At 40.1% G+C, this 144,179-nt stretch overlaps 2 protein-coding genes across 7 annotated transcripts; one reads left to right on the top strand and one right to left on the bottom strand.

Moving 5' to 3' along the window:
• Window positions 1-4,106: 4,106 nt before the first annotated feature.
• Window positions 4,107-22,586, top strand: LOX (lysyl oxidase). 2 transcript variants are annotated; one of them, XM_036309172.1, is made up of 7 exons: window positions 4,116-5,108; window positions 5,465-5,573; window positions 7,206-7,343; window positions 8,587-8,743; window positions 14,085-14,180; window positions 14,580-14,695; window positions 19,055-22,586. In XM_036309172.1, the coding sequence occupies exons 1-7, from the start codon at window positions 4,454-4,456 to the stop codon at window positions 19,059-19,061; spliced, it is 1,278 nt and encodes a 425-aa protein (XP_036165065.1). In that variant the 5' UTR covers window positions 4,116-4,453; the 3' UTR covers window positions 19,062-22,586. The 2 variants fall into 2 exon arrangements, with proteins under 2 accessions (XP_036165066.1, XP_036165065.1); XM_036309173.1 differs by lacking the exon at window positions 19,055-22,586 and having other exon boundaries at window positions 4,107-5,108; window positions 14,580-14,699.
• A 29,416-nt stretch (window positions 22,587-52,002) lies between these two features.
• On the bottom strand, window positions 52,003-131,353 carry SRFBP1 (serum response factor binding protein 1). 5 transcript variants are annotated; one of them, XR_004967543.1, is made up of 9 exons: window positions 131,219-131,353; window positions 111,850-111,938; window positions 110,753-110,825; window positions 82,979-83,050; window positions 68,525-68,606; window positions 66,786-67,497; window positions 65,116-65,153; window positions 59,733-60,026; window positions 52,003-52,741 (listed from the first exon to the last, which is right to left on the bottom strand). XR_004967543.1 is itself a non-coding variant. In XM_036309089.1 (9 exons), the coding sequence occupies exons 3-9, from the start codon at window positions 111,927-111,929 to the stop codon at window positions 59,842-59,844; spliced, it is 1,242 nt and encodes a 413-aa protein (XP_036164982.1). In that variant the 5' UTR covers window positions 111,930-111,938; window positions 130,452-130,529; window positions 131,219-131,279; the 3' UTR covers window positions 59,288-59,841. The 5 variants fall into 5 exon arrangements, 4 of the variants coding, with proteins under 4 accessions (XP_036164982.1, XP_036164980.1, XP_036164981.1 ...); XM_036309089.1 differs by lacking the exon at window positions 52,003-52,741 and adding an exon at window positions 130,452-130,529 and having other exon boundaries at window positions 59,288-60,026; window positions 131,219-131,279; XM_036309087.1 differs by lacking the exon at window positions 52,003-52,741 and having other exon boundaries at window positions 59,288-60,026.
• Window positions 131,354-144,179: the final 12,826 nt, after the last annotated feature.

Genomic DNA, 144,179 nt, shown 5'->3' with positions numbered 1-144,179 from the left:
TCCAGCTTCACACTTTCTTTATTCTACTTCCTCTGATGTTTTCGAACTACACAGCATCAAAGCACATATGAGCATTAGTCTTGACCAAAGAATAGGATTTATGAGCTTCCTGAGCCCCAAACAAAAGAATTTATGTTCCACCCGGAGTCCTTTGACAATGGCATTGGTGTTCTGGAATTGGTTGTTCAGAAACACTACTATATGGTTTAGGCTTTCTATGTAACACAACTTTCCATTTATATGGAAAATATTATTCCCAAAATATAAATACAGTTAAGTATCAGGAACATAGCTTTATGGGTACTTTCCCTTTTATGACAACTTCCCCATTTTGGGCCAGATTTTGCAGTTTAACTCCTTAATATTGATACCTTAGAACCTTAAATAAAAATTTTTAAAAAGTGACATCAGCCTGACCAGTGTGGCTCAGCAGTTGAACATCAACCCAGAAACCAAGAGATTGTAGGTTCGATTTCTGGTCAGGGCACATGCTTGGGTTTTGTGGACTCGATCCCCAGTAGGGGCCATGCAAGAGGCAGCTAATTGATGATGTTTCTCTCTCATCAATGTTTCTGTCTCTCTGTCTGCCTCCCTTCCTCTCTTTCTAAAAATCAGTAAAAACACTTTTTTAAAAAGTGACATCATTCCATCTCTCTTCCTCTTATGGTATACGCTGCAAAATTGTCCACAAAAAGAAAGTCTCAATATCAAAGTGAAAACATCTGTGGATTTTACCAAAACTAAAGGTATCTTGATATAGCTGCAGTTACCATTATTATTATTTCAGTGCTGAGTAGAAGGAATTGTGGTTTCTCCAATATTGTGAATAATCGTTTTGTCATTAAACAGAGAGTACAATATGTGTCTAGACTAACTCCCATAGGGCTCACAAACACTTTCAATTGTCCCCAATGTGGTAGCCACATGTTTGTTTTCAGCTGGCTGAGTCTTAAGCCAGAGTTTAGAGAAAGTGGAAGAGAGAGAAAACCAATTAAGCGTCTCTTTAGGATGTGTCACAAAGGGTAATGCACTTCCCCCCATAAAGTAATGCTTTTAAAGAAAATAAATATTGCACACCATTACTGTTCTCATTAGTTACTTATATTCTGATAAGAGTATAAAGACATTTTTTAAACTGTTGGAACAAATTCAAAAATTGGTGAACCTCATTCAGCTATAAATTCTGAGAATGCATGAACTCATTGATATTCATTGAGTGCTCATGTGTGCCAATTACCATTACGGTATACTACACTTCAGAGCATAAATGTGTTCAAAATATTTGTAAAGGAAATAAATGGATATTGAATTTCACTGATGGGAAATTAGTAAAAAAGGAAAATGACAGTCTGCAAAATCTAGCTCACACATAAAATACATCCAATGTTTTAAAGTCCAACTGAAGTAATTATTCAATTAAATATTAATAATCATAATGAAACACTATAGTGAATGAATTGAAAGTAGTTGCAAGTACTTAGACATACACAAAAATCAGAGATTTTAAAACTAGAAAAACTACTTTAGAAAAGATTTGGATAATTCTTGATTCCTACAGATAACTGAGAGCCAGGGAAAGTAAATCAACTGTCCAAAGATACACAGCTTTTTTGTGTGAGCACCAGGATTGGAAACAAGGCTATTTTATCTGAGATCCAGCATAAACTTTCTTCCCTCCATTAGGAGCTGCTGTGGTCGGCCGCTCTGACAGTGACCTCCACAGCAGAGGTCTTCCCTCGGGAACATGTGGTCAAGCACTAGCAGTTACAGGCTTCTCTCTTCTGGGGAATACACTTCATGGGTGCACGCAGAATCTTTTTCAGATGAGAGGTAATTATACACTCTCCCTTCCTGCTACTCCTATAATTTGGCCTGTCCATTCAAATTATATACACCTGCTTCTTTTTACTCTATCTTCTCTTTGTGGGTTTGGAGAAATTGACTAGTTTAATTTTAACCACAGCATCAAGTCCCTAAAATGACAGCTGGAGATGTCTCTGACCTTCACAGAAAGAAATGACACCATTGACCTGTCATCAGTGGGATTTGCACTTGAAGTTTTATCTTCATCATATAAGCAATAGGTTTGCTAATCCACTGGCAAGCTTCCATCTGACACCTCTTTGTGACCAAAGACACTATGGGGTCATGGGCAGAGCAAATCCAACTGGACTCAAAAAGAGCCAAACCTATCACCTTGGACTCAAAATTGTGTGATCGGAGTAGTTGAGAGAAGCGGCCACAATTCCCCCAGTGTCAGTCAGGGTTCTTTAGGTGGCAAATAACAGATATTGACTCTGAACAAAGGAACACATTGGAAAAAAAATGGAAGGACCAGGTGTTCAAAGATATTGGTGTAACACAGCTCAGGGGGAATCTGTGTAGCAAGACCCCACAGACACGTTCTTCAGTAGTGGGGAGAGTGGACCCCAACATTGTTGACTTCTGTGTCTTTCTGCTTAAGAGTCAAATTCTAGGGAGACAGTGTGATGAGCCAAGCTTGGATATCATGACCACTACCTGAAGCGGGGGAAGTCTCATGAATGCTCAGTTAGAGCCACAAATCAATGGGTAGAGGAAGTTTCCCAAAAGAAAATAGTTGTTCAGAACAACAACAACAAAAGGGAAATGGATGCTGAGCAGTCCAATTAGCAGATGTCCACAACATCACCAATGTGGAGAGACAGCGCCTGGCTGGCGTGGCTCAGTGGATGAGCATCGACCTATGAACCAGAAGGTCAGGGTTCAATTCCTATCAGGGCACATGCCCAGGGTTGCAGGCTCGATCCCCAAAGTGGGCATGCAGGAGGCAGCTGATGGATGATTCTCTCTCATCACTGATGTTTCTATCTCTCTTTCCCTCTCCCTTTCTCCCTGAAATAACTAAAAATATATTTTAAAAAAACACGTGGAGTGGCAGAGACTAACAGAGATAGCTGAATATTGAAGTATTCAGCTCAAGGATGACACTAGCTCAGACAACAGCTCAAGGATGACACCAACAAAAGGTTATTAAAATCTGGTGTTGAGTCATAGTTTTAAGTCAAGCTGTTTAGCAGCAATTTTCCTTTGAAATGTCTCCAGCACTGCCCAAAACCTGTGTGGTATGTGAATATCTGGTCCATTAAGCATCTCTTTCCAACCTCCCACCCTATCCTCCTGCCCATTCTCCTCTGGCCACTCCTACACCCTTCTCTTTACCAAAATCTGAATCCCAGCTGTTTCTTTAGCAACATTTTTGTTTAAGTTGGAAGATCAATCAAACATCATAGGACTTTTCGATATTTAACAAATGGTGACTGACATTTTTAAAATCCAAAGTGAAACCTAATTATTAGATGTAAAAGAGAGAGGGAAAAAAAGTCAGATAAAATGCTTATTTGTCCTGAGTGCTCTCTCAGGCAGTCTCACCCCAGCCCCTGCTCAATGAAACTTCCTGGTAGACACTGTTGAGGTGAAAGATGGTTCTTTACTTCCACTCAAAGTACAGATCAGGCCAGCATTCTGAAAAAGAGGCAGGTTTCAGTGTTACTGGCTTTTGTTCCCTGCAAAATTTCACTTTTAGTTATTATTCACTGTAGGAAACAAATTTGTAACCCATTTCTCATGTTACCAACACACAAAAAACAAAATTTGATATCCTGGGGTTTATTTGCTGAGGGCACTTCCCATAAAAGTGAGTGAGTATGCATTGGAAAATGTGTCTGGGTAACTCCTTAAGGATAAATGTTAGTCACAATCGTTCCACCTCCAACCCCCAACTCTCGCCCCTAGCACCCTCCCCACCTCCTGACTTCCCGCCTCTCCAGGGCTGGTGACCTAATAGCATTTTTCTTCATGCATATTTTGGCTTCGCCCCATGGCCTGGCTGCCTTCGTCTGTCTGAGTCTTTTGAAATTCCTGCATGTTCGCCCCAGATTAAACCGAGTGTGTCTCAGGATGTGTGTTCCGTTTGGTTCTTTCCCCTTAACGTTCCCTGTGCAACGTGTCTGGGGGGAGCGGAGGAGGGGGGGGAGACGGGACGGGGAGGCGCGGGAGGGGCAGAGGCGAGGAGCTGTCCCCTTGCACGTTTCCAATCGCATTACGTGAACAAATAGCGGAGGGGTGGCCAGGCCAGAACAGCTTGTGTAACCTTGCAAACGTGCCAGAAAGTTTAAAATCTCTCCTCCTTCCTTCACTCCAGACACTGCCGGCTCGCCGGGCCGCCGCGCCGCTCCCCATCGCCTTCCAGAGCGCTGGGAAAGAGCAGAGGCGGGTGCCACGTCCCAGCAGCCGCCTGGGCTGGAGAAGGGTCTGCAGCCCAACCTTGGCACTGCTGGCTGGGGACTACGATACCCGCGCTCCGCTGCCTTCCTGGTGGAAGAGGTCTCCCTCCCTCACGTGATTTCTGTCCAGTTTTCCTTTTCTCCGTGCTACGTCCTCCCAGAGTGGGGGCAATCGGAGAAGGGGAGAGATGCGCTTCGCCTGGACCGCGCTCCTGCTGGGGCCACTGCAGCTCTGCACGGTCCTGCGCTGCGCCCCGCCGGCCGCCGGCCAGCAGCAGCCCCCTCGCGACTCCCCGGCCGCTCCCCCTCGCGACCCCCCGGCGGCTCCGGGCGCCTGGAGCCAGAAGATCCAATGGGAGAACAACGGGCAGGTGTTCAGCCTGCTGAGCCTGGGCTCCCAGTACCAGCCGCAGCGCCGACGGGACCCGAGCGCCACTGGCCCGGGCGCCGCCAACGCTGCCGCCCAGCAGCCGCGCACGCCGATCCTGCTGCTCCGCAACAACCGCACGGCGGCCACTCGGGCGCGGACCGCTGCCCCGTCGGGTGCCGCCGGCGGCCGCCCCAGGCCCACCGCCCGCCACTGGTTCCAGGCTGGCTACTCGTCGTCCGGGACCCGCGACGCTGGCCCCGCGCGCGCGAGTAACCGGACCGCGTCCGCAGAGCGCCCGGCACTCAGTAACTTGCGGCTGCCTAGCCGCGTGGACGGCATGGTGGGAGACGACCCATACAACCCTTACAAGTACTCCGACGACAACCCCTATTACAACTACTACGACACGTATGAAAGGCCCCGGCCTGGGAGCAGGTACCGACCCGGCTATGGCACCGGCTACTTCCAGTACGGTAAGCACCCAAGTCTCAGGAACCACCCGGGCACCCCTTCCCCAACGTGGCTGGTGGCTCCCCGACGTGGCTGCCAGGGCGCGGCAGGCCCGAGCCCCCGCAGATCCGACCCCTCCCCCTGCGCCTACAGAGGCAGCCCTGGAATCTGGTGCAAACCGCGCGCTTGGCCCCTCCTGCTTCCTTTCCACATTGCTCTGCATCCCCAGGCATCCCCCATTCTCATGCTACCGGCAGCCCCACACTAAAACAGCAGTCCGGCTGGGTAGAGGTTGAGGAGTAAGGGACACGGAGGGACCAGTGGCCAGGGCAGGGGGCGCAGGGTTGTCTCACTATGCCCATCACCTGCTGACGTTTAGGTCTCCCGGACCTGGTGCCAGATCCCTACTACATCCAGGCGTCCACTTATGTGCAAAAGATGTCCATGTACAACCTGAGATGCGCTGCGGAGGAAAACTGCTTGGCCAGGTACGAGCTGGGATATCAGCGGCCTGGCTCCCCTCTTGGCTCCAGGGACTCATCAGGTTCCTGGTTCTGACTACTCTTGTTCCTAACAGACAAGAGTTGGGAAATGGTACAAGAGCTGGAAGTAGGACTTGAACTCCTGGGCTCGGTGACCTGGATGGAGAGAGAAAGATTTTAAGATTTCTGTGGGTTCTGTCTTTCAAACTGCAGCACAAATCAAGGAGATGGAGCAAATCCTTCTCCCAAGTGTGTTTGTGTGTGTGTGTGTGTGTGTATGGGGGGGAAGGGGGGTGGCTCTGTCTGTTTTCCAAGATCCTTCAACTTTGAAGCCAACTGTTTCCAATAACTTTTTATTAAACAACTAACTGTACAATAACATGGAAAATATTGTAATCAAAGAGCTTGTTAATATACCCTTAAAAGACTGGGGGTTAATTTGGCACTGAGGAACCCCTTATTGGCAAAGGTTAAGTTTTCTCCTTTTGTTTGAAGCCATAATTAACTTAGCTATTTGGGTGTCACTACAGCCAGAATAAGACTATGAACAAGAACTTTGTTTTTCCATCAGTCCTAAAATAAAATCAGAGTAATAGATTTCTCTGAAGTTGCAGCTGGGAAACCAGCGGAGGGAGCTAGAGGACGTTTTGATAGGTCTCAAAAATTTTTACACTGTAAAATAAGGTCATTAGTCATCAGTAGTATTTGAATGCATAGTCACACAAAATAGTATATTAGAAGGAACACAGTAATGTTTATTCATATATTTCTTCCACTGTGACCCTTTATAATTTTCAGGCTAAAGGAAGAGAAGAAAATCGAAGCTCATCATTTCCATTCTTGAGTCTTGCATCACTAACACCATTGCGCTCCCTATACTATTACAGTAATGCTGTTGTTTTGAAGACAGCGAAGTTACAAAATTATTTGTCTAAAATTATTTCTGTACTTTTTAGAGTGATTTCCCCACTTTACATCATAGTTATTTGTTCAAGAAATGTATTATTAAATTCAAAGTTCTTAACAGGTAAATATGGATGATTTTTTTTTTTTTTAATTTGGGATAATTTCCACCTCAGTTTCACTCATTCATATGGTTAAACTTGACTTGATTATAAAGTTTACTTATCACTTGTTATCTTAAAATATTTTTCAAATTATTGATTTCAGAGAGAAGAAGGGAGAGGGAGAGATAGAAACATCAATGATGAGAGAGAATCATTGATTGGCTGCCCCCTGCATGCCCCCTACTGGGGATCGAGCCCAAAACCCTGGCATGTTCCCTGACCAGGAATCAAACTGTGACCTCCTGGTTCATAGGTTGATGCTCAACCACTGAGCCACGCCAGCAAGACTATAATACTAATTTTATTGTTTTTATATTTATACTGAGGATTTCCATAGTTGTCATTCACTCACCCATTCAACATATATTCACAGAGCTCTGACTACTTGCCAGGCACTCTTCTAAAATCTGGAGATTCCACAATAATCAGCAAAATGCCCTGACTCTTGAACCCATAGTCTAGTTGGAGGAGTGGAAGAGTTACCATTATATACTGAAAGGGTTTTGCTTGTAATTGTCTCTTTAGTTAATAGTCTGTGAAAATAATAATGTTTCTTTTTTTAAAATGACAGCTCAGCATATAGAGCAGATGTCAGAGATTATGATCACAGGGTGCTGCTAAGATTTCCCCAAAGAGTGAAAAATCAAGGGACATCAGATTTCTTACCAAGCCGACCAAGATATTCCTGGGAATGGCACAGCTGTCACCAGTAAGTGGATGGGCCTCCTGGGTACTTTTGAGTTGGTTTTGTATTTTTCAAATGATTTTTACACAAAGGGAGAAAATTGCTGTCTTTCACATTTAGAATTTTTCTCTATGTAGTCTGACATAATCAATGGAATCTGTCTTTAAAATAATACATCATTATTAGATCCTGTTATCTTTTAAATTAGAAACTCTAAGTCCAGTTTATTAAAACTGTTGATAGGCTTCAGTGATTGGATTCACTAGAATTTTACTTCAATATATTTCAAGTAGATTTATAAAAAAGCCCATTGTAGCCAAGATCATCTGTAGTTAGCATTTAACAGTATTTAATAAAGACCACAAGTTGTTATTAAAAGGGTTCAGATACCTTTCTCAAAGAAAGGTGTATATGATATACTCCATGAGCTGAGAAGACCTATCTCCATCTTTCAAAAGACCTGTATCAATACAACTTTGCCTGTTCTGTCCTAAATTTAAAGATTTCCACATTAGGCTATTCTGTAATTAGCCTAGATAAATTGCTCAGGTGTTTATTGCCAGAAAATCCTGATATGTGCCCTTAAACTTTCTTCAGTTCGAACCATTTCCTTTTGTTCTCTTCCTAATGGGAGCAGATGAATAACTCAGCATGTTCTCTTTCATGAAATGATAACAATAGATATGAGCACCTAATGTGCTGATAAAATAGAATTATTCATTTCCAAGTAAAAGTTTATACTCATTAAAATAATAATGGTGGATAAAACATACCATTTTCTCTTTTGCATTTCAGTAATGATTTTAAATCTATGGGAACTCAAATTTCTAAAATCTCACAGAAACCTCCCAAGGGTCATGTGCTCTTCTTTTTTGGAATGAAACATCAGTATGGCAGCCAAGGGAAATATACTAGAAAACACATGGCAAGTTTCACTTAAACACAGAAATTTACTGTCTATTTCTATTTAATATTCAAAGATAAAACAGGTTATAATAGAAAAGCAAAACACTCAAAATATGTCTTTTTCTTCCAAGTAGCAAAGTTGAAAACTTCGTTTTTATAGATTTCTGACCCTGGGTGGAGGCAGGGGGGCGGGGGGGGGGGAGGGAACGGCTATAATGCATGAATCTGGCTTTAAAACGATAAACATTATCTTAACTTTAATGTGCAAACAGACGGGTGGGGCAGCGGGAAGTCATCTGAAGTTCTCACTGCTTTTTCTCTCTGCCACTGCCCACTGTCTCTGTGCTGTGGGGCACACCAGACATTACCACAGCATGGATGAGTTCAGCCACTATGACCTGCTTGATGCCAACACCCAGAGGAGAGTGGCTGAGGGCCACAAAGCAAGTTTCTGCCTGGAGGACACGTCCTGTGACTATGGCTACCACAGGCGGTTTGCATGTACTGCACACACACAGGTAGGCTGGCATCGTCAAATCAGGCATCTGCAGGCTTCAGAGAGAAAACAAAGGGGGCTTCTATTTTCTTTCCTCCCACCTGTCTTTTACAAACTGCCTCATTTAGGGGTTATCTAGTCAAGATAGAAGATAATTGAGAAAACAAAAGTGAAGGCTTGATGATCCAAATTATTTTGAAAGTATTTTATCATCACAGAAGGTCATTGCAGACTCATTATGTTCCACAGTCAAAAGCAGCACTTTACTCTCTGAAAAAGTCTGAATGGTTTCCATATCTGCGCTCATTCTGTATTCTTTCACCGGCTTGGTAGGTAACTGTAGAAAAGATACCTGTTTTCCTACCTGCAAAACCTAGTATGCTAAAAATAGGATACCCGGTGATTATGGTTAGCAAAAGGAGAGAAAGTAGGCTTCTTAAAAAGCACTTTAAAAAACTGTCTCTTTTAATCATGTAAATAAAAGCAGAAGGATACAATTTCTTTCTTTACACATATATATTTAAGACTACAGTATAATTGATGTCAGATGTTCTTTGGATGAATTTTTAAAAATCATGCTGAACTAAGCAAGTTGTGTGTCCTATAATGGGAAAATCTGTGTCAGTTCAAAGCCATGCCAGTATTTCCATAAGAAACTCTAATTTGTAAAAGGACATTATAATTTTACTCCTGCCGAAATCTTGGCAAGGAGTAGTGAGTGTATATGTCTCGGAGCAAGGGGAAGCAAATTCCAGGGCTGTGGCAGGAAGCCTTTGGTGACCTAAATGTTACTGCTGCTTCTTTCTCTAAGCTTAGAATATGAGAGCAATTGGAGGGGGTAGGGTTCAATTCCATGTGCCCTGGGGCAACACTTATTCTTTAAGCAAAAGAAGATATAAACTACCCATACCTTACAGATGTGTGTCTACAGAAATTCCTTTTTCACTCTGAGAGGCCCACAGGACCTGCCTGTGAAGGGACCTAGTTTATTGTTTTTATTCAGAAAGAGGCACTGTGAATAGCTCACTGCTGAAATACATGAATCTAGGACTACAGGTATTTATAGCACTTCTAATCTCTTAATTCTTGGGGTCACCCCACTTCATTTTGTATGGTAGCTTTCCCCTTAACCATCTCATTTATGTCCTATTAACTCTATTCACCAGGTCTTGCATTACAAGCAATTTGTGTTTTTCAATTAGACTGGCATATCATTTAAAGGAAAAAATAATTCTCTCAAAGCCCCAATAGTGACTTAGAATAGTTGTATTATAATGTTGATTAAATGTATCTAAATATAAAACTAGATATAACTTCCTTATATTTATACTTTCATAAAAAAATTATATGTTAAATATATACAAAACTAGAAACAGTCAGATTAACTTACTGTATCAGTTGTGTTTTGCTAAAACCAAAACAGCTAATTTAGACAGCCTCAGGTAAGGTTCTACATTTAATCTGGTTTTAAAGCATGACTTTGAATATATGAAATACCTGTTTCCTTAATAGCCTTAAAAACTCCCATATTTGTTTGCTAGTTCAAATAACCAAAGCTCATACTTAACTTCTGCCAGCTGAGTCATGCTAGAGTACCAGTTTCAGCATTCTTTAAAGCTCTTTTATTTAGTTGAAAGTAATATTAACATTGTAGCACTATTTAACCCTGGATTAAATAGATATCTATTCCAATGACATCCTTGTAATGCCATAAATTTAGTAGTAGCAACAGCAACAACAATAAGAGCTAGCACTTATTAAGTATTTATTATGGGATAAGAAAGCAAAAATTATTCTATTACATATTTATTCCTCAACATACTGTTAATGCATTGGTATGAGCAAAGGTGGGTACATGGTTCTCACTGCTGTGGCACAGGTACTTCTGAGTGTGGCCTGTCCATGCTACATTGTGTGTGGTATGAGAGCACAATTCTTCCTCTTTCTCCCCATATCAGGTTTTCATCAAACCAGCACTGGTAGGACACGCTTAGATGATTTTGCCATCTCTTTGGCGACCAAGATGATCTTAAGCACCAAAGCAATTTGGGGTGCTGAAATTAAATTACAGTATTGAGTTAAAATGACTCTAGCATATGCTTTTTAATTTACTTTAGATTACCATTAGAATGAAAATACAACAGTAAAAATTCTTGTGAAGAACTAATAGATTTGAGACTGAACCTACAGACTTCAGTATGAACAAACTTCTTCAGACTATAACTTTCCGGAGAGCAAGGACTGTATCTCATTGGTATTCTTCTCCTCGCAGCCTGTAGAAGTCACTCATTTACTTGCTGACATGAATACCTTAGCAAGTGAAGTGAGGCGGGATGTGTACATTGAGACATACATTCATCCCTTTAATTCAACAAGATATTTCAGTGACTATATGAGAAAGGGTACAGTGGGTGGGGAACATCAGAGACTCTGGATCCAAATGCCTAAACTCAAAACCAACTCAGCCACTCATAAGCTACATATTTTCCACGGGTTATTTGATCTTACTGTGCCTCAGATTCCTTATTTATAAAATGGGGATAATAATAGCACCTGCTTCATGTAGTTCTGGGAACTGAATTTAAGATTAAAATGATTCCTGGCATGTAATACATAATTACTGTTAGCTATTCAAAAATGCAATCATAGACCTTACCCTTAGGGAGCTTACAACCTTTAGTTAGATGTTTTTATATAGTATGACTAGAGGCCCAGTGCACGAATTCGTGCACGGGTGGGGTCCCTCAGGGTGGCCTGCGGAGATCAGCAAAACCCACAGTCCAACACTGCCTGCAGCTTCTACCTGCCGCTCCCTCTCATCCCAGCCCCACTACGCCTGCCTAGGGCTTGTACTCAATCAGTCCCGATTGGGAGAGGTTCGCACCACCATTGCAGTGCTAGTCGTCTGTGAGCCCTGTGTCTGGCACTCTCCCGAGGGGAGTGGTCTGTGGGATCAGGCCGAAACTGGCTCTCCAACATCCCCCAAGGGTTCCTGGATTGCAAGAGGGCACAGATCAGGCAGCGGGACCCCACCAGTGCACGATCGGGGCCAGGGAGGGACTGCTGGAGGGCTCCAGGGCGTGTCTGGCCCATCTCGCTCAGTCCCGATCAGCCGGACCACATCAGCAAGCTAATCTACCAGTCGGAGCATCTGCCCCCTAGTGGTCAGTGCACATCATAGCGAGCAGTTGAGCGACTTTAGCATATCATTAGCATATTACACTTTGATTGGTCGAACAGTCGACTGGTCACCAAACGACCAGACACTTAGCATATTAGGCTTTTATTATATATGACTAGAGGCCCAGTGCACAAAAATTTGTGCACTCGGTGGGGCGGGGTCCCTCAGCCCGGCCTGTGCCCTCTCACAGTCTGGGACCCCTTGGGAGATAATGACCTGCTGGCTTAGGCCTGCTCCCGGGTGGCAGAGGGCAGGCCCAATCCCTAGGTGCAGCCCCTGGTCGGGCTCAGAGCAGGGCCAATTGGGGAGTTGGGGCGCCGCCCCCTGTCATGCACAGAGCAGGGCAGATCGGGAGGTTGCGATGCCACCCTCAGTCACGCTCAGGGTAGGGCTGATTGGGGGGTTGGGGCACTGCCACCTGTCACACTCAAGGCAGGGTCGATGGGGAGGTTGCGGCGCCACCCCCTGTCACGCACAGAGCAGGGCCAATCAGGGAGTTGGGGCACTGCCCCTGTCACGCACAGAGCAGGGTCGATCAGGGGGTTGAGGAGCTCCCCCCTGTCACTCACAGAGTAGGGCCGATAGGGGAGTTGGGACACCGCCCCCTGTCACACACAGAGCAGGGCGGATCAGGGGGTTGGGGCGCCTTCCCCTGTCACGAACAGAGCAGGGCCAATAGAGAGGTTGTGGCCCCGCCCCCGTCATACACAGAGCCGCAGGGCGATCAGGGGGTTTTGGCGCTGCCCCCTGTCACGCTGATCCTGGTGCTGGGAGGCCTCTCGGCTCCACTGATCCCGGTGCTGGGAGGCATATTACCCTTTTACTATATAGAATAGAGGCCTGGTGCATGGGTAGGGGCTGGCTGGTTTGCCCTGAAGGGTGTCCTGGATCAGGGTGGGGGTCCTCACTGGGGTGCCTGGCCAGCCTGGATGAGGGGATGAGGGCTGTTTTCAGGCTGGCAGTGACTGAAGCTCCCAACCGCTCCTTTTTTTTTTTTTTTTTTTTATTCTGGGCCAGCTTTAGCTCTGGCTCCAGCTCTGAGGCCTCTGCTGCTGAAAGCAGGTATCTGGTTTGTTTGGGTTCTATAATCTCGAAACACTGTATCAACTCCAGCTCTGAGATCCCAGCCGGCTGAAAGCTGGTTTCTGGGGTTTTGTTTAGCTTCTATATTTGTTACAATGTTTCAAACTGCAAGCTCAGAGGCTGGCAGCGGCAGGCGGGGAACATTGGAGTCCTCCATCACTGAAGCAAGCAAGCCTCATGTTCAATTTAAGCTGCCTGGCTGCCGGCTGCCATCTTGGCTGGCAGTTAATTTGCATATCGCTCTGATTAGCCAATGGGAAGGGTACGCTAATTACCATGTTTCTCTTTTATTAGATAGGATTATAATTCAGAGCAGAAAAGGATAAATACTATAAAAGCTATATACACAAGAAAGTATCATGGGCAGAGTACAGGAAGTAATTTCCAAAGGTCGAAATTGGGGAAGGTTGTACTGAAAAGAGAATATTTTAGCTAAATTGATTAGTATGTGGCCTTTATTCTTGAGCTGGTGATAGTCTAGAATTTTGGTGGAGGTCTATTTTGTCACTTAAGATTATACTTATCACTGGTGATTTATGATACTTCTATGAAGCTAGATATACTACTACTTATATTAGGCAGGTTTTTTGTTTGTTTTTGGCTGGAGGTGCTATAAGGCTGAGTAAAATATATTTCTCAAGGGAGATGCAATATAAATATAGTTGTACTTACAAACTCTTCTAAGTACTAACTTAAAATCTGATTTACAAATAATATGCATTCTCTCTCTTTCTCTCTCTCTCTCTCTCTCTCTCTCTCTCTCTCTCTCTCTCTCTCTCTCTGTTAACCCTTCATCCAAGGATATTTTCTCATTGATTTTTAGGGAGAGTGGAAGAGAGAGGGAAAGACAGAGAGAAACATCGATGTGAGAGAAATAACATCAATTGGTTGCCTCCTGCATGAGCCCCAACCAGGGCCTGTGCCAGGGAGAAGCCTGCAACCAAGGTACGTGCCCTTGACCAGAATCAAATCCAGGACTCTTTGGTCCACAGGCTGACGCTCTATCCACTGAGCCAAACTGGCTAGGGTTAATATGCATATTCTTTAGCATATCTAACCATACACCATCTTTCTAAATTTTTTATTTTATTTGTTTTAGGGGTTGAGTCCTGGCTGTTATGATACTTATAATGCAGACATAGACTGCCAGTGGATTGACATCACAGATGTAGCACCTGGAAACTACATCCTAAAGGTAGAGGCCTTTGAGAATATATAGCTGTAACTTATTTCCACTGCAATTTGATAGATCCCTTTCTCTGGATTCAAATGTTATATAATCATGACCCTGAAAGCAATTATACATTTTCTATAACTATTTCTAAATGATCCCAGACATATGATTATATATATATATATATATATATATATATATCTCAACAGATAGTATTACAGATATCTCCCAAAATGTCTTATTTTAAAAAACTTGAGGGGAAAATATATAACCTCTCCAGAGTTTAATAACCATTTGCCTAAAACTTCACCCTCCTGCCTCTATGAGTTGAAGCATGGTAGCCCTATGAAAACAGGAAGAAATTAACCAGTAAACACTGCTAATAAAATCTAAAATTCAGATGATGTTTGTGTTGCCTAGGTCAGTGTGAACCCCAGCTACTTGGTGCCTGAATCGGACTATTCCAACAATGTCGTGCGCTGTGACATTCGCTACACAGGACATCATGCGTATGCCTCGGGCTGCACAATTTCACCGTGAGTCTGACTTCCCTAACTAAGTGATACTCTTTCCCAAGCATTTTAGCTCATCAACAGGCATTAAACAAATGATATTTGTTTCTATCATTAGTATAGCCTCCTTGCAAACTAGGCCGAAGGTAGAAAATGGTCTGCACTATCACATAATTGGAGCTGATCTTTTTTTGGCAATGCTAGAGAAAGAAGGGCGTACTCAGCTTTTTAGCATCTTAAAACTTAGTTCTGAAGCACACACCCACACACAGAGAACACACTGTTTACCCAGAAAGCATGTGTGGAGGCCGAATATGTGAAATATGCAATACACAGTGTGGGTGACCTTGTGGGAGCCCAAACGGTTGGGTTTCCTGCTGCTGCCAGAGTCCATGACGGAGTTCTGGAGAAATTCCTAGAGTTCCTCAAAGTACATTCTGAAAAATCACTGCCTTAAAGAATGCAGCTGAAGGGATCAGACTGCCTGCTCTGTGAAAATCAAGAGTTCACATATCTGAGTTCTAGAACAAATACTAGGGAAATATTCCACAAAAGAAGGGATGTGTGGAGGTACCTTCATCATTTTCTTAGTCCTGAAACCCTTCTCCAAATGACATCTTAGATAGAATCCCAGCACATTAATATTAACAGGAGTGGTGTGTTGATGACAGTACTTAGCGAAAGCTGGGCAGGTTTCCTGCTTGTCTGCCCATCTCACCCTAATGCAGTGGTTCTCAACCTTCCTAATGCTGCGACCCTTTAATACAGTCCCTCATGTTGTGGTGACCCCCAACCATAAAATTATTTTCGTTGCTACTTCATAACTGTAATGTTGCTACTGTTATGAATAATAATGTAAATATCTGATCTGCAGGATGTATTTTCATTGTTACAAATTGAACATAATTAAAGCATAGTGATTAATCACAAAAACAATATGTAATTATATATGTATTTTCTGATGGCCTTAGGCAACCCCTGTGAAAGGGTTGTTCGACCCCCAAAGGGGTCGCCACCCACAGGTTGGCGACCCACAGGTTGAGAACCACTGCCCTAATGCCTTAAGCACTGCCTGCTTTAGTGTTGCTGGGTTAGAGAGTCTAAGAGTCTAACTACACATGTCACCTGTGAGCGGCACCTTCTGAACAATGAGCACACCATGAGAGTGATACTGACAACGCATCAGGTTTGCTTTGACGCTGGAGAGGCACCGGTGCCTCTGGGTCACACAGAAAGGTGTAACAGGTACACTAGAAACTCACAATTAATAGTAATTTCTCCCTGATATACCAACCAGGACAGTGGTTCACCACACATGCACCTGTAGTTGTAGGTTTCCCCAAGACCATCTAAACCGGTTGTGCAGGTTCTGCCTTAGACCTGGGCTCCTGTCCCATGCTCCACTCACAGAGCCACCTCCTGTGGCTTGGGCTGCATTCACCTTACAGGGGCGCCTTTTCCTCATTCCCATGAATGAGCAAAGGCTGTGCTTTACAAGTGTCATCACGTGCCACTTTCCATCACATGCCATTCAAGGTCAATGAAGCTTGTAACTGCAAAGGGACAGCACTGAAAAAATGATGATTAAACATATTCTTCTGAACATGCCCACAACACAGGAAACCTGGATGGGTTTATGACCCTTATAGTACAGAGTGATCACAGTGTAACTGCAAATCCCCAGAACAGCAATGGAATTTGAGCTAAAATAAATGGGTTATCTTAATTTTTATAATTCCTTCATTCTCTAATCCTTGGTACTCTCACACGTGCATTATGTATTTATTGAGGTCCTATACTGGGTATTAGAGAGCAATGCAAGGATAAATAAGATTCCTGACCCTGTGTAGCAATAATTCCAATAATTCCAATTAATTACTTGTGAATCTTTGTTCAATGTTTGTCTCTTGTCCTACTGTCATAGCCGGGACCTCGCTTCTTGTCTACTGTAAACCCATTACCAGGTTTAGGTCTGCCAACATGTAGCCTCTTAGTCAATATTTGATTAACAGATAATTACCCTCTCTTTAGGGAATTGAGAGGGTGAGAGAAATACACAACTGTAATAAACAAACAATGAGGAGTTCCATGAGGGGTAAAACAAAATGTAGTGGGGCCAGGACCTCTGTTATAATAAGCTAGGTGACTCCCAGGTACAACTGCTAGCTTTGCTCCAGGATGAGGTCTGGAGAGAAGACTCTGTTGTTTCACAGACTGTGTCTTGCTTTTCATCCAGTAGAATCCATTGATTGGATGTTGCCAGACATTTCCTTTTTCTTTTTTTAAAATGTGTTTTTATTGATGTCAGAGAGGAAGGGAGGAGAGAGAGAAACATCAATGATGAGAGAGAATCATTGATTGGCTGCCTCCTGCATGCCCCTATTGGGGATCAAACCCACAACCTGGGCATGTGCCCTGACCAGGAATTGAACCTTGATGTCTTGGTTCATAGGTTGATGCTCAACCACCACTAAGCCACGCCAACCAGGCTGCCAGATATTTTGAGCAAATAAAAATTGTTTCAGCCTAGAGTTGCCTTTTCTTTTTTTAACCAGTTGCCACTGACTGTAACTAAACTGCGAGAGTGGTTGAGGTAGAATTTTGATAATGAATATTGATCAGATGAAAATGTGAGTTTAATAGCCCATAGTTAGTCATAAATAAGATCATACTTATCCATGAATGGAAAATAGTGGGAGAAGTGCAGAAACCTCGACTTGAGAAAGAAATCCTCACCTTCAGCTGACTGCCTCTTACACTTTCACTTCCAGCCTCCCTTGCTAGGGATCAGAGTTCAGAGGAAGGGGAGATGTCCTCTGGCTGAGAATCAGGAGAGGCTTTAGGACAGCATTTGAATTGGGTCTTGAAGGCTGAGGAGGACTGCACTGGAGAGAGTTTGGCAAGAGCATGCTCTGAATGTCAGAGGGAAGGTGGGGTGAGGGGAGCGGGGGGCGGGGGCGGGGGGAGAAGATTAACCAGGGAACTTATATGCATATATGCATAGCCAATGGACACAGGCAATAGTGTGGAGAAGACCTGGAAAGGGTAGGTGCGGAGAGAAGGGGATCAATGGGAAAAAAGGAGGAGGGACATCTGTAATAATATCAACAATAAAGATAATTTTTTTAAAAAAAGAGCATGCTAGGAGGAATCAACATCACTGACACCTACATGGCAGGAAGAAATTGCAGGATATGTTTGGAAAAGCAAGTGTTCTGGTTTGGCTAAAACATGTTTCATGGAGTGAAGAGTTAGGTAAAAAGGGTGGAGCAGTAAAATGGGACCAGATCAAAGAGAGCACGGAAGAGCAAGACAGAAAGTTAGAACTTCATTTTGGAGGCCATGCAGAGTCTTTACGGTTCTTGGGCGGGGAGCATACGTAACCTAAAGTTATGTGGTCAGTCTGGTGACTGTAAGTAGCAGTGGGTGTGATTCCCTTGGTAGCATTATTGTACTTTTTTAACTCTTAAAGACATATTACCTCTCAGTTTACTGATGTTTTTCACATGAATGAAATATTTGAGAGCATTCATTGGTGCGAACAAAGCACCCCGTTAGAAAGTGTGTGCCTTTAATGTATCCTCTTCTCCCTCATTTTCCTTATTGTATACAAAACATATAGACCAAGTGACTTTGCGGTCCAGTTCAGTTCTATGATGCTACAATTAAGTTCTCTTCTCACAGACATTACTGTTGGGAAATTTATGGTTTATGATTTGGACTAAGTGCATTCTTATTTCCTTTACATGGGGAATCTGTGATCATAATGTCAACACACTAATATTGATGTATTGGCTTTGATCCAGTGTCTTGCACATTAATGCCTCACTACACATCCCAAATCATGCTGGGAAAGGACTAATGCAGGACAGTGGGAGGCCATGGCCCTGCTTCTTGGTGCACATGCCACACTTGCTCCATGGAGTGAACTCACCCAGGCAGAGCTGCTGTTCTGATGAGTCCTGCTTTACTTTTGGTTGTTTCAGTAGATTTTTTTTTTAACCATAAATATCAGGCATATACTTTCTGCTGCTGACATAGTTACTTTCTTTAAATCAGTGTTAAAATCAAGTATTGGCCCTAACTGCATTATCCTGATATGCCAATGTTGCAGGTTCAATCCCCTGTCAGGGCATATGTAAGAATTAACCAATGAATGCATAAATAAGTGGAAAAAGAAATTTATATTTCTCTCTCTCTCTCTCTCTCAAATAAAAAAATATTTTTTTCTCAAGTATTAATGGATAATTTCATAAGGTAACTGCTGCTTAGGTGGAGGAAAAATGAGATCTCAATTTTTTAAAAGGTTGTCTTCAAACTTGTCTACTGTATTCATTCATAATATTATCAGGTTAATAACTTATCTTTTGTTTTTTAATATAGGTATTAAAAAGCAAGCCAAGACTCCCAATGGATAAATCAGTGCCTGGTGTTCTGAAGTGGGAAAAATAGATTAACTTCAGTAGGATTTATGTATTTTGAAAAAGAGAACAGAAAACAACAAATTAATTTTTGTTTGGACTTTTTTATAACTAAGCACATAACTGGATTTTGAACATTTAAATTGGCATTGTTTGGAAAAATTGTAATATTATTATCCACATTATTTTGTGAATTAACATGTTTCAATTCTGTAGTTGCACCCTTGGCTCTTTCAAAGAAATACAAATTTATGCTTTTTTTGAAATTATAATACAGAAGAGAAAGTAATATTGCAATGAATGAGCCAAAATTACTTTGAACTGGGAATTTTCTAAAGTGCTGTAACTTCAGTGAACTACGGTAATCATTGGCTTATATATGTCCTGGCTCCTACTGTTTAAATAGGTATGGACACATTTGGTGCTGAGAAAGGAACAAATGTATTACCATTGGTCTCAAAAAATATTACTATATAGCAGAGAAATGGCAGTATATGTATTCAGATAGCTACATCCCTATATAAAATTTATGTTTACATTTTTTAATTAGTAGATAAACTTTCTTTCTGTCAAGTGTACAATTTCATTCTGACATACGTCAGTTTTTATTTTGGGACAAATTAAGTAATTGAGCTGCCCAACTCTCCCTGACATTTGTTGATGCTCCACTCTACTCTTTAATTTTCCTATGGGCAGAGACCTTTTAAGTGGCATCTTAAAATTACCCTTCTGGGAACTGGTATACATAGGACAACTGTGTCACTGGGAAGTTATTCTGATGACAAACGTGATATATCCAAAGATAATGCACAATTAAGTATATTGAAGTACTAGCCAAAAATTTTTTCTTACAGACATAAAATAAAAAGCAAAATGAACAAGTCCCTCAAACTACAACTGTCTCTCAAATAATTTTTAAAAAGTAATGAAAACCATCTTAGAATTTTCCAATTTTCTACATTTAAAAAAATGTTCAGCTTTAAAAAGAGGAATGTTAGACAGTTTTAAGTTATCCAGAATAGATGACATAATGTGTGTGGGTACAGGAACCATATCCTATGTCATCCAGGAATCAGTCGTGTGTGTGTGTGTGTGTGTGTGTGTGTGTGTGTGTGTATGTGTGTGTCTGAAATATAATCCAGATTAGCAAAGCACACAGCATTATGTACTTGAGGGGTTAGTGAATAAGGGTAAAAAAAAAAAATACTTTCGGCAAAACCAAAGGCTGTGCTGCATAATGATGAGACAGCTGTGCTTTTATTTTAAACTGTGAAGTCATGTGCCACAACAGAATTGGGAGACTTCCTTTTTTTCTTAGATTCCAAAGGTGCAGAAAGAAGTCAAATTACACTTTTAAGTTAGTGGTGCTTAAGCAGAAGTTTTTCTATATTAACCAGTATTAAAATCTCAAGCAAGGTACTTCAAGTGCCAGGACACACAGGTAGAATTTAAAAATGAGTTGGCCTCCGTGTATTACGTGCCATGGAGTTGTAAAGTCAACACCATTCAGCATTCACTCAGTGCCTAGAGCGGTGAGAGGTGCTAGAGATGGACAGTCATTGAGGGGTGGATAATGGAGGGCCACAGATCCACATCCTCCAGGGCACACTTCCTAACAGAGAACACAGACAGCTTAGTAGAGACCAGAGCGTTCACTGAGCTAGTGTCTGAGCTATGGTATAGCTTCTTTGATGTACCTCTTTGCCTTAAATTGCTTTTTAGTTATAAGATTGCAGAAAGATACTTTCTTTTAGATTATAATATTTTCAAATATTTTAACATACTTACTTTTTAGAAAAACGAAAAACTACTGTCAGTATTAATACTGAGCCAGACTGGCATCTACAGATTTAAGATCTATTAGTACAAGATTCTTACCCCTGTATTAAAAGCTAGCCAATATCATGGCCTTTGGATACACGAGACGATACATTTACTATCATTCATTAGGCCCTCCATTTGTCTGTCCATCCATCATCATTTGAGGGCCTAATATATCCAGGCACTGACATGCTAGGCATTAGGATATAAAAAAGATTTTCTCTAACCTCAATTAAGTATTAAAAATGTCATTATTATCCTTTAGGTTCACTTTATTTCATTTTTAAGAAGTATAAGTACATGTCTAAAAATTTTTATTTTAAGCTCTATTGTTTTTCATGACCATATTTTATTTTAAAAATAAGTTAAAAATTAATAGTTATATGCATGTATGTGTTACTAATAATTAAAAATATGTTTCCAATCCCTGAACTGTCTGCCTTTTAAGTATAAAATGTACTATTTGATTGATTTTGAAAAAAAAAAAGTTTCGATTAGGAAGTAAAGATTCTTACTTAATCCTTATGCATTCTTCCCTCTCAGTCATTCCTCAACACTCCCTTAACACTCAATATTTTTGAACCTCAAGGGATCTCTTCTTTGAATAACCACAAAAACTCATAGAAAATGACTAGCTGGTAAAAGTTATCCATTAATAAAATAAACAATCCAGCTTTACAAACCCTAAATTAAAAAAATTAAATAGAAAGTAGAAATAATACAAAGAATGTTGAGTAGTGAAAAGAGACTGGCTTTTAAACTAATAAAGACTGTGAAAAAATGGGCTAAACAGGGAAATAATTTAATGAGTCTTCCACACACCATATTAATGGCCTCATAATTATTCAGACCACAGTCTGGACTAAAGATGTCTTGACCTTGGGGGTGAGGATTCAGTTTCCCAGCAGTACTGGAACATATGAATCTATAACTTGCCTATTTCTAGGAAATCTTTACACTTTTACATAATAAATTTATTCACAATTTCAATCACTAGGCATTATTTGTAATAATGAACAATAATTGTTTTTTATTTGAAACCTCATAGAATAATCACATTTAAACATTCCAAATATTCAGATTTCATTACAATGATGATGGCACTGAGAAATCACCTTTAGCAAACTGTGTGAAATATACAATTTCTGGTCAGAAGATGTCTTATTTTAAAAATAGCTTTTTTGACACTAACAGTATAGTAACTGATAAGTAAAAAGTTACCCCTTTCCTACATTTTTTATATTTAGAATCCATATTCACAAATAATACATTCAAACAACAGCTATATTTCATTTTCAGCTACCAAAAGTCCTGGGCCACTTTTAAACACTTCAAGCATTTCATTTATCTTTTAAACTAAAATGGTGCTGAATTATTTCAACTTGAATGTAAAAATGTGTTGTCTTAGTTCACAGGATATAAACATTTAATTAATATATAACTGCTTGCTACTAACTACATGCCATTTGATATTGTAATACTTTCAATGAAATTTTAGTTTCTTCCAAAATTTCCAGGAATCCTATTTGTAAAACATCTGTAAGTTTTTTGAGGAGCTCTTAATTTACATGCCCTGACACTGGCTTTATAGTCTTTTTTTACACTCTCACATTCTTTCATTGTATGCTCTACTACGAGTGCAAAAATGCCTTGAATAAATGATTTCAAGTATCCATACTGGTCATTTGTTGTTACATATAAATAAATGATATGAACTTCATTTTAGGTTAAAATCTAAAAGCCCATGTATATGGTTTGTGGTTTTGCTTAGTTGCCTTTTGTATTAACAAACTGTTTAATAAGCTCACACGACTTGAAATTTGTCTATGATGGATAAAAAGAAATCTAGTTGATGTTTTAAAAAAGAAACTATCATATATGAATGGATCCTAACTTTTGTCACCATTACCAGTCACTTCAAGGACACAGAGCAGGCATTGAGAGAACGACCACATTCTGTTTTAATTGGGATTTATAAGAAATATGCATAAGCATACATACACTCAGGGGACACATTCAACTCAAGCTACAAGCTAGCCATAAAAAGAGAAACATTGCTATCATAGAAATCCTTATTTAAATGTTTACCAGATTAGTCTGGAAGCTGATAATCTGAGAAAACAACCTGCCTCAAACTGTGGACAAATGTTTTTTTGGGGGGAGGGAAATTCACAAAATTAACCCACAAAACAATTCACCTTTAAAGAGCTCTTACAGGTAAAACAGATGTAGGCTTGTGGTTGGCAGTTTGGAGATTTAAGTTGTAGAATATCTGGTGATACTCTGAACGAACAATTTTCTGCTTCCCTAGCCTACTCAAGGTAAAGTATCTGAATACATTTTCCTTATTAATGCAAAAGATAATTTTCTTTGTCCCATCAATGTTCAGTATTTCTCACACTGTTCAATATTAGCTCATTAACCAAGATGGGGAGGGCAGATCATTCCCTTTTGTCAGAAAACTTGACTGTCTTATGCTACTCATTTATTATTTGTAATCCTTGCCACAGATATTAGTAGAGGATTATTAACCCACAGGTTGAATAAATCACTTGTGTTGCAGTAATCTGTAGCTTACATTTAAACAAAGCTCTTGCATCATACCTCCTTTTAATTTGAAAAAGTAAAATATTTATTACAGAATTAGGAAAATATTGATTTCCTCAAGCATGTATTGAGGGAGTCTCATTTCACAAGACAATCTACAAAAAAAGAACCCAATATAAAATAAGAAAAATGTTATCTGTGGCAGATATTCACAATACATATTACCATATTCAATAATTCTAAGAAGTCCTGTAGTAAAGAAATCACTTGATAACTTTATTATCTAGTGTTTCTCAAATTTGTTTTTCCATAAATTTTGTTTTTAAAATAGCATATACTATGCTGTCAAATGTTGTTTTTTCATGGAAAACTCTGGGATATGCCATATTAATTAATTATCAGCTCATAAAAATGAGATTTGAAAATTACTTAAAACAATATATGACAGTAGCAGCATTAAAGAGATAGGAAACAGGAATAACTGAAACCCACCAATTCACTGCCTGCCTAGAGGTACGATATTAGGGAAAATAACTTTTATAACAGTTGATAGTTGGGATGCTGCTGGGGCTAAGATTCATAGATAAACAGTCTGGTAGTTGTGATCCCGTCACTTTTATTTTAGGACTCTTTGATTTCTGGTAATAGAAATATACTTAAACTTGTTTAGTCCAAAGAGGAATTTATAGGTTCATGTAATCAGACAGAGAAAAGGCAAAGATAGGGTTGTCACTAGAGTAGATGGAACCAGGAAATCAAACACCATCAATGTTCTCGCTATTTTCTCTCTGGGTGTTCACTTCATTATTTTGGTTTAGTTTCTCCATGACGATAGAAACTTTGTTGTCTGCAGATCTCAGTACACATTTACACAGCTTATTGAGCAGAAAAAAAATGGCATTAACCTATAGCTCAAATTTGAAAAATTCAAGGGAAGGTATTTCGTAGGCTCAGGCTGAATCATGTGTCAATCCCAGATCCAATCACTGTGGAGACCATGAGAGGTCCCGAATGAGTCAAGTGCTCTTCTTATTCCATTATAAACGTCAAGAAGACAGGGTCAAGTAAGAGAATGGCTGCTTACAGACAAATCACATGACTGCATTTTTGCTCTATGTGTAGGTGTGAGGGGAAGGTGGGGGAAAGAAAAAGGATTCCCCAGAGAAAGGGGTGAGTTATTAAGGGTATTTTCAACGAGAAGTTTACTGGGAGCCAACAATCCACCTACTTATGTCAGCAAAAAGATTAATAAAATCAACATATATATAATTCAACTCAGAACCTTTCTTTCCAAGCTGTTCATCCACCCTATTTCTGTTAAGAGAAACCCATAGTCTCAGAATCCAAGGGCTGACTTTTTCACAAGAAGGACATAAAGTCACCTTCCTCTCCCTTTCAACATGATTTTCCTCCCCTACTGGCAGGTCTAAGCAGTCTTCTCCCTCCCACCTCACCATCAGTGTTTCATAAAGTCTTAGTAGATTAGCATTTCAGAAGGGAAGCTCATTCTTATAGGTGAGAGAAGATCCCAGTTCCTTCTAATTCAACCAGTCACACTGGAGTTGCAACAGGTGGGTCATTCCAAAAAGAAAAAGGGAAAAGAACAAGAGAAAGAACCATTTTTTTAAGGTTTTGTTTCTCCAATTGCTACCCATTCCCACTGAACCCTCTACCATCCATCTACCCTGTTGTTTGTCTTTGACCATCAGTGAGAGACTCCATCTAGAAGGAGTACCTTAGGGGAGGGGGTATTGCACTCTTTATTTCTATTAGTTACACTGTGCTTTTAACACATTACAGTCCCTGTAGAGTGGGTGCAGTCAATGGTGAAGTAAAGGGGCAGGGAAAACTTCAGAGAAAAGCACAGTAAAATACTAGTGTTCTGGAAGAACTGCAATAATAAATTAGAGATTAGGATGAGATAATAAGTAGTCAATATACCCATAGCTCTCCCAATATTCTCTCTTGATGTTCTCACCATCTTTTAATCTAGATAAACATGTACACATGGTTATGCTAGGGTGAGGTGAGAGTAGTATACAGGTGTGACAACTCACCCGAGAGGTTTTTGAGCCTGAGTCTGAGATACAACTGTTAAATTGGCTTTGCGGAGAAGAAATCTAAGAGGATGAGGTCAGTGGAATGGGATGGAAAACATACACATGGTGCAACTTCTTCACTAAGTTAGGCAACCTGCTCTCTGGAAAAGGACTATTAAGCCAAGATTTTCTTTAAGACCGAGGCTGACCAGAGATGCCTTTTAGTCCACAGGGAATTATCCTGTTACTCTTTCAGAGTTTGAGAAGGCTTATCAGGAGCTAGGCACACATAACCTTATTCCCTGTCTCTTCTCCCCAATTTTCTCAGGGGAATATTTCTGAATATTAGAGACATGGAAAAAAATGACATATTCTCCTTTTCTCTCTCCTCATGTAGGGATTTCACAATTTAATTACAGGGGCCCTCTAGCATTCTTTCTCTCTCAGTGATCAACAAGAGGCAAATGTGAGCGCTTTAACCTCAACAACTGGTCTCAGTTGAATCTACCAGGAAAAAAAAAAAGGTGTAAGAGTGAACTTTGCCCTATCACAATAATTTGGATCTTCACCCAAAACCAATACTTCCATCCTTGGAACACATCATAATTCCCAAACTTGTACACTATTTCAAGCCTCTGGGGTCTTACCTGGACTGCTCTGTGTCCAAGTAGAGTTGTTTTTCCCTCCTTTTGGTACGGATTCAAAACCCTCTGCCTTTCCACTTTCCTTCTTCCAGGGAAAAAGAGGAGAGGAGAAGAGTGCAGATTGGTTTGGCTCAGTGGATAGAGCTTTAGCTTGCAGATTGAAGAGTCACACGTTCAATTCCAGTCAAGTGGGGGGAGACAGATATGAGGGGGAGAGATGAGGGGGAGAGGAAGATGAGAGCCTTTCCTAAAAAAAAAAAAAAAAAAAAAAAGAATGCATTTCATTAAGAACCTTCAATGCTTGGGCTAGTGGGAATTCTGGGTTCTCTTGACTGAGCAGAGGAGACAAACAGTTCAGGGCAAAGGGGCCTTAAGTATCTGGGGAGTTACATCATCTCCAGGGGGTCCCTCAGTCTGGCCTATGGTGATCGGGCCAAAACTGGCTCTCTGACATCCTGAGGGGTCCAGGATTGCAAGAGGGCAGTTCTTGGGTGACGCACCCCAGAATCAGGCTCCCTCCTCTCTAGTTCAGGGTGTGTCACCCGAGAACCGTTGCTGCCAAGTCACCACAGCTCGGCAGCTCCTGCATTGAACATCTGCCCCCTGGTGGTCAGTGTGCATCATATCTACTGGTCAGAGCATCTGACCCTGGTGGTCATTGTGCATCATAGCTACTGGTTGGAAGGTCGGACAGTTGCTTAGCCTTTTATAGATATAGACTAGAGGCCCGGTGCACAAAAATTTGAGCACTCGGGGAGGGGGGTCCCTCAGCCCAGCCTGTGCCCTCTCACAGTCTGGGACCCCTCAGGGGATGACCACTTGCTAGCTTAGGGCTGCTCCCCTGGGGATTGGGCCTAAGCTGGCAATCAGACATCCCTCTGGCAGCCCGGCAGCCCTCAGGGGATGTCCACTTGCCAGTGGGGAGCAGGCCTAAGTTGCAGTCGGACATCCTTAACACTGCTGAGGAGGCAGGAGAGGCTCCCACCACCACCGCTGTACTGGCAACCATCAGCCTGGCTTGAGGCTGAGCAGAGCTCCCCCATGTGGGAGTGCACTGACCACCAGAGGGTAGCTCCTGCATTGAGCATCTGCCCCCTGGTGGTCAGTGTGTGTCATAGTGATGAGTCATTCCCAGTCTTTCTGCTGTTAGGGTCAGTTTGCATATTGCCTTTTACTATATAGGATAGAGGCCTGGTGCATGGGTGGGGGCTGGCTGGTTTGCCCTGAAGGGTGTCCCGAATCAGGGTGGGGGACCCACTTGGGTGCCTGGCCAGCCTGGATGAGGGGCTGATGGCTGTTTTCAGGCTGGCCACACCCCCTTTAGGGTGGGGCTCCCCACTGGGGTGCCTAGCCAGTCTGGGTGAGGGGCTGAGGGCTGTTTTCAGGCTGGCTGGCGACTGAAGCTCCCAGCCTCTCCTTTTTTTCTTTTTCTTTTTTTATTCTGGCATATATTTACCTTCTATAATTGAAACCTTGTTGCTGTCACTGGAGCTGAGAGCCAGCTCCAGTTCCGTGGCCACGGCCAGCTGAAAGCAGGTATCTGGGGTTTGTTTAGCTTCTATAATTGAAACTTTGTTGCTTTCGGAGCTCAGAGCCAGGCCGCGGCAGGTGGGGAACCTTGGTTTCCCCCATCATTGGAGCAAGCAAGCCTCCTGCTTGCTTCAGCTGCGTGGCTGCTGGCTGCCATCTTTGTTGGTGGTTAATTTGAATATCTTCCTGATTAGCCAATGGGAAGTGTAGCAAAGGTACCGTCAATTACCCTTTTTGTCTTTTATTAGATAGGATGGCTTATTTAAAGATGCCAGTTCACTGGTGATCTCAACCTCTATCACTGCAGATTGAGTTTATCTGCTTCAGATTCTTCTCTGTCATGGAGAAAGTTCTTCTTCAGGCTTCTTAATGATCAACTTTTAAGTCACTAAACCAAATTTATATTTTCTGATTAGTCCATTCAAATGGACATTGTTGGCCTCCATGCAGGTAAAATAGAAAGGTGACTAGATGATGTAACTCCCCAGATACTTAAGGCCCCTTTGCCCTGAACTGTTTGTCTCCTCTGCTCAGTCAAGAGAACCCAGAATTCCCACTAGCCCAAGCATTGAAGGTTCCTAATGAAATGTACTCTTTTTTTTTTTTTTTTTTTTTTTTTTTTTTTTTTTTAGGAAGGGCTCATTCATTTTCCTTTAATGGTCATTGATACCTTTGGTTGAAATAGTTTCTCAGATTTTTAGCCAATCATCTATTTGGGACTTTTTAAAATATATATATTTTTTATTGATTTCAGAAAGGAAGGGAGAGGGAAAGAGAGAGATAAAAACATCAATGATGAGAGAGAATCATTAGTTGGATAGTCTCCTGCATGCGCCATAATGGGGATTGAGCCTGCAACCCGGGCATGTGCCCTGACCAGGAATCAAACCATGACCTCCTGGTTCGCAGGTCGATGCTCAACCACTGAGCCACCACAGCTGGGTTATAATGAGCAGTTTTGACCTCAAGATAGGAGACATGAAATATCAAGAATATGGATCATTTTATAGGACAGGTCTAGCAGTATATGTACTTGGACAAACTGGGCAAAAGCAGGATTGATCGGAAAGGAGGCTGATGGCCCTTTAGATATACTTCTACTTTGTATTCTTTTCCTAGGACAAGAAGCGTTTGTTTAGAATGGCTGCCTTTCCTATTTCTTGTAATGAATGTTTATATTCAGCTAAAGAGTGCTACATACAGTTTTTATATGTTGAAAGCTTTTCAGCTAAGAAGTAGTCTTTAGGTATCAATTATTATTTTAATGCTAAAATTTAAGAAACCAATAATTTTATAGGGAAGCATGCCCCATTAGCATGTTGATTAAAAAATATCTGTGAAGATTGGGTCAGGAATAGAATAAAGCTTTGTGCATGGGTCATATGTATATTTTTTTCTGGTTAGAATTGGGAAGTATTCTTCAATTGGTCATTTATAAAAGTTTAGAGAATTTCAAAGAGCCTTCCTTGCTGTATTTCTGTATGTGCTTTTGTATGCCCAGGTGGGCAGGTGCTTGAAGTTGTTTTTCTCTATAAAGCTGCAAAAACAAAATAAAACAAAACAAAACCTTCCCAGATCTGCCTGTCTTTTAATGTTGTACAGCCTTCATTTTAGTTTGAGTTAAAATCTTTGTACATGTGCCAGGGGTTATTATTGTCAATCTTCTTCAACCTTGGCCATACTATAATTTGTAAGGTTTGGATTTTTTCCCTTTGCACTTGGGCACTGGAATTATAATCATACTAGGGGCCCAGTGCATGAATTTGTGCACCTTGAAAGGCACTGTGGGCCACGAGGCTGCGGTGGGCACAGGAGCAGGTCTCAGCCCATCCTTCACGTCCCTGCCTGGCCCCTCCCACCATTGCCCTGGTCTCCTGTCCTCTGGCAGCCCCACTCCTGCTGCCCCTGCTCCCATATACTGACGGCGCTGGCCCCGCTCGCACCCACTAATGGCGCAGAGGAGAGAAGAGAAGAGGAGAGGAGAGGAGAGAAATAATACTCATTTCATTGAGCTAACTAACTACTAAGGTAACTGTTTCTTATATCTAGTTTGTATTCAAATTTCACCAATTGTCTTATAAACCTTTTTCCTTTTTTTAAAGTTGGTTTGTTTGAATCAGGATCAAACAAGGACCACACACTGAATTTGGTTATTAATGTGTTTTAAGTCTTTGAAAATAATATATATTTCCCTTTTATCATTTTTTGTCTTGCTATTAATATGTATGAAAAAAATGGGTATTTTTATAGAATACCATTTGTCTTATAGAATTTTTCACTTTCTGGATTTGCAGATTTTATACTTGTAGTGTTATTTAATACATTTAATGATCACTGCTAGATCCATTATTGATGATCAAAAGTGATTTTTTTAAAAGAACTGAGACTATTTCATAATGCTTTTTCATTTGAACTGAGCTATTTGTTTCTTTCATTAATGTACTTTATTAAATTAAATAACATTTAATGTGAAACTTGATAATTGACCTTTCCCCCCTTTTGTAATCCGAGATAGTTCTGGAACTTTATGAAAGACATTCACGGTGCTGTGCTCTTTCATAAGAAAAGCCAAAGTGTTGTTTTTGGAGCTGTTTTTGTCGTGTGCGTGTGTATTTTTCTCCCATTATTGTCGAATGTAATTATCATCTTACACAAATGAACTGTTGGTTTGAAATATCATGGGAAAACTTTGACCTAGAACATTTTCAAAGAGGTTAGTTACTGGATATATAAGCTAAGGACAATTTACACAAGTATAACTTACTTTTTCCTCAGATTTCTGTATTTTAAATCTGGTTTCTCAATTTCTTGTAGATTTTAAGAAGCCTAACTGACATTCAAGGCTTCCTTTATCAGGCCCCAATTCCCATTTCATGGTTTCATATCCTACCATTGTATATTCTCACCTATGGCCCAGCCAGACAACTGACTGCTTTCCTTATATCTCTCATATCCCCAGGGATAAAGTACTTCCTTTAAACACATAGGGCCTTTATCTCTCTGTCTCTTAGGTACTTGTTTATTTTTTATAGATTCACATATAGCGTGTCCTCCCAAAGTGTATACACACAACTTTAAGAATTATAAAGGTAGTATTTATTAAAATATATTTCATTTTCAAATCTGAGCTATCAGCTGTTCAAGTGTGTATACATTTTGCGGGGGACACCCTGTGTATACATGTTGTCCTAGTAGACTTCTAGTGTACAACTACTGCTTCCTGGCTAATACCCTTGTGTTTTTATTGGGATGAAAAATTTTTTTTTACTGATCTTACTGGGAAACTTTGAAAAATATAGAGAATACAGTATTATTTAACATTTTCACATCCACATTTATAAATGATTTTGCTCCTCCAACTCCACCCTCTATCGTCTTTATGAGGTTTAGTGTGAACATTATCCAAGCTTCAGTAAAAATGGCAGTATGATGTAGTTGCTAACAACAAAGGTTATCTAAGTTCACATCCTAGTTTCACCGCTTAACAGGTACATGACCTTCAATAAGTCACCTAGCCGCCAAAGACTAGGGTGATAAAACAGAATGTAAAAGCTATAAACATTCATAAGGTAGAAATAGAATAACTAACAAACATTGAGAGAGGGGAAAAAAAGAAAATGGAAGTGTGCTACTTCATACTTTTATAGCTAGAGTCAAAATCTGCACTTTGACTCCAGCTATAAATAAAGCAGATAAACATATACATCTGTCTATTCTTAGATTTATTAATACAAAGACAACCTTAAGAAAAATAATACCACCAATTAATATTCAGTAGTGGAGGAAAACATCCTGAGAGAAAGAATATGTTAATTTAATCATCATCAGAATAAGCAGTAAATAGATACTGTTCAAAGCAGGGCTTGACAAATATGGACTGTTAGCTAAATCACCACTAGTTGTTGTAGATCAAGGTTATCTAAATATAGCCAAGCCAATTTGTTTATAATACCACAATCAAGTAGCTGCCAAACAGACCTTATGAACTGCAGAGCCTAGAATGACCTGCTACAGAAAATGTTTGCTGACCCCTCTCCTAAAGTAATAGGGTATTTAGTATATTAAATCTATACTAATAATAGAGAAATATGCAGATTATCCATTACAGTGTCACGTCGAGACCGGATCAGCTACAAGGCCCAGGGTAGGATAGGATACAATAGGAGGGGATAGGAAAGGAGAGGGAGAGGAAGGCAGGCAGGCATGCAGACAGGCCAAGAGGAGAAACAGAAATACAGCATGGGAACAAGAAAAAGACGCAGGAATGGAAAAGGGAAGGAAATGCAGGGCTGCACACGGGAGGGGGTGGTGACTGCAGGGAGGGTTGGGGGGAGAGGGAAGCAGGTGCACCCAGCGAGGGGTAGGGCAGGAGCCCCACCCAGACACAGGAGGAGGGCGGTGGCCCCCTGCATGGGCCATTGGCGGGGAGGCGTCCACAAGTCCAGGACGGAGTGGTGGATAGTCCAAGGCCTTCTGGGTGAAGGCGCTCCCACTTCGCAGCAGCAGTGCCTGGGCCGTGCAGGCCTCGGCCACCCTCACTGGACTGGGCGTCCCGGGCAGGGAATGGGAGCAGGATGGCGGCAGGGAGGCCAGGGAAGGGGAGGGCAGCGAACACCTGGTGGGGGCTGAGCCCTGGGCTGGGGGTTAACGCCCCCCCCCCAAAAAAAAAAACCAGAAGCTTTAAGAAGGGAAGGAGGGAGAGAAGAACTTTATAAAGGAATCAGTAGAGAGCAGAGTTAAAGAAGGAAAGAGGATGTATGAGTGAACTGTAGGAGCTATAATGAAAATCAAGTATAGTTGTGTATTGGGGACAGATTTTAAAAGTAGGAGTCAGAAAAGAAAAAAGATAAATGATAGTGAATAATTAGGCAGGTAGATAGATAGATATTAAAACAGTGGAAGTAAGTGGAGAAGAATGTATGGCAAAGGTAGGACAAGAGAGAAAAAGAGAGGGAAGAAAAGTTTTAAAGGGGAGCTGGTAGAACTTAAAAGGAGAATGGGAAGAAGGAAGAAATGGGGAAGGGAGCAAAGCAGGTCTGAGGGAGGAAGTGAAGAAAAAAATAAGGTGGGAAGGAAGGAAAAGGGGAGGGAAGGGAGGGGAGGGATAAAGATAAAGGAAAGAAGGAATGTGGTGGGGAGGGTAGGAGAAAGATGGGAAGAAGGATGATGGAAGAGAAGTAGGAAATAAGGAGGAAAGAAAAGTTTATAAATGATGAGTCAGTAGGAAAAAGGAGAGAGGGAGAAGCCAATAAGGAAGTCAAATACAATTGTGTATGAAGGGGATAAGATTTAAACAAAAAGTTAATAGGGACAACCAGGCTGGCAGGGGAGGGCAGTTAGGGGGATCAGGCAGGCAGGCAGAGTTAGGGCAGGCAGGCAGATGAGCTGTTAGGAGCCAGATGTCCTGGATTTCGAGAGGGTGCAGATTGGGCTGAGAGACCCCCTCCTCCCCATGCACGAATTTTGTGCACCGGGCCTCTAGTATAATTATAAAGACAGCCTCTATTAAAAGATATAAGTATTTCATATTATAAAAAAATCACTGACACAAAAGTTATCTAAAATGTATGATAATGTAACTGACAACTGTGTTAACGTAAGAAAATATTCAAACCTGCAAAGAATTTTTGTTGAGTTTATTTGAGCCAAACTGTTGACAATTGCTGGTAAGCAGAATCTCAATGTACTGGAATATTGAGATAATGCTCCACAGAATGGCAGTTTTCACATTATTTTATACATTACAATCAAAGGGGGAGACGTAAGTGGGTTACATGAAATCCACTGGTGATAGATTAGGAAGGTTAGGGAGGTAGGAGAAAGCAAAGTGGGGAAACCTCTGAAATTGGATAAAAAGTAAAATGATAGACACCTACTTCTTTTACATAGGTGGGTATAGGACAGTCAACAGTCAAATATTAATAGGATAACAACAATGAGGGAATTTGTGGTCTCGCCCTAGCGCACTGGTGTGTTGGTTGTGCCCTTAGGGGTCTGGAAAAAGGGAAGTTACAGGCTACCCTGACATTCCAATGGTATGTTATCAAAGATGCAAAAGACAACAGACAGGCTTAATTAAGGTAAAGATTGTCCTTTGTCAGGGAAGAATCTAGCCTAGGACATGACTACCTGTCATATACTGCTTTTAGTTAAAAAGCTTTAATTTCAGACAATCCTTTGTGGTTACTGTTAGGCACATTCTTGTGCTCCATTATGCCCCACTTGGGGCTCTTGCTCCTCTTTCGGTGACCCTAACATTTGGTGCTGAAACCCAGGAGGGTTCCATGGGGAGGAGGAGCCATCGCCCCAGCTTCAGTCACCCCGAGTTTGCTACTCAGAAAGCAGCAGACAGCGGCAGCTCAACCTGGGCTTACCTCCGAATCCTACTCCAGTGACATGATTGCTGGCCTCAATTAGGCCTTCCTCCCTAATGAGCCCTCCTGAACCAGTGAAAGAGGAACACATAAGGCCAAAAGGGGTAAAGAATTATAAATTTATTATTACATCTGCTAGCAGAAGGGCTGAGACCAAAATGGCATCAGTGGGGCAGAGTAGGGGGAGCAGGATATTTATGCCTCTTATAAAGGTCAGAGTAACTAGTCAAACCAGGTGCAGGTGGGGGCCAGGTGTAGGTGGACCACTGGAAACTGGGTGAGACGGTTTACTAGAAACCAAAGGTCGTTAATCATGAAATCTATGAGAATAACAGAAAAATCGCCAGGAGGGGCACAATGGAGCACAAGAATGTACCTAGCATTCCAGAAAGGCATAAGAGCTTCAAACAGGGCATAATGGAGTGCAAGAATGTGCAAACCTTCTCCTCCTCTTATTGTGTATGCAGGTCTACCACATATCTCTTAAAATCTCCTAAGTCCTTACTATCTCTCTCAAACCCTCAACTTAACACATCACCTCCTCAACACCACCAAGTCTCGCACAGGACTGCTGGCTCTGTCTTCCCCTCTCAACTAGCTACATCAGGCATGTCAAACTCAAAGGCTAACACTGGCCAAATAAACAAGGTTTAAGTTTATGTGGGCCGCAAAAAAAACAAAAGCTTCAATTTTCACAGAATGAGGGTTTATTTTGATAGAGACATGCTGAATACAAAGGGCTGAAATAAATGCGTAATAGAATATTTTAATAAAAATTAATATTTTTTCTTGAACATTAACTTACTAGACACTGAATAACTGCACAAATAAGCATAACGCAAATAAACCTACTTTTCTTGTTCTCTGAAAGTGAAATATTTCCTGTTGCACACACCAAACAAGTCAGTCCAAGACTAATGATGTGGCAATCAGCTTCTAAAATATTCGCTGGTAGTATTAGTCGAGAGAAATGGTGTGCCTGCACGTAAGGTGCGTAAGGGAAATTAATGCAACACGATTATAGTAATCAGTCATTAGCGAACATTGTAGTTCATTATTAATAATTATGTATAACAGGATATTGTAAAAATTAAGTTACGAAATTTTTATTAAAATGTTTCTTACGCCGAAACCAGTTTGGCTCAGTGGATGGAGCGTCAGCTTGCGGACTGGAAGGTCCCAGGTTCGATTCCGGTCAGGGGCATGTGCCTGGGTTGCGGCACATCCCCAGTGGGAGATGTGCAGGAGGCAGCTGATCGATGTTTCTCTCTCATCGATGTTTCTAGCTCTCTATCTCTCTCCCTTCCTCTCTGTAAAAAAATCAATAAAATATATTAAAAAAAAAATGTTTCTTACATACTGTTATATTGGCTGGGCCGTAAAAATATTCGCTGTGGGCCACATTCGGCTCGTGGGCCGAGAGTTTGACATGCTTGAGCTACACAGTGGCCAACCTGGTTGGCTCTGATGCAGTCCCTTGATCTGACCCGAGATGGGACTATCAGGTCAATTCTCCAGGGCACTAGCTCATATGATCACCTGTCTCATTGCCAGGTTCAAAAAGACTGCCCATTAGGCATTCAACTATGACAAACTTAATGAAAGCAGCTCAGGACCATGCCGATGCCCTCCATGGACAGGCCTGGCAACCTTCCTTTCCTGCTATCAGAGCCTATCCAAAGACCTTTCAGTTTAGAGGAAATTGCCTGAAGTATTGTCACAGTACAGGCCCAGATAGATTTACTGGCAGCAGATACCCTCCAAAATCGGAGAGGACTTGACCTCCTTCCTCACAGCTGAGAAAAGGGAGTTATGCCTATTCTTAGAGGAAGAATGCTGTTTTTATACCAATCAGTCTGGCATAGTAAAGGATGAGGCCAAGAAACTAGTTGATAGGGCCTCAAAAGCCTGACAACAACTTTCGAAATCTTGGGCACCTCGCTACAGAATCTTAATTGGCTTTTACCTCTAGTTCAGTGGTTCTCAACCTTGGCTGCACATTAGAATCACCTGGGAATCTTTTTTAAATCCTGATTTCTGGGCCTCACCCTCCGGAAATTCTGTTTCTTTGTTACTAATGTTATGGCCCCACCCCATAACAAAGAAACAGAATTTCTGGAGGATGAGGCCCAGAAATCAGGATTTTAAAAAGATTCCCAGGTGATTCTAATGTGCAGCCAAGGTTGAGAACCACTGCTCTAGTTGGACCCCTCTTAATGCTCTTCCTGGCACTCATCTTTGGCCCATGCATCCTAACAGCCCTTTCCTCCTGCCTTCAAAACCACATTCAGGCAATCATCCAATAGATTCATAGGGGAAATGATGTTATTCAGACCTAGAGTAGATATCACCCACTCCCTTAATCACTGACTAATTAGGGACATCTCTACACCCCACCTAAGCATGAAGAAGTTACAGAAAAGTGAGATCAGCATCCCTCATCAACCCCAACTTACAAAAAGAAAGAGAGAGAGAGAGAGAGAGAGACTCTGAAATGTTAGGTCCTATTTGCACTCCATTATGTCCTGCTTGGGGCTCTTGATTAACAGCCTTTGGTTTCCAGTAAACCTCCTCACCCAGTAGTTTCCAGTGGACCACCTATACTTGGCCCCTACCTGCACCGGGTCTGACCTGTTACTCTGACTGCCCTTTACAAGAGACATAAATATCCTGCTCCCCCTACTCTGCCCTGCTGATGCCATTTTTGTTTCAGCCTTTCTACTAGCAGATGTAATAATAAATTTATCATTCTTTACCTTTTGGCCTCGTGCATGCTCCTTCAGAGACCCAAACAGTTACTTTAGGTCTCTAGTTATTGCAAGGCCTCCGCGTAGGCCTTCCCTGGGCTAGTCAGGTTAGAATGTGTCCCCTTTTCATCCACGGCCTACCTCAACGAAACAGTCAGAAAGCAATGAGGTATCTTCATATAATGGGAGAAAATAATGGCTAACCAAGATCAGTTACCCTATTAGACTGTCATTTGAGAATAAAGACATTACTCTGACAGACAAAATCTAAAAAGGCTTACCAGTAACAGATCTTCACTAGACAATGATGAAAAATATGTCCTTAAGGAAGTAGGACAATGATACTAGAAAGAAGATTGGAGACATAGCAAGACTGATAAAGAAACTGGAAAAGATGTATGTAAATTTATATAAATATTGACCACAAAGTAATAATGATCATGTATAATTTGTAGATAAAGTTAAAAGGCAGAACTAAAATACTTGACCTAAATGCATAAGAGCCCAGCCCATGTGGCTTAGTGGTTGAGTAATGACTTATGAACCAGGAGGTCATGGCTTGATTCCTGGTCAGGACACATGTTTGGTTGTGGGCTGGATCTCCAGTAGGGAGAGTGCAGGAGGCAGCCGATCAATAATTCTCATCATTGATGTTTCTATCTCTCTCCCTCTCCCTTCCTCTCTGAAATCAATAATAAAAAAAAAAGATGCACATAAAATAAGAAAGAGATCAGAGTTATGAAGCCTATGTTTTGCTGGTAGGCTGGTAGAGTTACTGAGATTAATTTAGATTTTAAGAAAATATTCACTTAAAAATTTAAAGCATAGTTTTGAAGAAATACCAAAATAGCAGAGAGAGAAAATGGGGCCGGGGGGGGGGGGGGGAGGTGGAATTGAAATTGAATAAAAGTGGGGAGAAAACCAGTAGTCTAGAAATCAGAAAGTATCAGATCCTATTGGACATGGCTAAAGTGCACACTAAGAAAGCACTGTATACCTTTACCTAAACTAATCTAGAAAAAAAAGTACAAAAATGTAAAATAAGACAAAAGAGTAAACTAATCCAAACTTGTAGAGGTAATTTTAAAAATCAAGAGATTATACTGTTTAGTTCTGCAAATAAAACATATATCATGGATGAAATGGTTACATTTAAAAATATGTAAATTGAATTTAGGTGGAAATCTAAACAGATAAATTAACATAGAAAAAAAAAATCTGTCAAAATGCACCAGGCAGAGATTGGTGTTTTTTGTTTGTTTGGGTTTTTTTTGTTCAGTTATTCCACTAAATCTTTAAAAAAGAAAAATCATATAGTCATTTTCATAAATGCTTCAAAGACACTTGATAAAACTCAGCATCTATTCTTAATAAAAAATAGGAGAGGAACCAAGATGGCGGCATAGGTTAACGCCGGAGTTTGCCTTGAACAACTACTTCAAAAGTGAAACTAAAAGACGGAACGGACATCACCCAGAACCACAGGAACGCTGGCTGAGTGGAAGTCCTACAAGTAGGAAGAAAGAGAAACGCATAGGGACACTCAGAGGAGGCACAGTGCTGAAGTCAAATTCTGAGGTGCGGAGTGCGCGGAGCGGGCTGGCGGCGGAGGGCGCGGTTGGCGTTTTCAATAGGGAGGGAGTTGCAGACTATGAGCTCCAGATACGGGCGAGTCTTTAGGGACCCAGACTCAAACGGGAGAAGCGGGACTGTCTGGCTTCGGTCAGAGCGAGTGCAGCTTTCTCTCCGAGGTTTGCAGCGGGTGCTGGGACTCAGAGAGGCAGAGCCCCGGGGGACAGGACTGAGAGCCGCCATAACTGCTCTCTCCGGCCCACCCTGTTGATCCTGTGCGACCCGCCCAGCCCAAGCCCTGCACACAGGCATTTGACGGAAAGCCTCAGGCAAAGGCTAGATTAGCACCTCCCTGGAGGACAGAAGTTCTCTCACTGCAGACACAGCTGATTCTCATAGCTACTTGGCCTGGAGGTCAAACCCTCCCTGGTATTAGCTACAACAATCAAGGTTTAACTATAAGACTGCGCACAAAGACCACTAGGGGGTGCACCAAGGAAGCATAACAAAATGCGGAGACAAAGAAACAATACAAAATTGTCAATGGAAGATATAGAGTTCAGAACCACACTTTTAAGGTCTCTCAAGAACTGTTTAGAAGCCGCCGATAAACTTAATGAGATCTACAAGAAAACTAATGAGACCCTCGATGTTATATTGGGGAACCAACTAGAAATTAAGCATACATGGACTGAAATAACGAATATTATACAGACTCCCGACAGCAGACCAGAGGAGCGCAAGAATCAAGTCAATGATTTGAAATGCGAGGAAGCAAAAAACACCCAACCGGAAAAGCAAAATGAAAAAAGAATCCAAAAATGCGAGGATAGTGTAAGGAGCCTCTGGGACAGCTTCAAGCGCACCAACATCAGAATTATAGGGGTGCCAGAAGATGAGAGAGAGCAAGATATTGAAAGCCTATTTGAAGAAATAATGACAGAAAACTTCCCCCACCTGGTGAAAGAAATGGACTTACAGGTCCAAGAAGCGCGGAGAACCCCAAACAAAAGGAATCCAAAGAGGACCACACCAAGACACATCATAATTAAAATGCCAAGAGCAAAAGATAAAGAGAGAATCTTAAAAACAGCAAGAGAAAGAAACTCAGTTACCTACAAGGGAATACCCATACGACTGTCAGCTGATTTCTCAACAGAAACTTTGCAGGCCAGAAGGGAGTGGCAAGAAATATTCAAAGTGATGAATACCAAGAACCTACAACCAAGATTACTTTATCCAGCAAAGCTATCATTCAGAATTGAAGGTCAGATAAAGAGCTTCACAGATAAGGAAAAGCTAAAGGAGTTCATCACCACCAAACCAGGATTATATGAAATGCTGAAGGGTATCCTTTAAGAAGAGGAAGAGGAAGAAAAAGGTAAAGATACAAATTATGAACAACAAATATGCATCTATCAACAAGTGAATCTAAGAATCAAGTGAATAAATAATCTGATGAACAGAATGAACTGGTGATTATAATAGAATCAGGGACATAGAAAGGGAATGGACTGACTATTCTTGGGGGGGAAAGGGGTGTGGGAGATGCGGGAAGAGACTGGACAAAAATCGTGCACCTATGGATGAGGACAGTGGGTGGGGAGTGAGGGCGGAGGGTGGGGCGGGAATTGGGAGGAGGGGAGTTATGGGGGGGGAAAAAGAGGAACAAATGTAATAATCTGAACAATAAAGATTTAATTAAAAAAATTAAAAATAAAAAAAAATAAAAGCCTTATATGACAAACCTAAAAAAAAAAATAAATAAATAAATAAATAAATAAAAAATACACCTCATTAAGAAGAATAAATTTTAACATCATAAAACATATCTAAATCTAAAAGTCAATTTCATGCATACGGGGAAAGACTAAAAGCATTCCCATTAATGCCAAGAAAGGATAAGGAGGTCCACTTTTAGTGCTATTATACAATGTTGTACTAGAGTTACTAGCCAATCCAATAAGCTAAGAATTTTTATATTAGGTGCAGGTAAAATGATCATTTTCTTAAAATGATGAAATTCAGAACTTGCAAAAATGCAAGAGAAACAATGGAGTAACTATTAAAAGTTTTATCAGGTGGCTGAGAAAACTGTCAGTATACAGAAGTTAAGAGCTTTCATATATAGCAACAATAACCAGTTAGAAGGTTAAAGAGCAAATATCATTTATAACATGAATAAAATAAAATATTCTGTTTGGAAACAAAGTCAAAAGACTAATGAAAAATGGGCATTCTTTGCAAATCATAATAAGTAAAAGGCTTATTTCTCTAAAATATGAAGAGCTCCTAAAAACCAATAACAAAAAGATTAAGAGTCTAAAAAAAAAAAAACTAGTAAAAAAACAGGTCATAGAAATGAAAATACAAATGGCTAGGTTGATTGGGCTCACTTTAAATCAGCGGTTCTCAACCTGTGGGTCGCGACCCCTTTGGGGGTCGAACGACCCTTTCACAGGGGTCGCCTAAGACCATTGGAAAACACATATATAATTACATACTGTTTTTGTGATTAATCACTATGCTTTAATTATGTTCAATTTGTAACAATGAAAATATATCCTGCAGATCAGATATTTACATTACGATTCATAACAGTAGCAACATTACAGTTATGAAGTAGCAACGAAAATAATTTTATGGTTGGGGGTCACCACAACATGAGGAACTATATTAAAGGGTCGTGGCATTAGGAAGGTTGAGAACCACTGCTTTAAACTAATGACAACACACTTCAAGTGGGCTCCTAATGCTGCCCACTAATCACACTGCTTCTTATTTCAATTATTCTCATTTTCTTCCTAGAGGAAAACATTACCTTCTCTCCCATTCTCATTCTGTACTGTTACTCACCAAGTTTGAGCCATCCCATCTCTCACCTGGATTATTCTAATAGCTCCTACCTGGTATCTGCAGCTATTCAACTATAGGAATCATCAATAAACTGAAGGGAAAAAAACCTTGTATATATCCATGATTATTTATTCAAAATAACAATATTTATTCAAATATCAATAGAATATGTGTTCAAAAAGTAAATATTTAACTGAGCACCTACTATTACTGAGCATTGTTCATGTTTGGGGCATGGCAGAAAACAAACAAGCCAAAAAAAACAAAGTCTGTGCACTCACAAAACATATTCCAGATAGGGAGACTGACACCCATATAAATATATGTGTCAGATGATGAATGTCATAGAAGAAAAATCAAGCAAGGAGAAAGCAACTGTAACCACTTAATGTTTTTCTAAGGGCAGTCAAAGAAGCTCTCCCAAATAAGATGATATTTGCACAGAGACCTGTGAAACTTAGGGACAGAGCCTTGCAGATATCAAAGTAGAGAACAAATTCAAGCACTAAAGAAAGTAAATTCTAGGCATTAATAATGTAATTATAGTGCTTAAAAATCTTCAAAAATTTGATGGACCTGAAAAATCTCTCCTTTATCACCTATGATAAAAATAAAAATTCAAAAGTAGTTCACACCTATTTCAGGTATGAGCTAAGTTGGTTGTTGTTAGTACATGTGAAAATGATGAACTTCTGTCCACAACAGAGAGGCCTACACACTGAGTATTCACACCATGTTTAGTTTAAAAATAAATACAAATAACCTTCTTCCCTTCAATGACCCTCTAAATTTTGGCTGTTTTTACTGAAAAACATCCTTTTAATTTTATCCTGAAAACAACATGGAGAATGACTTTCTTTCAAAACAAGTTCTCTCTTGAAGAGAAACACATGTTCAAAGAACAAACAACATTCCAGTATCTGACTTAAGGCTACTTAATTTTGGCAGGATGATGTCATACTTAGGCTACTAAACATATTCCTGTACATGGTTCTCAACCTTCTGGCCCTTTAAATACAGCTCCTAATGTTGTGTCCCAACCATAAAATTATTTTCATTGCTACTTCATAACTGTAATGTTGCTACTGTTATGAATCGTAATGTAAATATCTGATATGCAGGATGGTCTTAGGCGACCCCTGTGAAAGGGTCGTTCGACCGCCAAAGGGGTCGCGACCCACAGATTGAGAACCGCTGCCTGTACATACTATTTCTTCTGCAACTCTATAAGTCAGGTCTATTCATGGAAGCAGACCCATCATTTTATGCAATTAGAGAACAATCAAGAGAACATGTTTGAAGTACAAATACATTCCCAGTAATAAATAATTTCTAAGGGAAATTGAAGAGAGAAATATCCATGTGAGAGAAACACATCAATTGGTTGCCTCCTGCATGAGCCCTGACCAGGGCCTGGGCCAAGGAGGAGCCTGCAACCAAGGTACATGCCTTGACCGGAATTGAATTCAGGACCCTTCAGTCCCCAAGCCAATGCTCTATCCACTGAGCCAAACTGGAGAGATCCAAGGGCATCACTTCTTATCCTGCCACTCAGCCTGGGCTCCAGTGACCAGGTCCCAGGGAGCACGGCAGGCCTCAAGCCCAGGAAGTAGCAGAAGTGGTGCTGAACACAATGAGTGACCAGAAAGTAACAACAGCAGCTGAAGTAATAACAGTAATTGCTATACTCCCATTGCTAAATACCAGTGAGAGTACAGCAGCAAGAAGAGAAGTGGAACACTGGTAGAGGTATTTACTTACTTAAATTTATCCAGAGCTTACTGGGAACCAAGCACTCTCCTAAGTGCTTTATAGTTATTAACACCTTTAATCCCCACAATAATCTTATTGTTGGTCACAATTTTTATTACACCCATTTTACAGATGAGCCACAGATTAAATAATTTGCCAAAAGCCACATGGTTAGTAAGGGATAGGGCCAGAATTTAAACTTGGCTCCTACAATTTCCAAAGTACCAGTAGTAGAAGCAAAAGTAACAGAGGCAGACGCTGAATGCTAACGATCGGAGCAGCAACAATGGTGGTAATAGTGTGGGCAATGGTGGCAGAAGTAGTCATGGTAATAGCACCACTAGTAATGGTAGTTGCGATAGTGATATCAGAGAGCGGTAACAACAGTAATCGTGGTGGCAACAATAACAATACTGGTAATGAGATGACAGTATTAATAGCAGCAGTAACAGTTACAATAACTGTTTTTGGAACACCTACTATGTTCCAGGCATCAGAGTGAGGTGCTTCCACATCATTAATCCTCACCAAAAGCTATGAGGAAGGAGTTCTGACAGCTTACAGCCAGGGTGACTAAGGCTTGCAGTGGTTCAATGATTCCCTGGCGTCACACAGCTGGGAAGAGACAGAGCCAGGCCCTTCTACCCCGCAAGGTTTGGTTCTCTCTCCTTCTGGGGTCCTGTGTCCACCCCCTTCCCTGAGGCTGCCTAAGAAAGCACAGCCCCTGCTTGTACGCCTTCACCTGGCACCATTAGAAGGACAGTCTATCAACCCACACCCCCTAATCCTTGTTCCCAAACCTACCCCTCAGCCCGCTCCAAACACATCCACTCCCTTTGCCATGACAGCTTGTAGAGGTTGAAGGCAAAGATCTTATCCTAATCCACTGATTTTTTCAAATCTTCTTGCTTATAACATGGGTTCCTGACCTCTCTCCACCCTGCTTGCCCTTCCCCAGGCATGATGTCTAGAACAGGGCCAATTCTGGAAATGGGAGAGTAGTAGAAGAGTCACCTTCTTCCCTCTGGCATGACCTCTTTTAAAACAGCTTGAGATTACATAAGCTTCTCACTCTGGTGATGTTCTAAGTTGACAAACGCTTGGTCACTCCTGGGTCTGCTTCTCTTTGACCTGCCTGACCCTGGGCCCTTTCTGTGGTTCTCTGAGACCCTCTAGCTCAGTGGTTCTCAACCTTCCTAATGCCGTGACCCTTTAATACAGTTCCTCATGTTGTGGTGACCCCCGATTTCATTGTTACAAATTGAACACATTAAAGCATAGTGATTAATCACAAAACAATATGTAATTATATATGTGTTTTCCGATGGTCTTAGGCGACCCCTGTGAAAGGGTCGTTCGACCCCCAAAGGGGTCGCGACCCACAGGTTGAGAACCGCTGCCTTGTCACCAATGGGAAGTAGAGAGTTTTCTCCAAGTTTTTGGTTGTCCTCTCTGAGCATCAGATTTAAGGGATTCTATAGTCAACCACTCATTGTTCCCCTCCTGAAGGACACTGGTTCAGTGGTAACTTAGTAAATGTTCCTCAGGAAAAGGGTTCCCAGGTCAAATCAGTTTGTGAAACTCTGAGCAAAACAGGCTCCTTCCCTGGAGAAGTCAGGGCCTTTGTGAATCTTTGCAATAGGCCTGGGGCTCTCCCAGAAAAGGGTATACTTCCCAGTGTTTCCCAAACCTGGTTCTTTAAGTGACTGTTTTTCTAAGTATGTGACACACAAATACATTCCCCTTGAAAAGAAAATTCTCAAATTACAGTTAAAGCTAAAAAAAAAAAGTAATATCATAATATATATTTAAATAAAATTTAAAAGCTATAGTTAAATAAAATGTAAAAGTTATATTTAAAATTTCTTTGTAAAAAGAAAAGAAATAAAAATATCCAAGAAAACTTTGAGAAGAAAAAAAAAGATAAGAGTGAAACAAACTACTAAGTATCTAAAGAAAATACAAGGCTATAATAATTTAAAATATAACACTGGATCAGAGAAATGGATAAGTGAAAAAGAGAAAGAGCATAGAAGCACTTCGTGATTATACAGTGACATTTCAAATCAGTAAAGGATAACCCAACTACTCAGAAATAGCATTAGAACAATATTCATTTAGAAAAACATAGAATAGTTAGATCCTCACCACATAGCATACATGTATTAAAATAACCCTAGCTGCAGAAACAGATAAATACCCTAAATCTGTCACTTAATCAAGTACTCACTGATTTCTTGCTCATGTAAAGTTCAATAGGTGGTTGTATAGGGTTGGGGGATCTTCTCAATGTAACCATGGTTTATTTTTTATTTTATTTTTTTTAAATTAAATCTTTATTGTTCAGATTATTACATTTGTTCCTCATTTTTTTCCCCCCCATAACTCCCCTCCTCCCAGCTCCCGCCCCACCCTCCGCCCTCACTCCCCACCCACTGTCCTCTTCCATAGGTGCACGATTTTTGTCCAGTCTCTTCCCGCATCTCCCACACCCCTTTCCCCCCCAAGAATAGTCGGTCCATTCCCTTTCTATGTCCCTGATTCTATTATGATCACCAGATTATTTATTCACTTGATTCTTAGATTCACTTGTTGATAGGTGCATATTTGTTGTTCATAATTTGTATCTTTACCTTTTTTTTTTCTTCTTCCTCTTCTTAAAGGATACCTTTCAGCATTTCATATAATACTGGTTTGGTGGTGATGAACTCCTTTAGCTTTTCCTTATCTGTGAAGCTCTTTATCTGACCTTCCGTTCTGAATGACAGCTTTGCTGGATAAAGTAATCTTGGTTGTAGGTTCTTGGTATTCATCACTTTGAATATTTCTTGCCATTCCCTTCTGGCCTGCAAAGTTTCTGTTGAGAAATCAGCTGACAGTCGTATGGGTATTCCCTTGTAGGTAACTGGGTTTCTTTCTCTTGCTGCTTTTAATATTCTCTCTTTGTCTTTTGCTCTTGGCATTTTAATTATGATGTGTCTTGGTGTGGTCCTCTTTGGATTCCTTTTGTTTGGGGTTCTCTGCGCTTCCTGGACCTGTAGGTCTATTTCTTTCACCAGGTGGGGGAAGTTTTCTGTCATTATTTCTTCAAATAGGTTTTCAATATCTTGCTCTCTCTCATCCTCTGGCACCCCTATAATTCTGATGTTGGTGCGCTTGAAGCTGTCCCAGAGGCTCCTTACACTATCTTCATATTTTCGGATTCTTTTTTCATTTTGCTTTTCCAGTTGGGTGTTTTTTGCTTCTTCGCATTTCAAATCTTTGACTTGATTCTTGCGCTCCTCTGGTCTGCTGTTAGGTGTCTGTATAATATTCTTTATTTCAGTCAGTGTATGCTTAATTTCTAGTTGGTTCTTTATCACAACATCGAGGGTCTCATTAGATTTCTTGAGGATCTCACTACATTTATCGGCGGTCTCACCAGTCTTTTCGAGGGCCTTACTAAGTTTATCGGCAGCTTCTAGACAGTTCTTAAGAGACCTTAAAAGTGTGGTTCTGAACTCAATATCCTCCATTGACAGTTTTGTCCTGTTTCTTTGTCTCCGCATTTTTTATGCTTTCTTGGTGCACCCCCTAGTGGTCTTTGTCCGCAGTCTTGTTGCCTTTAAGCCTTGATTGATGTCGGCAATACCGGGGTGATTTGACCTCCAGGCTAACTGGCTATGATAGTCTGCTGTGTCTGTAGTGGGAGGGCTTCTGTGCTGGATCTCTAGGGCGGTGCTAATCTAGCGTTTGCCTGAGGCTATCCAGCAAATGGTGCTGCGCAGGGCTTGGGCGGGGCGGGTCCCCGGGGATCTACAGGGCGGGCGGAACAAGCAGTTATGGCAACTCTCAGTTCCTTCCCCAGGGGCTCTGCCTCTCAGAGCCCCAGCAATGGTTGCAAACCTCGGAGAGAAAGCTGCCTTCGAGTTCCGACCGAAGCCAGACAGTCCCGTTTCTCCCGTTTGAGTCTCGGTCCCCAGAGACTCGCCCGGATCTGGAGCTCAGAGTCTGAAACTCCCTCCCGATTGAAAACAACAACCGCGCCCTCCGCCGCCAGCCCGCTCCGCGCGCGCACTCCGCACCTGAGTATTTCACTTCAGCACTGCGCCTCCTCTGAGTCTGGGTATGATATTCTCTTTCCTCCTAGTTGTAGAATTTCCACTCAGCCAGCCTTCCCGTGGTTCTGGGTGATGTCCGTTCTGTCCTTTAGTTATATCTCTGAAGTGGTTGTTTGAGGCAGCGATCTCCGGCGTTAACCTATGCCGCCATCTTGGTTTGTAACCATGGTTTATAGAAATGTCACCATCTTCAAAATCTCTCTTGCAAGGTTGCCCAAGATGTCAACATTTAGCTGGAAAACAAGGAAAGAAATATGGGAGAATGCTAGGAAAGTTTTGTGGGACAGGTGAAAATCATGTAACCATCTTTACCCATATTCCATTGGCTAGCATTTGCCTACTTTTAAGGAGGCTGGGGAATGTAATTTAGCCAGTTACCTAAGGAAAAGAAAAGTAAGATTCAGTGAAAAAAAAAAAAAAAAAAAAAAAAAAATATATATATATATATATATATATATATATATATATAAAAGTTTTCAATGCAGTATGCCCTTCTGGTTACTAAGTATCCTACCAAATCTAGAGCACATTTCCTCTTTCCCCAAGTGAGACAATCTAAAATTCTACCTAGTTATTGCAACCAACTCCAAGTCCAAGAGCTCTGAATGATGCACGGTTTTTTTTTCTGTCAGTTCTGAATATGGCCCATTAAGGTTCAGTGACACTTGCACTAAACACACAAGTTATAGAAATCTCTCTACTGCCACCTGGCCCAACCTACTATGTTGAAGAAGTACAGGAGACACACAGAGGCACTGGTCGATCTGGCAGGCATTTTGAGGTCCCTATGAGATAGCAGTGGGGACATCTCCTTAATTTGAACTTTGCTAGGTGGAAGAAACTACTTATTTAAATGTTCTTCCCAGCCCTGGATTTACCCTTATGCAGGTTCTCTTTTGTCCATTGTCACATTCAAAATAAATGAGGGGGACTGTGCCTTCATTGGGGTCCTTTACAGTTTTTGTAAACTTTACAGTTTTCGTAAACTTCCCTGAGCAAGTTTGGGAGCCCCCAAATACCTTTAATGACAGAGCATCTTTAGGCTGCTGAAGCACAGGCTTGGAATTTCATTGCCATTACAAATAGGCAGATTATTGTTTTTTGAGGGAAAGTTCTCTCTATTCAGTGACATATGCTAGTAGCATTTCCCAAAGTTCTTTCTTAAATGTAAATCTCAAGTCTGTCTTATTTTTCTCTTCCTTTGCCCCATGCCATCATGTTTAGGAGAAAATACCACACCTTTACTCAGGTGTGTAATGGTGGAGCCAGAAGTCTTCATGGACCTTTGTGTATATCTCCTATCATCTGGGACTAGATGCTTTTCTATCATTTTACATTTTGTTTTTTCATGCTGTCAAAGTAACAAATTATTGCCACATCCCATATCTTTCTTTTCTATCACCTTGATAAATGTAGGTAATATCAACATTCATTACCAACATTCCATTTTCTAACCTCATTCCCTAGAGCAAAGTGTTCCCTAGACATGTGATCCACATTCTAATTGCAAATGACCATTGAACAATCATTTTATCACTGCATGACACAAACTTGTTTTCTCACTCTGGATATTAGCTTTTATCTTGACTATCTGTTGGACTAATGCCATGTGTTTTGAATTTTTTTAGTAATGGAATTCTTGTAGCAACAACTTCTGCGTCAGAGTAATGATACCTGTCCTATTTTTTAAAAAAATCCCCTATTTTCTGATTTAACAGAGTGTTTTTCTTTTGTTTTTTTAAATATATATTTTTATTGATTTTTTACAGAGAGGGAGGGAGAGGGATAGAGAGTTAGAAACATCGATGAGAGAGAAACATTGATCAGCTGCCTCCTGCACACCCCTCACTGGGGATGTGCCCGCAACCAAGGTACATGCACTTGACAGGAATCGAACCTGGGACCTTTCAGTCTGCAGGCCGACACTCTATCCACTGAGCCAAATTGGTCAGGGCACAGAGGGTTTTTTTTTGTTTTTTAAAATAACAAATCCAATTGGCTTAAGTGGAGGAAAGGGTTGATGATCATGATTCTCAGTCACTTAGGTTCCCAGACTGATGGCTGTTTTTTCATTTTAAAAATAGGGTCTGCTAATGTCTTCCTAGGAACGCACATCCATCTGAGGGATAAAAGAAGATTGGAGGATAGAAGAGGATTTTATGGGCCAGACCTGGAAATGTTTTATAAAGTTTTCACCCATATTCCAGTCAAGCAATTCTTAAGTCACAGGACCCCAACCTAACTTTAAGAGAGGTGGAGAGATGTTGATTACTTGTGTACTAATTGACTTGATTATGCAGTTTGCCAATCTCTGCCAGGATACACAGGGGTATATTCTAGATGGTTAAGAAAGGTGAACATAAACCTATAAAAAGTACTAGTGGAACTACAGAATTATTTAGGGATGTCAAGAACTCTTCAGGGCATGACCTACTACAGAGAGCACTTAGAAGATGGGGGCAGAGCAAAGATTAAACTGTCCTTGATGGTGAAAGAAAAGGCTGCTGTTCAGCAGGGAGGAAATACCCACCAGAATCCTTCTTCCCTGCTGAGGAAAAAGCCTTAAGCTACTGTAAGATCATCAGATACTGTCAATCAGAACACAAGTAAAGACTCACTGTAGCATGGGTAAAAGGAAATACACTCTGCCCATGGGAAGAGTCAGGAGGCCATCCTGCAGCCAGACTTGGGGAGGGGCAAGAAACAGTCCAAGCAAGATTCACCAAACATACAGCGAAGAGTTTAGCTGCCACAAAGAAGAGGGGTAGGAACGTTGAGAAAGCCATAATCCTAAAATCTACTGACAATCTAAGTATAAAAACCATGAAAAGTATTTTAAAGATCAAGGGCTCAAAGAATTCCCATGGTTCTTTTCAGAGGAATTTACTAGAAACTGAACTTCATCCAAATAAAAAAGAGTGGGAAAACTTTAGCAATTTAGTTTTAATATAACTTAATTGCAAAAATAAGAAAACTAAGGAGAACAATCCTATATAATAAAAGCCTAATATGCTAAGTGTCCAGTTATCTGATTGTCTATTCAACCAAAGTGTAATATGCTAGTGATATGCTAAGGACGCTCAACGGCTCCCTATGATGTGCACTGACCACCAGGGGGAAGACGCTCCGACTGGTAGGTTAGCTTACTGCTGGGCTTCAGCTGATGGGGACTGGAGCCCTCCCGTGGTCCCTCCCTGGCTGGCCACCTCCCGTGTCCCTCCTGGCTCTGATGGTGCACCAGTGGGGTCTCTCCCCTGGCCTGCGCCCTCTCGCAATCCAGGACCCCTAGGGGATGCCCAAGAGCCAGTTTCCGCCTGGTCCTGCAGACCAGGCCTAGGGACCCCACTGGTACACGAATTTGTGCACTGGGCTTGTAATGTTATGTAACAGTGCTCTATGCCTTGTGTTGTATGTTCCAACAAAATAAAAACAATGCATCTAAAAATAGGAGAATGGAGATGAAACAAGGAAAGTAGAATAAACTCATTAACTGTGATTTAGATAAGTAAAATTTAAGAAATGTTATTAAAAATTGACAATACAAATTATAGATAAAAGAAATAAAAAACTAAGGGCACTAAACAAGTTGTAAGCACAGATAACTACTAAAACAAAAATGTTAACCTCCCTAAATACCAAATTTAGGGATTTTTTAAAATATAAAGCATAGCAAGCACATTATAAAGAGAAACAATTAATTATTACAGCATAAGTCTGATAATTGAAAGCAAGCATATTCATGTTATCAACAATTTTGGAAGGGTTTAATGTGTTTATCAAAAGGAAAGACTTTCAACTTTCATAAAGACCCAACTATATAGTATGCTCTCTTCAAGAGACATGCATAAAACAGAAAGGCTAAAAATAAAAGGATAGTCAAAGGTATTCCAGGGAAATGGCAACACTAAGAAAGCAGGAGCAGCAACACTGATATCAGATAAAGTAAAAGTCAAACAATGGTAGAGGAAGATTTTCTAACTATGATTCCAAATCCATATGCAAAAATGAAACAGAAGAAAATGAAAAGAGAAATGATGTATCTAACTACATATTAGTAAGTGACAGACAAGCATGATAAAAAGGAAATCTAAGACAACTGAAAAATTTGGAAAAAATATTTGTAATATATATATATAACTGATAAAGGGTTAGTATTTATTTTAATATAAAAATAAATCTTAAAAATCAGGGGGAAAACACAAAAACAAAAAATAACTCACTTGCCCTGGCCGGTGCAGCTCAGTTGTTAGAGCATCAGCCTGCACACTGAAGACTAGTGGGTTTGATTCGTCAAGAGCATGTACCTGGGTTATGGGTTTGCTCCCCGCCCCTGGTCAGAGTGTGTGTTGTAGGCAATCAATCGATGTGTCTCTCTCAAATCAAGGTTTCTCTGTTTCTCCCTTTCCTTCTCTGTCCCTTCCACTCTCTCGCTGAAAAGCAATGGAAAAAATATCCTTGGGTGAGGATTAACAAAAACCCAAAACAAAACAAAACGAAGTAACTCCTCACCAACGAAAAAAAGGGCAAGACAATAAATTCACAAAAATTGACTCAAACTTAAAAAGTATTCAACTGTACCCATAGTAAGAAAAGTACATAGTAAAACTATATTTCACTCATCCAACTGGTGAAAATAAAAATGTAAAAACACCAAACTCTGTTGGAGAGGTTGTGAGGAAACAAGCCTCTCTCATCCACTTCTGGTAGAAATACAAATTGGTACAACCTTCATGGAGAAAAATTTGGCAATTTTAAAAATGCATTTACCTTCCAACATAACATTCTTAGCTCTAGGAACATACCCACAATATGAAAATGCATCTGTTTTTCATATTTTCTTTGCAACATTATGAATGTAAAATATGAAAAATAATCTATATACCCATACATTGATGTATGGTTGAATAAACTGATAGATTACCCAAATGAAATACGATAAAGTTTGTTTTGTTTTAAATGAAGATTTTAATGAACAGATTTTCAGTGATTTCCAGGATATATTTTTAATGAAAAATAGCAAAGTTCATAAAAGCATCTAGGGAATGCTAAATTTTGTATAAAAAAGAGGAAATAACAAAATGTGCATACATGTGTTCATTTGTGCAAGTGAACACAGCAAAGATACACCGGGGACTAATGAGATTGATTATCTAAAGGGAATGTATGGGGATGAGGTGGAAAGTAGGGAGTTGCCAATTCTCTGAGAAGAGTGCATTGTGTGGCTTTGACTTGTAGAAAATGTTAATGTTTTACATACATAAAGAAAAAAATGAGTCAAATTAGCAAGAAAGAAGGACGAATACTTAAAATTATATACCATCAGAAACATATGACCAAAATTACATTTCAAATGAAGTACTACATAGAAAAAAGGAGGGAGAAAGCACAAACCCAGATAACTTTATTATTTTTTTTTTAAATTGAGATACAATTCACATACCATAATATTCACATTTTAAAGTGCACAATTCAGTGGGGTTTTGTATACTGAGAAAACTGAGCCACCACCACCATCCAATTCCAGCACACATTCATCAATCCAAAAAAAAAAAAAAAATCAGTTCCAGAATCCCTTCTTCTCCATGGATACCAAAATTCACAGGTCCTCTATATAAAATGGCATACATAGATCAATGCAGTCGGCCCTCCACATCCACAGACTCCCAACTACAAATAAAAAATACAGGTATTCATTAAAAAGATCTGCATATTGAGTGGATCCATGCAATTCAAACCGGTGCTGTTCAAGAAGCAACTATATTTACTTTCGTTTATTCAATCATATGTTGGATACTTGTTTCCTCTTTTAGCTATTACGAATAATGTTACCATGAATATTCATGTTCAAGTTTTTGTTTGAACATGTTTCCAAACTTCATCCATTGCCAATGTATATATCAATACTTCTATCCTTTATATGGCTGAATAACTCCATTTATGTACAGTTGACCCTTGAACAATTCTCTTAAGGTATACAGCTATGCGTGGAAATGTGGCATCATATGAGACTCTCATTATGCCTATGTTGGCACACTTGGTGGTATCCCACAAGTCTTTGTGAATCTGTTCATTTTAGGGTTTTTTTCTGTTCCTCAGACTGGATCATCTTAGTTGACATAAATGTAGGTTCACCTTATCGTTCTTTTGCCTGCACAAGTCTGCTGTGGAGCCCTTCTGCTAATTTTTGCTTCACTTACTGTGTTTTTCAGCTGCTGCTTCTTTTTGTCTCATTATCATTTCTATCTCATCATTGATAGTCTTCAGTTGGTGAGACACTGTTCTCAGACTTTCTTTAGCTCTTTAGACATGGTTTCCTTTGGTTCTCAGAACATATTTAAAATAGCTTATTTAATGTCATTGTTGAATAAATACAGAGTATGGGTCTCCTCAAGAAGTTTCTATTGATTGCCTTTTTTCCCTCTGTATATGAGCCAGACTTTGCTTCTGTGTATCTTGTTTTCTTGAAAACTGAACATTTTAAATATAATATTGCAACTCCAGAAATTACAGTCCCTTTCCCCACATCGTTGTTACTGGTTTTTGTTGTTTAGTGACTTTTAAAACTATTTTTGTGATGTCTGTATTCTTTGTTATGTATGCCACTGATGCCTCTACTTCATTAACTTAGTAGTATACTAATAACTGGACAGAAATTTCCTTAAATTCTTGGAATCAATACTTCCCTGATTTTGTTGACAGGGCTCTGTGTGCTGGGACACACCTTCAACACTTGGCCAAGAAGTTGACAATTCCACCTGAGCTTTCATTTCCTGCGTGTGCAAGCTATCTACTGTGTCCTTTTGACATATAAGTCCTTTCTCTAGCAGTCAAAAATATGTATTGTGTAAGCCAACCAGAGATGAGAGTTTAGGGCAGGGGTGGGCAACCCCTGGAACGCGTGACAAACATGGCACGCCAGTAACTTTTGCTGGCACCCAAAACCCTCTCTTATAATCTTCCATTTACAATTTTCTTCTTAATATCAACTTTTTTATTTTTCAGATAAATTCAGTGTAGGTGCATCTTAGATAAATAATTTTACATAACAAGCTATCTTAAAGACCATAGACATGGATTGACGAGAGAGGGGAAGAGCAATTTCTATGCCTCTGCCTTAACTCTCCCTGCCTTCCTAGATCCAACCAATGTTTTGGTTTCATCCACATACGCTTGTGAATATTTGTTCTCAGTGATGAATTTTGTTAAGTCTCGTAATAGGAGCAGCCTGATGGATGAAAGTAGTAGCTCGTGCATATCTCTGAAGGTCACGAAATATAAGCCTGATGTAAAATCTCTGTCATCAGTGATGCAGCAGCAAAAGTCCCACTGATAATATCAAATGGAGTCATAAAGTTTTCTGTTGGACTATCAGTGTACATGTATACATTAAAAAATATATTTTTCATCATCATATACTGTGTTTTTGTTGCTCGAATGAATTTTATTATTTCTTCAAGGTTCTTCACATACGTACAGCTTAAGAGATATCAAGTAGGCGTAACATATTCTCAAAAAATTAGGGTTGGCACGAAGAAGAATTTTGAATCAGAGATTTTGCTGGTTTTGGCAAGCGCTCACAAAAAGGTTGCCCACCCCTGGTTTAGGGCATCTTCAGCTTTCTCCTGAACATGCACAGTGTTAAGCATGTGACTTCCTTAATTCCAAGAAATATGTCAGAACTTATCAGATTTCCCAAGGATATTAAATTCTTCATATTTCTTTTTAAGCTTTTTGATGAAATTTTTGTTTGCCCCAAGAGTTATTCACTGTCTCAGGCAGCTATGATGTTGAACAATTGCCTCTCTTTGTTTTCTAAGTGATCTCAGGAAATGGCTTTATGCACTGGGCAAGCTCTTTGACACAAGACAAATTTGCAAGAGGAGCCTTCCAGTGAACTACCAAAGTAGTCAAATAATAACAATTCTGATAATATATCTATGAAGCTGACCCCCAGTGGCTGTCAGCTGCTGGTTTTCAAGACTACCAGGTTATATGAGAAGTGGGGGATGAGAATAGGGCAAGTTAAAATGTCACAAAGGTCACTATTCTTATGAACATTAAGCCATTTTTCTTGAAAAATACTCCCTGGATTGCTGTAAGCCTTTGGTTAATTCCATAGCTCTGAAAAAGTTGAGTCTGACGATATGGACAGTTTTCTCATTGCTTCTGACAGTTGGATGCCCTTACTCCACCATTTTTGCTGGCATCATCCCAGATAACTTCCAAACTTAGTTTTGAGACCATATGCCCTCAGGCTAAAGAAAAAAGCATTCTGAACATATACTGAAGTTTGGTTAATGGACCTGTGTTTTACAGAGGCATCATTAGCAATTCTGAAACTAACTTCTGTGTATTCTCCTGTTGAGAAAATAAGTAAATATATTGTGAAAGGCTCCCAGTGGTCAAATTAAGGACAATTTGAGTATCAAAATAAATAAGGGATTTTTATTTCTGACTGTTACGTAATAACTGAAACCAGATTTGCCCTTCTACATTAAGCAACTAGAAAACTTAATAAAATTTATAAAACAAAGGCTTTGGGATAATGGACAAAAAAAGCTGTACAGGATAAAAAACCAAATAAGTTGAGTGCTTCAGCTCACTACCTGGTAGTTCAGAGTTTAGATAAGCTAATTTGACTAGATTGTGGGAGGAAAAATACAGAAGAGGAAGATGCACAGAAGGGTTCCTTCAAGTTGATCATATAAGACTGATCTATACAATGCATATGAAGAATCTACCAACGCCAGGGGGAAAAATCGCTAGAAAGTAGAGGAACAATACCAAGAACTTACAGTCCCAGGAATAGTTTGTGTTCTCACCAGACACAACAGAAAGATTTCCTTACAGACAAAGCATAAGATAGTGATTCAGTAATGGGGCCAAATGAGCCCTACACTAAGGTTTCCCAACCTTAGCATTGTTGACATTCTGACCTTGATAATTTTTTGTTGTATATACTATAGAATGTTTAGCAGCATTCCCGGCCTATTATCAGCAAAAACAATAACAATGTATAATAGGGTTACAAGCAGAAGCAAAATCTATGTAAATAACAAAACAAAGGCTGGGAGGAAGAAAATTAAAGTGTACTGCCCTGCCAGTATGGCTCATTGGTTGAATGTCAACCTATGAACCAGGAGGTCATGGTTTGATTCCTGACCAGGGCATATTCCTGGAGTTTTAGGCTCGATCCCCAGCAGGGGGTGTGCAGGAGGCAGCCAATCAATGATTCTCTCCCATCATTGATGTTTCTATCTCTCCCTCTCCCTTCCTCTCTCTGAAATCAATATTAAAAAAAAGTGTACTGTAGATCAGACTGTGATAAAGATGTATATTGTAAATCTTATAAGCCAATATTAGACACAACAAAATAAAAAATAACCCATAAAAACAGAGCTATCCATGAGATCACAATGAAATTTAAAAACTGAATAGTTCTTCCTTAATATAAAAAGCCAGCTAGTATTTGTAGAAACAAGAAACCTTCTTTTTTTTTACTCTAGCAGTAATTGTTTCAGATAAGAATTACGGCTGAATGGTAGAACTAGTCAGTGAAAGTTTTAGAATAGTCTATAGTCTAAAAGTACCTCCCTAAAAATAATTATTCATTACAAAGAGGAAAATACTAACTTTCCAGTGGGGAAATCTCATAGACACTACCTGAAACAAGAAAATTAACATCACCAGTAATAGGTCACATCAACATCACCACCTGCCTCTTAATACGCACTGGGATAAATACAACATCCCTCCTGTGATATTCCTGCCCAAAGTGCCTAACTTGAATTTAATAATGGGGACATCAGACAAACCCAAATAAAGAGACAATGCTCAGTACTTCTGAAAAATGTCAATGTCATAAAATACTAAAACAGACTCAAACTATTATCAACTAAAGAGATATGGCAACTGAATGTAAGGTATGATGTTGGCTTTTCTGTTGTAAAAAGACATGGGGACAACTGGAAAAATCTGAGCATTTGATAATCGGACTGTGGTAATACAAGAGAATAGAGAATTACTTTGTTTATAAAGAGAGAATATAAAGGGTGGAGGGGAGAGAAGGAAACAAGAAAAATGAAATGGGAAAAGGATGAGAACAAGAAAGCAGTTGGAGAGGGAGAAAGAGTGGAGGACAGAAAGAGAGGGGGATAAATAGGAGGAGGAGGAGGAGGAAAAGGAGAGGGAGGTGAAAGATGAAAAGTACATGTAAAGAAAATGCAGTAAAATGTTAATGCAATAAAAGTTTACGGAATTTGGGTGCAGGATAGGGTGTGGTAAAAACCTCGGCCTTGCTGAAGAAAATAATTGTTTTTGCCTTCACCTTCTTGAAGGTAATCTATGTCATACCTGATTGGACTATCTTTGATTAGGGTAGGAGCTGGCTACACTAAAAAAAGACAAACCATGTGATTTACCACAGGGGCTTGGGTCATGTAGTATCAGTCCCTTTGGAACAATTACGTAAGCAATCAATCAATCATCCCTAAATATTGAAGGCACAGTAAAAATCCTGGATACAAAACCTTGAGAAAGCTCCTCAGATTGGCAATCTGCATTTCATGGCACAATGTTAATATGTCCTGAGGACAAGAGAAGCTTTGCATTTAGAACCCTCATAGATATTGCTCTATGCTTCTCTTCCTATGGCTGTTTATAACTTGTGTGCTTTCCCTGTGATAAACTTTGTGAATAGGTTTCAGTGAGCTCTAGAAGTTTTTCTAGCGAATTATTGAACCTCAGTGTATGGGGAACCCTCCACCCATTCCCCTCCCCACACACCACCTCTGAACCTGCAATTGGTGTCAGAAGTAAGAGTGGTCTTGTGTGGGCTCTTCTCTCTAACTTTGTAGTTGGCCCCTAATTCCTTGCAATTGGGGTAAAGTCTTTTTCTTTTTAAAATATATTTTATTGATTTTTCACAGAGAAGAGAGAGGGATAAAGAGTTAGAAACATTGATGAGAGAGAAACATCGATCAGCTGCCTCCTGCACACTCCCTACTGGGTATGTGGCCACAACCAAGGTACATGCCCTTAACCGGAATCGAACCTGGGACCCTGAGTCTGCAGGCTGATGCTCTATCCACTGAGCCAATCCGGTTAGGGCTTGGGGTAAAGTCTTAAGCAGACTTGGCAGTCTGGAAAACAGTATTCTCAACTTCGTAGCTTGGCTAAATCTGGGTAGGCATAGAGACATTTTTCTTTCACTTTTTACTGTAATAAATTTTCATAATTGAAATTAATTTCAATCTAACATAACTGAAATTATGTCAAAATAAAATTTGAAAGAAAAAAAAACAAATTTTGCATTCAACACAGAAATAATTTTCTTTCCACACAGTATCTTGAATTCCATTGCTCAAGTTATCTAAATTTTTAAGCTCATGGAAAATGTAGAAATGACTCTCCAGAGCTTGTGAATTCCTGCTAATCAGAAGGCTTTCCCTGACATTAACTTTTGAAGAGATTTTATTATTTATGTATATATATGTGTGCGCATGCACACACACACATAAACATTTTTATTGCTTTCAGAGAGGAAGGGAGAGGGGAGAGATAGAAATATCAATAATGAGAATCATTGATGGGCTGCTTCCTGCACGGCCCCTACTGGATGTGCCTTGTCCAGGAATTGAACCATGTCCTCCTGGTTCATAGGTTGATGCTCAACCACTGAGCAATGCCAGTTGGGCTTGAAAGGATTTTTAAAATCTTAATTTTTCTTTTAATAGAAATACTATGATGTACAGAGTAGCCCCCTCCTCAGTGAGTCATCTTATAATCTTTCTGTTCAGCTACTGTAGAAATGCTCTTTTAATCATAACTCCTTCAATCTATGATTCCTCAAAAATGTTTCTATAAGAGCACATGGCCACGTAATTAGGTGTCAAACATTTTGAATTTAACAGAAATATTTATATGCAATGAAATAGAAAACTAATTTTTTGTTGTGTTGCTACATTTAAACAATATGTTACTTAAATAATTGAAATATTCAGAAATCTAAAATTATCCTGGGAAACTAAAACAATCAAAAAGTACAAGATCATTACTAATTAAAGCTATAATATTAATATTTTTTGTATAACAATATTAATATTTTTTGTATAATTTATTACCTGTGCACCCCAAATGAACATTACTCTGTCTTTTTTTTATTGATATTAGAGAAAGAAACATCAATTTATTGTTCCATCTATTCATGTATTCATTGGTTGATTCTTGCATGTGCCCTGACCAAGGACTGAAACCACAACCTTGGTTGTACTGGGAAGATGCTCTAACCAACTGAGCTACCCAGCCAGGGCCAAACATTACTATCTTAATCTTAGTTTTACTAACAAGAATAACTTTTAGCAGAGGTTATCTACTTTAAATAGCTGTAATTTCCTCATAGTTTTCAATTATTATTTTAAATATATCTCAACTTTTATTCTCAAGGCAAAGAAACACAGACCTAATCCAGTGAAATATACTTCATGATAAGCACAACTGAGGAAATCTGACTAATAATCTCAAAATTCTTTTATAAAGGGAACGTTCTGGGCATATTTTTAAAAACCAACTAATGTAGTAGATTTGTGCAAGATTTATGTAAATATAACTTGAACATACTTAAAAAAGAGAAATAAAGACAACAAACTGATTTCTATACCTCCTCCAAAAAGACTTATCCAAATGAGAGTTTAAATAATGGGCTGGTAAAAAACAAAAAGAAGGAAAACAATTTTTTAGATGGAAAAGTTCACAAAAAGAGGTACTAATTAATCATCAAACGTAATTTTTTTCCCCTGAAACACAGCAATTTTAGATTGCTGCTCTTTTCGCCTCCTGCTTGCTTCCCATGAAGGATGAAGAGGCAGCTGTGTCTGCTGTTTTGTATTTTCTGGTCGTCTTGGTGCATTCTTAATAAACTGATTTTTGAGTTGAGGGTCATTTTGCTGAAAACCTGGGAGAAGGAAGCAAAAATAATGAAACTAAGTATATACCCAAAAAACATGCACAAAATATATATTTTATCTTTTCAAATCAGTACTGAAGAAGAAATTTAGTTTTACTGAAATGGAATACCTCATTTTAAACCTAAGTCCAATAGAGCACAGTTTGAAGTTGAAATATACATTAGCAGTAAATGTTGGGACACATGCTTCCTATCCTTGCAAGTGGATGTATATTGCTTGCCTCTTAATATATGCTGTGATATCTTAAGAAATATCATTTGCTTATGAAATCTGTGTGTGAATCAGATGTAGCCAGAAAGCACACGTCTTTACTATGATACTGCATCTGACAATGTTGATAGGAGAGATTTATTTTTAAAAGGCTATTTATTGATTTCACTCCCTTCTGTTACTGAACAAAGTTATTACTACAAGGTAAATTACTAAATCTACTCCAATACAAGACAAAGTTTTGTTTTAATCATGAAGCTACAAAAGATATGAGATTGACAACTTATATTCTAGCCCAGGGGTCCTCAAACTTTTTAAACGGGGCCAGTTCACTGGCCCACTGTTGGAGGGCCGGACCATAGTTTAAAAAAAAACTATGAACAAATTCTTATGTACACTGCACATATTTTATTTTGAAGTAAAAAAAACAAAATGGGAACAAATACAGTATTTGTATTTGCATGTGGCCCGCGGGCCGTAGTTTGAGGACCCCTGTTCTAATCCTTATGGCATCTTATATTATGAGGCACTTCAATTACATTACCTTGAACAAACTACTGTTTGGGAGAGATATACTAGCTTGAAAAGACCTGAATCAATGCATGTTTATAGAATCAAAGAAATGGGGGCGGGGGGGGGGGGGAATTAAGAAACAGGGAGGCAAAAAGTTTAATATAGATGTATTAAGTTTAACAAAGGATGCATAATTTCTCCACTTCAATTTAGACATCACTATCAAAAGCCTATCAAAGATCTCCTTTAAAAGCAAATGGGATAATCTACATATATAAAAGCCTAAGCCGCCATTCGACTATTAACTATGATGCACACTGACCACCAGGGGGCAGACACTCTGACCGGTAGTTTAGCTTGCTGCTGGGGTCTGGCTGAACCAGACTGGGCGAGATGGGCTGGACATGCCCTGGAGCCCTCCTGCAGTCCCTCCCCAGCCCCGATTGTGCACTGGTGGGGTCCCTCGGCCTGGCCTGTGCCTTCTCGCAATCCAAGACCCCTCGGGGAATGTCAGAGAGCGGGTTTCGGCCTGATCCCCACAGGCCAGGCCAAGGGACCCCACCGGTGCACAAATCCATGCACTGGGTCTCTGGTGTTTTATAAATAACTAGAGGCCCGGTGCACAAAAATTTGTGCACTCGGGGGGAGGAGGGTTCCTCAGCCCGGCCTGTGCCCTCTCGCAGTCTGGGACCCCTCGGGAGATAACGACCTGCTGGCTTAGGCCTGCTCCCGGTGGCAGAGGGCAGGCCCAATCCCTGGGTGCAGCCCCTGGTCGGGCTCAGAGCAGGGCCAATTGGGGAGTTGGGGCGCCACCCCCTGTCATGCACAGAGCAGGGCGGATCGGGAGGTTGTGATGCCACCCTCAGTCACGCTCAGGGTAGGGCCGATTGGGGGGTTGAGGCACCGTTCCCTGTCACACTCAAGGCAGGGTCGATGGGGAGGTTGCGGCACCACCCCGTCATGCACAGAGCAGGGCCAATCAGGGGGTTGGGGCACTGCCCCCTGTCACTCACAGAGCAGGGCCTATCAGGGGGGTTGGGGCGCTGCCCCCTGTCACGCACAGAGCAGGGCCAATCAGGGGGTTGGGGCGCTGCCCCCTGTCACGCACAGAGCAGGGCCCATCAGGGGGTTGGGGCGCCGCCACTCTCACACTCTGGGCAGGGCCGATGGGGAGGTTATGGCTCTACCCCGTCACACACAGAGCAGGGCCCGTGGGGGTGGGGGGGGAGGTTTGGGGCACCGCACCCTGTCACACACAGAGCAGGGCCGATCAGGGGGTTGGGGCGCCGCACCCTGTCACACACAGAGCTGCAGGGCGATCAGGGGGTTGGGGAGCTCCCCCCTATCAGGCACAGAGCAGGGCTGATCAGGGAGTTGGGGCACCTTCCCCTGTCACGAACAGAGCAGGGCGGATAGGGAGGTTGTGGCCCCACCCCCGTCACACACAGAGCCGCAGGGTGATCGGGGGTTTGGGCACTACCCCGTCACACTGATCCCGGTGCCTGGAGGCCTCACGGCTCCGCTGATCCCGGTGCTGGGAGGCATATTACCCTTTTACTATATAGGATAGAGGCCTGGTGCATGGGTGGGGCTGGCTGGTTTGCCCTGAAGGGTGTCCTGGATCAGGGTGGGGGTCCCCACTAGGGTGCCTAGCCAGCCTGGGTGAGGGGATGATGGCTGTTTGCAGCTGGTCACACATCCTTCAGGGTGGGGGTCCCCACTGGGGTGCCTGGCCAGCCTCGGTGAGGGGCTGAGGGCTGTTTTCAGGCTGGTGGGTGACGGAAGCTCCCAACCGCTCCCTTTTTTCTTTTTTCTTTTTTTATTCTGGGCCAGCTTTAGCTTTGAGGCTTGGCTCCAGCTCTTAGGCCTCCGCTGCCTGGCCTTTGTTTACAATGTTGCGATCCTGCTGGCTGAAGCCCGGCGGACTAAAGCAGGTTTCTGGGGTTTTGTTTAGCTTCTATATTTGTTACATAGTTGCTTAGAGTTGCAGGTCAGAGGCCTGCAGCGGCAGGCGGGGAACGTTGGAGTCCTCTGTCACTGAAGCAAGCAAGCCTCATTTTAGTTTCAAGCTGCCTGGCTGCTGGCCGCCATCTTGGCTGGCAGTTAATTTGCATATTTCCCTGATTAGCCAATGGGAAGGGTAGATGTCATACACTAATTACCATGTTTCTCTTTTATTAGATAGGATTGCATACAGTTTCCAAAATATCATGTACACATTCATATTTTATACAAATCACCATGTGCTCCAGAAATTTATAATACTCAGAGTGGCTCTAGTGATGAAGAATGAAGAGTTTAAATGTTAAGTGGAACTGTTTCACGATAACAGATTTGAATGAGACAGTATTTCTAAACTAATATTTTTTATAATTATGCAAAGTAAATTTGCACATGTGAGTAAATTGGTAAGTATTATGAATTAAAAAGTTAAGCAAAAATAAACAAAAAAAATCTCTTTCACATGGGTCTCCTCAGGGAAAAAATGGGTGTGGCTTTAGTTTAGTTATCCTATGTTTGTAAAAATAAGGTAAATGAGGCAGATGGCCTCGTGTTTGCCAAACTTGGTCTTCTTTTCCTTCTAGGTGCACAACCATAATGTATTTCCCATCACACAACAGTTAACTGAGGCCATGTAACTTGAGTTACAGCCAATGGAAGCTTCTATTGTCTCTCCTTTATTTTTTGTAGCATATTGCCAAAGAGCCATCAGTATACTTATCTTTTATAATTTCTAATCACTTACCCCCCAAACTCCAAAAACATGAAGCCTGCTTCCTAAGTTTTCATTGCCAACCGTTTTATCTATCTTTAGCACACAAATGCTCATTTTCAGTCTTAGATATCTATTTTCTTACCATCTATCAATGAACTGCTAAGCTAGTGCCAAATTTTTATGTTTTAATAAAAAATATTTTTATTTATTTTTAGAGGGAGGAAGGGAGAGGAAGAGAGAGGAAAAAAAGAAACATTAATGTGAGAGTGCAAGATCAATCGGCTGCCTACGGCATACCCCCTACTGGGGACAGAGCCTGAAACCTAGGCATTTGCCTTGACTGGGAATCAAACCAGTGAACCCTTGGTACACTGGACAACATTCAACCAATTGAGCCAGTGGCCAGGGCCAGTTTGTTTTTTTAATGTACAGGTCACTAAACTCAGAGCAGTCACATCCATGACTGTTCTGTGGATGCTGCTGCACCACAGCATCACTGAATAATCCTGGGCTGAGCTGGATGAGCCTTTGGGTTGGCTTTGTTGGGAAGGAGGTCAGTGTGCTCTACATGTGGGAGGGAAAAAAAGGGCATCTGGTGATCAAAAGGATGGTGATTATGTGATTATCTGTTCAAGAAATTCCACTTTATTTTTTTTTCCTAGCCACAGAGTCAGTCTGCATTTCTTAACTCCCATGTGGCTAGATATGGGGTCATATAAATGAATTTTGGCTAATGAAATGATAACAGAACTGATTTCTGCCTCTTCAGGCCTGGCCCATGATAACCTTCTGCAAAATTTTCCATGTACTTTATTCCCTTCTGTTGGCCAAATGGAGAATATCTGGGAACTGCAAGAGGAAGAATACAAATGAAACTTTATCCTTGAATGACTATGCCCCTCTGCTGATTCATGCTGGACTGTGATGTGAGTGAGAAACAAATTTTTATTGTTTTTAAATCAGTGAGAGTTTGGAATATGCACAGAAGTCAGCCGACCCAAATATATTAAACTTGATTTGTTATAAATTAATTTAAAAACACTTTGAGCTGGCCAGAGTGGCTCAGCTGGTTGAGTGTCGTGCTGTACACTAAAAGTTTGCTGGTTTGATTCCTGGTCAGAGCCCATACCTGGGTTGTGGGTTAGGTCCCCAGTTAGGACATATACAGAAGGCAACAGATCAAAGTTTTCTCTCTCTCTCTCTCCCTCCTTCCTTTCCTCTCTCTAAGTATGTCCTCAGGTGAGGATTAAAAAAGAAAAAAACACACCAAAAACTTTTGATTTTACTCTCAACCCAGAAAGTAACATATTTGTTACTGAATGTTTAACAGCACAGTGTTGACTAAGATATAGCTCATATAATAATTTACTTAAAGAATGCATTAATTTAGTTCAAGATAAATTAAATACACCCAATATTTCCTAATAAGTTTTGTCTATATCTTTCCTAATGGCAGGACATAGGGAAATAAAACAACTTAAATTAATTATAAGATGGTAATTATAAGATGCTCTAGTTCCATTTCTGTGGGTACATAATTCATTGAGGCTATTGAACAATGAGAATTTTTCATCCTTCCACTTTGACAAAGCATTGCTTTATTGCATATGGAGGTTAACCAGCCATTAATAACATACCTGGGGTGTTGCTTTTTGGAGCCTGTTCTCTGTAATTTCTAAAAGAAGAAAAACATCATTAGGATTTTTAAAAGATAAGTAAATCTTCTGATTTAACAGTCAGAGAAAGATAAATACCATATGATTTCACTTACATGTGAATCTAAAGAACAAACACACAGAGATATAGAGAACAGACTGATGATTGCCAGAGGGGATAGGTTTGGGTGACTGGATGAAAAAAATGAAGGGATTAAAAAGTACAGATTGGTGGTTATAAAGCAGTCACAGACATATAAAGTATAGCAGAGGAAATACTATGTATGGTGTCAAGTGGGTACTAGAAATATTGGGGGCAACACTCTGTAAAGCATATGATTGTCTAACCACTATGCTGTATACTTGAAATGAATAATGTTGAATATAAACTGTAATTGAAAAATAAAATTTAAAAAGAAAAAATCTTCTAACTTAATATCCTATGGTTACCTTGTGTCTATTTTTGAGGTCTATCTAGACAAAGAATTCAAAAAATCTTTTCACAGGGGGAATGAGTCATTATAACAAAAATTAAGACTTACATTTAGTAGGAAAGAAAAGGATAGTGATATGTTATTTTCAAGTGAGAAAAAAAATGTTGACTTTTGAGGCAGGTTTGGGAGATGTTAATTATTTTCAAGGCTCCAAAGATGGTTGTGTGTCTTTTCTATACTCTTTATATTTATTTATTGATTGATTGATTTCAGAGAGGAAGAGAGAGATAGAAACATCAATGATGAGAGAGAATCATTGATTGGCTGCCTCCTGCATACAACCTGCTGGGGGGTGGGGGGGATCGAACCGGCAACCTGGGCATGTGGCCTTTGGCTGGAATCGAGCCTGGGACTCTTTAGTTCCCAGGCTGACACACTATCCTCTGAGCCAAACCGGCTACAGCTTCCATACTCTTAAACTTCTTTCAATATCAGTTTTCTATTGTATTAAGATGATCCCTGACCTCTAAATATATAGAAAAACAGTTCACTGAAGAAAATAGCTAATAATGAAGAAATAAGCTTGCCATGTGTAAAGATACCCCTACCTGATTAAAATTACAAATGAAAATAAACTTACTGATTTAAAACAGAACAGCTGTGAAAAGTGGTATTTAATAGCAGAGACAGAGACAGCAGCATCAACAAACATAAAAAAGCATTCTGGAAAAACTCCGGTGTTAGTGCAAGCAGCTGTACTGAAATAGAAATACATAATAAAATGATGGATGGTTACAATAATGGCCATAGGTTAACAGAAACAAAACAACAAAAAAACCCACCACATTTTTATTCATTAAGTTTTGTTTAAAGAGTGAACTATGTGAGACATTTTCAAAAGTTATTTACCAAAAGCTAATTCAAAGTTTTAAAACTCTGGTAATTGAAGGGATAAACTTAAATTAGCTAGAAAAATTATTTGGCTATAACATCTCATTTTCTTATGAAGCTGGATATAAATGTGTCATTGACATTTGTGTTTTTGTATATATTATCCTAATATAAAGTGGGAGAGATCCAAGTCACAAGATGTAGTTTGAATAAACTAGAATTATGGAGGGGAGGTAGTCTCTTCTTTCACTATTAGGATGTTTAAATATGTAATATTTTTAAAAATTAAAAACTAATAATTATTTCAGAATACAAAAATATAATTACCTTCTAGAGCTTTTAGATCCAGATAAAGAATGGAAAAACACTGATTCAAACTTCCTTGCTTCTGTACTTGGCTTGTTTCTGTCATTTCTTATACTCTCATGGGTTTCAAGTATATCTTCTTCAGGGAACACTTTTTTGGGAGATTTTTGTTCCAAAACTGAAGAAGGACAATTACTTTCCTTCTTTCGTGTCCGTCTGACTTTCCCAATGAAGAAGTCATCTCCACTATCACTATCCTCAGACATGGAAGACTGTTTGTAAAACCTTTCCTCTGTGCTATCATCAAAATATTCCTTCTCTTCTTCATGTGATTCTTCTCCATCACTGTTATCACCAAGTGAACTATCAAAGGCTTTCTTTTCTTGGTTTTGACTTAATGTTTTCATTTTGGGGTCAGCAGGCATCTTCTGCAGTCCAGAGGGAACTACAGGATCCTTTTCAGAAGGCTGTGATGGAGAATTTGGAATATCCACTGTTTTGAGTCCATGTTCCATCTTGACTACTTTTTCTTTTGAACTATTTATTGGTTTCTTTGCTAATATTTTGGCTTCCTTGTCTTTTTGCTCACTGATAATAGCACTTTTATGCTGCAACTTAATGGCATTATCATCTGAACATGAAGTGTCCTTGGAATGATTTTCTTCTGAAGCATTCCTTGATGACTTAACTTCAGCATCATTCTGTCTTGCATCTTTGAAGGCTTTGACGGCAGCTGCAAGAAAAATAGCACACAACTTGTTTCAACACTGAAACAACACAAAATATCAATGTTTAGCTTAATATTCCTTATATTATTTAGGAACACTTGGGCTAATTTATACATTATATTGAATACAATCACGCTCCACATAATGACATTTCCATCAACAATGGACGCCATATATGACAGTGGTTACATGACATTATAATGGAGTCTAGGTGTGTAGGAGGCCATACCATCTAATTGTGTAAGTACCCTGAATGGTGTTTGCATAATTATGAAATCGCCTAATGATGCATTTCTCAGAATGTTATTCCTGTTGTTAAGTGATGCATGAGTATATATATATATATATATAACAAACAGTCTGAATTTATAAAGAAAGCTACTGACTTTTTAAAAACCAAACTTCGAGTAAGAAAGCTCAGGAGTATCCATTTAAAACATAAAATGAGAAAAACCCATCATTTTATGCCTTGGAGTCTTGAAGAACAGTAAAAACTTTACTGAATGCAAATAAATAAAACAAAATGATAACTTTAATTTCTATAGGAATAATGCATTGATATAATTGTAGAGCATTATGAACTGGCTTTCAGACATAAAAATATCTTCCAATCTGTGACAAAAGCATTTAATTCTTTCAATACATTTTATAATACACATGCACATAAATGAAAATCATATGGCTAAGTAGTAGACACATCAAAAATAATATGAATTACATCAATAATTAGAAAATCAATTGTATTCAATATAATCATGTGTATTACATATATTCAAATATTAGAATTTAGAAAAAAATATGAATTAACTTGGGCTACAGACCACCTTCTTGATAGTTAGATAATTCTTTAGGTATCAGATACCTTCCATATTTTCAAGCCTCTACTCATACATATGGAAATATTTGAAAGAGATATTTATGACAGAAAAGGTCCATGAAAGGCAAAAGAACCAAAAACACAAATAAATCAACAGCCATTTTTCAAAATAATATGCACAAATGCATTAATAAGTACATGGCTTTAATTCATACCTTTAAGCATATCTATTTTTTTCTTCAGAAGAGGGTGCATTGCTAATCTGGCAATTGCTCTTTCAGTCGCAGTAGATTCAGGCTGCAAATTGAAACAATAAAATTCACGCTGATGAAAATGCCACTGTCCTTAGATAATTATAATTATTGTGTAATCAATGAATAAATATTGTTTGGGTACTTAATGTCTTTCTAAAATTGTGGTAGGCATCACATGTGATTTTTAAAAAGTATAAAAAAATATATCGCTCTAGCTGGTTTGGCTCAGTGGGTAGAGTGTCAGCCTGCAGACCGAAAGGTTCGGTTGTAGTCAAGGGCTCATGCCCTGGTTATGGGCTTATCCCCCATAAGGGGTGTGCAGGAAGCAGCCAATCAATGATTCTCTCTCATTAATGATGTTTCTCTCTCTCTCCCTCTTCCTTCCTCTCTGAAATCAATAAAAAAAATATATTTTTTTAAAAGTATAATATACCTCCTGCTTTCAAAGAACTGAAAAGATCAAGTTAAGACTAAATTAATATGAAGGAATCAAATGATATATAGTATTAAGCTCGGTGATATAACTTATGACTATATAATGTTTGAACTTTCATTTAATATACACCTAGAAATTATCTAATACTCTATATACTTTGAATGTCCAATATCACTATTGCATTCTCAGAACCTTCCACTACAGTGCCTGGCTTACAGCCAAAACTTTATAAATATTTGATGATGACTGAACAGGAACAGATTACACATCATATTTAATGTATTTAAGGATTTAGAAAATTCATAATGCGGGTTAACTGCTTTAAATATCATCTGTAGGCTAACAACTTCCAAATTTCTACTTCCAGTTTTTTTTTTTTAAAATATATTTTATTGAGTTTCTACAGAGAGGAAAGGAGAGAGATAGAGAGTTAGAAACATCGATGAGAGAGAAACATTGACCAGCTGCCTCCTGCACACTCCCCACTGGGGATGTGCCCGCAACCCAGGTACATGCCCTTGACCGGAATCAAACCTGGGACCTTTCAGTCCGCAGGCCGACGCTCTATCCACTGAGCCAAACCGGTTTCGGCAGCCAGTTTTAATTTGGGCTACAGACTCATATATCCAACCACCACCTTGATAGTTGTATAATTCTTTGATTTTCTTCTCAAGCCCACTTTTACTACAGACTTTCCCATCTTATTTCTTTTTAAATATTTTATTGATTTTTTTGCAGAGAGGAAGGGAGAAGGATAGAGAGTTAGAAGCATCGATGAGAGAAAAATATCGATCAGCTGCCTCCTGCACGCGCCCTACTGAGGATGTGCCCGTAGCCAAGGTACATGCCCTTGACTGGAATCGAACCTGGGACCCTTGAGACCGCAGGCTGACGCTCTATCCACTGAACCAAACCAGTTAGGGCTTTCCCATCTTATTGTAAGTAATTTTAACTTTTCTGGTTACACAAGCCTAAAACTCTAAGGATTCCTCTACTGTATTTTTCCTTCCTTTACATCTCATAATTAGTCCTTCAGCAAATTGTATGCTTCCAACTGCAAAATATACTCACTTCTTATACCATTTCTACTCTCACTACCTTTCACCAACTCACCAACGGTCTTCTCACTTGGACAAATGCAATAATTTCATACCTGGTCACTCTCTTTAGCATTTTGTTCCCCTACAGCCAATTTTCCCTCTAACAGTCACAGTGAGCTTTTAAAATATAACCAGATCATGTTATCTGTTCTTGATACTTAGGCTTTTCCATTGCAAGATCTTCCCTACCTGGAATACTCTACTCCCAAATATATATATATATATGGTTGATCATCTCACTGTATTCAGGTCTCTGCTAAAGTGTTGCCTAAACTAACACAACGCTTTCCATCATTCCTCATTTATTTCACATCACCTAATACTTCATGCCAGTGCAGATATTTGCATATCAGTAAGGCAGACACTTTATCTTCTTCATTGCTGTAGACCAGGTTTGGGGAACCTTTTTTTTTCTGCCAAGGGCCATTTGGATATATATAACATTTTCGAGGGCCATCCAAAATTATCAGCTTAAAAATTAGCCTGCTATATTTGGTCAAACATTTAATTAACTCATCCCTACTGCCTTGGCAGGGCCAGACCAAACGATTTTGCAGGCCTTATATGGCCCGTGGGCCAGACATTCTCCACCCCTGCTTAGACCCAGTGTCGAACAATAACGGTTAATAGTTGGCATTCAGTAAACATTCCATAAAGCAAGTGAATAAATTTCACTAGTGTGTGAAAGAAGAGCTACCAGCTTCAAACATCTTTATTTTAAATTTATCCTACAATGTTAAATAACCCAATATAAGGTTTTTTCCGTTGCAAGTAATATAAACTTTTGAATATCTAAGTAAAAGCAAGATGGTGGCAGTTTGAAATCTACTGTTTAGAAGACTGATCTAGGTAATGTCACCCAGAATAATGTCTTCAGATTATACCTGGTGAAAATCCTCTGCCAGGACTTCCTGCTGCTATCTAATTACCTTGCGTACTGCGCTGCATAATCTTCCCCTAAAATTTATGTTCAACTAGAAACTCAGAATGTGACCTTATTTAGAAGCAGGATCTTTGCAGATTTAATTTAAGAGATCACAATGGATTAGGGTGGGCCCTAACATTTGGTTACAGAGGCACAGAGAGGCAGAAAATGAAGAAGGCTGAGGCAGAGATTAGAGTTAAACTGCCACAAGCCGAGGAAGGCCTAGGGACACTAGAGGTTGGAAGCAGCAAGGAAGGGTTTTTTCCTAGGACCTTCTAAGGAAGTATATAGCCTTACTGACACCTTGACTTCATATTTTAGCCTCCCGAATCATGAGAGAATAAATTTCTGTTGTTTTAAACCATCTAATTTGTGGCATTTTGTTATAGCAACCTTAGGGTAACTAATATACCTTGATTGTGACTCTTACACATCTCTGTTCAACCTTCTCTAAGAAATGTAGTCCACTGGGAGATCATTCATTACATACAGTATCAAATCAGTCTTCTGCTTCTTCAGTACATTTCTAGGTTTCCTGATGCAACACTGGACTTCTTACCCATTTTATCCACCTTAAAGAGATATGAGAGAATCTGGGAAGAAGCCTTTTGCTGGTATCCTGAGTCACTCAGTGACAAGCTCGAATGCTGAAGTTTATGGGTCAAACATGCTTGCTTGAACTTTACAGAAAGCATATTAAAAACTGTAGCACAGCTTTTATGTCCAATGAAGGACATAATTTTTCAGGTTGAAAAGGCTCAACACAATATATGAAAATAGTTACATCAGAATACTGACTTTACAAGCTTTCAGAAGAAAAAAGCAAACAAACACAGCAAATCACACACACAAAAATAATAATTATATCACATACACTCACATACACAAATTTAGGAATCAGGATCAGAGGTCAAAAGACAATAAAGCAATGCTTCTAAATTGCTGTAGGAAAATATTTTTCAAACTAGGTAAGAATAAAAATACTTTGAGACATGCAAGGTTTAAAAAAGTTCACATCCATTGAATCATTCTCCCAAGAAGTAGCCAATGCCTCACCACTAATATGAAGGATACAGCAAATGAGGAAGCCATGGGATGTAAGAAAGAAGAGATCCAGGCAAAAGAAATGCCCAGTATAGTGACAGAAGATTTAGAATTAGAACACCTTGTGTATTAAATATTTTTAGAGGAGATTTCAGTAAGTGTTGAGGGGTTTGGTGCTATGCTAGAGAGAACATAGAAAACTAACAAAACAAACATAACAATGATAAACGATAGGAAATAGAAATATTATGGAAAGGGAAAAGTAATCACTCACTACATGACAAAGTTAAAATAACAATCACAAAATGTTCGTTTAATCTAAATTTATATGTAATCCTATTAGTCCTATATAATAAAGAGGTAATATGCAAATTAACCATCATGCTGTCACAAATGGTTCCACCCACAGTGGAGGCAGGGTTCCCATAATGAGCGATCAGCAGGGAACTGAGGCTGCGTGGAGCCGGGCCAGAGGACCTGAGGCTGCGCCCCAGCCTAGCAGGGCTTGGTGGGGGACTTCAGGCTGTGCCCCCAACCCCAGTGCTGGCCTGGGGGACCTCCGGCCGCAGCCCCCACCCGGCGGAGCTTGACAGGAGACCTCAAGGAGCGCCCCTCGCCCTGGCCTGGGGAACCTCAGGCCACACCCCCTGCCCCAGTGCCGGAACAGGGGACCTCAGGCCGCGCTCTTTGCCCTGGGCTGGGGAACCTGAGGCTGCGCCCCCCCACCCGGCGGGGCTTCACAGGAGACCTAAGGCTAAGCCCCACGCCTGGCACCGGAATATGGGACCTGATGCTGTGCCCCCCGCCCGGCGCCAGGCCAGTGGACCTGAGGTTGTGCCCCCCAACCCGGCAGGACTTGACAGGGGTGGGGCTGGCTAGGTCTGGGTCTTACGCAATTTCGAGGCAATTTCGAGGCACGCGCGGGTGGGTTGGCACTTCACTCTGGGTCCCGTGGCGCACCCCAGACTCTGACAGGAGGAAGATTTTCATATACATTTTGCTAATTTTCTTTCATCTCTTGACACTTTTATTATAGAGAAAGGACAAATAGCAATATTAAAATATTTCCTCTAATTAATTCCCTTTTAATGTGCACAAATTTCATGCACTGGGCCACTAGTATATATTAAAAGGCTAATATGCATATCAACCGAACTGTGGAATGACCTGTCGCTATAACACACACTGACCACCAGGGGGCAAACGCTCAATGCAGGAGCTGCCCCTTGGTGGTCAGTGCACTCCCACAGGGGGAGTGCCGCTCAGCTGGCTCATAGCTGAAAAGCACAGTGGCGGTGACAGAACCCTCTCCCGCCTCTACTGCAGGTGAGCAGTAAGGAGCGAGGGGTCCTGGACTGCGAGAGGGCACAGGCCAGGTTGAGGGGACCCCCCCCCCACCTGCAGTGCACGAATTTCATGCACCGGGCCTCTAGTCTACATATATTACGTTAGAGGCCCGGTGCACAAAATTCGTGCATGGGGGAGGGGGTTCCCTCAGCCCAGCCTGCACCCTTTCCAATCCAGGATGTCTCAGGGGATGTCCGACTGCCGGTTTACCCCCCTGCCGGCTGGTTGCCCATGCACCCTGCTGCTCAGTCATTTGGTCGCCCCTCACTAACCCCACTGCCGGCCAGGTCGACTCACACAGCCTGTTCAGTTGCGATGGTCACTTAGGCTTTTATATAGATAGATCTGACATGGAGGAGGAACGAGATAGAAATCCTTACAGACCACACAAGAAGTCAACAGCTAATGCTTAAAGAGCAATCAACTTAATTTGAAAGTGGGGAAAAACTAATAAAGACCTGTCATTTTCACAAAAAATCTTGTAGAAGTATTTGACTCTTATATACAGTGGTAGGCAAGCTGGCCAGCTGTCACCTGTTGCCTATCTTTTAAAATAAAGTTTTATGGGAATGCAGCCCCATACATTCATTATACAACCAACCATATGCACTCTAGAGTCCTGCCCTTCTTTCAGGTTCCATGAGAAAAGAACATACTGCAGCAACAACTATTTATCTGTAACTGCTTTCTTCAGTATATAGCAACAAAATATTTGTTTCAAATATAATCTCCAACATATGAACATCTGTATTTGTAAAATAGGCAAATTAGAAAGTGACTATTCTCATCACATGGGTTAATTTCACATGCTTTTAGATAAAAAATTCTGGGAATTCTAATAGATTTTGACTAAATGTATTCACGTAGAATTGCTCAAAACATCTACCACTGTTCTCAAATCCCTGCTCTGACAACTTGCTAAAAGCTTTGATGAATTGGGTATTTTTCTTTCCAGAGTTAGCTACAACTTTCCATCTTAGTTATAAAAAGTTTTAGAAGAGTAGTGGTAATACCTGCACATCTAGTGTTGACTCTAGGTAAATACTGTTTTGTTAAGAATCATTTTATCACCGAGTTCATTTACCAATGTTATTTCTCTGCCCTGAAAAATATCCTAGAGTGACTTAATGATCCAAATTCTGGAAATTCTATGTTTTTTAAAGGCTCTAGAACAGTGCTTACCAACTAGTGGTCCACAGACCACTTGTGGTCTGTGAGGTCCAAAAGGTTGGCAACCGCTGGTTTAAGGAAACCTTTGGAGCAGTGGTGGCCAACCGGTGGTCCATGGACCACTGGTGGTCGGTGAGGTCCAAAAGGTTGGCGACTGCTGCTCTAGAGTAAGTTTTAAATTTTACAATTATGTATTAATTTAATAAATGAAGATGTTATTCTTATTTATGTCTTCCTCTCTAACTATATTTTTATGTTGCAACCTTTGTGGAAGACTTATTTGGGGGAAAATACCAGGTTAAAAAGAAGTTAAATTGATTAAAAAAGAGCCATTGCATTGCATAATCCAGGACTTCCATTCACATAATTAGAGTTGTGCAGTATATAGTTTATGCAGCCATATATAACAGCGGAGAGTTCAAAAGGAAAAGGTTTGAGTTAGGAAACTGATAGGTAATATTGAAATCAAGTCAAGACAGTATAATTGTTAAATAAAATCTTTGGTCTGTGTTCCCCTTACAAATTCTTAAAATTTATATTTAAACAATTAAATAAATGATTTTTAATTGCTTTTTGAAGAATAAACTTAAAGAAAAGTTTAAAGTATTAATTTCACATTTTTTTTTACTTAAGAGAAATGTTTATTTAAATGACTGCTGAAATTATAAAATTGGTATTTTTAAATAACTTTCTTTAAATAAACAATTTAAGAACTACATGTATCAAAGTCAGGTTTCTGAATTCAGTCTAGAATGAGAAGTTGTTGAGAAACAAGTTTTCTTCCAAATTATTTGAGATAACTTTCATTTTGTGACCCAACTTCAAGGCCCTTTCAAACCTTTTGGGAAAGAGATCAAATATAAACATTTAAAAAAAGAGGCTTGTGAAGCAAGTGGGCTCAGGCTCACACCTTTGGTCGTGCTTTGGGACTCTGCTGCAATTTGTTTAAAGCACTAGGCTAAGTGTAGGAGCTCACAAGAATAAGCAGGCAGCCCCTGCCATGAGACTTTCTTTATCTCTCTTTAATTTCTCTCCAGTCTATCCTCTTTCCTCACTTACATCTCCCTCTTTATATTTACTCATGTTTATATTTGCATTTATATAACATGACTTATGATGTGAAGGTATGGTCTTGAAGACAAACACCATCTTTTGAGGTTTATGATCTTGCACTAATTTAAAAGGTTAAGACAAATGCACAAATAACGATTCCAAGGCAGAGTGTGATAAACTTCATAGAGAGACAGAAAATGCTATAGAAGTTTACAGAAAATTTTCAAATAGAGTCATACATCTTAAATTTAAATAAATTTATTTTGAAGCTAAAAGACTAAGTAGTCTCTGTGAGCAAATAGTTTTTACACCTGCATGAAAGTCCTCACAATATTGTGGGGTATGAAAGAAACCACAGGTTTCCTTATTTAAAGTTGACACAATGTTTGCCATGGAAAATTCTCAGGAAACTGTGGTTTAACACACCTCCAGTTTCTTCCATTTCAAATAAATTAAATAAAAAAGGGAAAACACCTAATTTTTTAATGGAAAATTTTTATTTTGGCATATGGGTATTTATTGTGAGCACAAAGCATTTGGTGTTCAATTTTGAAAACCATTTTGAGAATGTACATAGAAATATAAACAACAATCTAAAAATGCAAAAGCTCTCTCTCTTTTTTAAAATATATTTTTATTGATTTCAGAGAGGAAGGAAGAGGGAGAGAGAGATAGAAACATCCATGATGAGAGAGAATCATGGATTGGCTGCCTCCTCCAAGTCCCCCACTGGGGATCAAGTCCATAACCCGGGCATGTGCCCGACCGGAATCAAACCTGGGACCTTTCCGTTTGCAGGCCGATGCTCTATCCACTGAGCCAAACCGGCCAGGGCAGCTAAAGCTCTCTTACATGCAATGTTCATTCCTTTGAAAATATGCCTAAAACAAAGTGATTTTAAATGAACTTGTAAAGGTACACTGCTAGTAGCAGTGCTTTTAATTGGACTTAATTTCAATTCTGTGTTTTACCTAAAGATATAAATCAGTCCATTTAGATGGATTCAAAGAACTATGGCAAACTAAGGTTTAGAATTCACATTTAAGGGCACAGGAGACCTTTCTGCATTTGTTGAATTCATAATCCCTATGATACCATGATTCAAAAATACAGTCTTACACATATGGAAACTTATTCCATCCTTTTATCCAAAACTTTCATTCTGTAGGCCAAAAACCGAGAAACCTGGGTTTAGACCTTGGACCTGCCATTTTCTACTATCTGCCTGTAGGAATATTTTTTACCTTTCTGGGCCCATGGCCTCACCTATTAAATGGGATTATCATCATCTTCCCTGAGAAAGCTAGCATATATAAAGCACCTAATAAGCCAGGCAACTGGTATTCATGTTAACAAGTATTACTTTGCTTCCTCTTATCCTACAGTTGTTTACTATAACTGTCTTTTATTTCTACTGGATTACATCATCCTTTAGGAAAACTGTTGTACATATATACAATGGAATACTATATGGCTGTAAAAAGGAAAGACCTCTTACCCTTTGAGACGGCATGGACAGACCTGGAGCTTATTTTGCTAAGTGAAATGAGCCAGTCAGAGAAAGACAAATACTATAGGATCTCCCTTACATGTGGCAGCTAAGGAACAAAATAAACTGGCAAACAAAATAGATCCAGAGGTATCGATACACAGAACAGACTGACAGATCTCTGAGGGGAGGGGTTGTTGGAATGGATAAAATAAGGTGAAGAGATTAGTCACAGAATGTATATGCAGAACCCATGGACACAGACAACAGTGTGATGAAGGCCAGGGGGTGGGGAGGGCTGGGTACTGGTGGGCAAAGCAGAGCAAGGAGGGGCAGAATGGAGGACATCTGTAATAGTGTCAATAAAAAAAAATATTGTCTCTATTCCCTTCATATCTTTCACAGTGCCAATTGCTATGCATGCAACAGATGTTTTGAATTGAGACACTCCTGAAATTCTGGCAACAGCTGTCTGGAAATGTCAGCGCTCCAGTCCCTAAACTCTCTAGCTTTAAACTCTCATCACATACATATTAACTGGCTACTTAACTTTTGTACCCCGTTTCCTTGATTTGAAAAATAAAGACATTACTATTATTACTCCCTCCACTCTCCCCACATATGAATACTTTCTCTATGAGATCACTGTTTTACAGAGTTTTAAGATCAATTGAGATAAGAATGCATAAGGAGAAATTGTGCAAGCTGTAAGATATTCCACAAATTAGTTTGTTCTGGTCTATTCTGATGGTCACATAACCTCAAATGTACAGAGCTCTATGTAACAGACTTATTTACTATTTGGTCATCTTCCACTGAGCTCCCTTCCTGCGGCAAATCTATATATATAAAAGCCTAAGCAACCGACTGACCTGACACACACTGACAACCAGGGAGCAGAGCTCACTGCAGGAGCGAAAACAATAGGCAAGGAAACATGGAACAGAGGGATGAATCTCAGTGGGAAGGGGGGAGAGGGAAGGGCAGGAAGAGATTAACCAAAGATCTTATATGCATACTAGAGGCCCAGTGCACAAATTCATGCACCGGTGGGGTCCCTCAGCCTGGCCTGCAGGGATTGAGCCGAAATCGGCTCTCCGACATCTCCCTATCTGAATTACTATTACAAATCTCAGGACTATATATACAAATGAATTTACTATTAGAAATAATGATAAGGTAATACTGATGTTTGTTTTTCCATTTTCAATTTAAATATTTTAAACACTGGAAGGTTGAACAAAGGGATGTAAATGGAAGACAGATGATAATCTAAAAAACTGATTTTACACATATTACACATACGTTAACTGATGTTAACCTTCCAAAGGAAAAACAATCTGGCTGAGAAGTCAAAAAGAAAAGACACAGGATATTTTATTTTGGATATTTTCCAGTTCAAGTTAAGTAATAAATATTGCCAAGTGTTACTGTTAGAGTTTAGATAAAAACACAATATTATTAAGGAACTAAAAATAAGTTGCTTTTTACTCTTACCACAAATTAAACATTAATGAAATACCTTTAGAACTTAGAGACCAAAAAGTTTAAAAAATGTATTCTGGTAAAAATCTTAAATATTATATTTTTTTAAAACTCTCAAGAGAAAGCAAAAATATATCCTGCCATATTTTTATACAATTACCACTATTCTATTTAAGATGTCATTATTTAGCTATAACAAAACTTAGTTTTTCCTGCTCTTTTATGAATGACTCCTATGAAATAATATTTACTGAAAAATCATAGTAGTATAAAATAAAGAGGCTATTGTAAAATCATGCTCAATATTTTGGTGTTGCTTCTATGACAAGGACAATGATGGCAACAACAAATCCTCACGCTCCTCAAACAAATAAAAACATTTTCTATTCTGGCCCTCCTCCAATAAAATGCTTTTAACATTTAACATATCTAACGCCAATTAATTGTAGAGAAGTCGGTGCAAATCTACATAAATGTAGAACAAGAGTATATTTTTCCTTAAGGCTAGAATAGACAACCTGACATTTATAGTTGGTGATTCCAACATACTTCTCTCAATAATCAATAAAACAGGAAGAAAATCAGTAAATATATAAATCACCTGAACAACATCATCACTCAATTTGACCTAAGACACTTATAGGACACTGATCCCAATAGAATACATATTGTTTTCAAGTGCACATAAAATAGTCACCAAGATAACAAATAATCAAGTTAAAATAATAAAAACCATAAAAAGTATGCTCATGTATCATAAAGAAAACAGTAACAAAGATATATCTGGAAAAATCAACCAAAGATCTTGTATGCATATATGCATACATAACCCATGGAAGCAGACAGTGGGGTGGTAAGGGCCTGGGGCGGGGAGTGGAGGGGGTTGATGAGGGAAAAAAGGGGATATATGTAATATTTTCAACAATAAAAATTTAAAAAAGATATACCTGGAAAATCCCCTATTTACTCAGAGATTAAAGAATATAGTTCTAATTAAACCATCATTTAAAGATAAAATTTCAGGGGAAATTCAAAACATTTTGAACTATAAAATGAAAATATGTCAAATATATGAGATGTAGCTAAAGTGGTGCTTAGATGGAAACTTGTATCATTAAATGCTTACATTAGAAAACAAGGTATAAAATCAGTAATTTAAGCTTCCATATTCAGAAACTAGAAAAAGAGCAAAGTACAAATGCAAGAAAAAACAAATAATATAAAGTAGAGCAAAAGTCAATGAAAGCAAAAACAGAAAAATAATGTAGAAAATCAATCAACCCAAAATCTGTTTTCAGGTAGAAATTCTCTTAATTGTAGGCATTAGCAAAATGAGTGGAAATATAAAAAGGCAAATAGTAAAGAAGAAGCAGGAGTTGCAAATACAAGAAGCAGAACAACTGGATAAAAGTCCTAACTGTACAGCATAACAGTGGTATAACCTTAATCGTCTCACTTCATTTTCTCAGTATTTCTCATTTGTAAAAGGGAGTTTAAAAAAGTCATTCACAGGGAGAAACTAAGATGGTGGCATAGGTAAACACCGGGAAATTGTCGCCTCACACAACAAGTGAAAATTACCGCAAAGGACTGAGCAAACATCATCCAGAACAACAGAAAGGCTGGCTGAGTGTAAATTCTACAACTAGAAGGAAAGAAAAGCACGCTGAGAGCCAGAGGCGCTGCGGAGGTGAAGTGCAGAGGTACGGCGGCTCGCGCGCGCGGAAAGGGGGTGGCACCTGAGGACGCGGCTGTCTTTTTGAATCACAAGCTCCCGACTGCTCTGAACTCCGGTTCCGGGAAGTCTCTGGGGACCCAGGACTCATACGGGGAGAAGCTGGTCTGTCCGGCAGCGGGCGAACTTGAAGGCGGCTTTCCCTCAGAGGTGCTTGCAGCAATTAGCGGGTCACTGAGACCCGCGACTACGGGCGGAGAATCAGCCATAGCTCCTTGATCCGCCCTTGGATTCCCTGAGACCCCGCCCCACCCAGGCTGCGGCAGAGGCTTTTGCATGTGAATGTACCTAACTGCAGCCGAGCCAGGCAGACCCGGAACTTCCAAGAGAAGGCCCAAGGCCCCGCAGCGGCTTGCATTGCTTCACAGCTGAGCCTCTTCGTGGCTCCTGCTGTGTGGCCTCAGGCAGAGGCTGAATTAGCACCTCCTTAGATCCAGGAGCCACTGTACCCAGTGGTCAGAGGGGGACCATCCAGACTGCAACTCCTCAGATCCATAAGGGACACACTCAGGGAGCAGACTCAGTGAGCTCCAAAGCCCCACTGAAGCAAGTCTTGCCCCAGAAGGGTGTCTTCAGCACAGAAGTTCTCCCACTTTAGACACAGCTGATTCTCACAGCCAATTGGCCTGGAGGTCAATTCCTCCCAGTGATTCTACAACAACCAAGGCACCAAGAGTGCACCAAGAGTGTCCACCCCAGGTAACTGGGGAGGCTGAACTACTGGGCCCTACACCTGGCGCGCAGGGCCACTCTATCAACACAGGGAAGCTGCCAAAATGCGGAGACAAAGAAACAGGTCACAAATGGCAGAAATGGAGGAAAGCCAACGATTGAATATAGAGTTCAAGGCCACGTTTATAAGGTTTTTCAAGAATTTTATGGAAACCGCCGATAAATTTAATGAATCCCTCAATAAGTATAGTGAGACCATGGAGGACATGAAAAAGGACCAACTAGAAATTAAGCATACACTGACTGAAATAAAGAATAATTTACAGAGATCCAGCAGCAGACAAGAGGATCCCAAGAATCAAGTCAAAGATTTGAAATACAAAGAAACAAAAAATACCCAACCGAAAAAGAAAAAAGAAAAGAGATTCCAAAAATATGAAGATAGTGTAAGGAACCTCTGGGACAACTTCAAGCATACCAACATCAGAATTATAGGGGTACCAGAAGGAGAGAGAGGGCAAGATATTGAAAACCTTTTTGAAGAAATAATGACAGAAAACTTCCCCTACCTGGTGAAAGAAATGGACTTACAAGTCCAGGAAGCGCAGAGAACCCCAAACAAAAGGAATCCAAAGAGGACCACACCAAGACACATCATAATTAAAATGCCAAGAGCAAAAGACAAAGAGAGAATCTTAAAAGCAGCAAGAGAAAGACAGTCAGTTACCTACAAGGGAGTACCCATACGACGTCAGCTGATTTCTCAACAGAAACCATGCAGGCCAGAAGAGAGTGGCAAGAAATATTCAAAGTGATGAACAGCAAGAACCTGCAACCAAGATTACTTTATCCAGCAAAGCTATCATTCAGAATAGAAGGTCAGATAAAGAGCTTCACGGATAAGAAAAAGCTAAAGGAGTTCATCACCACCAAACCAGCATTATATGAAATGCTGAAAGGTATTCTTTAAGAAGAGGAAGAAGAAAAAGGAACTCTTACCATTTGCCACAGCATGGATGGAACTGGAGAGCGGATAAATACCACATGATCTCAGTCATTTGTGGAATATAATGAACAACATAAACTGATGAACAAGGACTGATCCAGAGACAGAGAGGCATTGATTGGACTGTCGGGTCTTGGAGGGAAGGTAGGGGAGGGTGGGGGTAAGGGGGAAAGGTCAACCAAAGGACTTATATGCAAGCATATAGGCCTAATCAATGGACATGGACAACGGGGGGGTGAGGGCATGAGCGGGGGGGGTGGGGGGGTAGAGGGTAACGTGGGGACAAGGACACATATGTAATATCTTAATCAATAAAAAATATATTAAAAAAAAAAGTCATTCACAGGGTGAATGGCAGGGGTTAAGGGAAATATTCATGGAAATTATTTGGAAAGAATAAAAATAACAATTGTTTGAATTAGTAAGATTGACAAACTGTTATCTAACACATTAATATCATATTATGTCAACATTTAACATATCTAACATCAATTAACTGTAGAGAACTCAGTGCCTTTAAGGACCTTGAAGGTGTGATAACACAGCAAAGGAAATTCATAAATTACTATAAAATATTTTTTTGGGCCCTGACAGGTTTGGCTCAGTGGATAGAGTCGGCCTGCGGACCGAAGGGTCCCAGGTTTGATTCCGGTCAAGGGCATGTACCTTGGTTGCTGGCACATCCCCAGTAGGAGGTGTGCAGGAGGCAAATGATCGATGTTTCTCTCTTATCAATGCTTCTAACTCTCTATCCTTTCCCTTCCTCTCTGTAAAATATCAATAAAATATATTTTTAAAAAATATTTTTTTGGTGGCAAAATTGAAGGTCAAGTGGGGAAAATTCATTATATACTAATAATACCTGGCTTCTTCATAAGTTTTCTCATTAAGGAAAAAAGTAAAAAATATAAATAAGGAACTTTTAAAAAAAATACAACCCACTGCAGATATACCTTTTTGCAGATTTTTTCAAAATTGATATCATCACCAAGAGCAGATTTAGTTACTATATCAGGTTTCAACTCCTGTAAAAAAATAAAACAAAATAATTTTAGTTATGAGTCTAATTTTAAACTCATTATTATTATGAGATAAACTTCTTCCTCTGTTTTGCTCTTAAGAATCTGATGTTAAGTGAATTTTCAACTTTTAGAAGATAACAATTTCTATCACATAGTAAGAAATGACCATGCTAAAAAAAAAGTCACAGCAAAATGAATTTAAAAGCTAATCACCCCACAACAGTTATATTCTATGAAAGCTAGAACATTCAATGTGCTATAAAATTCCAGGATAAAAACATTTCCTTAATAAAAATAAGATTAAAGTAATTCAAAATGTTAATTTAAGAATTATTACATTTACAGAAATTTTTACTTATTTTAATGACATTGGCAATTTCATCAATTTATAGAGACTGATGTTCCAAGTGACTGATACCCCAGTAAATACCTGAAAACCGTGCATAGTGCCAAATCCTATATACATACTATGTTTTTTCCTATACATACACTAGAGGCCTAGAGTACAAATTCGTGCATGGGTGGGGTCCCTTGGCCTGGTCGGAGATTGGAGCCGATTGGGGCTGTCTTGCCCAGTCCCAATCGGGGTCAATCAGGGCCAGCTGGCTGGGGGGAGGTACCATGGGAGGTTGGCTGTGGGAGTGCACTGAGCGTCTGTCCCCTGATGGTCAGTGTGCATCATAGCGGCCGGTCTACTAATCATTCAGTCTACTGGTCATAACAGTCACTTAGGCTTAGGCTTATACACACACACACACACACACATACACACACACACACCTCTGATAAAGATTAATTTATAAATAAGGCATAATAAGAGATTAACAACAACTAGAGTACAACAATGATAAAACTGAATTATAACAATGTACTGTAATGAAAGTTATGTGACTATGGTCTCTCTCTCAAAATACCTTACTGGACTGTACCTACGTTTTCACTTAAAATAAGCACTTTATGACTTCTATTTGGCATGTTTGAATTGCCAGCATCACTACTCTTGCACTTTTGGGCCATTATTTAGTAAAATAAGGGTCACTTGAATACAAGCACTGTGATAGCATGGCAGGCAATCTGATAAACCCAGATGGCTACCAAGTGACTAACAGGTGGGTAGCATATACAATGTGGATACACTGGACATAGAGATGGTTCACATCCTGGGGGGACACAGCAGGACAAGGTGGGATTGCACCATCTGCTACTCATAGAGGTGCACAATTTAAAACTTATGAACTGTTTATTTCTGGAACTTTCCACTTAATATTTTCAGACTGCAACTGACTGGGTAACAGAAGCTGAGGATAAGGGAAGACTACTATACACTAATTCTTAACTATATCACCAGTGGTGTTGGGGAAAGTTATGTTTCCAACCAAACTATTTTATATCAGGCTATGGAGAGGGACACTGTATCAAAACAAAAAGTAACTTGAAGGCAGTGACCACGTAGACATTTTAAATTCCAACAGGTTCTCATTAAGGTTGGGCTTTTAATTAAATAAAATATAAAACCTACTTGTATTTTCCAAAATGTGATGAAACTAAAATATGACGTTTAGATTAGGAGGGGTTAATTCCCAATACAAAGAATTATAAGGTGCCAAGAAAAGTCTGGATTCTTGGAGATTTTTCTTTTTTTGTCTATTGAAAAATGAGGCAAGAAATGCATTTCTCTGAAATAAGAAATCTGAAATAACTTGTGAGAGAGTATTGACATACAAATCTTCATACTTTTTCACAGATGGGAATTGCATTATGGTTATTCTTTAGTAAAAATAAAAACCTTATTTCCTAAATATTGTTCTACTGTTTGTTAAATACACTTCTACCAGATGTAAATTCAATAGGTTACACTCTGTCATCATATTCCCAAGAAATTAAAAAACAACAAAACCCGCAATAACCTTTGTCTTCTTCCTTCATCATTCTTGTAAAAAAATGTCACCAACAATTTCCATGTTGCAAAATCTAATGAACAGATCTCAGTCCTCTTCTTATTCAACACTAAAGGCCCAGTGCATGAAATTCGTGCGCTTGGGGTGGGGGGTGGGGGTGGGGTGGGGGAAGGGTCCCTCAGTCTGGCCTACACCCTCTCGCAGTCCAGGAGCCCTCAGGGGGGTATCCGACTGCTGTGGAGGCAGGAGAGGCTCCCACCACCGCCGCTGCACTCACCAGCCGTGTGCCTGGCTTAGGGCTTCTGGCTGAGCGGCACTCCCCCTCAGCCAGTGGGAGCACACTGACCACCAGGGGGCAGCTCCTGCGTTGAGCGTCTGCCCCTGGTGGTCAGTGCACATCATAGCAACCAGTTGTTCCGCCATTCGGCTGATTTGCATATTAGCCTTTTATTATATTCAACATAGCAGCAGCATCTGACTCTTCCCTTCCTTGGCCTGTTATCACCTTTTCACAAGTTAATTCCTTTTTCCTACTTGATATACTTGCTTTGTATGACTTTCAGGACCCATACTCTTGGTTTTTCTTCCTTAGCCTCCTTTGCTAGTTTTTCCTCTTCTTTACAGCTTAATAGTGGACCAGAATTCTGTCCTTGGTACTCTTCACCATTATCTAATACTACCTTAGTGATTTCATTTAGTCTCATAATTTTAAATATCACGTACAAGTTAACAACTCCCCAAAGTCTCTTATCTCTAGCCCATTACTGTCTTCTGCACTCCTTCACATCATCACTCCTAACCCTTCCTACTCTGCTCTAATTTTTCATAGCATATCATCTACTAACATACTAATCTATAATAAAAGGGTAATATGCTAATTAAACTGGACATCCTTCCGGGCATCATTCTGGACACAGCCAGGGCCAGAGGGAAGCAGCTTGGTCCCGGTGCCTGCCAGCGGCTGGAAGGAAGACTGGGTCCCAGGTGCCAGAGGGAAGCCGATGCTGGCAGCCAGGGGAAGGAAGGCCTACTCTTGCACGAATTTTCATGCATGGGACCTCTAGTTACTCTACTGTCTTCCCCAATTCCTCCCAAATAACAACACTGTCAATTTTTGTTTCTCAGGTGTATTTTAAGTACCTAGTAAAGCTCATGACATTTGATAAATGGTTAAAGAACACTTGTTGAAAGAATGGATACTGCAGTTATTTTCATTTGTTAGGTAGTATAAATTGGTAAATTGAATACTTCAGCTATCTCATAATAGTACAGCATAAGCTAGGCCTGCTAGTAAACACTGCCCCTGTTCAAGAACTATTACAAAGAGTACATTTAATAACTATGTCTTTCACTCATTTAATTTTCTAAATTAAAACAAAAAACCCCCCTACAATTGTTAATATTGTCATGTTGAGATATGAATCTAAATCACTATCAAACCTAATGCAACACTTCATGTAGGGAAAACTGGTAAAATAATCTAAAAATGTTTTGTATTTTTTAATTTTTTAAGTACTTCCTTTATAACTTCTCTAAAACAAATACAATAAAGTATTATAAATTTAAGTCTCCCATTCTACAACTTGGGAAGTTATGGTCACTTTTTAAGAGTCAGCTTCATTTAACAGGAAGCCTTCCATGAATCTTCAAAGAAGTACTAAATGGCCCTCCTCAATAGAACTATAGGTGTTTTACCCACTATTCAAATTCTCTGTTCACGTGTCCATCTCATTCATCAGACTCTAAGCTTCTCAAAGAAAGCATCATATTAGTTTCTAAATTTCTATAAACAGAGTACTTGGTAAACAAAGTACAGACCTAATAGATTTTTGTTGAGCTGAAATAAAGTGCTTTGGATGGCTCCAAGATGACATGATAAAAGTATGTGAACTTTTCTGGCAAATTACAGGACTAAATAACATCTTGTAAAACTTTTGTTTTTTGAAACCTACAATACTAACTAAAATAGTAAGAATGATTTCAGCTCTGGTCTAAAGTTACAATGTAACACAGACAATGATGGTGGACTGGGGTGTATAGTAAATCTCCAAAAGATCTCTATTCAGAATTTCTCCATATAGAATAGTTTTGACATTATTTTTCAAAATGGTATTGAAGGCAATTGCTATCTTAAGTAATATTTCATCTATGCCAGTTACATGGAGTAAAAGACTAAAGAGATTCAAAATCTTTTTAAAAATTATTAAACCAGTACCATGCTAAGAACAATGATATTGCATTTTAGTGGTACAAAAACAGTATCAACCCAACTTCTTAAAATTTTCAGAAAACGATAGAAGTGGCTTTATTCTTCTTTGCTTTTATAATTATAACCTTCTACATCTTAATGCTAATTTTACTTCAAAAAATTCATTTCAGGTGGTATTTCAAAAACATGGTTTTGATCTGCACAGGTTCATCTACAAGCAATTTTTCAATAAATATAGTCAGCTCTCCACATCCCAGGGTTTTGCATCCACAGAATCAACCAACCATGGATCAAAATTGATCGCAGCTTGGAATCTGCAAATGCAGAGGGCCAACTGTATGCATTGCTCTATGCCATTTTATATAACAAACCTGAGCATCCACAGATTTTGGTATTTGGCAGGTGAGTGTGTTGTGTATGTGTGTGTGTGTGTCTGGCGGGTGAGAGAGAGTGTGTGTGTGTGTGTGTGTGTGTGTGTGTGTGTGTGTATGTATGTCCTGGAACTAATCCTGAGGGACAGCTGTAGTTCAGCTTTTGGGGGAGTCAAAAGTTACCCTGCTTTTCCACTGAGCAGGGTGACGAAGATGTTGTTCAAGAGTCAATTGTATTTAAAATTCAAATTCTTAAATCTAAAATGGAAACTTAATAATAGAATCTCAAGCATTATTATTAAATGATGCATAGGAAAAAAGAAACTAAGAAATTTGCAAACAATTGACAGAAATTTATCTTTACTTTGATTAGCAAAATTTAATGTGAGGCATGTTACTAAATAGCCTTCTAAAATGCAGAACACTGGAGGAGAGAACCAAGATGGCGGCATAGGTTAATGCCGGAGTTTGCTGCTTTGAACAACTACTTCAAAAGTGAAACTAAAAGACGGAAGGGACATCACCCAGAACCACTGGAACGCTGGCTGAGTGGAAGTCCTACAACTAGGAGGAAAGAGAAACGCATACGGACACTCAGAGGAGGCGCAGTGCTGAAGTCAAATTCTGAGGTGCGGAGTGCATGGAGCGGGCTGGCGGCAGAGGGTGCGGTTGGCGTTTTCAATCAGGAGGGAGTCGCAGACTCTGAGCTCCAGATCCAGGCGAGTCTTTAGCGACCCAGACTCAAACGGGAGAAGCGGGACTGTCTGGCTTCGGTCAGAGCGAGTGCAGCTTTCTCTCCGAGCTTTGCAGCGGGTGCTGGCACTCAGAGAGGCAGAGCCCCTGGGGACAGGACTGAGAGCTGCCATAACTGTTCTCTCCGGCCCACCCTGTTGATCCTGTGCGACCCGCCCCACCCAAGCCCTGCACAGAGGCATTTGCCGGATAGCCTCAGGCAAAGGCTAGATTAGCACCTCCCTAGAGGACAGAAGTTCTCTCACTGCTGACACAGCTGATTCTCATAGCCACTTGGCCTGGAGGTCAAACCCTCCCTGGTATTAGCTACAACAATCAAGGTTTAATTATAAGACTGCGAACAAAGACCACTAGGGGGTGCACCAAGGAAGCATAACAAAATGCGGAGACAAAGAAACAGGACAAAATTGTCAATGGAAGATATAGAGTTCAGAACCACACTTTTAAGGTCTCTCAAGAACTGTTTAGAAGCCGCCGATAAACTCAATGAGATCTACAAGAAAACTAATGAGACCCTCGATGTTATATTGGGGAACCAACTAGAAATTAAGCATACACGGACTGAAATAACGAATATTATACAGACTCCCGACAGGAGACCAGAGGAGCGCAAGAATCAAGTCAATGATTTGAAATGCGAGGAAGCAAAAAACACCCAACCGGAAAAGCAAAATGAAAAAAGAATCCAAAAATGCGAGGATAGTGTAAGGAGCCTCTGGGACAGCTTCAAGCGTACCAACATCAGAATTATAGGGGTGCCAGAAGATGAGAGAGAGCAAGATATTGAAAACCTATTTGAAGAAATAATGACAGAAAACTTCCCCCACCTGGTGAAAGAAATGGACTTACAGGTCCAAGAAGCGCGGAGAACCCCAAACAAAAGGAATCCAAAGAGGACCACACCAAGACACATCATAATTAAAATGCCAAGAGCAAAAGATAAAGAGAGAATCTTAAAAACAGCAAGAGAAAGAAACTCAGTTACCTACAAGGGAATACCCATACGACTGTCAGCTGATTTCTCAACAGAAACTTTGCAGGCCAGAAGGGAGTGGCAAGAAATATTCAAAGTGATGAATACCAAGAACCTACAACCAAGATTACTTTATCCAGCAAAGCTATCATTCAGAATTGAAGGTCAGATAAAGAGCTTCACAGATAAGGAAAAGCTAAAGGAGTTCATCACCACCAAACCAGGATTATATGAAATGCTGAAAGGTATCCTTTAAGAAGAGGAAGAGGAAGAAAAAGGTAAAGATACAAATTATGAACAACAAACATGCATCTATCAACAAGTGAATCTAAGAATCAAGTGAATAAATAATCTGATGAACAGAATGAACTGGTGATTATAATAGAATCAGGGACATAGAAAGGGAATGGACTGACTATTCTTGGGGGGGAAAGGGGTGTGGGAGATGCGGGAAGAGACTGGACAAAAATCGTGCACCTATGGATGAGGACAGTGGGTGGGGAGTGAGGGCTGAGGGTGGGGCGGGAACTGGGAGGAGGGGAGTTATGGGGGGGGAAAAGAGGAACAAATGTAATAATCTGAACAATAAAGATTTAATTTAAAAAAAAAAAATAAAAATAAAATGCAGAACACTGGGCACTGTATAAAAAGACAACCAAAAAGAGTAGAGTTTATAATGTGCAAATGACCTGACATCATAACACAAAGGAAGATATAATACAGTAGATTGTTAAAAAATGATTACCTAAGTACTATATATATGTATGAAGATAAAATATGCAAGGTAGTTTCTGTTTAGTTCTCAATAGTGGGAATAATAAAAAGATAACCCAAATACTGGGGTTCCCTTCTCAATTTGCACAAACCTCGCACCCATATTTGTCACTAGGTATGAATCCTCATGCGTCTCTCCCCGCCAACAAAAGCTCTGTTTTAGAGGTTGATAAAGGGTTTGACAATGATCCATTCTGGTTTTGTAAGAATATGTGTGAGATGATAGTGAAAGCCGTGTGGTTACCAGAGAAAGTTAGAGAAACTTAAAAACAGGAATGTACAAAGTATGTGTAGGGATATAAAGTTGACTGTATTATGCAGAAAAATGGGGATGAGAGATAAAGTTGATCAGGATGAGAAGAACCAACTGATGAATTAGCTTTTACTACCCATGAGGAATTAGACCCCATCTAGTAGACAATAGAAAGGTAACTTAGTTTCTCGAACAAAAGAGTAGTATATAAAACAAAGTAGGTTTACTATTAGGAAATTTTACTAGTGTCAGGTTTTGCTGGCAGCCAGTTAAAGAATTACTAAATGTCTACAAACAGTACTGTCTCACTTTAGTTCCAAGTTGACTTTCATATTTAAAGCTGAATCTTCATATTCTAAAAACTAAACTGTAATGCATCTTTCTACTATAAATTATTTTCATCAAGCTATGAAATTACTGATGTGAGCAAAAACTAAAAAACATGTGAAATTCAAATAGTCCGAAGATGTGCATTACATTTAAAAGTAGATATAAGCTAAGGAGAAACATAATCAAATAATTTCATCAAATGAAGCTGCAAAACCCTCTTGGCATTAAATAGTCCTATCTCTCACAGTAGAAATACCTTTTAGAAAATAGGACAAAACAAAAATAGTTTAACTCAAGGGATTAAACACGATCACATTTTTTTATGCCAAATAAAAACATCTAAACTGTTCTTGGAACTTCATGAAATTACCCACTTCTGAATGTTCAAGGAGGCAAGCAGAGAAATGAGATGCAGAAATTACATCAGCCTGAAGGTTCTACTTAGAGCACTTCTGCAATTTAAAGGAATAAATCAGGGTAGACAGCTTTTTCTTTTCATTTTAGAGACTGTCTTCTAACAAAATGCCTGGCCTCGGGAAGAAAAGTTTACTATTTTGTAAATATATAGAGAGCAAATAAAATATTTAAAACTATTTTATTTTTGTCTTCCCAATAACATGTTAAGAATAAAATAGAAGAGGTGAGATCTGTACAGTTATTATTTTTGTTATTATTCAGTATATCAAATAAAAATAGGACACAAATATAGCTTTATTTGAGTATTTTTATTTTTTAATCCTAAATATATCTATATATATTTGCAAGTTTAGTTTTCCTTGCCCAGCACCAAAGAGTTAAAGGGGGGGGGGGGGGGGGAAGCACCTCAAACTTAATAAACAATTACATAAGCCCATAGAACATTTTTTCCCCTTCAGTAAATGACCTAGGAAATTCATCAAAAGGCCTTAGGAAAATTATATTAGGTGACTGAGGCAGTCTTTCCCTCTAATATTGGAACTAGTTAACTAAGATATGGGGATGTGCTAAACAGGATTTAGGAATGTGTTAAAAGACAGTGGTTTTTAACTGAAAAAATAAAGGATAATCTTTAAAATCTCAAGGAAGTCAAACTATTTATTACAGCTCTAATTCCTTTAAGCAGTTTCTCTAGAACTTCAAATGTCCAGTAACCTTTCTCAAGGACGCAATAAAATCTATACTTGTTTCTTTCTAAAAATTTATTTTTATTGTTGCGGGTATTACAGATGTACCCCATTTCCCCACCCTTTCTTCCCCTTCATCCAGCTTCCACTCTACCCCATGCCTTCTTTCTCTTTCTCTCTTTCTCTCTCTCTCTCTCTCTCTCTCTCTCTCTCTCTCTCTCTCTCTCTCATTTCAGAGAGGAAGGGAGAGGGAGAGATAAAAACATCAATGATAAGGGAGAATCATTGATCGGCTGACTCCTGCATGCCCCACACTGGGGATTGAGCCTGGAACCTGGTATGTGTCCTGACCAGGAATCAAACTGTTACCTCCTGGTTCATAGGTCAACCCTCAACTTCTGAGCCACACCAGGCAGACTACCAAAGCTTTTTAATCTACTCATCTACTGATGGGCATTTGGGCCATTTCCAGATCTTAGCTATTGTAAATAACACTGCTATGAACGTAGAGGTACATTTATTCTTTCTGATTGATGTTTCGGGATTCTTAGGATATATTCCCAGAAGTAGGATGGCTGTTCCATTTATTATTTTTTGAAGGCTCCCAATGCTGTTTTCTACAGTGGCTGCACGAGGCTGAATTTCCAACAGCAGTGTACTAGGGCACCCTTTTCCCCACATCCTCACCAGCACTTCTTTATTTATTGATGGTAGCCATTCTGGGAAGTGTGAGGTGGCACCCCATTGTAGTTTTAATTTGCATCTTTCTGATGAGTAGTGACGTTGCGCATTTGTTCATATGTCTCTTGGCCATTTGTATGTCCTCTCTGGAGAAGTGTCTATTCAGATCTTGTACCCATTTTTAAATTAGATTGTTTGTCTTTCTTTTGTTGAGTTGTATGAGTATTTTATATATTTTGGAAATTATCCCTTATCAGATGTATCATTGGCAAATATGTTCTCCCATACAGTGGGTTCCCTTTCATTTTGTGGATGGTTTCTTTTGCTGTGCAGAAACCTTTTAGCTTGATGTAGTCCCATTTGTTTATTTATTTCCTTTTGTTTCTCTTGCCCTAAGAGATGTATTGGCGAAAATTCTGCTTCGTGAGAAATCTAGAGATTTTACTGCCTCTGTTTTCTTCTAAGATTTTTATGGTCTCACGTCTTACATTTAAGTTTTTACCTATTTTGAGTTTATTCTTGTATATGGTAAGTTCATGGTCTAGTTTCATTTTTTTGCATGTAGCTATCCAGTTTTCCCAACACCATTTTTTGAAGAGACTGTCTTTACTCCATTGTATGCTCTTGCTTCTTCTATCAAACAATAATTGACCACATTGACATGGGTCAATTTCTGGAGTCTCTATTCTGTTCCATTGATTTATATGCCTGTTCTTGTGCTAGTGCCAGGCTGTTTTGATTACAATGGCTTTGTAGTATAGTTTGATATCCAGTAGTATGATTTTTCTAACTTTGTTCTTCTTTCTCAAGATAGCTGGTGGAGTCTTTTTTGGTTCCATATAAATTTTTGGAATATTTGTTCTAGACCTGTGAAATATGCTAATGCTATTTTAATAGAAATTGTGCTGAATCTATAGATTGCTTTGGATAATATGGACCTCTTAATGATGTTAATTCTTCCAAACCGTGAACACAGTATAAGCATTCACTTATTTTGTATCTTCCTCTATTTCTTTTTTCAATGTCCTACAGTTTTCTAAGCACAAGTCTTTTACATCCTTGCTTAAGTTTAGTTGTAGGTATCTTTTTTTTTCTTTTTGCAATAGTAAATGCTTTTTTTAAAAGTTATTTTTACTTTCTCTTTCTGAGAGTTCATTATTGTTTTATAAAAGTGACATCAATTTCCAGATATTAATTTTGTATCCTGCTACTTTGCCGAATTCATTAATTAAATTTAGTAGCTTCTTGGTGGCATCTTTAGGGTTTTCTATGTACAATATCATGTCATCTGCGAATAATGACAGTTTAACTTCCTCCTTTCCAATTTGGATGCCTTTTATTTTTTCTTCTTGTCTTATCCCTGTGGCTAGGACTTCCAGTACTATCCTATCTAATAAAGAGGCAATATGCAAATTGACCATCACCCCGACACATAAGATGACTGCCCCCATGTGGACACAAGATGGCCAGCAGGGGAGGGCAGTTGTGGGCGATCAGGCCCCAGGGGAGGGCAGTTGGGAGGGACCAGGCCTGCAGGGGAGGGCAGTTGCAGGGGACCAGCCCTGCATGGGAGAGCAGTTGGGGGCAATCGTCCAGCAGGGGAATAGTTAGGCATCGATCAGGCTGGCAGGGGAGTGGTTAGGGGGCGATCAGGCTGGCAAGCAGAAGCAGTTAGGGGCAATCAGGCAGGCAGGCAGGCAGGCAGGCGAGTGGTTTGGAGCCAGCAGTCCTGGATTGTGAGAGGGATGTCCAGTGGGATTGGGCCTAAATGGGCAGTCGGACATCCCTCAAGGGGTCCAGATGGGAGAGGGTGCAGGTTGGACTGAGGGACACACACCCCCCTGCATGAATTTCGTGCACTTGGCCTCTAGTGTTGAATAAGAATGGTGAAAGCAGACAACTCTATCTTATTCCTTTTTTTAAAGGAAATTACTTTTAGTTCTTGCCACTGAATATATCTCCACATGCTAATAGCTTAAAGAGCCTATATCAATTAATACTAGAATAACATTACAATCAAATTTGTTTAAAATATTATGACAAATGCAGCAAGGAATGAAAATGCTCAGAAACCTAATCATAGCTACTAATTCATGGTACTTCGGGAATTGATAATTTTGATATTTAGCTTCCAGATATTGTTTTTAAATATTAAATGCACAAACAAAATCCTTTATAGATAACCAGGTGTTCTATTCTTTAGGAAGGCCCAACTATTCTAATTATGTCAAATTATAAACAAATTCAATTTTGTCCCCAAGAGGCAATGATGATAAATCATTTCATTATTTTTACTTTTCATTTAATAATGAGCATTAATATTATAACGCAAAAGCACATATCTTTTTTTTCTTTTAGAAACAGCACATTTCTTTATAATACCTAACTATTCTTGATAAAATTGTGCACTTAATACTTAAAGTAAGAGATGTTAGGTTTGTAGAGTATTAAGAATATGAGCTACTTATTCAGACAAATTTGTACTGCATCCTGGCTTTAGCTACACTCTAGTAGTGTAACTTCAGGCAGAGCAATTCGTTTGTAAATCCCTAGTTTACACATCAGTAAAATGAGGCTAAATAGGAGTCTTGGAAAAATACTATGAAGATTACAAATAATACAAAGTAGGTGTACAGTTGTATGTGAAACAGTTTATTCTTTTTTTCTTTTTAAATATGTTTTATTGATTTTTTTACAAAGAGGAAGGGAGAGGGATAGAGAGTTAGAAACATCGATGAGAGAGAAACATCGATCAGCTGCCTCCTGCACACCCGCTACTGGGGATGTGCCTGCAACCAAGGTACATGGCCTTGACTGGAATCGAACCTGGGACCCTTCTGTAGGCAGGCCGACACTCTATCCACTGAGCCAAACTAGCTAGGGCCAGTTTATTCTTGTATTACTATTTATTCTTGTATTATTTTCCATGTGAACAATTGTAAACCTACTGTCGCCCACTCCTGTATATGTATGCTGTAGCAAAGAGCTTGGTACAGAGTAGGTGCTCAGTAATTAATAACTAAAATTACTATTAAATTATTTATTAGCAGTGCTTTTACATCTGAAGTTGAGCTTCCTAGTGCTATAAATAACATATAAGTCTGGGATGTGAAGCTGTTGCATTAAATGATATCCTTGCTATCTAACTGGGATTCACTTAAAGATTATCAAGGAAGTCATATTAATTTGGTAAATCAGTAACATTAATATTTTTCATTTAATTGTCTCCTTTTCCAGGAAACCCTCCATGATTATTAGCTAGCAGCAATCTCTTTTTTAAAATTTTCAAAGCACCTCTCATAACTTAGTCTGCTCTTAAAAGTATACATACCAGCCCAACAAAATGGCAAAGGCAACAAAATCTCAGACATATGCCGAAGCAATTTCTTCACCGATACAGTTCCTAGGGCAGTGGAAACTAAAGAGAAAATAAACAAATGGGACTACATCAAAATAAAAAGCTTCTGCACAGCAAAAGAAACCATCAACAAAACAACAAGAAAGCCCACTGCATGGGAGAACATATTTGCCAATGTTATCACCGATAAGGGTTTAATCTCCAACATTTATAGGGAACTCATACAACTTAACAAAATACTTCAAAATCACCGGGAATCTTGTTGTGAAATCTTCCTGCAGGAAGTCAAGAACCCATACTCCATAGAGAAAAATGGCTATTAGGAAGATAAACAATACAATCAAAAAATGGGCAAAGGACCTAAATAGGCACTTTTCGAAAGAGGACATTCAGAAAGCCAAGAGACAAATGAAAACATGCTCAAAGTCACTAATCATCCGAGAAATGCAAATCAAAACAACAATGAGGTACCATCTCACACCTGTCAGAATGGCTATCATCAACAAATCAACAAACAACAAGTGCTGGAGAGGATGTGGAGAAAAAAGAACCCTTCTGCACTGCTGGTGGGAATGCAGATTGGTGCAGCCACTGTGGAGAACAGTATGGAGTTTCCTCAAAAAACTAAAAATGGAACTCCCATTTGACCCCGTGATCCCACTTCTAGGAATATATCCCAAGAAAACAGAAATACCAATCAGAAAGGATATATGCACCCCTATGTTCATAGCAGCACAATTCACCATAGCTAAGGTCTGGAAACAGCCTAAGTGCCCATCAGCAGATGAATGGATTAGAAAACTGTGGCACATCTACACGATGGAATACTATGCTGCTGTAAAAAAGAAGGAACTCTTACCATTTGCAACAGCATGGATGGAACTGCAGAGCATTATGCTAAGTGAAATAAGCGAGTCAATGAAGGAAAAATAGCACATGATCTCACTCATTTATGGATAATAAAGACCATTATAAACTTATGAACAAAAATAGATACAGAGACAGAGCAGCCTCGAACAGATTGTCAAACTACAGCGGGAAGGCCAGGGAGGGTTGGGGGGCAGGAGGGGGGTGGTAAGAGATCAACCAAAGGACTTGTATGCATGCATATAAGCACAACCAATGGATATAAGGCACGGGGGAGTAGGGGTGGCCAGGGGATTGTCAAGGGTGGGAAAAAAAGGAGACATATGTAATACTCTTTGTAATACTTTAAGCAATAAAACAATTTTTTAAAAAAGTATGTATACCAGCCCTTCTCTGATAGTATAATACTTTTGCAGAGCAAGAACAATGAATTACATTGCATATTACATTCCATAACGATAGGCTTAATCGATGTCTCCTTAGTGCATGGAAAAAGTAATTCAGTCATTGCTTCCTAATCAGTTATCTCCCCTCCAATCAATCCTCCACTCTCCTTCAAATTTGTCTTTCTAGAAAATACATATGACTACTTAAAAACCTTTCATCATCCATATTTCCCAAAGGCTTTAAATGATGATCTCATCTACCATTAAGCCACTATCTATAACCTTTTGGTCCTCTATCCATTTCAAATTCCAGCCATGACATTGACTACTGAAGAAATACTTGCTAAATGGCTGCTTTATGCCAATTAGTACACTAAGCACTGGAGATAAAAAGACAACATTCTACCCTCAAAAGAGGAGACATTTAAAGAAATAAATATATTTCAATGTGCTAAATATTGTAAAAGAAGTTTAAGTACTGAGCAGCTCTTCCAAATCACACCAAGTACTTTCAGATCTATATACTTTGTTCTCAGTGTGCTCTATTTACCTGGACTGCCTTTCCCAAAGCAGAATCATATGTATTTTTCAAGTTCCAACCCAGTGCTTCCCATTCTGTAAGGTCTCCCCTAAATCCTGTCAATTACCTAATCCCTTCTCTAGGTTCCTGAAACTCTGATTATAATATAAGTATAGTATATATCACAGAGAGATTCATATGCTTATTTCCCACAGAATAGTATGTTCCCTGGCAGCAGAAATCTATTCATCTATAAACATAGGAGGTTCTAAATTAAAATTTATTTAACTAGCCTGAACATATAACATGGAATTTGTAATAGCTATTCTTGAAATTCCTAGTCTTTTTTTAAATTTTTAGTTTTTCTTTTTCTTTTCTGGTTGCAAATTTTATGAATCTTAAGAGATATATGATCATTAATAAACTGCCATGCTAACTTAGATAGTGAACAACAGAATTATTAATGACAACTGAAACCCACAAGTTCTATTTTAATATATTGAGTTTTACCAGAAATTAAGAATTAAAAAAGTGAAGATCTCTCCTTACTTTCTTACCTTAATATACCTTTTGAAGGGTTTGGTTAGTTTTTATAAAGAAGAAGCGCAAGAATATTAGTGAAGTATACATTTTCACTGCAAACTGCCAAAGAACCATTTTTATAATTTAATAGCAGGTAGAGAAAACAGAATAAACTTCATATTTAAGGAAAAAAATAGAACACTACTGAGTTTCTCTTGTTGTCAAAAGATATTAACACTTTGAGTAGTAAAATACTAACATTAGCTACTCTAACATATGGGGGGAAAAGAATGCATGGTTCCCATTACAACAGAAATCTAACAATGTAAAATATGTGGGCATGTTAGTGAGTATAATTGTTTACTTATTTATATTTTTAATTTGTTTGAGAGAGAGAAAATGACAGGGAGAGACTGAAACATTGATGGAAAAGAAACCAACTGGCTGACCCTGCATATCCTGGCTGCCCCCTGCATACCCTTTCCTGGGGATGGAACCCAAAGCCTGGGCAGGTGTCCTGACCAGAAATCGAACTGGTGACCTCCTGGTGCATGGGCCAATGCTCAACCAACTGAACCACACAGGCTGGGTATGAGTATAAACGATTAAAAATAATGTGTCTCTGTTTAATCCCAAATTCAGGTGACATCCCAGTTGAATAAAAAAGAAAAGCCCATTTTCTAGACTAGTTATTTATTGTTCTTATTACTGACTTCTCTAGGACTCTATGTGTCCCATTGTGTGTTTCAAACAAACTATGTTGTAATATTTGCCTCTTTTCTCAATCACCACATTATTTCATGCTAACATTATGATAGTAGTATTGGTTGTCCAAATTTGTTAAATTAACAGTTGAAAAGGGCTTTGGATACTTGCACAATTAGGAGGAACATTCCGCCAAGGTTCTAAGTTCAAATTTGCAGAATTACAAAACTTGAAAAAAAAATCAAAATAAAACAAAAAGAGATAAAAACATTTTTGACCAAAACCTCGTGATAATCCTTTCTTACTTCCTGTTCCCACACTAATTCCTATTCACATACTCAGAAGCCTCTGAAGTTTATCTGAACTGAAACAATTCCAAAATCAGTTTATTATTTTAAAATTAAGTGTGTATAATGTCTGAGTAAATGGTAATAGCATTTTCATCACTTTTGTCAACAAGGATCTATAACTTTTCCTGTTTTCAAATAGAATCAAGTAGTTTCAAAACCAGGGGTGCATACCATTTTTTTGTCACAACTGCTCTTAATTTAAAATATAAAAATATTTTAAGGCCACCATATGCTTGATATAACATCTTTATATCAACACAGCCTACAGTGAAAATCATGACCCCTACATATTAAAAATGTAACACTGCTAAAGGTTAGAAGACTTATTCAAAATACTGGCTTAAAGCTGTAGAAACCACATGCCAGGAAGCAAACTGGGATTCCAACATGATGATCTGTTTCTAAATGTTGTTTCATGTGTGTGAGGAGAGGAGTATATATATATATAATGATCTTTTAAAACACCACTATGACTTCCTGTTGATCATTTCAAATGTCACAAGCTGAGTACAAAAGAATATTAAATTAGGGCATCTTGTTCTGCCTTAAGAAGCAATAAAAGTTGTTCCTTTAAAAAAAACTGAATTAGAAATTAAATGGCCTTAGAGAACTGGCCAAAGGTGACTATAAAATGAAGAGCCTATCCATTTTTCTATTTCTGACACTCAACATTAAACCAACTAAAACACAAAAACAACTCTGGTTAGAGACTCTTCTTAGTAATAGTTCAGTAATAATCTACTTATATATTGAGACTCAGAGCAACCTCAACATTCTACATATGACAATAAAAATAAGAAATTTTACATTAAATGTCACTCAGTCTGCTAGACAGGCAGCATCATTTATCATACACCTGACACGTTACCAGGTGTTGGGGACAAAGAACTGAGTAAAACAATGTATTTCCTAAAGAAGGTCTCTGTGAGTAGTAGGAATGGCATGAAAGCAGATTCATTCAATATGATAGCAGAAATATATGAAGGATAAGGATCTGTATAGAAGACGTGGTGAATAATTCTTTTCAGGGCAGAGTGACTGTGTCAGGGAAAGTTTCCTAGAGCAAGTAACATAAGAAGTGAAGTAAAGCAGCTGAAGTAAAGAGTAAGTCTTTATTCAGATGGGAGAGGTGTGCTATGTGTAAAAATGCAAGTAGGCATGAAATAGATTGATATGTTTGGGGTTCATAAATTATGGTTGGTACAAAAAGTACAGGATAGGTAGATGGTATAATTGGAGAAAAAGGTATCTGGAGTATAGATCACAAAGGGCCTTGTATGCCACGCAGGACAGAATCTTGATCAAATCTGCATTTTAGAAAGGTCACTGGTTACAGTGCAGAATGTGATTTGAAGTGTGGTAATACCTAAGGCAGGAAGTACAAGTGAGAAATAATAAGAACCTGAACTAAGAAGTGGTTACATATTTAGAAGATAAAAATAACAGATCTTAGTGAAGGACAAGATATGAGAATAGAAAGTAGCTAAGGTAGAAGGGAATTCAAAACAATTTCTAGACTTCTGGCTTAGGAAACTAGATGAATGATAGGGTTAAAACCAAAGTCAGGAATAGAAGAGAAGAACATCTGATTAGAATGTGGGTGGTGAGGAACAAAATGTTAGAATCTATATTCAGGTACTGACTTCTTTTGGAATATCTCCTTATCCATCTTCTTTTCTTTACAACCCATCACCCTGTCCCCTAATACTCCAATGCCACAGCTGATTAGACTCAGACCAGTGATAGACATCTAACCCAAGATGGCCCAAGAACTTGAGTCAGTGTGGGCTGAGGTTGCCACTATTCCATGACCTTGGAAATACCTAAGGAATGAGAGCTGTTGGGAAAGTCAGAGAGAAGGGGAGTGAAAGAGAACAGAATGGGCAGGATAGGGAGAAGATGAGGAAAAGCAGAGATGAAGCACAAAATGGAGGAAAAAGGAGCAGGAAAGAAACACACAAACAGAACTACCTGAGTTTCTGAGAATCTCCAGATCCTGATTCTCGTCCCTGCTGAGGTTAAAATTCAGTGCTTGCCCTTAGGCTTCATAAGAAACCCCACCTTAACCATGCTCTTTAACTTAGCTCAGTGAACCATGTAAAATGTTGAGTTTTGGGTGCACCTAAAAGCACTAAGTGGAGTTGAATATAAGAGTGCAGACTGCTCTAGCTGGTTTGACTCAGTGGACAGAATGTTGGCCTGTGTCCTGAAGGGTCTTGGGTGCAATTACGGTCAAGGGCATGTATCTCGGTTGCAGGCTCCTCACCAGCCTGGGCCCTGGTGTTTCCCTCACATCAATATTTCTCTCTATCTTTCCCTCTCTCTTCCATTCGCTCTAAAAATCAATGGGAAAAATATCCTCAGGTGAAAATTAAAAGAATGCAGACCTTCAAAAATGCAAGTAGCCATGTTAACCCTTTGCGGTCCAATGTTATTTTTGGAATTCAAACAGTCTGGTCCAAATTAATTGACGGGATTGAATGTTGAACTTTTTAATGTTCTTATTACTCGATGTTGGACCTGCTCCTAGCGCCTGGTCTGTCGAGTCAGCCTCGAGGTTGGACCGAAAAGGGTTAAAGAGTGTAAAGTGAGAAGATAAAGAAAGAACTTTGGGGGGACAACAGCATCTAAGAGTCAGTATGAATCTTATTCAAGGACACTGATGAACAGGCAGGTAGATAAATTAAGTGAGTTGCTGAGGAAATGGGAAGTGAGGAGGCCCAGTTACCAGTGGTTATGCTATTGGAGGTAAAGATGCTATTCTAATAAGGGGAAAGGAAGAAACTGAGAGGCAGTTAAAGGATGATGATGGGTTTTAAGGCATAAACTAGTTTATTAGCTAACTAATACCCACCCAGTTAGGGTCAAAGATTGAAGCTATAGGTGAAATAAGGAATAAGTAATAAAAGAAGAAAAAGAAAGAGACATAGCACATTAACAGGTTTTGGCCCTGAATAGGAAAAGAAGAAAACATGGGACCAGTAAGAACCAACTATCAGTCTGGGATGACTTTGTGAAGAAACACAGACCTATAAAAATTTTTAGAAAGTTTCATTACATGTTTTTTATTTTTTATTTATTTTTTAAATATATTTTATTGATTTTTTACAGAGAGGAAGGGAGAGGGATAGAGAGTTAGAAACATCGATGAGAGAGAAACATTGATCAGCTGCCTCCTGCACACCCCCTACTGGGGATGTGCCTGCAACCAAGGTACATACATGCCCTTGACCGGAATCGAACCTGGGACCCTTCAGTCCACAGGCCGACGCTACATCCACTGAGCCAAACCTGTCAGGACTACATGTTATTTTTTAAATACCAAAAATGCATGTCTCCTCATTAAGGCAAAGAAGATTTTCATATCTAAAGAAAATCATCATCATTATAAAAAGTTAGATGTTTCAAAGGGTAAACATCTAGAAAGGTCCTTACCCTGTCAACTAGATAAAATGAATAAGAAATTGCTGATTTAGTAAATTAGAATTTAAGTGGTATAAGTCCTACAATGATATGTAAAAACATGTCAACCACTGCTTTGTAAATAAAATATAAATTTCAATTAAACTACTTCAAAACAAAAATATTGTTTCACTGAGAAGCTATAAAACCTACATTTTTTGCTCATTATTGAAAGAGCAGGTAGCAAAGGTAGTAAACTCCAATCTAGTTGAGATTAAAGAATAGGACACGGGAGCAAATGACTTAAAAAAAATCTACACAATCATCTTAATTTTGTGGATGAAGAAACTAAAGCCTACAGAGGTCAAAGTTTATAACCTGAATTCCAAGACTTAGAATTCAGTTTTGTACTTTTCAATTCATACTCATTCCACTTTTTTGTTTGTTTTTCTTCTTTCGGCCTATGCACAGCGGTGTTAGATAAAAAGATTTTATATGTTCTGACAAAAACGTAGGCAAACATATCTAAAGAACACTGCTCTGTTCCAACTGCTCTGAAGACTGTTGCAAACAATTAATCCAGTTCATAACTATAGTCACATAGCTGAAAACTTCAAACTGTCAAGTACTAAAACAGCTTTATTCAATTTTCAGACTATTAGCTATTCTCTTACTATCTTTGTGGATTAACAATATCATTCATTCCTCTCACAATATGCACAAAGCACAGGTTTGTAATTGCTATACAAAGTTTTCTCTCATTTTTACATTCAACTACATCATAATCCTCCAGAAATACACAATAAAAAGATTAACATTATTAAAAAATTATTGTAAAAAATTAAATTTACTCACCAAATAAAATACAAGAATGGCAACAATCACAGGAAAAGATGTTGAATTATTAGTTATTAGTGGTCTACAAGTTAAAAAATATTGCTATCACATCTTATCATGTGATAGGAGTAACTGGAATTCTCACACATGATTGCAAGAATGAAAAATGGTATATGGAAAAGTATTTGGAAATTTTTAAAAAATTAAATGTAAACTTGTCATATAATCCAGTATACTACTTCTAGGTATTTATCCAAATAAATAAAAACTTATGTTGACAGAAAAAAAAAAAAATTAAATCGCAACATACATTAAGATTACCAAAACTCGTGCGCGCTCCCTCCTAGGAACACGCCCGCACCTTTCTCTTCCCCCACAGGCCTGCATCTCCTTAACTCTAAGAGACCCCATGAGACTTGCAACCAGGGGAGCAATGGACAGTGGCTGCATATCCTGGGCTAACCCCCGACCCTGTCCCTAAGGCCTCCTGTTCTCTGACTCTCCAGTGAGCTAGCAGCAGCACCTCCTTGGCTCACTTCTTTCCCATAATGTTTCTAGAGAGCCAAAGCAGCCCCGCCGAGTCTCTCTCCTGTTGCTTCTTCTATCCTGAGCCCCTCCTCAGTTTCACTGTCTCCAGCTTTATTAACATACTTCAAAATCACCCGGAATCTTGTTGTGAAATCTTTCCTGCAGGAAGTCAAGAACCCATACTCCACAGAGAAAAATGGCTATTAGCACTATCTTCAATATTGTAAAAAAAAAAAAAAAAAAAAATTAAAATCTTATTAGAGAAATAAAAAATAAAAAATTCCAGCAGAAAAGGAGAAACAATTAACTGATTAAGTCACGAAGTATCAGTCACTACTAGGTGAAAGACTACAGAATACTCAGTTTCAAAATTATCACCTCACAGATCTATATATATAAAAGCCTAAGCAACCGTTATGATGGAACGACCAAAACAACCAGATTGGTTGCTATGACACGCACTGACCACCAGAGGGCAGACGCTCAACACAGGAGCTGTCCCCAGGCCCTTGGCCCTAGTCACCAATGGAGACTGCCGGCCAACCTCCTGATTTTTCCCTGCCGGCCGGCAGGCCCCGATCGCCTGAACTGGGCTGGGCCCCCGGGCTGGGATGGGAAACCAGGGGTGGATGGCGGCAGACGTGGCCCCTTTCCCAGAGAGACCAAGGGTTGGCACACTCCTTGGAGCTGGTGGCCCACCTCCTGGGTCCCTCCACCCGGCTGGCAGGCCCCAACTGGCCTGCCACCCACCCGCTGTGGTTGTGGTTGGCCCTTCCCCCCGGCTGGCAGGCCCCGATCACCTGATGAGGGCCTGTTGGCCAACCTCCCGGTCCCTCCCCCTGGCCAGCAGGTCCCAATGGCCCGATTGGGGCCAAGGAACTGGGGATGGGTGGTGGCAGACATGGGTGGTGAGTGAAGGGGGAGGCAGAAAGACAGGGAACCTGATCGGCCCTGATCGCTGGTCAGGCCTAAGGACCCCACCCATGCTGAATTTCATGCACCGGGCCTCTAGTTACTTAATAATTGCAAACAGGAAAAAGGAGAAATCTGGCAGATAACATCTAATCAGGGGTGAGGAACTGCTGGCCTGAGGGCCGGGCCATATAAAGCCCACAAAATCATTTATTCTGGCCCTTTCAAGGCATTAGGGGTGAGTTAATTAAATGTTTGACCAAATATAGCAGGCTGATTTTTAAGTTGATAATTTTGTATGGCCCACAAATGATGTTACAAATACCCAAATGGCCCTTAGCAGCAAAAAGGTTCCACACCCTTGCGCTATACCAAGTGATTGGAACTAAGCATCACCAGTAAAGGGACAAACTAGATATGATACAATGTATTACTACTCTACATTGTAGCATTATAATTTTTCTCCAGGTTTAAAATAGTTTCCAAAACATTGGAAGGAGATATAAACAAAAGAAGAGGGAAAAGTCAAAGGAAGACTTACAAATCAGAGAAGGAAGAATTAAAACAGCTGTCCTGGGCAATCACTTCTTTACTGGGAGGAAACTCAAGTATAAGTAGGTGATGGAGTGTAATCTATTTGTTAATATGCTGATAACTGGTCCTCCTGGTAAACAAACTATTGACTTTTGTTAGAAGGAAAGGCCTTATCTGAAGAATGTTCCTTTCCCTAGTTAAGGATGTTTACAGTACACAAACCTAGAATCTAAGGATTTCTAAGGTATGGCACACTGAGAATATTACCCAAGCTACACAACCTTGAGGTGCAGAATGGGAAAGCTTCAAAATCTAAACTCCCTCTGTGATGAGATCATAACTAGACTTCCTATTTAGAGATTTCATCTACTCTGGGCAAGAAAGTGCATGTCTGATGTAGAAAGGAAGGACCTGTGGAATCACTCCGAGTCCCAGATCTACCCTTGCTTTACCTTTGCCTCCTGATTGCATGTATCCTTGAAATAATCAGTAAAGGTGGATTCTAGGTAATATCTCTAACATATGAATCTGATTTGACAAAATGATTTTTGTATTAGCTTACAAATAAAAGATAAAACTCAAAAATAATTCTAATCTGCCCTTGTCAGTGTGACCCAGTGGTTAGAGTGTCAGCCTATCCACTGAAGGGTCATGGGTTCAATTCCAGTCATGGGCACATACCTAGATTTCAGGTTTCTCTCACATTGATGCTTCTCTTCCCCCCTGTCCCCCACCCTTGTCCTCCCTCTTCCTTCTTACACTCTCTCTAAAAATCAATGGAAAAAATATCCTCAGGAGAGGATTAACAACAACAAATTATAATCTTAGATGAAGAATACCTCTTAATACTATTATTTTAATAGAATAAATGAATTAAATGTTAATTTGACACAATTAAAATGGTATACTTGCAAGATAAATAAGGCATGTTTTACCATATGGCAAACTTTATTGTTTCTTTTTTAATCCTCACCTTGAGGATATGTTTTCTTATTGATTTTTAGAGGAGGATAGGACCTGCAACCTAGCTATGTGCCCTGACCAAGAATCAAACCTTTTGGTGTACAGGATGACACTCCAACCAACTAAGCTACCTGGCCAGGGCCATATGGCAAACTTCTTTTTAAGAATCCATATGAAAAAAAAAAACTAACAAAATCATAGCATGTAAAATTACAGAGAAAAAAACTCAATACATTTTTAAAACATATATAGAACCAGAAATATCACAAAATTCGAATTAATATATGACATATATGATAAACATACAATTCAAGGGCAAACAGGCTAATGATTTTGTTAGAAGGCCTTATCTGAAGAATGTTCACAACAGAACCCTTCTAAATATGTCCTTTGAAATAAGATTCTGCTCATTTTATAGTTGTGGTGAAATGAAATGCAAAAGATGTGATATGTTATTTTGTTTACGTATTATTTTATTTGACTTTGCATAATAGCGACAGATCATAATCTACAACTCTTTTCCCAGCTGTGATCCACCAATGACAACCACTTAGAAACAGGCCATGAAGAGCATAAGCAAAGGTGCTTTAAAGATGCGTTTAATAACAGAGATTTGAGCATGTAAACTTAGAAAAGAATGAAACAAAAGGAGTTTTAAAATAAAGAGTAGCAGGCAGAGCCAAGTCTTACAGAATAACATTCGAGTTCTCACTCTACAGGAATACTCAGTATAGGAAAAGTCATGGCCTCAGAGAGAAGGAAGTTAAACACACACAGAAACCAGCGTGAGGCAACTGGGCATATGCATGTAGTTCTGAGGAATTAAAGAATCTGAACACGTGTTGAACACCTCCTTTGGGTCTTTTTTTCTTAGAGGGCAGCTGTCATGGTTATTACATTATCTCATCTGGCCTTGAGGAAAGTAGAGTGTATTTCAGAAGTCCTGGTTTACTGAAGAAGCACAGTAAAACTGCCCAGGCCATTAGCTTTTAGTTAGGAAGCCCAACAACTACTTGACCTTGGGCAAGTTGCTTAAATTCTGTAGGCCTTGGTTTCCTATTCTGTAAGATAGTAAGAAAAATGACATCTATCTCATGAGATACTGAATATAAAACAGAGGACAAATAAGGCATCTTATACCTTATGGCAAATTTCTTTTTAAGCTTTCATACAAAAAAATTAACACAGTGTCATGCACATAGTAAGTAGTCACAGAAGAAGCTAGTTATATTACCTTTATTATTAAGGAAGGGATTTCTTGTATACTTATATTAATTTCATTGTCTGCCTTAATTTTACTATTTTTTTCTTCAGCTAAATAACTTTGGGATCTATAAAAGCTGATCAGCTACTTTAATTTCCAAGAAAAAGAAACTGTTTCAGAAGCCAGAATTTACACTAGTATCAGAGTTAAAAGTACGAATACTATTAGAAAAGGCAACAGAGTTGGTATTCATATATTATATCTACAAAATTGGAACCTATGATTTCATAGTATCATAAAGATCAGGCCCTCCACCCTAGCCGGTTTGGCTCAGTGGATAGAGTGTTGGCCTGAGGACCGAAGGGTCCCAGATTTGATTCCAATCAAGGGCACATGCCTGGGTTGCGGCCTCAGTTTGACGTGCAGGAGACAGCCAATCAATGATTCCCTCTTATCATTGATGTTTCTATTTCTCTTTTCCTCTCCCTTCCTCTCTGAAATCAATAAAAATACATTAAAAAAAAAAAAAAGATCAGGCCCCCCTTTTTTTCTCTTGGCCAGAAATAAACAAACTCCCATTTCTAAAAATATTTTAGGTTTTCTCCTTGAGGAAGTCATCTTGCAACAAAATACCCTATTATCATAGAAAGCAAGTATAGGACAGTATGTCATGAACAAGACTATAAAAATGTAGTGGTATATGAGCCAAGAAAAAATTCATCTGGAAAAATGAGTAAGTAGAGATTTTTCTTCAAATTTAATTGAGACTGTGAGTTTCCTGTTTTGTGACTATTTCTTTGATACTCCCATGTATATGATAAACTGTTCTTTAAGAAATTTCAAATGACCATTCACTTAAAAAATGCTCTATATATTTGTTTCTTTTAGAAAAGTAGACCATTAAAAGAATCATAAATGAGGAGTAAAATTAGACGTGTAAGAAAAGCAAACATAGTCTTACTCTTTTTTTTCTGTTTTTTATATTTAAATTTAATCCAACTTTTAAAAAGCATTACAAAAAAAAAAGTTTAATTCATAGCATCCAATTCAGACCATCCTAACCCACTGCCACGAATACAAGGGGACAAAATATGTATATACTATTAATTTTATGAATTCCAAGACTATACAGGCTATGCATTTTAGCTTTTTATGAGGCAACAATTCCACAGTGGTCTTATACAATCACATATACACACAAAACTATGAACGTGATACAGTAATGTTGCAAACCTAAGAACTTTCTCACTGAGTCTGATTTGCTATTCCTGATGAGGTTTAAGAATAAAAGAGCCGAAACCGGTTTGGCTCAGTGGATGGAGCGTCGGCCTGCGGACTGAGGGGTCCCGGGTTCGATTCCGGTCAAGGGCATGTGCCTGGGTTGCGGGCATATCCCCAGTGGGAGATGTGCAGGGGGCAGCTGATCGATGTTTCTCTCTCATCGATGTTTCTAGCTCTCTGTCCCTCTCCCTTCCTCTCTGTAAAAAATCAATAAAAATATAAAAAAAAAGAATAAAAGAAAACAAGTTGCACATATAGATAAATTAAGACAACTTGTTTTCTGATTAACTTTAAATTAAATTCATTATTGAGAGTTACAGAAGGGAAGTACTCTGAAAATTAATGAATATCTTTTGTTTTCAGAGTCTCACATACTACACATAGGCCTATTATATTATAATGTATCCTTTCCATGGAAAAATAAAATCAGCAATTATATAGTAGCTCAAAGCCTTTGAATAATTAAGGACTACAAAAATGACAATTCAGAAGAAATTACGGGAAAAAATATAGGTAAGGAATGTAATAATTCAGTAAGGACCTTGATTAAGAGAAACTGAAAGACACAATGGGATACACAATAACTTCTTATCTTAGAGTTATCCTCAAAACAAGAGTATCCAAACATTTTATCTCTCATTTGAATTTCATGAGAAATAAAAGGTATATGAAAAAGCCTAAATGATGTATCATTCAAAATGACACAAATGACAATTAGGAGGCAAACATAGAGTATGTTGACTGAATAACTGGGGGGAAAAAGAGGGATTAAAACATTAGAGAGGATAAATCAAATGTATTTCATAAATTTTGTAGTCCTGTGATTAAAAATAATGCCACACACACACAAAAATGAAAAAATAAAAACACCTCACCCCGAAAAGAAATGATGTCCTATATCTGTTTCTACTCAGATTAACTGTGAAAAATAACTGACCTATAAAATACTTTACTATCCCTTCAAAAGGAAAAAAAAAGTGGTGAGAAACTTTGATAATTTAACGCAATTAAAACAGTTTTAGAGAGTTCAATCATTCTTTTATCTATCTCAAAACTTGGAAGTGCCCAGCCAGTGTTGCGCAGTGGTTGCACATCAATCTATGAACCAGGAGGTCACAGCTTAATCCCCAATGGGGGTGTGCAGGAGGCAGCCGATGAATGATTTTCTCTCATCATTGATGTTTCTCTCTCTCTCTCTCTCTCTCTCTCTCTCTCTCTCTCCTTTCCTCTCGAAATCAGTAAAATTAAAAAAAAAACAAAAAACAAAAAAAAAACTCTTGGAAGTTATACCAAAATGTAATAGTCAAACATACATACAAAATGACCCTACAATTAAGATAATTGCTAGTACCAAATGTTGTTTTTAAGTTCTGCAATAAAAAAGTCTCCCAGACATTTAATAGTATGTCATTTGGTAAATGAAAGTTTCCACAAAGTAAGAGCAGTGAGAAGACCTAAAAATTATGCTAGTGAAGAGTCTGGCTGAAAGAAACAAAAATATGGATCATTTTGGTCCAATACTAATTTTATTTCGAGTTACTACAGAGCTGAATAAAATGCTGACACCATCACACAAAAATTTATTGAGTTGGCAATAGGCAAAGCATGATGTCAGCCACCAATATCCCCATCCACATTACCAAATAGCATGAACACTTCAATTCTTGAACTTAACTTAGACTACATGCCTAAAGTTACAGTAAAAATAAAAACCTTAGGCATGAGGCATTATTAAACACAGATGAGTTTATTTTGGCAGTATTTTGACGCAAATTAGTCAAGTACTTTAACAAATTCAGTGAAAAAGATAATGCAAGCTTCAACATATTACAATTTTCTAAATGTGCTACATTCTTCACCAAACAGACCCATAAAATAAGTCTTGGTCAACCTACAATAATATTCAAATAAGTAACCCAACACACACGCAAAATGCACACTGAGAGGAGAGACAGAAACACACGCATACACACAGCTGCACAAGTCCTTACCTTCATGGCATGAATTTCTTCAAGCAATCGTTGTGCCCGCCTTTGGTTTTTTAACAGCGCATCTTCAGTACCCCTGCAAAAAATACATTCCAATATGTACACAGGAAAAGCATTTATTACAGACTCATATCATAATGAAAAGTCTCATTTCTTTTAGAAAAATATCATAAATCTCTAAATAACAAGCAAAGTCATCCTGCACTGCTTTCTCCCCTTCCAACATATATCCCAATTCTATTAATAAACTCAAGTTCTTGGCAATACCAGGCATTATCCTGGCATAATATTAAAAATTATTGCTGCTGTTTGCCTTCTAATTCCTTAATGGGAAGGCCAAATAATACTTTTTAATTAATCAGTTAACAGCACATTGTATTTAATATAAGGTCCATAAGCTACAGCTAAAGGTTAGATATAATTTTATTAAATAAAAATTTGTCCTCTGGAATTAAAAGAATATACAAGATGTCAAATATCTGATTATATCAGAGAGAAAACCCATCTTCTGCAACATTTATGAAAGAAAGCACTAAAAATTAATCAGGAGCAAAACACATTTGAAGACTTTAAATAACATACTTTTTCTCTAATACCAGTAACACTGAAAATACAAAATACTATTTTTTCAAAAAATTAGATGGAACACAATGTCTTGATAAACACTTCCACAAGGTACTGAAGATTTTAAATTAATTAGCAATTCAAGAAAAAAAGTGATATAAATTTTTACAACTGATTCACAAAAGGTATTACTAGATTTGCTCAACTATACCACATCTTAAGATAACTTCTAACAACATAAAACACATACATAACCCCAAAGGACTTTCATTTTGTAAGGTCAAAAAGATTTTTGAAAAAAATAGAAGCAGAATTCATCATGTATTTTAAGCAAATATGATTCAAACCATGTAACATGCTGACACAGCACATTTTATCTCACTCAGATCCTCTCTAAATATTTTTTTTTTTAAGTGCTGCATGAGTATGATATTTAATTATCCCTCTTAGGTCCCACCCTCAAATTTTGTAAATATTGAATAAAAACAATTTTTGACATTTTATCAGTCAGAAGGCCATAACTTGAAATGACTAACTTTTTTGACTTCAGTCTGCTAACACTTCTGACAAGTTTTCGGATAACCAAAACTCGGATTCTCTTCACTTCTTTTCTCATCTTCACAACCTTTGAAGAATAAAGCCAAAGTTTGAAAGGTTATTAATTCAAAAAGAAACATACTTTATTTTGAGTCTTAATATTATAGGCAAAGTCTACCACTTTATCCAAATTTTTGGTTAACTATATTTCTAGTTGGATGAAATCAAACATTTTCCACTAAGAGTGAATAAAGGAATACATCAACATTTTAAAATGTGTCTGAGGACTCAAGAGAAAGAAGTTATCTTACAAAAAAGTCACAGCATTCCCAATGATTAGTATTTTAATATTACTAGGGGCCCAGTGCACAAATTCGTGCACCTTGCAAGGAACTGTGGGCTGCGAGGCTGCAGTATGCATAGGAGCCCATCCTCGGCCTGTGTGCCGGCAGCACTGCTCCCACCGCCCCTCAGGAGCAGGGGGACCGGTGGAGAAGCCCTTGGGGAGAACAGGGCCGGCAGCCGCCACTCACAGCCACTGATGGTGCCGAGTGATTGGGACTGGTGCACCGGCACTGGTAGCAGGTGGGAGTGGCGGCTCTGGCACCGGCTGCAGGTGTGAGTGGGGCGGGCGCTGGTAGTGGGTGCGAGCGGTGGCTCTGGCGGCTGCTTGCCCCAATCTCGCCTCAGAAGCAGGGGGAGGTGGAGAAGCCCTGAGGGGCGATCAGGGCCGGCAGCCGCCGCTTGCACCAGCTGACAGTGCCAAGCTATCAGGGCCAGTGCCGGGCGCCAGCAGTAGGTGTGAGCAGTGGCTCCGGCGCCAGCAGTGGGTGCAAGCGGGCAGGTGCTGGCCCTGGGCAGGACTGCAGCATTCACAGGAGCAAAGGATTTTCAGTAACCACCAGAGGCTCGCCCGGATAACAGCGACCAGCACCCTGCCTTGGTCTAGTGCTCCCACTCACCTGCTCCACCATCCCACCACGGCCGACACCCACAATGTTCCACGCATGTCCCCTGGTGGTCAGCGCACGTCACAGCGACCGGTTCGGTTGTTCTGGTTCCACCGTTTGGTCTATTTGCATATTAGCCTTTTATTATATAAGATACTTATTATAGCTTGTTGGGCTTGGAACATAATAAACTGAGTTTTCTGAGATCAGAGATCATCATATCAATCTTTGTATCCTTGTGGCTTAAAGTAGAGCTTCAACCATCATGATGGAAATTTAATTTATTGAATGAGTGTGTTAACAAAAGCAAATGCATGAAAGTGATCATATTTACTTACTTATTACCCCTATTTATTTGAAGCATAACTTTAAAAGAATTGGCAAAAACACAAGGGCACATTGTGTGTGCTCACACACATACACAGCACATGCTTTAATCATCCCATTAAAGAACAATACTGAATTCCAAGAACAAAAAAACAAAAACAAAAAAAATTGTATTGGCCAAGAGATGGGAATATTCTAATGATAAAGAACTACATGTTATAACAGTACTTAGTACAATGGGATGCTATCATTTTGAATTTATGTTTGTCTGTTATTAGGAGCCATACATCTTGTAATTCCTCCTGTATTGTCTTTCTTCCCCTCCTCCTCGTTAGGAACTTCATAAAATTCATTTCAGATATCATCTTTCCCATAAACTTTCAATGACTTCTTCAGTTAGAGAAAACCACTCCATCCTTGGGGTTCCAAATATACTTTGTAGGTAGATTCTATTTCACCATACTGTCATTAATCACTGTGGCTGTTTTTAGTGTTTTGTTTTGTTCTGTTTGTTTTTCCTATAGTTTTTGAGCTCCTAGAAGACAGGGAATTTGCAATATTTACATAGTAATTTCTGTGTCTTTCAAGAGTACCTGGCATATACAATCCTACGAATTCCCTTGACAAAATAGCAATATCAAGGCTCTTGCATTTGGCTGTAATAGCTTCTCTTACCTTTCATGAATATCATTCACGCTCTGTATTACATTGAAGATACTGACAACCAACTTATAATTTCTCTCCACCCTAAGTTTTGACATCATTCTTAGTGACAGAAATGCCCACTTAATAACTCAACCGATATATCCTCATTTCATGACGTGTGTCCTGGTTTTGCTTTACACGTTCATTATCTAATTAAACTTACAGTGTGCAGGAAAAACATGTTCATGCCTAACTTATAACGTGCGGCTGAAACAAAAAGATGTATCTAATAAGGCGTGCAAGAATCTTCACATGTACTAGATAAATCAAAATTCAGAGCAAAACCTAGTGATTCAAGTGATGCTTTCAAGAAAGCTCTCTCACCTCCACTGGGACAAAAAAGACTAAGGTCCTTACTGTGGGAAACTGTTTATTGCCTTCACTATCTGATAAGCATAGACAGAGAACTTCCCGAAACCCACCGAAGGCTGGGTGCCTTTGAAGCCCTAGCAAAGCTTGGAGCTAGGCGCCACCTCTGTTTGTCCAGACAGTGGTAGCTGAAACTACTCCCCCATTTATTATTATGTAAATCCTTGCTGATGGGCTAGTCTGCTTGTTACTAGGGGGTCACCTGCCTAAGGGCTATGCTATGGGTGCATCCCAGATGAATAAAAGCTTGGTGAGGCCCGAGCACAGGGAGAAGTCCTTCGGGACTTGCCGCCTGGTCCCCCAATATTGCAAAATTATCTCGTGTCTTTTTCTCTCATTTGCTGTGCGGCTCCTCTTTCAGATACCGAACCCTACTCCACGCAGAACGTGGAGGGAGTCTTACTCGACACTTATCACTTATAACCATTCTATTTCTAAAATGATTAGTTGAAATATTCCACAAGATTACAGTTTTTTAAAAATATATTTTTATTGACTTCAGAGAGAAAGGGAGGAGGGTGTGATAGAAACATCAATGACGAGAGAGAATCATTGATCGGCTGCCTCCTGCACGCCCCACATGCCCCACACTGGGGATTGAGCCCACAACCCAGGCATGTGCCCTTGACCAGAATCGAACCTGGGACCCCGCAGTCCACAGGCTGACGCTCTATCCACTGAGCCAAACCACCTAGTGCAAGATTACAATTTTTATCTGCTTGCTTATTCAACTCCACCCACCACAATCATCTCTGACTTCACTGGATCAGCAATTCACTTACCCCTGTACTTTCTCTCAAACAGTTAGTCCTCTGCTTTTGATTTTCCTCCTTTAGGTACATGATCAACATTGTACCTCCAATTTGATCAACATGATCAACATGTACCTCCAATTTAGGTACATGATCAACATTTGCCAATACCTTAAATTCCCCTATGGTTAGCAATCCCTTTAGTAATCTTGAATAAAAAGAACATTCTGAGTTCTTTATCACAGCATCCCAATAGCCAGGAAATACTTAATACATTCTATCTACTATAAACTCACCATAATTAACCTCAAACAGGCTTTTACACTTCCTAGCAATCCTACGTATTTTTTTTTGGTCAATTCACTCTACAGTAACTATTTTAAACCTGTCTGCTTTCCTAAAATATCTAACATTCCTTTTCATCTCTCTTTTAATTTCATTGAGAAAATAAACATTAGATGGGAATTATCACCTTACTATTACCATTAATACAAATTTATTTGCTTCATTCACCCTATTCTATTAATAAAGTTGTATTATCCTATATAATAAAAGGCTAATATGCAAATCGACCAAATGGTGGAAGGACCGGTTGCTATGATGCAGACTGACCACCAGGGGGCAGATGCTCAATGCAGGAGCTGCCCCCTGGTGGTCAGTATGCTACCACAGGGGGAGCACAGCTCAGCCAGAAGCCGGACTCACAGCTGGTGAGCGCAGAGGTGGTGGCGGGAGCCCTCCCACCCCCAGGTGCACAAATTTTATGGACTGGGCCTCTAGTAAGAAATAATCGTACACATATCTCATGTTAATCTTTTAACTGTTTTGAATCTCATCCTTTCTGCAATCCTAGAACCCTCACTATACATTATTCCTTTCTAGCATTGTCAATCTCTGGATTATTCCCATTGATTTTTATCATGTGTGAGTCATTTTCATTAAAAATAAGACAAACAAAACACCCTCACTACAAAGTTCACGAGGAGCACCCTCTGTCTTCAACTGCCTCAGAGCCAAGCTTTGAGAGATGTTCAAAGTCATTATCATCATTTTCATGCCACATAATTCCAGTTTGTGGTGTCTAAGACACCAATGATTTCTAAATGACCCTGAATACAACAGGAAATTTTCAGACTTCATTTTACTTGAAATCTCAAAAGCATCTAACACTGTTCACCACTTCCTCCTTCTTGAAACACTTTTCCAAGTGTTTACATGACCCATGACAGAATACTCCCCTGGTTTTCCTTCTGCCCCTCTAGCCTCTCCATTTTGGTGTTCTTTGAAGGCTCATCCACCATTTCGTCATGAAGTGTTCCAAGTTCAAAGGTCAGTCCTAAGCCAGCTGTACTTTTCACCATCCATTTTTGGCCCTAAGTGATCTTATTGTGTGAATATTTTTTTTTCAATTTGCCACCTAAACAAAGATGACTCAGAAATTTATACCTTCAACTGAGATATATCTTTCAGCTCCAGACCCAAGTGTGCAACTGCCTACTCAACAGCTCCTTGGAGTAGCTTAAAATCACTTCCACCTCACACTGGAACCCATGTTCTTCATCCCCATCTGGATCCCTTTTTCGGTGTTTCATGTTTCAAGGAATAGAACAATCTTTTCGTTATAAACCTAGGGCTCACTATAGATAGCTCTCACTTCTAAATCTCTCACAATAAATCTATTACCAAGTCCTGTTAATTTTATCTCCTAATTATCTCTCAAATTGTACCACTTTTTCTATCTTGACCTCACCTAGCTATCCCGGTTGAGTTTGGTAACTCGTTTCCCCACTCTTGCCCCTCTCCAGTTTCCAAAACTCAGTCAGAATACATTATTAGCCCTAGCTGGCTTGGCTCAGTGGATGGAGCGTCAGCCTGCGGACTGAAGGGTCCCAGGTTCGATTCTGGCCAGGGGCACATGCCTGGGTTGCGGGCTCGATCTCCAGTGGGGTGCGTGCAGGAGGCAGCCGATCAGTGATTCTCTCTCATCATTGACGTTTCTATCTCTCTCCCTCTACTTTCCCCTCTGAAAACAATAAATATATATTTTTTTAAAAAAGAATACATTATTAACACAGAGATGTCATGCCATACCTTCCTTTCACTCTCTTCAATGGTTTCCAATTGCTTAAGATGGCCACATGGGCTCTTTCTGAGTTCTTTGTCTTTACCATGCTCACATCTACCAGCAAGTCTTCACATTCACTGTTTCCTCTGGTAGATATGCTCTTCCTCCCCACGTCAGCTTGTTAACATCTGATCCTTCTGATTTTTGGCCTATTTGTCATTTCCCAGTAAAGTCATTTTTTGGGCTCCCTGAGTCAAAATTCCCAATTATAAGTACTTAAAGTACATATAAAACTTATCATGAGAGAGAGAACCAAGATGGCGGCATAGGTTAACGCCGGAGTTTGCTGCCTTGAACAACTACTTCAAAAGTGAAACCAAAAAACGGAAGGGACATCACCCAGAACCACAGGAACGCTGGCTGAGTGGAAGTCCTACAACTAGGAGGAAAGAGAAACGCATACGGACACTCAGAGGAGGCGCAGTGCTGAAGTCAAATTCTGAGGTGCGGAGTGCGTGGAGCGGGCTGGCGGCGGAGGGCGCGGTTGGCGTTTTCAATCGGGAGGAAGTCGCAGACTCTGAGCTCCAGATACGGGCAAGTCTTTAGGGACCCAGACTCAAATGGGAGAAGCGGGACTGTCTGGCTTCGGTCAGAGTGAGTGCAGCTTTCTCTCTGAGCTTTGCAGCGGGTGCTGGGACTCAGAGGGGCAGAGCCCCGGGGGACAGGACTGAGAGCCGCCATAACTGCTCTCTCCGGCCCACCCTGTTGATCCTGTACGACCCGCCCCGCCCAAGCCCTGCACAGAGGCATTTGCCGGATAGCCTCAGGCAAAGGCTAGATTAGCACCTCCCTAGAGGACAGAAGTTCTCTCACTGCTGACACAACTGATTCTCATAGCCACTTGGCCTGGAGGTCAAACCCTCCCTGGAATTAGCTACAACAATCAAGATTTAACTATAAGACTGTGAACAAAGACCACTAGGGGGTGCACCAAGGAAGCATAACAAAATGCAGAGACAAAGAAACAGGACAAAATTGTCAATGGAAGATATAGAGTTCAGAACCACACTTTTAAGGTCTCTCAAGAACTGTTTAGAAGCCGCCGATAAACTTAATGAGATCTACAAGAAAACTAATGAGACCCTCGATCTTATATTGGGGAACCAACTAGAAATTAAGCATACACGGACTGAAATAACGAATATTATACAGACTCCCGACAGCAGACCAGAGGAGCGCAAGAATCAAGTCAATGATTTGAAATGCGAGGAAGCAAAAAACACCCAACCGGAAAAGCAAAATGAAAAAAGAATCCAAAAATGCAAGGATAGTGTAAGGAGCCTCTGGGACAGCTTCAAGCGTACCAACATCAGAATTATAGGGGTGCCAGAAGATGAGAGAGAGCAAGATATTGAAAACCTATTTGAAGAAATAATGACAGAAAACTTCCCCCACCTGGTGAAAGAAATGGACTTACAGGTCCAAGAAGCGCGGAGAACCCCAAACAAAAGGAATCCAAAGAGGACCACACCAAGACACATCATAATTAAAATGCCAAGAGCAAAAGATAAAGAGAGAATCTTAAAAACAGCAAGAGAAAGAAACTCAGTTACCTACAAGGGAATACCCATACGACTGTCAGCTGATTTCTCAACAGAAACTTTGCAGGCCAGAAGGGAGTGGCAAGAAATATTCAAAGTGATGAATACCAAGAACCTACAACCAAGATTACTTTATCCAGCAAAGCTATCATTCAGAATTGAAGGTCAGATAAAGAGCTTCACAGATAAGGAAAAGCTAAAGGAGTTCATCACCACCAAACCAGGATTATATGAAATGCTGAAAGGTATCCTTTAAGAAGAGGAAGAGGAAGAAAAAGGTAAAGATACAAATTATGAACAACAAACATGCATCTATCAACAAGTGAATCTAAGAATCAAGTGAATAAATAATCTGATGAACAGAATGAACTGGTGATTATAATAGAATCAGGGACATAGAAAGGGAATGGACTGACCATTCTTGGGGGGGAAAGGGGTGTGGGAGATGCGGGAAGAGACTGGACAAAAATCGTGCACCTATGGATGAGGACAGTGGGTGGGGAGTGAGGGCGGAGGGTGGGGCGGGAACTGGGAGGAGGGGAGTTATGGGAGGGAAAAAAGAGGAACAAATGTAATAATCTGAACAATAAAGATTTAATTTAAAAAAAAAAAACTTATCATGAATATATAATTTAATTTTAATACTTTATTTTTAATCTGATGATATTTAATGTGTCGTTCTCCCAGTAAGTTATCAATTGAATGAAGGTCAAGTATCTTGTTTTACTCAACATTATATCTTAACACCTAAAATAGTGGGTGACATACAAGTTAAGTGTGTTCAATAAATATTTGTTAAATAAATGACCAGAAAGGTAGAAACAGTCACTTGTTCATTCACCATTTCAAAAGAATAGTATAGTAACAGAATGCAGAGCAATCAGGTTTCTTTTCCACTAGATAGATAGGTTAACCTCTTTGGAATCTGTTTCAAAGTTAGGTCTATTTAGAAAAAAGTCATCCTATATAATAAAGAGCTAATATGCAAATGGTCATCACGCCCTCATGCCCTCGCACCGGAACTGCTGAGACACTCAACACTGGGGAGAGAGGAATGGGACCAGCCAGGCACAAATGAGCTCACGAGAGAGGAATGGGACCAGCCAGGCACAAATGAGCTCACGAGAGAGGAATGGGGACCAGCCAGGCACAAATGAGCTCGCAAGAGAAGAATAGGGACCAGCCAGGCACAAATGAGCTCACAAGAGAGGAATGGGGACCAGCCAGGCACAAATGAGCCCATGAGAGAGAAATGGGGACCATCCAGGCTGCGGCCTGGGAGAGTGACAAGCCTCCTGCCCCACAGTCCCGGGTGCCTGTGGCTGCAGACCGGATGAAGCCACCCACTCACAGTCCCCTGCGGCTGCAGCCAGCCCAGGTCCTGGGTGCCTGCAGCCAGCTAGAGGGAGGAAAGCCCGGGTCCCGGGTGCCTGCAACTGGCCAAAGGAGGGAATTCTGGGTCCCGGGTGTGGGGCAAGGCAGAGGCAGTTAGGGACGATCAGGCCAGCAGGAGAGCAGTTAGGGGTGATCAGGCAGGCAGGTTTTGCAAGAGGTTAGGAGCCAGCAGTCCCAGATTGCGAGACACAGTCGGACATCCCCCGAGGAGTCCCAGACTGGAGAGGGTGCAGGCCGGGCTGAGGGAACCCCCCTCATGCACAAATTTTGTGCACTGGGCCTCTAGTCCTATATAATAAAAGGCCAATATGCAAATTGACCAAAAGGCAAAACGACTGGTGACTATGATGCACACTGCCCACCAGGGGGCAGATGCTCAATGCAGGAGCTGCCCATTGGTGGTCAGTGCGCTCCCACAGGGGAAGTGCCACTCAGCCAGAAGCCCTGAGCCAGGCTCAAGGCTGGCGAGCGCAGCGGCGGTAGCAGGAGCCTCTCCCACCTCTGTGGCAGCACTAAGGATATCCGACTGCTGGATTGGGAGAAGGCCTAAGCCATCAGTCAGACATCCCTCCGAGGGCTCCTGGAGAGCGAGAGGGCGCAGGCTGGGCTGAGGGACCCACCCCCCCAGAGTGCACGAATTTCATGCACCGGGCCTCTAGTACTTACATAAATGAAAAGCCATTTTGACTAGGTTTAAGTGGGGGGAAAAAAGCACAGCATAATAGGGTTAGTAATACATTTTTTGAAAGTTAAGTCATTCATAAATAAATTAATAACAAGTGATAAATTTTGCCTTAAAATATATTAGCAAATGTTTCTAATTGCTGTACCCTGCAGGTGCATGAGATTATATACCATTTACTAACCACTGTTAGCCAAACTTAACTAATAAGCAGTGGGCAGAGTTGGCCCTCGGTTACATTCCAATCATGGGAAAGCTAGACTCCAATTTTAAAATTCCAATTTAAGAAGTACTATGTTTGTCATTACTACATAAGGGAATCTAAAAGCAAAGGGAATGCTTCATGTCCTTAGTTTCATGCCAATGTCAAAAAATACTTTTCTAGGTTAACTTCCTCAGCATTCATGTACAATAGGAAGAATATTTAACAGGTTTATTTTTTTACAGAAAGCACGTTCACTTTATGTAATAATTTAATTATACTTTTATTTTTCTCACAACTACTTGCCTAAAGCACTTAGTTTTCTCAAAGTATTTAAATTTATTTTTGAAAAACTGATGAACAGCTACCAATAGACTTTTAGTTAGAATTTCAAGGGGTGCCAAATCATTTGGCACCTAGAAATTATGATGCTGGTTGATAGATAATGCTGAAGTTAACAAAAAGGACTAAAACAACCAATATCATTAGAGAGCTGGAAAATTCACTTTGATGAATTTTCCAACCAAAAGCAAATAGAACTTTCATAGTTAGAAATGCAATAAGAGTATGATACTGTCTGTAAGGGAAAGGATAGAAATGTGAGCAAAGAGGCATAGAAATGGAAACGAAATGTGCTGACAGAAGAAAAACATGAAAGAAAAGTGGAAAGAGTTTGAAGACAGAAACTGAAGGACAAATTGGAAGGTCATGATCAAGACTGAGAAGCCTGCACTAAAGTGCTTCCAAGCAGCAAAATAAATTTAATATAATCTCCAAGAGCAGATGAAAAGAGTTAACACATCACACACAGACACACACACACACACACACACACACCTTGAAAGTGAGGTGTCACCTAGAACCTAGACCAGTGATGGCGAACCTATGACACGCGTGTCAGAGGTGACACGCGTACTCATTTTTTTGGTTGATTTTTCTTTGTTAAATGGCATTTAAATATATAAAATAAATATCAAAAATATAAATCTTTTTTATACTATGGTTGCAAATATCAAAAAAATTTCTATATGTGACACAGCACCAGAGTTAAGTTAGGGTTTTTCAAAATGCTGACACGCCGAGCTCAAAAGGTTTGCCATCACTGACCTACATTTACAGATGCCTCAGATAACCTGGTAAAATCTGAACATAGTAATGTAACATGGATCTCCCTTTGGACAGACAGTACAAAAATATGACCTAAAATAAATTAAGTGGAAAGCTAATATAACTACTTGCAAAAAGGCCATGTAAGCATACGGGGAAAAACAACATAAACACAGGAAAGGGAACCATGAAAGCAAAAGCTGGAAGTGTCCAACTCAAGGAAATTCCGAATTGTACTGGAATAACTCAATTATTGGGACAGATGTATCATAGCCCAACACTGAATCATGCAATTAAAATCTTTTCTATGGTTCTATATTCCAAGCAGCCTTTGTAAATCAAATAGACAGGAAAAAAGTATGCTTACAATGTGAGCATTACTGTCTACATTAGATATATTTCTTAATAAACAGGCTTTCTCCTTAATATAGTCTCCAATAAGCTTATGGTTAATGCAAATTTGCTTTGAGAGATTGAGCTATACTTTCAGGATGATAACAGCAAATTTCTGATCTACAAAGCTGAGAGCAAACTTTGGTCCACAAAATAATACTACTTTGGGTTGATTTTTTTTTTTTTTGCATTTGAACGCTTTTATTAAAAGTTTAAAGTAGCTGTTTAAATAATAATATTTCCATTTTAAAAAATTCCTTTATTTTCCAATTATAACTGGCATACAATATTGTTTCAAATGTACAACGCAGTGATTAGTGATTTATATGCCTTATGAAGTCATCACCCCAGAAAGTCTAAGTATTCATCTAACACAATACATAGATAGTTATTACAATACTAGAAGCCCGGTGCACAATAATTTGCGCACTGGCGGGGGACGGGGGGTGGGGGGTGGTCCCTCAGCCCAACCTGTGCCCTCTCACAGTCTGGGACCCCCCAGGAGATAAGCACCTGCTGGCTTAGGCCCACTCCTGGGTGCCAGATGGCAGGCCCGGATCCCTCGCTTCGTCGGGCGGCTGCTCGGATCGTGCTGCCACCCACCCCACAGGCCCGGATTCCGGGCTAGGGCGGGCAGCGGCTGGGGATGTCACTGCCACCCGCCCCAGCCGCCCCACACACAACAGGCCCGGATCCCGCGCTGGGGCAGGCGCAGGCTTGGGATCTCACTGCCACCCACCCCAGCTGCCCCACACACAACAGGCCCGGATCTCCCGCTGGGGCGGCCAGCAGCTTGGGATTGCACTGCCGCCAGCCCCAGGCAGGGCGGCGCAGCAGGATCTGCCTGCAGTATGCAAATTAGCTGCCATCTTTGTTGGTGGTTAATTTGCATATCATGCTGATTAGCCAATGGGAGGCATAGCAAAGGTACAGTCAATTACCATGTTTGTCTATTATTAGGATTATTGACTATATTCCCTATGCTGTACTTTACATTCCTGTGATTATTTTTATAACTGGCAATTTGGACAGGGGATGGTGGTGTGAATTGACTCTTCATTGACTATCTGCTAGCCAGTCAACTAGCCAGCTTCTTTTTGATAATGCATTGACTTTGCCATTTATTTGAATTAACCTGTAACAAAAACCCATGGTTAGTATAAAACCATTACTCCAAGAGCTAGTATTGTTCTAAGGGAGCTTGTAGTGCTAAGAAAACTGAGTATATCTGTGTTTCTTACAATACATTAAAACTTCTGAAAAAAACTTCTGCTTATTCATTACTAATTTATCAGACTGACAAAGACAAAAAACTAGGATAACACATTCTTCAGTGAGCTGTGAGGAAGCAGGCACTCTCACACATTGCTGGTAGGAATGCAAATTGGTATACTCCTTCCAGAGGAAACTTTAGCAATACCTAACAAAAGCCTACTTCTAGGAATCTAGGTAGAAGACACACCCCCAGCAACAGCAAAAGGTTATGCATAAGTCTATTTATTGCAGCATTCTTTTTGTTTGTCTTTTTTTGTTAATCGTCACCCCAGGAAATTTTTCCCATTGCTTTTCAGAGAGTGAGTGGGGGGAGGGGGCAAAGACAGAGAGATAGAGAGATAGAGAGAGAGAGAAAGAGAGAGAAAGAGAGAGAAAGAGAGTGAGAGAGAAACTGATGTGGAAGATAGATACAAATCAATTGGTTCCCTCCTGCATGCCCAACAGGGGCTGGGGATTGAACCCCTGACCCTTCAGTGCTTGATTGAGGTGACACTCTAGCCACTGAGAAACACCTGCCAGGGCTCACTGAAGCATTCTTACAAAACATTACATAAAAGATAAAATATTATATAAAGTATACACAATGTAGTATTTTAATCCAATGTAAAAGATTTGCATGTATCATGGATAAACCTTGAAAATGTTTGGCGAAAAAACTAACTTTTAGAGTGATATGCATATGATATCACAAAGTTTAAAAATATACAACACAATACTATTCACTGGATATAAGCATGAGTATATATGTTACTAAAATTATAAAAGCTATGGATGAGAAAATAACACACTAAGAGTAATAATTACTTCTGAGGATGAAAATACAGTGGGTAGAACGAGGCAGACTAATATGGCAAAATACTGACATTTGCTAAATATAGAAAGTAGATTACAAGGACATTTGTTAGATCATTTTCCATATATTTGAACTATTTCATGGTTAACAAAATTAATTATGGTTTTATATGGAGGACTTCTTATTTGGCCATTATTATTGAATTATATTTCTTTTTATTTCTAATGAGCAACAATGTAAAAATTCTAGAATGCTTGGTAATTATCTACCACTTAATCATTACTGAGAATATGCTGCCACCTAGCAAAACTTCCCAGAATAGTTTAAAAACAAAGCAGAAAATGATTCCCTTCTTATGGATGGATTCTATTTACTATTTCAGTAAAAATTATTTAATAGTACTACACACTCAATTATGAAATAGCAGTTTTGCAACATCAAAAGCACAAACATAGTTTCTGACAGTCTTTTTTTTTTTTTTAAATATATTTTATTGATTTTTTACAGAGAGGAAGGGAGAGAGATAGAGAGCTAGAAACATCAATGAGAGAGAAACATCGATCAGCTGCCTCCTGCACATCTCCTACTGGGGATGTGCCCGCAACCCAGGTACATGCCCTTGACCGGAATCGAACCTGGGACCTTTCAGTCTGCAGGCCGACGCTCTATCCACTGAGCCAAACCGGTTTCGGCAACAGTCTTATCTTTTACAATACATGGAGGCAAACCATTTGTTCTCTGGCATATTAGCTTCTATGTTTATTATCTTATAGGAAATGGAAAAGCAACTTTCTAACAGGCTTGTTGGTAATCTGCAATCAAGAAAAACATGACAGTTTTATATAAAAGCGCCTGGCCCTTGTATGAAATTAAAGTATCCTGACTATTTTATATATCACTGCTACCAAAGAAACAGGTGACTGAAGCAAACTCAGCTCTAGTTTTGCATATCCATTACTCCGGTGTGGCAGTGTGGCTGATTGAGCGGCAGCCTATGAACCAGGAGGCACATGCCGGGGTTGCAGACTCGATCCCCAGTAGGGGGAGGGCAGGAGGCAATCAATGATTCTCTCTCATCATTGATGTTTCTATCTCTCCCTCTCCCCTCCTCTCTGAAATCAATAAAAATGTTAAAAAACAAAAACAACAGCATGTTGTTTTCAACTGTGCATCCTTTCTCTAGTTCTAGTAAAAAGGGAGGAAAAGTCTTACATGTAGGAGATCCTCCTCCACATGTAAATATTAGACTCAGATTGAGCTATCCATACTTCCATGTGTCCAACACATATTTACTTGTAACTATCTGTAGACAAGGTACAATGCTAGAGGTTAGGGAAGTTCTATAGGGCAGTCCACATAAAGTAATGGTGAACATAAAGCATGCATTAAATAATTATAGGATGAAATAAAAAGTGATAGTTTATTTTAAAAAGGTACAATTTTTACATTACTTCAGAAGAATAAATGTATTTTAGGGACCTAGAGTCAGGAAATATTCTGTAAATGTTAGCCTAAATTTATCCTTGGAAATTTTTTAAAAGAATGGAATTATTAAGGGTAGAAGACATTGAAAGTTAGCGTAATAGGTACCTCTGGAGGCAGGCTTTTAAGACACTTTGGGTACTTAAATATACTATAACTTTTTAAAAGAAAAATCATAATAAAAAATTACAATACAAGTAATTCAATCAAATAAATCAAAGATATGAGTACCAACATCCTAAAGATAATACCAGAACTTTATAGATGAATGCCTAAGGACTCTTAACCCTTCAGAGACAGGCATACAAACACAAAATTACACATAATTTCTGGCAGTTAGAGGATCCCTGAAACACATTCTTGGATCTCAGTTAAGGAGAGCTAATTTAAGTTACTAAGGATCATAAAAATGATGCTTCAAATTCTCATTCAACAGATAGGTACTGAGGATATGATAGTGAACAAAAACTTAGGTGGAGGGAATAGAAATCTCTCTCACAGTCACATATACACTAAGCAACTATTGCAAGCTTACCTCTAAAATGAGGTAAAATGGTTCTACAAGAGCTTATAAAAGGGGTAATGAAGGTCAAGAATGCTTTCCCTGAAAAAGTATGAAATGGACTAATGAGAGAAACAGTTAAAAGCAATAGCATAGGCTCTGTAGATGCTGTGCTAAATCAGGGGTGGGGAATGTCTGGCCCAAGAGCCGTACAAAGCCAGTGAAATCATTCAATCTGGTCCTGCCAAGGTATTAGGGGTGAGTTAATTAAATGTTTAAACAAATATAGGAGGCTAATTTTTAAGCTGATAATTTTGGATGGCTCTCAAATGATGTTGTTATAAATATCCAAATGACCCTTGGCAAAAAAAAACGGTTCCCCACCCCTGTGATAGATGGTGGAGGAAGGCCAGTGTAGTTGAAGTAAAGAGACAGAGGTGGGGGTGTTGGGGTGGGGAGCAGTATAATAGAAGATGGAGAGATTGGCTTTATTTAGATAGGTCTTGACAAAAAGCAATAGGAAAATCATCAACTAGGTTCTAAGCAAGGGAGTCCCATGATTAAGTTTGTTTTGAAGAGAATACTTCAGCTGCATTAAAGGGAGTGACAAGGTAAGATTTATGTTTTGAAGAGAGCACTCCAGCTGCACTACAGAGATGAGATTGGAGGGAAAGAAGAATCACAGGTAAGTAACTGGGATAGTACAGTAGTGCTGGTGGGAGATATAGCATGGACTAGGATAGGGGTAGTAATGAAAAAATCTGAAAGATAACAGTGAATTTGAACTTTTTATCAGGTACATTTCTTCTTTGGAAGAGTTAATCCATTTATTTTACCAATTTTCTATGAGATGGTTCCTCCTAATTTTCATGAGGTATTTTACAGTAATGGCATTAGCCATTTATCTGTCATATTTGCCCTAGTTCTTTTCCTAACTGGTTTTGTCTCCCTCCCCTCTTTAGGATGTTTTTCAAATTTTATGCAGACAAATCTTTATCTGCTTGTCCCTTTGCAGTTTTCCTCCCATTAAGATTATACCATTATGTCTACTTTTCCCCCCACCTTCATATTAGAACATGTAAGATTTACTTTACTAGGTGTACCAGTTAATAATGCGGATTTTTCTCAATAGATGAAGTTACATATATGTTGACATATATGCGACTTGATATGTATGCTATTTTGCTGTATTCACAGCAAGTTTCAAAACTTCATATGTCAAATTTGCTGAAGGTGTTATAGATATTTCTACGCTTAAAAATGTTGAATTTTGTGCAAAAAAAATATTTGCAGGAAGTTTTAATTCATTACTTTATTTTGAAGAAAAAGTTATCGTATACTTTAGGAAGCTTATGGTGAAAATGCTGCATCTCAAGATACTTGTGGCCCTAACCGGTTTGGCTCAGTGGATAGAATGTCTGCCTGCAGACAGAAGGGTCCCAGGTTCGATTACGGTCAAGGGCATGTACCTTGGTTGCGGGCACATCCCCACTGGGGGGTGTGCAGGAGGCAGCTGATGGATGTTTCTCTCTCACTGATGTTTCTAACTCTCTATCCCTCTCCCTTCCTCTCTGTAAAAAACCAATAAAATATATTTTTTAAAAAAAGATACTTGTGGCCGAAACCGGTTTGGCTCAGTGGATAGAGCATCGGCCTGCGGACTGAAAGGTCCCAGGTTCGATTCCGGTCAAGGGCATGTACCTGGGTTGCAGGCACATCCCCAGTGGGAGATGTGCAGGAGGCAGCTGATCGATGTTTCTCTCTCATCGATGTTTCTAACTTTCTATCGCTCTCCCTTCCTCTCTGTGAAAAATCAATAAAATATATTTAAAAAATAAAAAAAAAATAAAAGTGATGATTTCGATGTGAAAGACAAAGAACATCCAGGTCAACTGAAAAAGTGTGAAGACCAACAATTACACGCATTATTGGATGAAGATGTGTGTCAAACTCAAAAACAACTTGCAGAAAGTTTAAACGTTGCTCAGCAAACTATTTCCGATCATTTACAAGCAATGGGAAAAATTTTATTTTCTTTTTTTATTTTTTAAAATATATTTTTATTGATTTCAGAGAGGAAGGAAGAGGGAGAGAAAGAAACATCAATGATGAGAGAGAATCATTGATTGGCTGCCTCCCTGCATGCCCCCTACTAGGGATGGAGCCCGTTGGCTGGAATCGAACTGGGACTCTTCAGTCCATAGACCGACACTCTAGCCACTGAGCCAAACTGGCCAGGGCATAAAGAACTAGTATTTACCTAGCAATGACCTGGTGCAAGATGGGAAAGATTTTAAAAGAAGAAAAATGGGTGCTACATCAACTGAACGAAAGACAAATGGAAAATCGAAAAGTCATCAGTAAAATGCTTCAACAGCACAAAAGAAAGTCATTTTTGTGTCGAATTGTGACTGGCGATGAAAAGTAGATTTATTTTGAGAATCCCAAATGCACAAAATCATGGGTTGATCCAGGTCAACCATCAACATCGACTGTAAGGCCAAATCACTTCGAAAAGAAGACAATGCTCTGTGTTTGGTGGGATCAGGAAGGTGTGGTGTATTATGAGCTTCTAAAACCAGGTGAAACTGTTAATACTGGTCACTACCGACAACAAATAATCAATTTGAACCATGCTTTGATCATGAAACAACCAGAATGTGCCAGAAGACACAGCAAAGTAATCTTGCTTCATGATGATGCACCATCACACACTTCAAAACCAGTTAAAGACATTAAAAGATCTTGCCTGGTTAGTATTAACCCACCCGCTGTATTCACCAGACCTTGCTCCTTCAGATTACCACATGTTCTGATCGATGGGACACGCACTTTCTGAGCAGCACTTCAAAACGTACGAAGAAGTGGAAAATTGGGTCTCTGAATGGTTTGCCTCAAAACAAGAAAAGTTCTATTGGGACGGTATCCACAAATTACCTGAAAGATGGGGGAAATGTGTAGCTAGCGATGGACATTACTTTGAATAAAGCACTTTTGATGTTTCTCTTGAAATTATCATGTTTTCTTTGATTACAAAATCTGCCATTATTAACCGGTACACCTAGTAGTGTGATAATGTAAGCTTCCAATTTGATAAGTTCATTTAGTTATCCAGCAAACATTTATAGAGCACATATGTTGTAGGTGACAGACATACACACAAAAAAAGAGAAACAGGTAAAGAGGTGTTTTCAGAGTAGAAAGCACTCTAGTTGCACAGAGATACTTAGCCCAGATTGAGGTGAATTAGTGAAGACTTCCTAAAGGTCAAAATTTATTTGGAAGAGGCCTGGAAATAAACTCAATGGAAAAAAGAAAGAGCCTTAAATGAGGAGTGGCATATGTCATTACTACTCTCAGAGTAATTTCAAAATTGAGCAGGAACTCACTAGTACTTCCAGTGAACTCACAAGACCTCCCATTAGATCTTTTATACCCTAATGCAAAAAGGCCCACTAAATGTTTTCTGGAAATAACACAAGCTTATCATATGTTGATAAATATACGCGAAGCATCTTTAATCTTTCCCTCTCTAATCAATCCTGTACTCCACTGCCAAGTGAAACCCAGATTTATTGGCCTGGCAGTAAGGAAGTAATATATTTCCGTTTCATTTCCTACTTCATCCCACAATGTCTCATCAACGGAGAGTTTCAATTCCTATACCACCCAAGCGGTTTCCTACTACCATCCCTTTTCTGCTTATACTGGTCCATCTGTCTGGAATGCCTTCTTCCCCTTCATTGAATCAGTGACCTGAAATTCCTGCCTAAGATTCTTAAATCTCAAGAACAAATGCTGCACTCACTTCGCTTTGCCTTTTCTGGAAACTTTTCTGTACTAACAGTTTTCCTGGGCATTATTCTGAATCATAGGTGAGTTTTCCTACCTGGTGTAAGTTGCTTGAAAATAGAAAGTGCCTTACACAACGGTGTAATATAAACTGTGAGCAGCTTACAGCAGACACATGTATCCACTGAATAAAGAAGTCAAAGAACTACTTTTGCTGTAGCTGTGAGATCCTAATTTGAACCTTGCTTTTCCAGCTTAAGTTTAATCTCCAGATGATTTATGACTCCCTGGAATAGAAGCAAAAACTGTGAAGAGAATAGTGGCAGAAACGGTAGCCTAGTGACAAGAGCACGCTACGGTGATGAAGGCAAATGTTTGATGAGACTGGAATTAGCACGAGCGAAGAAGAATTGGGGGCCACAAGTATAAACAGCTCTTAAAGTTTTGCTGTAAATGAAAGCAAAGAAATGGGGCTTTCTCTGAAGGAGGAAATGAGGTACTGAGCATACATCCTCATAAAAGATATGACCTCATACGGGGTCAGCAATTTCTTAAGAAAAGCTACATACGGTAGGTAACGTGTACGGGGAGTTTACTGATTGTCAGGTACTGTGCGAACACTTTACGTATTCCAGTTAATTTAATCCTCACAACCTGTACTATACTCTGAGTTTAGTTATACAAAGGAGGGCGCTCAATATATATACATAAAATAAACCCCCCGAAGTCCCACTGACACAAATTCCCGGGTCCAGACGTCAGGGATACGTCTCTAGCTTCAGCCACCTAGAAACCTGAAGCGGAGTTACCGCTGCATCCGCCGAGTTCCGGACACCAGCCCGGGCCCCTCTGCAGGCTCCTCTCCGCACTTCCCATCCTCACCCCGGCCAGACCACGCGCCCTTCAGAGAAACGTAGAAGAGCCCTTCGAAGGCCCTCAAGGTCATCCCCACAGGCCCCCAGACCTCGGTGCTCACCTCGTTATTGAGGTTCAGGGTCCCGGGCTGGGCCATGGTTGATCTAGGGAGCGGGTCCGCAGAGGCACGTGAACACAGGCCGTCTTTGCCGTCGGCGTCGCCACGCCCCCTCAACGGTGGCCTCTTTGGCCCAAAACTCCTCAGTCGTGTGCGCAAACGCTTGAATCAAAGGGACACAGGCGCTGAGATAGGACAACTTCCGGAACAGAGGGCTACGCGCGCCGGAATTGCGTGTTCCTATGGAAACCAGGCGTGAGCAGTGGCCCCCTGGGCGCTCTGCGATCTGTTTGTAAAGGAATTTTTCAAGATGCTGGTTTTATTGGATTCACTTGTAGACTGGGCCCGCGTTGTAAGGACCTTAGTCTTTTTTGTCCCAGTGGAGGTGAGAGAGCTTTCTTAAAAGCATCACTTGAATCACTAGGTTTTGCTCTGAATTTTGATTTATCTAGTACATGTGAAGATTCTTGCACGCCTTATTAGATATATCTTTTTGTTTCAGCCGCACGTTATAAGTTAGGCATGAACATCTTTTTCCTGCACACTGTAAGTTTAATTAGATAATGAACGTGTAAAGCAAAACCAGGACACACATTTGCCGCCGCCTGTGGGAATGGATATTAAATTTAAAGTATTAGCCTGCAGGCAGAGGAGACTTGAGGGAGTGAGTATGAATTAGGTAATAGATTGATTAATACTTAACACCCGGAGTACTGAGCGTAACATGAATCAAGTACTGGGACACATGATCTCCAAAATAGTAGCAAATCCAATTAGATAAAAACAATTATTCTTATCTTGCAGATGTGGAAACTGGAGGACTCCGGGGCTGGTTGTAATCTGAGGAGCCCAGTACAAAATGAAAATGCAGACCCCCACATCCAAAAAGTAGGAAAAAGTTTCTTTCGTGGTTTATTGGCCTGTCATATTTCTTATTGGTATTTAGTCTGTTGCTCCCTCAATCACAGGAATCCTGGTGGGGCTAGTGCACTCCCTCACAGGTGCCTAGGAGCCCTGCCCCAGCAATCAGGGAGGGGTGCCTGTGCTGGGCATAGACAGGGCTGTGGGAAGCCAAAGAACCCAAATGGGAGGATGTATGTATGTAAGCCCTTGATGTATGTTCCACTGCACTCACAAAACTCAACTTCACAGATAAAAGTATTAACAATTTCAAGAGTCTGATGAAAAAACATTTAATCCAGGCCCACTTCTGAACTCTGTCCAAGAGACAGCACTGTCCGGAGCCCATGCTCTTAACTACTGATTCTGTACTCAATTTACAGCAATTCATGATTTTTATTTGGATTAGGATTCTTTTAGTTTAATATATGGCTTGAGCACAAATGAATTAATGGCTGACTTCCTTATAGTGTCACATAAAGGTAGTTTTTGTTTTTTGTGGGGTTTTTTGCCATGAATAAACCATACACTGACCTATAATGGTCTCCTTATCCATCAGCTTCCCTTTTTAAAGGGGAGCTCCTGCCCTAGCCAGTTTGGCTCAACGGATAGAGCATCGGCCTGTAGACTGAAGGGTCTCAAGTTCGATTCCAGTCAAGAGCACATGCCCGGGTTTCAGGCTCAATCCCCAGTAGGGGGCGTGCAGGAGGCAGCTGATCAATGATTCTCATCATTGATGTTTCTCTCCCTCTCCCTGCCTCTCTGAAATAATATATATATATATATATATATATATATATATATATATATATATATATATATATACACACACACATACACACACACACACACACACTAGGGGCCCGGTGCACGAAATTCATGCACTGGGTGTGTGTGTGTGGGGGGGGGGAGTGTCCCTCAGCCCAGCCTGCCCCCTCTCACATACTGGGAGCTCTCAGGCGTTGATCCCCATCACCCTCCAATCGCAGGATCGGCCCCTTGCCCAGGCCTGACGCCTCTGACAGAGGTGTCAGGCCTGGGCAGGGGACCCTCATTTCCCCCCATCACTGGTTCTGCCCCAGCCCAGGCCTGATGCCTCTGGCCCAGGCGTCAGGCCTGGGCAGGGGACTCCCAGACCCCTCCGATTGCTGGCTCTGCCCCTTCCCCAGGCCTGATGCCTCAGCCAGAGGCGTAGACCCCCATCACCCTCCGATCGCCTGATCGGCCCCTTGCCCAGGCCTGACGCCTCCGCCAGAGGTGTCAGGCTTGGACAGGGGACCCCCATCTCCCCCCGATCACTGGCTCTGACCCCCGCCCAGGCCTGAGGCCTCTGGCCTAGGAATCATGCCTGGGCAGGGGACCCCCATCTCCCTCTGATCGCTTGCTTCACCCCCCACCCAGGCCTGATGCCTCTGGCCCAGGCATCAGGCCTGGGCAGGGGACCCCCAGCCCCCCGCCCAGGCCTGATGCCTCGGCCAGAGGAGTTGACCCTCATCACCCTCCGATCACCAATCACCAGATCGGCTCCTTTACCAGGCCTGAGGCCTCCGGCAGAGGTGTCAGGCCTGGGCAGGGGACCCCCAGCTCCCCGCGGTTGCAGGCTCCGCCCCTGCCCAGGCCTAATGCCTCTGGCCTAGGTGTCCAGCCCGGGCAGTGGGGACCCGCAGCTGCAGCGGCCCCGCGATCGTGGGCTTCGCTTTAGGCCCAGGCAAGGGACCCCTAGCTCCCGGGACTGCCAGCTTCGACCGTGCCCAGCTCCCATCGCTGGCTCCACCCCTACTTCCTGCTATCACTGGCCAGGGCGGTAAAGGCGCCTGATTCTCCGATCATGGCTGGGGGGCAGGGCAAAGGCAGCCTTTGCCCTAGGGCCGCCTTTGCCCTTCCCCCCAGCTCTTAGCTCCCCCCTGGGTTTCCGATCACTGTCAGTGGCAGGGGGCTTCTTCCTGCTTTCCCTTTCGCCTCCCTGCATTGTGCCTACATATGCAAATTAACCGCCATCTTGTTGGCAGTTAATTTGCATATAGCCCTGATTAGCCAATGAAAAGGGTAGCGTCGTACGCCAATTACCATTTTTCTCTTTTATTAGTGTAGAAGATATATATATATATATATATATATATATATATATATATTTATTTATTTATTTAATTAATTAAAAAGATGAGCTCCTACATAGGGGCTTTTTCAACTCAGCAGGTAGTAGACACTACATACATAAATACCTAGGGAGAAAATAAAAAGAAAGAAAAAAACGTAAATACCTAGGAAAGGATGTTTTAAAGCTAAATGTAGAACTTTATGGGGAAAGGTGTTTTTTATTTGGGAGAAAGGTGTTGTTATGATTTCATAATGCTTCATAAAATGTATTCTTATTATGAAGTTTGTCTGTGGCTCTTAAAGGCTATAGTGTTTACTCATGACCACACCTCTTGTTTTCTAACACCTCATATTTCTAGCAACTACTGTCTCCTCAGACTTGTCCTTATATATTCTTTGATGAACAAATCACGTGACATTATACTTTAGTATGCTATCGTTTGTTTGTGTTTGCAGGAGGATATATATATATATATATATATATATATATATGTGTGTGTGTGTGTGTGTGTGTGTGTGTGTGTATATATGTATATATACAGTATATATATGTATATATGTATGCATGTGTATACACACACACACACACACACACACACTGGTAGCCTGGTGCACGAAATTCGTGCGCAGGGGAGGGTATGTTCCTCAGCCTGGCCTGCACCCTCTCCAATTTGGGACCCCTCGAAGGATGTCCTACTGCCAGTTTATAGGGATCGGGCCTAAACCATCAGTCGGACATCCCTTTCACAATCTGGGACTGCTGGCTCCTAACCGCTCACCTGCCTGCTTGCCTGCCTGATTGCCTCTAACCACGCCGCCTGCTGGCCTGCTTGCCCCAAATGCACCCCCGCCAGCCTGATCACCCCAAACTGCTGGCCTGCTTGCCCCTACCTTCCCACCCCACTGGCCTGCTCATCCCCAACTGTCCCCCTGCTGGCCTGCTCACTCCAAAATCCTCCCCCGCCCCCCTGCTGTCCTGATCACCTCCAACTGACACCCACTGATGGCCTGCTTGCCCCCAACTGGCCCCCCTGCTGGTCTGCTTACCCCCAGCGGCCCCACCCCTCACCAGCCTGATCACCCACAACTCTCCTCCCCTCTTGGCCTCTAACCGCCTCTACCTCGGCCCCGCCACCATGGCTTTGTCCAGAAGAACATCTGGAAGGTCTCCCAGTCTAATTAGCATATTACTCTTTTATTGGTATAGATATATTTGTCTGTAAATATTATTATGATTGCAGATAGGAGTAGGGCCAGGTAAAACTTTATAGAATGGGCCTTTTATTACAGATGGTTTGCCATGTATGCATTTTTTCTAAAGAAGTAAAAATTACTTTAAAAAGTGTTTCAGGAAGACTTTGAGAAATTTACAGTATCTGCTTTTCTTCCAAGAAAGTTGTCACTTTTATGCCAGGGTGAGAATTATTTGTATGCTTTGTATGTCAGCATTGAGCCACTGTGACGAGTGGGGCACTTGACTTGAGAGTAATTATTTTGCTCACTGGCTGGGAGGGAGGGTGTGTGGCAGAGGAGATAAATACTCGGTTCTGGATTATTCATAGATTGCTGACTTTCTGGACTGATTGTGCAAGCCCCTTCTTTTATTGATGTCCACCTTCTATTGACAGACATCTACCCTGGTAGAAAAATGAGATGAAACTCTCTTTCTTTTCATTGTAAAAAGCATTTGAATTCCTAAGGTGTGATAAGGCCACCCAGCCATCCACAGTCAAGGTACACATTTTCATGGAGGATGTTCCCACTCTTGAATAAATTAAAACAATTTTTTTCTTTTAATTTAAACTTTCTTCTATAACTGTTTTCTTGTTACTTAAAAGCTAGTTTTTTTTAAACTACTTCCAAAGCTTTTCAAGCTGTATATGTCCTTGGAATGAATTTATAAATAAGAATTGAGCCCGGCCGGTGTGACTCAGTGGTTTAGCATCTACCTATGAACCAGGAAGTCACAGTTTGATTCCAGGTCAGGCCACATGCCCGGGTTGTGGGCTTGATCCCCAGTACGGGGCATGTAGAAGGCAGCTGATCAATGATTCTCTCTCATCATTGATGTTTCTATCTCTCTCCCTCTCCCTTCCTCTCTGAATCAGTAAGAATATATTTGAGAGAGAGAGAGAGAGAGAGAGAGAGAGAGAGAGAGAGAGAGAGAGGAGTATATATGTTTGTAAATAACAAAACATGTATTTGACGCTCTTACAAAGTCTTATTTTCTTTCATTAAAACTTGTGCAGTATAGGGAACTCCATAGATTCTCTTAATTTGAAGAAAGTTAGAGGGAAAGGTACTAATTCAGAGTTCCTTGGGAAAATGTGTCACTTATATATTTTTTTATGTTTATTTTTTTAAATCAAAAACTGAAATATTTTCTATTCAGAAAATATGTTTGAATCTAAATATCTTCTATAATTGTAACCCTAAAATATCAATTTAAATATTTTAAAAATGGTTGGGATGTTTGTTTTTTTAAATGAGTTAGGTTACTGGAGCTCTTCATGTTACTGGATCACCTGGGGTAATTTTCTGATTGGAAAATTAAGAATTATAGTCAGAGGGGAGGACATGAGAATTTTTAAAGAGCATATTCAATTTACTTTAGAAGCCGAACCTCTCTTATCATATGACTTGTTTTGTATGTTTGTTAAACTATATTATCACATAAGCATTGCTGCTATTGGGACAAACAGTGACAGTTGATTCAGGTCATTTGAATGTCCACTGTCTGTTTTAATTTGTATATTTGTTTTGACTCTGTCATATGTTCAAACTTCAGTGGAAGTCATGAGAACCTATTATTTTTGCCTGCTCCCTCCTTTATGTTGGAAATATTCTTTTTTACTCAGAGGGACCTTAACTTTGATACAAGGGATTGTTTCCGTTGCCAACTTTTTTCTTCCTTGCCAAGTAAGAGAGTTGTTGTGAACTCTTCAGTGATACCCTCCCCAGGATATTTGCAGATGTGGTTGGGAAAAGTCATTTCATCCCCGACCTTTACATGTCAGGTGCTGGGGTGCCCGGGTGCCGCCTTGCCTGCAGCCAGGCTCTCAGATCGCGATCCTGATCCCGATTGCAGATCACAGGGCCAGAGGCACGGCAGCACCCAGCACCCGGGGTGCCGCTGTGCCTTCAGCCCTGGCTCTCCCTTCGCGATCACCAGCTGGGTGCGGGCAAATGCAGCCCGGTTCTCCGATCCAGGGCTGGGGGGCAGGGGCAAAGGGGGCTGCCTTTGCCCCTGCCACCCGGCTCTTCCCTGCCGCCTGGTTTTCTGATCACCGTTCTTCCCTCCTTCCCCTTTCGCCTCCCATCATTGCGCTTATGTATGCAAATTAAACGCCATCTTTCTTGGCAGTTAATTTGCATATTACCCTGATTAGCCAATGGGAAGCGTAGCGAAGGTATGGTCAATTACCCTTTTTGTCTTTTATTAGATAGGATGTTACATTTACTTGATTATATAGCATTTTTGTTCCCTGGAGGGGAAGTCAGTGGCTGGAAAACATAAGTAAAGTATTTCTTCCTTGTTCCCTTTTATATCTTTTAAATTTTGTACCATGTGGTAGTATACACTTTTAAAACAAAAATTAAAATATATTCTCATTTTTTTTTTGTTACAATTGTCAATGGCATATGTTTTCTCATTTCTGCCTGTGTTAGCTGATAGTGCCAGTATAGATAGAAGCTACATATTTTTATTTTGGATATATTTGTTATGCAATCACTTATTCAAGTGTTTTGTTGGGTGTGTGTTTTTCTGAGGGAGAATTTTCCAAGTAAATCATCATATTATCAGAAAGAAAATTACATCTATTTTTTAATATTTATGCCAATTATTTTATTTTAGTGTATTATTATACTAGAAATTATAAAACAATAAGTAGTAACAGTGATGGTGGATATCCCAACTTGTTCCCGATTTTAATGGGAATGGCTTTAACATTTCACTATTTGAAATGATATTTGTTGTTCAGATAGTTTAATAAAATTCAGATAGTTTTATTTTTCTAGCAGCTTTTTTATGGGTAGAAATGGTTGCTGAATTTTATCATTTGTCTTTTTAATTTCCATTGCTTTGATCATATTGATTTTCCCCTTTAAAGAAATTCCCCCACATATGTTCTAATTTTATTGTAGCTATTAGAAAAGTATGGTTGTAGATGTTAGCATCAAGCGTGCCTATCTTCAGAATCCAGCAATGAGCCCGTTCATCTGTGGACCCTGCCAGCTGACCTGTCCCTATACCTCTAGCTATCCGGGCTGTGGACCCTGCCATTTGGCCTATGCAGAATCTCTGGCCGAGGTGAGTGGGGAGTGACTTTGAGGGCCCTCACTTTAAACTCCCCGATGACTCCAGTCTGTAAGGTCTACCAGAGGTGAGAGCCTCTTCAGATGTGCAGCCAACAATTCAAAGCTACTAGGATCATGATAAGTCAGGAAAACATGAGACCACCAAAGTAACAAAATGAAGCTCCAGTAACCCGTCCAGAAGAAATGGAGAACTATGAACTGCCTGATAAAGATTTGATTTCAAAATAATAATCCTAAAGAATTTCAAAAAAACCAAAACAAAACAAAGATATAAAATCAAATGGAATCAGGAAAACAATAAATGAACAAAATAAGAACTTCGACATCCTTTCTTGATAAAATCTCTAAACAAATTTGGTACAGAAGGAATGTACCTCAACATATTAAAGGCCGTATATTACGGTCCCACAGCTATCATCATACTCAGTGGTGGAAGGTTGAAAGCTTTTCCTCTAATTTTTAGGAATAAGACAAGGATGCCCACTGTCACTACACCTATTGGACATGGTACTGGAAGTCTTAGCCACAGCAATTTGGCAAGAAAGGGAAGTGAAGGCATTCAAATTGGAAAAAAAAAAAAGTTAAATTATCTCTGTTTGCAGGTGACATGATCTCATGTGTAAAAAAATTCTAAAGATATAACAAAAAAACCCCACCTATCTGAACTAATACACACATTCAGTAAGTTGCAGGATTAAAAAAAAACAACAAAAATCAGTTGCGTTTCTACACAATTACAATGAACTATCCAAAAGGAAATTAAGATAACAATCCTATATATAATAGTATCAGAGAGAATAAAATACTCAAAAATAAATGTAATAGAAAAAATATTTTTGGGTGGGGATTAACAAAAATAAATAAATAAACAAACAAACAAATAAACAAATAAACATATCCCTGGGTGAGGATTAAAAAATAATGAAGAGAAATTTATGAGCTGGTACTAACAAGGTGATTGTAATGTTACACCTTTCTCTTACTTGGATGAGTCAGTAAAAATTATTGGGAATCCTGTCTTTTGTTAAGCATATTTTCAATCTTTAGTACTCAAACTATCATTCGCAATTTACCTCACAACAGATTGTCACACAACTGTGTGCTTCAGTCCCTCCTCAGGACCTCTGCATTAAGTTTTTCAGTTATTTTGGCTCTGCCCTTTCAATCCTTTATCCCCTGGATGGCAGTGTTGTTCTCTAAATTTCACACTACAGTGGAAACTTTAAATGTTAGAGGAAACAATCTAAATGAATGGATATGATAGCGTTTTCTGAATTTGAAAGAAAATAGGTCCCAGGTTTTATATTTCTTTAATATCTAAGATTAACCCCTCAGGTTTCAGTTTTTTATTTAAAGTAAATTACTAAATAATAATAAACCCAGTAATTCATCTACTAATGGATTTATTTAAGATTCAATGTTTTATGTTTATATAAATAAAACATACTGAAGGTTATAACTACTTACTGTGTAAGAGACAGGAAATTTTTAAGTCACTAGGCTAATATGTTTGCTAAATGAATTCTCCAGCATCTTTTTGTCTAAGTTTCATTTGAATTTTTATGGAGTATTTTGATTAGATTTGTCACTTTATATGTCTAGGAAATCTAAAGAAAAGTTTCTATTCTTGGAATTTTAGATCTTAAAATTTTGAAATAACTAGTTAATGTTATATAACCAAGTTTTACAGAATCTGAAAGGATGCAGCTGATACTTAGCAATTTAGCATTTTGACTAAGAACTTTTTTCTGGAATCAGACTAGCAGATATCAAATTCTAATTCTGTCTTTTAATATCTATGTGCCCTTGGGCAAAATATGTAAGCTCTATGTAACAAGATTATTTATGAAAATGGGTATGATAATCAATCTCATAAGATTATATTGGTGATTAAATGAAAATACAATGTAGAGACTTCCTGATAAATATATACCTCTCAATAATTCAAACTGCTATTATTTTCCATGATCTCATTTTATCTTGATTGTGAATTTGTGAGATAGGCATAATACATATGAAGTATTCATTTCTTAAGAATAACGAATATGCTTGAGATCATAGAGTTATAGATGGCAATCCAAGTCTCTTAACACAAAATCACTGGTAGCAGATTTATAACACTATGATAAGAATGTATAAATTTTTTAAAAAAAGAATGTATAAATTATACTAATAATCCTATCTAATAAAGAGGGAATATGCTAATTGACCCTCATGCCATCGCAAACATGGTGGCACCCACAGCCAATAAGGAGGGAATATGCCCTCAAAGATGACGGCGCCCACAGCCACAAGATGGTGATGCCCGGTCCCCTCAGCCCCACAGGGCGGCAGGTACGTGCCCCCCTCAGGCCCTGGGGGTGGGCCCGGCCGCTCTGCGCTCCTGCCTATGGAGTACCCCAGTCCCCTCAGCCCCACAGCTGCCCAGGGCCACTGGAGGCTCAGGTAACCAGGGCCGGCAGAGGCTTGTGCTGCTGGCAGTGGCAGCAGCAGAGGTGTAATAGGGCGTTGCCTTCCCCTGATCTCCGGGTTGCCTCCCACCCCTGAGGGCTCCCAGACTGTGAGAGGGGGCAGGCCGGGCTGACAACCACCCCCCCTCCGGTGCATGAATTTTCAAGCACTGGGACTCTAGTTTATCATAACCATGTTATTCTTTCTCATTCATCTAATTACTTATTGAATGTTCAGTAATTAATGAGCTAATGTATTTTATGAACTATAAATCCCTTCATATATATAACTTATTTCTTTTGTTTTCCAATTAACCCAAGATAGGCTACAGATTATGTAACAAAGTCTATAATAATTTAAAGGTAAATTCAGAAAACATTATTAAAGCCCAATTCAGATTAATTTTCAAGATAGTGATTGGCTTTGATTCATTTTAATAAACATTTAAAGGCAACTCTCTCTCTGATGGCTGAGGACAATTGTAAGACTCTACAACAGTGGTTCTCAACCTATGGGTCGCGACCCCTTTGGCGGTCAAATGACCCTTTCACAGGGGTCGCCTAAGACCATCCTGCATATCAGATATTTACATTACAATTCATATCAGTAGCAACATTACAGTTATGAAGTAGCAATGAAAATAATTTTATGGTTGGGTCACAACATGAGGAACAGTATTTAAAAGGCCAGAAGGTTGAGAACCACTGCTCTACAAATAGAAAGTAAGGGAATTGAACAGAGATTTGATTTTTAATATGAAACGAAACCTTGCATCTATTCAAGGTAAGGCCAATGAAAATGGTTTGATACTACACATAAAGCAGAACTGTTTTGAACTATAGAAACAATGTGTTATAAATTAAAATTAGAAAAATGAGGCAAAGGGAAATAAAGGCAGGAAAATAAGATAGAACCAAAAGAAGGGTAATATGTAAATGGATGTCACAATGTCGTATACCTTATTTTAGGGATGAGCTCTAGATTAAACTCTAAGATTATAGTGCTAATCTATCTATATAAAAGCATAAGTAACCATCGCAACTGAATGAACGACCGAACAGGCTATGTGGGGTGACCAGGCCAGCAGGGGGGTCAGTGAGGGGCGACCAGACAACGGAGCAGCAGGCTGCATGGGGCGACCACGCCGGCAGCGGTGGGACAACCAGATGACCGAATTGCAGGCTATGTGGGGCGACCAGGCTGGCAGGGGGGTAGTTGGGGGCAACCAGGCTAGCGGGGGAGGGCTGTTGAGGGCGATCAGGCCAGCAGGCACAGGCAGTTAGGGGCAACCAAGCTAGCAGGGTGGGCAGTTAGGGGCTATCAGGCCAGCAGGCAGAGGCAGTTAGGGGTGATCAGGCTGGCAGGGGGGCAGTTAGGGGCGATCAGGCAGGCAGGCAGGTGAGCGATTAGGAGCCAGCTGTCCAGGATTGTGAAAGGGATGTCCGACTGCCGGTTTAGGCCCAATCCCGGGGATCGGGCCTAAACCGGCAGTCGGACATCCCTTGAGGGGTCCCAGATTGGAGAGGGTGCAGGCTGGGCTGAAGGGACCCTCCCCCTGTGCACAAATTTCATCACTAGGCCACTAGTCCTATATAATAAAACCCTAATATGCAAATCGACCAAACAATGGAACAACCGGCGTAATGACCGGTCCCTATGACATGTATTGACCACCAGGGGGCAGACACTCACCCCCCCCCCCCCAGAGGGAGTTGACTAGTGGTGGCAATTGGGGGGCGGAGCTGGCCAGCAGGCGGTGCCAGGCTGCCAGCCAAGGCGGGTGCCAGCAGGGGCCCCCCCAATTGCCCTGCCTGCTAGTCACCCCACAGGGGGCCCTGATTACCAGCCAGGCCTTGGGACCCTACCCTATATAATGGGAACAGTCTCTTAGATTTAAAAATTAAAACCTGGCGAGGCTACTCTAACACTGAAAAAAAAGGATGATGCAGCGATGACATGCATGGACTCTGGCTTGTACATTTTGTGGTCAGCCCTGATTCTGACACTTATAACTGTGTGACAAAGCCAATTACTTAACTTCAGTAATTCCACCCATAAGATGGGGAAAATGGTACTACTGCCTCTGAAGGCTCATGTTATGTACTACTTTTTATAATTAGGGCAAAAAAATGTAGCTGCCCATACAACAGCAAGATGCCTTTCACCTGTATGAAAAGTATGGTCACTGGTGCATGCAGTGTCCCGGATTGCAAGAGGGCTGCCAGTTTAGGCCTGACATCCCCTGAGGGATCCCAGATTGCGAGAGAACATAGGCCAGGCTGAGGGACCCCACCCCCCGTGCAAGAATTTCATGCACGGGCCATATATATATGCAGTAATTTTGATGCTCTGAATGTCTATAACGTAAATTATGTCTTGTTTTTAGAAAGGCATTTAATGTGATATTAAGATCAGAGAAGTACATCTACTAGGCCTTCCTCTTGGAAACCATCATGTCATAGAAGACATTCTCAACATCTTTACAATAAACAGTGATTTTTGTTTTGTTTACTATGTATCTGTCATTAAAAGGCACTTATATTTTTATTTTCTACTAGGGGCCTGGTGCACAAATTCGTGTACCTGGAAAGGAACTGTGGGCCACAAAGCTGCGTTGGGCACAGGGGCATATCTTGGCCCATCCTCTGTGCCCTCGCCCAGCCCCTTCTGCCACGGCCCCCAGTCCCCTGTCTGCTGGTAGCCCCACACCCGCCTCCGCCACTCCCATGCACTGCCGGTGCCTGCCCCGCTTGCACCCGCTGAGGGCGTGGAGCTGTTGGGGCCTACACTGTCAGTGAGTGCGAGTGGGGCTGGTGCCATCAGCACGTGCAAGTAGCAGCTGCTGCCCTGATTGCCCCTCAGGAGCAGGGGGAGGTGAAGAAGCTCTCAGGGGCAATAGAGGCTGGCAGCTGCTGCTCACACCCACCAAAGGTGCTGAGCGATAGAGACCGGCGCCAGGCACCAGCAGCAGGTGCAAGCGGGGCAGGCACCGGCAGTGGGTGTGAGCAGTGGCTTCGGTGCTGTCAGTGGGTGTGAGCGGCGGCTGCCGGCCCCGATCACCCCTCAGGAGCAGAGGGAGGTGGAGAAATCCTGAGGGGTGATCAGGGCCGACAGCTGCTGTTTGCACCCACTGATGGCGCTGAGCGATCGGGGCCGGTGCCAGGCACTGGCAGTGGGTGCAAGCACCAGATGAAAC

Source organism: Myotis myotis, unplaced genomic scaffold (genome assembly GCF_014108235.1).
Source record: "Myotis myotis isolate mMyoMyo1 unplaced genomic scaffold, mMyoMyo1.p scaffold_m19_p_5, whole genome shotgun sequence".
In the NCBI taxonomy this organism is placed as follows: Eukaryota; Metazoa; Chordata; class Mammalia; order Chiroptera; family Vespertilionidae; genus Myotis; species Myotis myotis.
This window is presented reverse-complemented; position numbering and strand designations above follow the sequence as displayed.

Bases quoted from the DNA above. Each gene is read 5' to 3' on its own strand.
- SRFBP1 (XM_036309087.1), bottom strand. From the start codon at position 131,254: ATGGCCCAGCCCGGGACCCTGAACCTCAATAACGAG. The intron at 110,826-111,849 runs GTTAGTCATTTC...TATTTTTTGCAG, and splicing joins AGCAGACTGAAGTCAAAAAA to GGGTACTGAAGATGCGCTGT. The intron at 83,051-110,752 runs GTAAGGACTTGT...ATTTTTTTACAG, and splicing joins AAGAAATTCATGCCATGAAG to GAGTTGAAACCTGATATAGT.
- LOX (XM_036309172.1), top strand. From the start codon at position 4,454: ATGCGCTTCGCCTGGACCGCGCTCCTGCTGGGGCCACTGCAGCTCTGC. The intron at 5,574-7,205 runs GTACGAGCTGGG...TTAAAATGACAG, and splicing joins GAGGAAAACTGCTTGGCCAG to CTCAGCATATAGAGCAGATG. The intron at 14,181-14,579 runs GTAGAGGCCTTT...TGTGTTGCCTAG, and splicing joins CTGGAAACTACATCCTAAAG to GTCAGTGTGAACCCCAGCTA.